The sequence below is a fragment of the Mercenaria mercenaria genome, chromosome 1, assembly GCF_021730395.1.
Source record: "Mercenaria mercenaria strain notata chromosome 1, MADL_Memer_1, whole genome shotgun sequence".
NCBI lineage: Eukaryota > Metazoa > Mollusca > Bivalvia > Venerida > Veneridae > Mercenaria > Mercenaria mercenaria.
Window position 1 is genome coordinate 64,769,737 of NC_069361.1, and position 101,692 is coordinate 64,871,428.

General features: G+C 35.3%; 1 protein-coding gene across 2 annotated transcripts; it reads left to right on the forward strand.

Annotated features, from left to right (window-relative positions):
* The first annotated feature begins 22,938 nt into the window (after positions 1-22,938).
* On the forward strand, positions 22,939-91,116 carry LOC123535672 (uncharacterized). 2 transcript variants are annotated; one of them, XM_045318421.2, is made up of 23 exons: positions 22,939-23,269; positions 32,754-32,874; positions 36,090-36,200; positions 41,680-43,078; positions 44,529-44,760; positions 47,722-48,441; positions 52,057-52,330; positions 55,586-55,683; positions 56,299-56,501; positions 57,475-57,602; positions 58,251-58,355; positions 60,689-60,725; positions 61,349-61,454; positions 64,572-64,682; positions 65,471-65,590; positions 66,108-66,284; positions 67,147-67,230; positions 67,666-67,749; positions 68,369-68,455; positions 71,994-72,042; positions 74,175-74,305; positions 74,893-75,064; positions 89,820-91,116. In XM_045318421.2, exons 1-22 carry the CDS (start codon positions 23,048-23,050, stop codon positions 75,037-75,039), a joined length of 4,746 nt encoding a protein of 1,581 aa, XP_045174356.2. In that variant the 5' UTR covers positions 22,939-23,047; the 3' UTR covers positions 75,040-75,064; positions 89,820-91,116. The 2 variants fall into 2 exon arrangements, with proteins under 2 accessions (XP_045174356.2, XP_053405587.1); XM_053549612.1 differs by having other exon boundaries at positions 52,060-52,330.
* Positions 91,117-101,692: the final 10,576 nt, after the last annotated feature.

Below are 101,692 nucleotides of genomic sequence, written 5' to 3' on the forward strand. Positions count from 1 at the left end.
AACGTTTTAAAAATTTAGTTTACGAAATTTCGGGATTTTAAGGATTGTCTTCTTTGAAAATTAAACTAAAGAATCAGGTCACCCTATTCCCGATTTCATGACTACACTCATTTTATCCATGGAAAGAACGATATTTCAGTAAAAATGTTTAAAAAGCAAGAAAGAGCGTATGTCAGAATAGAATGTAGAATTTACAGGAAAGCAAAACGCTGATGCAATTCAGGTAGTAAAGTATATCTAGAATTCCTGTCTAAATAATAACGTTCTCTTAAATGATGCATTTATTACAGGCGTTTGTAATAAACTACTGAAGAATCTGATTTGATTAATGCACAATTTCTTTTGATCTAAGGAGTCAAGGAAGCGGAGAAATTTGGATTATGACAATTGCTCGACGCACTATTTCTCTCAGCGTAGGATGACATGTTTCGTCAGCTGCGCATTTGACACGCCGGTCAATCATTGCGCTACTCTAAAGACGTACAGGTTCATACTGATTACTTTAACACACATGTATTAAAACATTTGTGTATGAAATAATATTCCACGCTGTTGGAAGGATTATGTGTCCAATTACAACAATTTATCAGATTTTCAGCTTCCTCGATATCTTTTGCAGATAGAGCATTTGCTCCAAGACTTTAATTGTTCGTTATTTCTTCGTCCTTGGTCTGTATCCCTAGAGAACGTCTGAGAAGATACGCTGCTAAATTAATGAAAGTTAATTTAATATTTAGTTATTTTAATGGACTCCGTATGATTTTCTAAACTTAAGTTATGATGTAATGAATTTAAACCACCGACGACTTAGGAATCGATTTTAAAAGTCAAACATTCAAAGAAGTAATTTCTTCAACTGTCTATGCAGTTTACAAACAATCAGAGAAAACTTGAGTTGAAGATACATTTCAAAACATAGCAACGAATGCATTCAGCTCTGTCAATGCCAAGCGCCCGAAGACAAATCAAGCGTAAACGATAATGATGAAAGCAATATGGGAAGCTCCCTTTCTTACACAAACACATTAACAGATTTTCGCTGGAATTTTCAACACTTAATAATTGCTTAGGCAATAGGAGAATCAATTATTTTGACAAATGAGAACCCCATAATTTCTTTGCTTTCACTTTTCATATTTGTGCACATATTTCAACCGTGAGAATTAAGCACCGATGTAGGTCACCAAAATGCTCTTTTGCATTACTTTTATTTCTTCGAGCAATGCTCCAATGATAAGGAAGACTGGGAGGAAAAGGAAACATTTCAATACAATTGAAACTTAACTATTTTAATTAAAGTTTCTTTGTTATTCTGGAGAGTTAAAATATGGTAATATTATTCTGAATAGTTTCTCGCATAAACACATCATTCATCAGTGTTAGCAATTGTTAAGACGAGTCACAGTGCCTAACTTTTTAAAAAAATGTTGTATTGTATTTCGATCCCTTACTTGGTGAACTTTGAAGAAAAAAAGATCTGCATAGTTTATGGCGGAGTAACACGTCAATAGTATTACAAATGTAACAGAAAATATGTTGCCGTTACAAAAAGACCAGCCAAAATGTTATGGAAAGCAGTAGCATGTTTTATTAATTCAAACAGGACGAGAGGTTATGTTTTTTATTCTTTATGATAGTCCCATCCACATAGAACTACATACACATAATAAAATCATCAAATGTACATGAATATAGAACGTACAGCTGCAATTAGAATTATTAAACTTACAAACACTAATATCATAGATAATACTATAAATACCACATTCCTGAACACATTTATTCACAGATATACTATACACATATTTTTTATTATTTGATTATATTAATTTTTAGGACCTTGAGATATCTTCATCAAACATTGCGCCCATACGTCCCACAAAAAATTAAACGAGAGCGAAGCAAACGCAATTCAATAATTGTCCATCAGGAATGAGGTGTCGAGAGTGATTAATATAAGTTGTAGAACTTCCTTCACAATCGACTTAAAATAAATTATGTATAATAATTGTCGGGGATATATATATCTAGATGTGTTAAAATAATTTAACAATTTACTATTCCGCGAAGATGGCCAAGAACATTTTTTGCAGAAAACATCAATGAGTTATGAATTACATACAAACGATTTCCTACGTATGCTTTTGCCAAAACATCAACAGATTCCTTCCATAAAACAGATATTTTCAAAAGGAACACACCTATCAAAAAGGAAGCTCCCTCGTCAATCAATTCGCAATAAAAATATTTGGCGCCAAGCTTATATCAAGAAGTGATTTTCTTCATACATTTTGCAGCATAAAACACGAGTTACAGCTAAAGACATAATCAGGAGACGAGAGTAAAAATAAATCTATCCTGACAGGACTAGGCATATTGCACGATAATTATATGAAGATATAGAGGTAAGATATTGCACGATAATTGTATGTCGGAATCCCGCTCCTCAAAGAAGGCAATTTCCTTTTGTAGACATAGCACCAGAAATTTTGAATTCTAAAATAAACTAAAGAAACTCTTTGCATGATTGTTGAAAACAAAGTAGAACTTTGATAATTTTTTTTAATGTTATTTAAAATTCCCTTCCTACGTATATTTGAAAATGGTGTATAATTATATAAATGCATATTCAGCAATTATTTTCAGCTTTGAAAACATGTCTATTTTTGTAAACATAACATAGTTTAGAACATTAAAATAGAAAAAGCAAATTATGTGGAATTTAGGATATCACTTATTAATATTTACAGATTATATTAGATTTTCCTATTTCGCAGAACTTCGTTAGATCTTTCATATACGACACCATTATAAAATGACTGAGAATAAATTATACGGCCAGCGAAGAGAATGCCGTTCAAATCACATTACATGTACGGAGGATGGCATTCAAATAAGCATTTATTTATTTACATTTTTGCTATCTAACATAATACTAAAAATAATTATTTTACAGTATAGAGTCACATAAATATTACATTACTATTTAGTGTTTTGCTGCCATTTTTGTTAAAGCTATGTGTGTGTATTTATTTAAGATAATGTATATGCTATTATATATCTGTCTTATAACTTTATATACGTTTCTATGGGGTTTCATTTTTTTGTCTCTTTGTGTAGGAGTTTCTCCATTTCATATAATTTTTATCGGTATATATGCTCAGAGTACAGAATGAGCAAACGTTACCAGTAACCTAAATGAACACAGTAGTATTTCTTTCTAATGCTGGGATGTTAAAAAGGTAAGTGTTCAGGTTGAAACATGTCAAATCAGCCAAATTTGGCTGTCTCCAAATATATTCATGTTCGTGAAGTACACAAATGCAACTTTTATATATTTTTATTTTTGCAAATGTATTTCAACCATTGAACACTGTGTCACCGTAATATTCAAATGTAAAATGTATTGTCAAATAATGGTGTAAGTTTTCCCGACTCATTTTTGCAAAATTATGCAAGTTGATATTTGCCAACTGTTATTGAATTTGTTCTGTAATATGCTCATGTCATTGTATATATTGTAAATACTCAGAGTGCTTAATATATTTATGGTATATTGATATATTTATAGCTTAAATTATTGCATGTATTGTACTTTGAATAATTACTTTATGTCAACCGTATATACGCATGTATAACATACCATGTACTCTTCCTGTGTGGAGGTAATAAAGAATTCTATCTATCTTTATAACATATTGCATTTCCAATGATGTTTATGTTCAAACTATCTCTGAGATATATTTGTTAAAATCATCAAATAATGCAAGTAATCAAGTAATGCACTGGGTGCAAGAAAAAAAAGTGGATATCCATGACAGAACAAGCTGCCTGAAGGAAGAAAATGTAGTTATATTTAACCGTCCCTAATACTTGTCATGTATTTTTGTTTTTTGAAAATATAGTTTAGGTTATATAGCATCATAAGAATCAAAAATGGAATTGCCACACAGCCTTGCTAAACACTCCAGTAGCAGATTCATTCTTTCATGTAACTTGATTTTGAATTTCATTTAGATGTATCCAACATAGTAAATACATGACTTGTGTAGTATGTTTCCTTACACAGTTAAAGTAACATATATTGTAAATTGTTTTGTAAGTTGTTCAATGAAGAATAAAACATTAACATTATATTTTTTCGTCTCGTTATTCTTTCCTGTAATGTTATTTATCTCTATTATAACACGTGTTATATAAAAAATTGTACTGGGTAATGTCAATCGTTTTATTTAATACCTTGTTTCATAACTACTGTCTATTCATGTAAAGTATTCGGATATGATGTGATGCAATAAAAAGAGATTTTTGTGATGGTTGCTGTTATTTCAAATTTATTACAATTTTGGATTACAGAAAAGCACAAACCAATGAGTTGTTTTGATAAAAAATAGTGTTGTATTTGGTAATACATCTGCATTCAAATATATTGATAAAAAATATATAATGGCAAAAGGAATTCATACAATTGCTACAGAATTTATTGTTCTTTTAGCTTGTTCTTAAATGGTTTAACATACGACATTGTAAATGAAAAAGTAGAAAATATATTTGTTTTTCATTTTCAATCCTACGAAAGAAAATTGTTCCTCTTGTACAATGTTCAGTTAAATGATACTAATATTGTATGGCCCTTAAAGATGTTTTCTCTTACTACACTCTCTTCTGCAAAGGCGTTGGATACATTGCGTATATGGTTCTTCATATGTTTTGTGGTTTACATTTCGTGCCTTGTGTTACCATTACGTGTATAAGATATTCACCTGGAAGGGATAACTTGTATTTTCTCTGCTTTGTTACATTTAAACATAGCTTGGGGTAGGGGATTCAGAGTGAGGTTTGGAGCGCCATTTAACCGGATCACACTCTCCAGTGGTGTTCCTGCCACTGACTGATCCAAGGTGGCGCCACACTGTGTTCTTTGATGTATTTATTTTGTCCTGTTACCGTGTCTATCATTTTTCCGTAAATATTAGACACTTACACATCGTTGTTCTTTTTGTTCTTTTTGAATAAACAAATTCTGTTGCGTTTCAAAAACAATAAACTGAAACTTGAATCGCTAATTATCATCAAGAAAAGGAGAAACAAAGCACTTGTTACTGTGACTTCCATAATAATCTTAAACGGAAATATTTTCCACTTTTTGTCCCTTTTGCGTAAGCGGGTAATACTGATAAAAACTACAGATATGAGCCAAGGAGGTAAAGAGACTAACTCGCAACGATTAATGTGCAAAATATTTTCAAGAAACATTACTGATCTAATAATACCCCTTTATAGATCTTAACATCTTTATATTGAAGTTTTGAATTTTCAAGACGCACCTTCGCCGTGGTTTGGTCCAGGTAACGGATTTGAAAGAAACCTGGGTTTGTAAAGATATTAGTTCCATGTTTTCATTTTCTAGGTGTTGTGCAATGTTTGTTTTTTTCAAAACAATACTATAAGGGTGACGTTTAAACTTTTTGTGTAATTTTGTTCGTTAAAATTATTTTTTTTTATGTTTAGAAAGGTTATAAATATATACATTTTTGGAAAGGTCTTTTAAATGAGCTTATATTGACCCTATTTATCATGTGGCTGCGACTTTGTTTGTTATTAACATGCGGTATATGAATTTCTTGCAAGACCCAATATTTGATGTTTGTTGTGTAAATTATTTGACAATGAGTTTGAATATTTGATTACATTTACTTCTGATTACCTCCCTTTATGGCTCTGTCTGTATAAGTTCATTTGCATCGTTGAAAGTAGTGCTTTTGTAGCCACGTAGCTATGCATATTGTCTTTTCTGGACAACTGCTTTTTCTGTTCTAACATAAAAATAAAAGCATTATTGCGAAATTTTAAAATGAAACTGATCATTGTCCTTATGACTAGAACATACATAGGGCACTTTGGGAAATAAAATCTCCAATCCGTCATCATTTTTAACAAGACTTACAGCTTGGGCGACCCCTGTACCCAATAGTTTTACTTGCATTTTGCGAAGTATTCAAGGAATCTTGTCACAAAATTTTGATATTTGTCTTCAAATTATTTTTATGCCCTTATGTATGCAGCGAAAAAGGATTATTTCCCGGTGACATTATAATAATGGTCATTTAATACAAAAAATTACTTTTTTCATAAATCTGTGAAGGGTTCCGTCAACAAGTGTGTAAAATGGAGTACAACATTGTGGATATAAGGGATGAACCCTTAAGTAACCCATGTTAAAAATATATTGGATCAGACATTTACTCCTTTCGGTAACCTATATCTTTGTAGTCATAAACACTATGATTATTTGTTTTTTTTTCTGTTTAGAGATTTGAAGAACCTTTCCTAGAATGTTTACATTTTTTCTATATCGTTATAATAAAGATACAAACATAAATCGTTAACAATACTAGGCACAACTATAATTTACACTTTGCTGAAAATTTTTTTCCGGGTATATCATTTTTTTCAAAGAAGAAAACGTACCCCGTATCAAGCTAGGAAATATATAATTATGTCAGTATTTTTTCTATTGACTGTAGAAGCAAAAATCTTATGATTCCTTTATATAATTACTGTTTGTCATGCATTTGACCTGCTTATTTCAATTTTGAAAGATTTTTCGGACATTAAAAAAGGCTGTTATTTTTGACTGCGAAAACTATTTTAAGTTAACTTCTTTTTTGTATGTGAATTTTGAAAACCACACGATTCTTACTTTGAAAGAAAGAATGAAATATAGTTCAACATGGATTTGATTTTAATTACGCATTAAAGGGGAATATGCAATATTTGGCAACATTTAAGAAATGATTTATAGCAAAAGAGTGTTTTAACATTATTTATGCACGGTGGGCGGTTACACGTCATGCGTAATAATTTCACGAGGGCGCAGCCCGAGTGAAATTATTTGTACGACGTATTACCGCCCGAGTGTATAAACAGTGTTAAAACACTCTTTTGCTATAAATTATTTCGATTCTAATATGTCCTTAATCTAAAACAGTAGATAAAATAATTAGCGCTCTTTCTTGGTCGCAACAAAAACAGTGACGTCACTGCATGTTAACGTGACGTCATTCTAGCGTAAGAGTGTTTTAACAGAGAAAAGCATATTAGAATTCTTATTAAAAAGAACTGTGTACGACGTATTACCGCCCGAGTGTATAAACAGTGTTAAAACACTCTTTTGCTATAAATTATTTCGATTCTAATATGTCCTTAATCTAAAACAGTAGATAAAATAAGTAGCGCTCTTTCTTGGTCGCAACAAAAACAGTGACGTCACCGCACGTTAACGTGACGTCATTCTAGCGTAAGAGTGTTTTAACAGAGAAAAGCATATTAGAATTCTTATTAAAAAGAACTGTGTGAAACATTAACACTGACGAAAGAAGTATGTAAATCTGACAAGAAACAAAGAAATTATAGCGATTTAAATACATTTATGTAATGAAACGACATCCATTTGGGAATAGTGAAACCACAGGAGTCTGAATTCTATCAATAAGACCATAGAAGTCCATCTTTACAAAAAATACCCCCTATATATATAAAATAAACACCAGGAATGAAACGTCAAAAACCCAGGGTCCCCTGAAAATACGCACAGAACACAGGGTGATCGCAATTTAGCGAGCGAAGTTAAGAAATAACACTAAAATACACCTACCACACTCGACAGCATTCAAATCTGATACACTTTACAAGAGTTATCAGACATTTTCTGAGGTTTTCTGAGATTTTCAGCTGTCGCCGAAGCCATTCGCTGACGTCACAACAATAACAACAATTACAGCGCCAGGTTAAAATTAGAAAGTAGCAATTCCCGTACTGTCTTACCTTCAGATTACATAACAGACATTTTCATATTGCTCTATTCATATAAAAAAGTCACTGTACACCAAGTATCAAATTTTACTACTGAAATTTAGATATTCCGCTGCATCGTAAAATGGATTATCCCAAGAGTAACCTCCCTTTACGGGTTTTCCCAATCAAATTTGTAAATTATCTTTTTATTGCAAAAGGAATCTAGGGGATATTATAGACTGATGTAAACATATAAATATTCTAATACTTATTTACTCGATGTACAAATTTTAATGGATAAAATAAGTATTTTATCTTTATCTCGGCGCTGTAATTGTTGTTGTTGTTGTGACGTCAGCGAATGGCTTCGGCGACAGCTGAAAATCTCAGAAAATGTCTGATTACTCTTGTAAAGTGTATCAGAATTGAATGCTGTCGAGTGTGGTAGGTGTATTTCAGTGTTATTTCTTAACTACGCTCGCTAAATTGCGATCACCCTGTGTTCCGTGCGTATTTTCAGGGAACCCTGGGTTTTTGACGTTTCATTCCTGGTCTTTATTTTATATATATATAGGGGGTATTTTTTGTAAAGATAGACTTCTATGGTCTTATTGATAGAATTTCAGACTCCTGTGGTGAAACCATCATTCTCCAAATATGGAAAATAATAACAATTAAAAGAATCATATAATGTGAACCTTAGTTTGTGTGTAAAAGTGTACATCTTGAATTTAAGCTTCCTCATTACTTGTATTTAACATAATGTTGCACATATTACCATTTTGGTAATGTCTATATAAGGAAAGAACGATGACGTCTCTGTGTCCAATATGGCTGCCGTTTTAATTAATTGATGATATTAAAATTGTCATATCTTTTTTGTTTGTAGTCTTTTTTCAGAATTTTTCACCAGTTTTTATTTTTCATTAAAACCTTTCTGAAGACATACATTATCAAATTAATGATTGCTTGCTTTAATATGATAGAAAAGATAAAAGGTAAGGGTAGATTTCCCGGAAGCACAGAGCAACCCAAACACAGCCATAGAGCCATGCATCGCGAAGTAGGAAGTAGGCCCACAACAAAAAGAAGCAGTAACGGAAAAATATTGGCGGCGGGTTGCTTCAAAAATCCAACAAGTACATTTTGATTATATTTAAAATACAGTTGGGGTTGGGGGTTGGGGTGCGAGGGTAAGAGGTAGATAAAAGGGTTGGGTGTGTTGTGGGGAAAGTTGAGCAAGGATGAATATACAACAGGGAAAGCCACGTTCCTAAAACGCAGTCTCCATACACCGTAAACTACAGCAAGCAGCGCACACGCACGCACGCACGAACAACTAACATACACAGATAAACAAACAGACAAGTAAGAAGAAACAACACACAGTGGGGCACCGCCACACACACACGCACACGCATACGTACAAACACGCACGCACTCACACACAAGCAGGAAAAAAACAGTCGGGCACCGCCTAAGGACGGCCGGCGGCCAAAATTACGGACACTCATAGTAAAAGGAGAGCGGGTGCAAATGCAAGGGAGAGCAAATGCAAGGGGAAGGGGTGGGAGGGGGCGATGAGGGTAGGGTGGTGACAGAGGAAAAAACGCCAACAACAAACAAGACAAAATAGGCAACATTAAATACAACACGGATAGAAAACAAATTGAAAATAGTGGTGCCGCCTTGGAACGGTCAGTAACCTATAAAGGAAACTAGGGGGTTAAACACATTTAGGGCATGCCAACCTCGCACTTCCTTTATTTTCAACAAGTTAGACAAGACAGTGTAAATAAAATCACTTCCCGCTGAGAAAGGCTCTAACATAAGTAACAAAATACCAGACTATATAAAGTAAAACATAAAAATAGGCTAGATCTAAGGTATAATTACACCAATGTACTCAACAACTTATCTCAAGTCAGAGCACTAAGAGCTTAAAGGGCAGTTTTGTATAACTGAATTCTTTAATTAATACTGGTAATGTTAAATATTGCGAAACGTATTTCAAGAAACAGCCTAAATATCTTATCGGTTGAACCTATTTTTGCCCTTATATCTTTTAAGAATGCCAATGTGGTGATGATATACAAAAAAAAGCCCTGAACAATCATTAGGCTATATTTTTTTTTCAAAATGGCAGGGAACCATAAATGATAAGAATCTATATTATGAGTTATACTTTCGTTGCATTTCAGATTGTTTTGTTGATCTGGATATGGCATTCTGCGAGAAGAATACGATTCTGACGAGGAAGTTATTGTTTATGAGATTCCCCAATACAAAGGTTTAGTTCTGCACTGAAGCGCTTCGTTACAAATGACTTCCAAATGTTATTGAGGCGAACAAAGTAAGAATCCTGAAATTACTGAAGATAAATCTCGCTCCAACTGTCAACTTGTCACATGGTTTTGGAAAACAACATTCATCTTGAATTATTTTGATGGACAGTAGAATATTCGAGTTTGCAGATATTGTTATAATTATCCTAATTCATCGGAGAAACAGAAACCAGGGAAAATGTTAAAGGTATTTCAGTTTTATCAAAATAGAAAAAGTGGAAACTCCACAGGTCGCTCAACACAACAAAAACGAAAATGTTGCAGGCTCGGTTTGATTGAGCCTGTTCATGGACGGTAGTGGAAATGCATGCTACCGTCCACGCCCTCTAGCCCCGGGTTGAGCAGAACTCAACATTTACACATGCTAAAAGTACAAAAAACAATTTAGAGACATCCGCAGATGTGTTCATACGGCGGTGCACATGGAACCTTCAATGCTACACTAGTGTGTAATTCCATGAAAAGCGGCGTATGGTCCCCAGTTAAAATAATGGGTTCGCCCTAAACGAGAAAACAATGAGCAGAACTAAACAAACTGGAATTTAGAAAGGGGATCTGAGGTTATGGAGCCTGCATATCACAGGAACTGCCAAAAGACAAAATTAAAAAGCAGACACCATATCCAAGGGGTGATTAAACAATACCCAAAGCTATGAAAGCGGGAGTATTGGAACCACCCAGGCCGAAATGTTCATGCTGAGAAACTAAACAGTACCAGTAATATGACAAAAATGTCGTGCTGAACGATCTGAGAAGATCGAAATATAACAGCCCTGATTGAATCTAAAAGTTGAACGTTATCGCACTATTAATTTTTTCACAATATAAATCGTTGTGTGGTTGAATTTTTACTGAGAATTTTATAGAAGGTTTAATATGAGAATCTTTTTCCTCTAACTTTATTGAGATTTTTTATCCGATGATGTGTTCTTTCAGTTTCTAGTATAACAAACAGGCACAACTTGCATGGAGGGAAGGAAGGGGTCGGTTTGCACAGCGGAACTGAGGGGTGGTTTGGATGGAGGCAACGAGAGAGCGGTTTGCATGGTGACTAGGTTATTGTTCTCACACCAAAGTGGGAACTTCTTTGGATTAAGTAATAACAAGCCATTGGGACAGGATGCGCTTTTGAGAATTGATATGTATAGTATTCTACCAAACATGTGGTTCCTAATTATATTTTTTATATAGTAAGTATTTCACAACTCTTTTTTTATATATGAATCGTGTTATGAAATAAATAAATCATTTTAAGTACGAGTAAAAAAACTCGAAAGCTTCTTGATAAGGCTATGTTTCTGCAATTTAGTAAGATTCCACTGACTAACAGACATGGGTTTTAAAGGTTTCTAACTCATTCTATTTGTGTCCTGAATATATTCAAAATTTATATTATCAGACTGTTAGAATATTTGGAATGATTTGGTAACTTTTATTACATTCTTTATACTACTTATAAACTGTTTCGCTTTTGAAATTATTTCATATACGTCTTTTACAATTTTCATTTGTGTCTGTTTACAGTACATAATCGTACCAACAACAGCATGTACTTATTCCATCGCGCTTACTTTGTTGGCCCCTTTAATTCAGTTAAGTCTTCCTTATGTGTCAGATTGTTCTATACCTCCGCCGACCATTTATTCATTACTTTATGAGTTACGTTTTTTTTTTTATATTTTTGTTGCATGCTTGACAGCTGATTCAGCCAGCATTTTCATTCTTGCTAAAGTAGATAAAAGAATTTCAACGATCTAAGATAATATCATTTCAATGTGCTGGTAGAATGTTTTTGCCATTTTTGTGTTTCATAAATCGTTCTTATTTCGAAAGCATTCAAAATGTTTTAACTACATATCAAATAAACATGTAAATCATAGCAAAAAAAAAACAACAATAAAAAACAAAAACAATCAACTAACATGAATCTAAAAAATGTTTGGAACATTGTTGCATCAGAAACTTTAACTTGGACCAGAACTGAAGCAAAACGTTTCCTTTTCCCTGTTGTTTTAGTATGTGGTAGGTAGAGGATATACAATGTTCAAAAAGACAATTTTGCAATTCTAATTCTTAAAGGTTGTGATTTTGTGCCTGCGTTAAATTCGTAATTGTCTGATTTTTGCCAAGTTAAATATCTTTAGATTGTATGACTTGTTTGTTCTATAACTGTGCCCTAATTTGACACCATTTTGATCAAAGCTTGGCTGTTTACATGACATTTCACAATACTTTACTTGTAAGATAAAATTATATATTTTGCCATTTCTATACATTCAACACCATAAAGAAACTTATATTATTGTCTCAATTTTGACTTCTTCATTTTTAAAGGGCACTTAAAAAAGTATTGGATTTATTTTATCTTTTTTTCCATTTCTAGTGTGTCAACATGATTTTTGCTTTAATTTAAAAATCTATTAGTGCTGTTGTTTTTCTAAGAAAAGAAAAGGATAAACGTCTTGCCAATAGTTAGCATTTTATTAGTTTTGTTTAAAAAATATAGAGTTGATATCGGACGCATAACATATATTCACCATTTTGAAAGTATATTGTAAAATATATTCCTAGGAATTTGAGGATTCCGACTATATAAAAATGTTGAAAACAAGTACACAGTGTGTAATCAGATGCAGTAAATAAACCCAATTCAATGGATATTCTAGTCCTTTACAAACCAGTAAACAATTTTAGATCAACAGTAATCAGTAAAATTATTTTAGAAAAACCCGAATACTACATATTGCATTGCGAAAAATTCTTAATTTTTCGAAAAAAGAAGGAATAATCCTCCTTCTTTTTCAGGTAACAAGCAATTTACAGGAGAAAACATAAAATTTATTAAACATAGTGATAATAGAAATACCACTAACATATTGCGATTAAGGGCAGACCTTCTATTGATTACGTCTTTCTAGACACAACACAATTCTCATTTTGAGAAAACCGAAGAATATGTTTTTGTTATTTTTTATGTCGATGCCACTTGTTTTATTTTAAAATAACACATCCGCAGTTTGTAATATGAAAGATTGTAGCAAATCATTTTTTTTTTTTTTTGATTTTGATAATTCTACTAATTTTCATTTATAGAAAAGGGTTTTTCGGCTTAAGCTCAAATGTCATTTAGGGCGAATTTCCATATTTTACTTTTCGTAGAAATCATATACCATCCTGATAAAGGTGAAAATGTTTTATATTTGAAGTAATAAATCAAATACTTGGAATATGTTAATAATTATTAGAAAAGGGAGGACAACTTTAATGCAAACAACTTTTATGTTGCATTGATTCCATACAATTAAAACAGTGCTATTTTGCTGAATTTATTACATTTGATTACGTTCTTTTGCAATCTCGTTTTTACTCATGTTGAATAATATTGCTATTTTTTTGTTTGAATAAGGGAAAGAATTATTTTATCTTATTTTCTAATACCACAAATAATATATTGCGCATTTTAAAAACTTTTGTGTTTGAAAAGGTTTTAACAATGACAAAATAACTACCGCATTGTGCTTTTTTACAGGTATAATATGAATATAAATACCAGTAATTGAAACAAAAGATATCACTAGTATGCAGTACCAGTAATTTATTTTGTTGTTCTTTCAATAGACTTTTTCTAGTTAATATATTTTTATTTAATCACCCTAGTTTAATTGTTTAAAAAAGGCTAAAATCATTCGCATGAAAACAACTTTTTTTCTATCATTCATATCACTCTTAGTTCACAAAATATCAAAAGAGTTTTAAAAGTCATCAAAAATAATTTTGATAAATTATTCAATATTCACAACTGCATATTTCAGACATTTTTGATGACAATTGTTTTGCTTTGTTTGGTACTTATAAAACTTCCAGTATAACAAATTAAGAATAAAAGCAAAATGTTCATTTTAAACTTTCCAAACTTGTTGATGGACTAAAATTGTACATAGAATTAAAGTAACTACAAATATCTTCAAAATTAAAAGATAACTTTCTGCTATCATCACTTTTGTGACCATCAAAACAAAAATTGTTTCTTTAAATATAAAAAAAAATGAAAAAATAAAACCCTGCTTAGGAATTGATGATTCAAATAGCCAAATAACACTTGATTTGTTTCTATGAACATGTTATTACTTCTGAATGTTTCTGACCTCATTACTTTAATATCACATAAGAATAGCTTTGCACAAACGAATGATCAGTGAGAGTTGTTCATTCAACAAATTTTAGCTCAAATAGTTTCTCATACATACTAATGTATGTTTATTGCTGTCATATTTACCTTTATATCCGAGAAAATCTGACTTTCTTCGTTAAATTTCTTTAAAATGAGCGAAACGGGCAATAAATGATAACACTTTGGCCAGTTTTTTGTTAGTTAGTTAGTTAGTTAGTTAGTTTTATTCTTGAAAATATCTTTGCGATGTTATGATATTTAAAAAAGAAAACAACATTAAAACAACAATATAAGAAATAAAGCCATTTTACAAAGTTAAAATACATTAAATCAAAGTTTTGGAAAATATAACAGAAAGTTATTTTTCAAGCAATAAAATTTGGTTAGATTTAAAGCTAGAGCTGATAAAAGTTCTTTAATGCACATTTTAGAAAATTCCACTTGATTTCAATAGTTATATTGTTGCACTTTTGTATAAAGTTCCGATATAACAAAGTAAAATAACATTTTTTTAAATATTTAAACAAAAAAGTGAAGCTAGCAAGGTAATATTAATAATTAATATATATACTTTTGTTTACAGTTAACTAAAGAATATAAAACATAATTCCCATAAATTAATGATGTCAGACTCTTCTTTATAAATTGCTTGAATAAAGTGTTATCGGTCAAATATCAGGTACACAACATAATTCATAATGCTGGACTGACATCAAAGATCATACATGCTTAGAGTAATGTCAAGCCACTTGGAGATGCAACCAGGGATGACACACTCACTGAGTTCGAAGAGGGCACCGCAGTTTGGAATACTATTAAATTTCAGGTTAAACAGTTCATAGTCCTATAAATGAAAGTAATGATTATGGCTGAAATAATAATTTTCCTACTTCTTTTTCAGATTACATGAGATGTTATTGTTACCTTAAAACTATATTGAGTTTTTTTCTCTAGGAATATATCTACATTGTAATTTTAGATTTTACTTAATATCAAACGAAAATGTGTAAGATTTGCATTTTAATTTAAAAGTAAAAAAGGAAAAGAGTGGAACCTCCACAGGCCGTCCAACACGACAAAAAATGAAACTGTTGCAGGTAAGTAAAATAATAGTATGCTTAGCAACTGAAATACACTTTTTAATTTTACCAGTAGCATCCTTCACTTCCACTATATCCATATAAATTTTTCATATTGCATTATTTTTACATTCACATCGCCTTATCATGTTTTGGCATCGTATCAACGTTTCTAAATGACTTAACAACTTGTTTTTAGAAATCTTTGAAAAATCAGACCTGATAAAAATATTTGTTGTGGATGTTTTTGTATTTTTTGAGTCCATGAACGATGAGTTAATTACTGTGACAGTTTTATGACTCTATAACGACATATACAAGGATGCAGAGTTCGTTCTGTCGGTTATCTTGCGGGAAATCTAATACACTGTCAGATCTGTGGCCGTGAGTAGCTTCCTTTTACATACCTGTTTTATATAAATCAAAAACTTGATAGCTACATGTAAGCGTCAGTTTAATTGTTTATAAGAATAGATATCTAAGAAGAGTTTAGTTAATCGGATATCTCGTTTGTGATCATTCAGTTCCTTTTGTGGCCTAATATAGTATGTACTTTTTGCGTTTTTGCAGTAAATTAGATCTAAAAGAATAATCTTTGGAAGAAAAGAACGCAGCCACGAAAATTTTGCAGACTTGCATTGATTGGATCTGGTCATATGAAAAATGCGAGATAACAGAATGTGCACAACTCATATCCATTGGCACCGGCTTAGCTGTGATTCAATTGATTAATTAAGAAAATATAACAACATTGAGTCCAAGTACCGATACTACATGGAAACAACTTACCGCCTTCATACGATATGTGATACTTAAGCCCTACATTGTAGTACTCCTCATGCAATTGCAATAAAAATATAGACATAAATCTATGTTGTTATTGTTCATAATTATTGATATATGCAGTCGAAACGAAACAGATTTTCTGGACCCGTTTTTAAATATGGTCTTTCATCTTAGGTTATCTCAATCTCGCAATTCCTAGTGCCACCATGAAGCAGGTATCACTATCTAGATACTGGACTCATAACGTAACCTAGATACAGAGAAATATGTATGTTGGTCCCGTGGCTACCGGGATATTCTATATAATGACACCCTGCTGGTTTATGGGCATCTACAGTAGACAGAGTCTTCGTGATTACGAGTGGTTCCAACACTAGGAAGAATCACTATGTACAATCTGACAACTTGCATATAAACATCGACGTCCAACAAAAAGTGCGCATTCCGACCCTTCACTTCGTACAATCTGTCAATTTGCATTACAGACTTCGACTTCCAACAAAGATTGCGCATCTCGACAATCCAAGTATAATTAGATAAGTTACATATAGATATCGACGCCCAACAAAAAATGCGTATCGCATCCCTCCATCACGTACATGTACTATCTGATAACGTTCATATAGGCATCGATTTCCAACAGATAGTGCGCATCGCGACCCTTTATCAACTTGCATAAAAACATCAGAATCCAACAGAAAGTGCGCATCTCGATCCTCCACGATGTACAAGCAGCCAATTTGCCTACAAGCACTTATGTCCAACAGAAAGTTCACATCGCGACCCTCCATTACGAACAGTCTGACAACTTGTATGTTCTGAGAATACCGAGCACATTTTTTTTTATACATTATCGTAAGGCATACGTGTGTTTTTGACAACACAGCAAATGACGTCAACCGGTGTTTGCCGCAAAAAAAATACAACACTTGACTTCCTCCTTTGTCTTGATTCTGTAAGAATAGCTCTTAGATGTGAAGACCTAATTTTGGCGGCCATGTTGGATTTCTGGGGAGAAATTTTGTCATTTAGACCTGTGTCAATTCTTTGGCACTTGATTTAAGTACTTGTAAATCATTATTTATGCTGATAAGATGTTGTTTCTCCTCTGGTTTAAATTATGTTTATGTAATTTGCTTTTGATGGCATAAATTTTGTTTCTTGCATTTGATGAAAAAGATTTGCATATTTCGGAAAATGTCATTGACCAATCTGAATGCAGAATTTTGGTGCTTCTCTTTAAAGTTCAATAAGGCTTTAAATTTTTTATGTTAGAAACAAATGAAACAGTTGTCCAAATGGATGATTTGCACAATTACATGGTCAGAAAAGCGCTACTTTTAATACTGCACATGAATGTATACAGTTAGAGACATAGAAGGAGGTAACCAAAAACAATAAATTCGAATAAACTTTCTACTGTATTCATCAATATTCAAACCTTTGACAAATTTAAGAGAAAGATGTAATCGAAAACAGGATTAAACTATATATTAAAAGTTTTTTTGTATTAATGACGGAAAATGTGGCAGCCATATTTCAAACAAATACATTATGAGCCTTTAAATATGGTCTTGTGTCTTCTAGTTTACACTTTGGACTTATCACTTCTGTTTTGGAGGCGAAATGATATGGAAATTTAGAGTCAGTTTTGAGATTTTTTGGACTTTATTTTTCATTTTTATTGGAGTAATTTATACATTGGAGTTTTATGTTCAATTCCATTTACTTAAGAATGTACTGAAATTTATGTGAATTTTATTTGGCACAGTTGTGGAATTTTCTGACAAATATTGACACATATTCATAAATGAAGGAAACTGCAGAATTTGTGTACTTTTGATTATCTTCAGTGACTGCAAAAGTTTTCATAGAAATATTAACTCTTTGTCGTTTTGAATGCGTGTTTTTGAGTGGACTTTAGATTTTTATAGATGTTCAAATTATGTATAAAATAAAAGAGTGGAAAACCACTGAACGCCCAAAACGACATAAAGGAAAATGTTTCAGGCTTGGTTTGATTGAGCCTGTTCATGGACGGTAGTGGAAATGCAAGCTACCGACCACGCCCTCTGGCCCAGGGTTGAGCAGAACTCAACATTTAAACATATGTTATAAATACTAGAATATAATTTAGACTAGAGATAGATGTATTCCTACGGCGGTGCACATGAAAAGCGGCGTATGGTCCCCAGATAAAATAATGGGTTTGCCCTAAACGAGAAAACAATGGACAGAACTAAACAAACCGGAATTTAGAGAGGTGATCTATGGTTATGGAGCCTGCATATCACAGAAACAGCCAAAACACAAAATTAAAAAGCAGGCAACATATCCAAGGGGTTATTAAACAATACCCAAAGCTTTTAAAGCGGGAGTGTTGGAACCACCCAAGCCGAAATGTACAAGCTGAAAAATTAACAGTACACTAAGATAATAGGTAAGGGTAGTTTTCTCGGAAGCACAAAGCACCAAAAACACAGCCCCAGAGCCACGCATTTACATAGTACGCCCACAACAAAAAGACGCTGTAATGGAGAAATATTTCAGACGGGTTGCTTCAAACATCCAACAAGTACATATTAATTTAAGCTAAATATTGATAAAGGGGGAGGAAATGGTAATGGGCGAAATGGGGTCGGGGTGGGGGGAGGAATCCGAAGGGGAAAGTTGAACAAGGACGAATATACAAGGGAATGCCATATTCTTTAAAAACAGTCGCAATACAACGTAAACCACAATAGCGCAGACGCTCATGTACCAAAGATAAACACACAACCACGATCAACTGAAATAACATAAAAAAAACGAACAAGCAATACATAAGAAAACAGTACGGCACCGTTATAGACTCACAAGCATACAAACGCACCCACACAAGTAGGAAAAAACAATCAAGTACCGTCTTCGGATTCGGCTGCCAAAACAAAGGGGAACCACGAAAACTTACTAAAAGTAAAGGGGGAGGGGATGCAAAAATAGCGTTAATGCAAGGGAAAGGAGATGGCAAAGGGGGAGTGGGGAGGAAGAAAAACGCTTACAACAAACAAGAAAACATACGCAACACACAATACAAGACAGACAAAACAACCTGTTGAAAATAGGGGCACCGCCTTGGAACGGTCAGTAACCTAAATAAAGGAAACTGGGGCTTTAAACGCGTTTAGGGCATGCCAACCTCGCACTTACCCTATTTTCAACAAGTTAAACAACACAATGTAAATAAAATCCCCGCTGAGAAAGGCTCTAACATTAGTGCAAAGGTAACAGATAAATAAAGCAAAACATAAAATTAAAATATTTAATGTTCAATTACACCAATGTACTCAACAACTTGTCTGAAGTCAGAGCAACAAGAGCCTAACTTTTAAGGGCACGACTAAGAAAACTGTAAGACAAAAATCAACTGTAGGATTTAGGAGAAAAGCATCATGGAGTCCTACACTTTATTAGTCATCGCACCATCAACATTAATGTCGTGCTGAACGATCTGAAGAGATCGAAATATAACAGCTCTGATGGAATAACTTAACTTACTTTGTACAAGGTGTCTTCATTTAATTTGACATATGCGTTGACTTTGTTTTTTTATAATCAAAGTGGCGTGACAATAATTAGACTTATTATTGCAGCACTTAGCATTATGATAACTTTGAAATAACCCAGAAAGTGGTTCTGTATGGAATCCTGACTTTTCCTTGAAATAAATATGCCAGTGTTGTCGGTAATCCTGAACATTTAACCCGTGTACTCGAGTGAATAAGACACTTGTGAGGAACTATAATAAAGGTCCTCGTTGAAACATTTTCTTGTATAATTATCGCGTTTGTTGGTAGCAAACGCATTACGAATCTATAGTGAAAGTGTAAGCGGTAGTGTTGTATACTAAGAAAAAGTAAAAATGGGTCATAACTACGCTAAAAATGCCTTATTTTTCCGTTCATCTTCATAATGATGGTTGATCACATGCCTCCGTCTGTGTAGTGTCCGACATATAAATTTTCCTATTGTAAATGCAGGGACATAACTCTGTTAAAAATGACCATATATTTCAGTTTTTATGGTTGAGAATTTAAGAAAGTATGAAAGAATATCTGATAAGAGTGAAAGAGGAATCCACATGGAATATTCATGTACGGATGCCCTATGTATGTATTGTGTAACACAAACTTCAAAGGGCCATAACTCCGTTAGAATATCCATGTCAATGTTTTCTTTCCTTATCTGCATCTTCATAACGTTGGTTGATCAAAGCAATTTGAAATAAATGCTTTAAAGGTGGTTAATCAGATTTTGGTCAACTAATGGATTTGTTCAAAGCTGATTTTATTATTTACACTTATTTGTGTTCACCGAATTCTAATACACGTCAGATTTTCACTGGAAATATTTTCAAAATTTGATTTTCCTGTCATGGTTGCCCAATCAAGATAGCGTTATTTTAGCATAAGTATAAATGAAATAAACATATTTTGCCTATGGAATAATATGAATGACAGCACTGTTATATCAACGTTGTCAAAGATTTGCTTTGAAAAGTGTATATTTTGCCAAAATTCATTAGAAATGCAAATTTATAAGATTATTATTTACTAACTCCATTTGTCTATCTTGGTTGCGCTACCAAGATAAATTGAAAATAGATGAATTTCAAAGCTACACGCTGTTTTAAAACTTGCATTTTGTTTCAGGTAGTTGAAATATCTCACTATTTATCAAATGCAAGCATAAAACTATAAATTATATTGAAATCAAGAGAAATACACACTGTTTTTAAATACTTTTATATGAAAGGGAGGTAATTACAAAATTTTATACAAAATAATAAAATATACATTTCCGATAGGGATCTAATTCTATGTAAAATGGGTCCTTTTCTCCTTAAATAAATCTCTTACAGAATATATGAAACCTGAAAAATGTCATAAAAATGTTACTCACCTTTAAATAGCAAATAAGAAGTTCGGCATGAGATTTCATGCTGTTTGCACCATTTAAAAACAGCAAAGGCTGGAATTATATGAATCAGAAAATCACAGTGTGATAAGCATTAGATTCACACAACTTTTGCCAGCTTGAAAAAAAAATATCTACCGAAAATTGAAAAAAAGTGAATACAAAATGATGTGAAGGGCGAACGGACAGATGGACAAACTGACGGACGTACCTAATCCTTCGAGAAAAATAATAATATGAAATAAGGCAATGCCTCAATCGGGAATCGTTACAATCCATCAGCTTGCCCAGAAATACGGGTTTGTATCAATTTAAAGGTAGATTTTGGAATAAAAACAATACTGCCCATATTTATACTGATGTGGAAGACGTTGCGGTTTGGACAAGTTATGTGGACGCTTATTACACACAAGGAAAAAGCGTATTCTTCCAAAAAATCCGAAGTCAGACAAGGTTAAAAGAGTAAAGACTACAATCCTATGGTTAAAAACAAAATAAATACATTAAATATAAGGTACAGATGCCAGCCACTCAGGCTGGAATTGTATATTGCTAGGGTGGGTATTCCACATGCGTATTGTTCTTGGAGAGAAAGGAGGCGGCTGTAAAATGTCTCCCCGTACTTGGACTCTGTGTTGTTATATTTTCTGGTCCTTTGGGATCATGAAGTCCATTCGACATGTGTGAAATAGAGTTCCGCTTAAGCCGGTTCTAGGAGGCGTGAGAGGTGTTGCACATGTCATTATCTCTCATGAACAGACTCAATAAAACCGAGTCTGCTATTATTATTCTTGGTTGCATTCTTTGCTTCCATAGGATCTATTTACAGACTTTATTGAATAGTATTGTGTGCGTGAATATGGAATTAGATAGTTTAGGTTCCTAGTAGGGGTGGGGTTGATGGTGACCTTCATGGGCTATGTTATAATTGATTTTGTAAAATACAGTCAGAAGAGGTAGGCCAAGTTGCGCGTTTTTCTAGGGTTTGTTAGTTTAGAGTATTTATCATTTTGGAAATCTCTTCTCGTATGTAGTCATAGTTGTTACAGACAAGGCTTGCTATATATTTACTGCCCTGTTAATCATTTCAACTTTGTTAGTTCGGGTGCCAAACAGTTGAACAATATTCTGATTGGACATAGGTGTTATAAACCCTTATTTTAATTTACTTATTATTTTGTCTTGGCATTTCTCCTGATGAAACGGAGAAGAGGTTTTGCTTTGGATGTAATATTGTTGATATGGGCTGACCTGTTAAAATATTAAAAAATTGTCAGTCTAATGAATAAGCCGCATCAGTGATTTTTTTAGTTCAGTGTCATGTAGAACGTGGGTGGGTGGTGGAGGGGGGGGGGGGGGTATTTTAGTGGTTCTTTTTCCTAGTTATCTTGCAAAACATCACACATATCAGGATTAAATTCCATGGACCAGTCCAAGAGCATGTAGATTATTTTGTAAGGTTTGAAAAGTCTGATGAAGATTTGATTATCTGATATACTATAGCATAGCAAACAGTTTGGTTTCGCTTTTTATGGCGTCAGGAATGTCATTTATTTGGGAAAGAAAGAGACAATGGCCAAGAACGAAACTTTGTGGATCCCCAGATTGGACAGGTAGAGTATCTGAATATCTTTTTACGAAAGTTGTACAGTTCAAGGATATTTGTGAATGTAAAATTTCATTCTAAATTAATATTCTGGCCCAAGTTTCTATTTAACTCCCATCGTTAATTCTAAATAAATAAATAAATAAATACCTTACTTTAAGCCAATACCGGATTGTTGGTTTTTATCACAACCCAAAATAAGCGTCTGGTAACAGAGAATACACGCCGCCATTGTTGTTGATTTTTTTTCCATTAAAAATAGTTTTTACACCGAATTACTGTTTTAAAATTGCCATAAACTTACAAAATGTTCCCAGGATGGCAACCTATGCAACAAGCTTTCATTCAGCCGCAATATCAAATGATACCCATGCAGCCGCAGCAAGGATGGATGCCCCCCGGAATGCCCATGCAACCTATGATGGGTGGGGTACCTCCAGGTCAGATGCCTGCACAGTTGCCACCGCCACCGGGAGAAGAAAATCCACCATTACCACCAGAGCCTCCACCTGATGATGGATCTGAAGATGTAATGTTTCATTTGTATTGACTATAATATGGATTACATACATTTTTCATTTGGAAGTGTCTAGGGGTTTTCTAGAGGTACGGACCTCCTTTTTCTAGAGATTTAGGGTTTTTGTATCTCTTAAATTTTGTAGAAAATGAAATAACACATAAAACTTAACCAGTCTTCACTTAAAACTTTGATCTCATTGGTTTACAGATACCAGCGTTCACTCGATTGTTTAACTTCTCTTTCAAAACCTAAATTTATAACCGAGGAGCTCCAAAATTTTATTTATGAATACACTGTTCTGTGCAGATTAGTTTGTTGTCAAATAAACTGTTGATAACAGCTAGATTAATGAATGAATCTATCCCATAAATGAATTCTATTCGACATTCAGCAAAAATACAGAGCTCCAGATAAGATGCGTATTTGCGTAAATACGTTTTGAAATTTACAAAAAACGCATTTAAAATCAAACCTACGCGTACTGATACGCATTGAAAAAACGGGATACGTATTTTACTCGATTTAAGTGCGTAATCCAATTTTATCATAAATCAAGCACATCCTTTTTGTAATCGAGTACAACAAACAAAATGGTGTCTCATAAAAAAGCAAACGCAAACGATATCGTAAAATAATGCCATTTTCTTCTTCAAGTATATTAGTGTGTGACAGGAGATGACTCGGACAATGCCTATCGCTAAGCATGTGATCTATGATATATAATGGGTAACTGTTGAAAAAGCCGAAGCACATACATGCTGGTGTTTCTGAAAAAAACATTGACAGTCAAAGTATCACTGGCTGTTGATATATCGCAGTGGTCAGTAACTGAAATTAAGATGTAATGTATGCAGTAAACTAAATCTTAAAACTATTGAATGAAGGCTCAAAAATATTCAGGAAAACAGCATTGGTCAACAAAGGCACTTCAGCGGAGCACATGAATATCAGAAAATTATAAATACAAACAGTTATTATTATTACCCTTTTAAATGATTTCGAATTCTGAAAAACCATTTAGAATTCTAAAATACCCTTTTGAAAAAACATCTAGGAGTAAAATACCATTTGAAAAAAAAACTAGGGGGTAAAATACCCTTTAACCTAAAATCTTATCTGGAGCTCTGAAAATAAATAAATAAATTAGGCATTTAATATGCACCTATTTATTTTATTTAACAAGGTGTAATGATAATCCACACGGAAATGATTGTTTAATAATCAATTAAGCGACATTAAGTAAAACGTCCCATCGTAACTGCTACCAATTGTGTGAAAAACATAAATAGGCTAAGGGTTAATTATCAATTAAATGTAGTTTTTTCTCAACATATTTAACATTATTTTGTTTACTCTTTATATTTTTTTTCTGCCAGTTTGAATCCTCGTGATTTATTTGGTGTTCCTCAGTTACTTACGTTCCGAAAGAAAATGTAATAAATCGGGTGAACATTGTTATCTGTAAACCATTTAAATCCAAGTTTAAGGTGAATGCTGATGAAGTGTTATATCATTTTCAACAAAATTTGAACTGTAAATAACCCTTACTTCTGTAGAAACGGAGGTCCGTACCCCTAGAAAACCCCTATCAGGCTTGTCTAAAGGTACGATTCCGTACCTCTAGAATCAGATTCTAGAGGTACGGATCCGTACCCCTAGACACTTCGGAAGTGTCTTTCGGCACGGCGGTGCCTGTTACTTTACTTATTCGCATGACGGTCATGCTGATTAGTATTATTATTAATTGAATAATTCATCAATTGCAAATAAATCAAAAGAATGCACAGAAAACATGTTCTTGTATACGGGTCAGGGTTATTTTACATAGAAAGTTTTGAATTTAACTTTTTTGTTGCATGTTTTCCATGTTTAGTAGTGTTTCCTGCAGGCCTTTTTAACATGGCGCAGCACCATGCCCCGTTTGAAGTGCCGCCAAGCTGCCCTTCAAACCACCCGTTTGCGCCACGTGCCCTTTTATTCTATGAAGCTTGTATACTTAACTTGACAAGTGCCTTTTCAAAACCAGTCTGGAAAGCCAATGTCCGCGGGCCATGTTCCGTGTATTGTACCGTCAATTAGCTGCTGTGATCAACAGGTCGATACGTGGGTGCATCAACCGTGAATGACCCTGATTAAGAACTGACAGGATTATGCAATCAATTACTGTTTTATGATAGTTTAATTGGGAACAATAGATGAAAATTTGTTTGTTTTTAGCACGTCGACATAGAACCAACATGTAGCCTTTTTACAGAAGATATGATTGAAACGGTCAATTAAACGATAATTATTATGTCTCCCCCAGGAGACATATTGTTTTTGCCCTGTACGTCCGTCCGTCCGTATGTCACACTTCATTTCCGAGCAATAACTTGAGAACCATTTGACCTAGAACCTTCAAACTTCATAGGGTTGTAGGGCTGCTGGAGTAGACGACCCCTATTGTTTTTTGGGTCACTCCGTCAAAGGTCAAAGTCACAGGGGCCTGAACATTGAAAACCATTTCCGATCAATAACTAGAGAACCACTTGACCCAGAATGTTGAAACTTCATAGGATGATTGGTCATGAAGAGTAGATGACCCCTATTGATTTTGGGGTCACTCCATCAAAGGTCAAAGTAACAGGGGCCTGAATATTGAAAACCATTTCCGATCAATAACTAGAGAACCACTTTACCCAGAATGTTGAAACTTCATAGGATGATTGATCATGAAGAGTAGATGACCCCTATTGATTTTGGGGTCATTCCATCAAAGGTCAAGGTCACAGGAGCCTGAACATGGAAAACAATTTCCGATCAATAACTTGAGAACCCCTTGACCCAGAATGTTGAAACTTCATAGGATGATTGTACATTCAAAGTAGATGACCCCTTTCGATTTTGGGGTCACTCCATTAAAGGTCAAGGTCACAGGGGCCTGAACATTGAAAACCATTTCCGGTCAGTAACTTGAGAACCCTTGACCCAGAATGTTGAAACTTATAGGATGATTGTCATGCAAGTAGATGACCCCTAACGATTTTGGGGTCACCCCTTAAAGGTCAAGGTCACAGGGGCCTGAACATTGAAAACCATTTCCGGTCAGTAACTTAGAACCACTTGACCAGAATGTTGAAACTTCATAGGATGATTGGTCATGCAGAGTAGATGACCCCTAACGATTTTAGGGTCACTCTGTTAAAGGTCAAGGACACAGGGGCCTGAACATGGAAAACCATTTCCAATCAATAACTTGAGAACCTCTCGACCCAGAATGTTGAAACTTCATAGGATGATTGTTCATGCAGAGTAAATGACCCCTATTGTTTTTGGGGTCACTCCGTTAAAGGTCAAGGTCACAGAGGCCTGAACATTGATAACCAGTTCTGATCAATAACTTGAGAACCACTTGACCCAGAATGTTGAAACTTCATAGGATGATTGAACATGCAGAGTAGATGACCCCTATTGATTTTGGGGTCAGTCTATTAAAGGTCAAGGTCACAGTGGCCTGTTCATGTAAAATCATTTTTTGGAAATAACTTGAGAACCACTTGACCTACAATGTTGAAACTTAATAGGATGATTGGACATGCAGAATAGATGACCCCTATATATTTTGAGGTCACTTGATCAAAGGTCAAGGTCACAGGAGCCTGAACAGTGACTTGAGAACCACTAGGCCAAGAGTGTTGAAATTTAGCGGGATGACTGGACTCACTTTCGCTCCTGACCCCTATTGACTTCTTGCCTATAGGACTTTGCATTGGGGGGGACATGCGCTTTTTTACAAAAGTATTCTGGTTTTAAAAGGTTGTAATCATTTAAAATGTAGATTGATTATCGCACATTTTCGATGCGCTAATTAGGCTTTTAAAAATAAAATATTGAAGGTTTGCCGATTGCCGACTAACCCATGAAAATTGACCAGACTCAAAATATTTTATATCGATTTTATCTACAAGATTTATTTTATTCCTTTACGGATATCATTTATAAAAATAATAAGATAAACGTTTAAGCTTTAGAATGATACCAAATTCATTAAAATCGACCAATGTCTTGATTTGTAATATTACGAAGCACATTCATGACGCGCCGATGCAGAAGTCGTGACCATCTTGAAAATTTGAAAACGTACATAGGTATGAAAATAACCGATAACTTAGTGATTAAGTTATAAAAACTGATCGAGATTTAAATGAATAAAATGCAAAGCCCTAGTTTTGTTTTCGTAAATAATTTGTCAAAATGATTTTATAAGGCCGAAATTTAAAATGAAAGTGCACAGCCTCATGCGTCAATCAAGCCGAAATTTTGAGTTATTACTCGCAATGAACCATTGGTAGTCACATTTATGTTTATATTACTGAATAATGTGTAATTAGACGGAAAAAAAACAGATTCATAGTCAGTCACTGTATGTATCGCAAAAACATCCGAGCAACGGGGGAGTGATAAAAATAGTGGCAGACGATCTAATCTAGCAAATTTCACAGCATATACTTTTTACGTCGCATTCTACTTTCATTTTCGCATGCCCAAAACACTAGCAAAATATAACTTTCCGACTCGACCTGTCGTCTAAATCTTACTGGCAAGGAAAAACAATGGGTTTAATCAGCAATATAGGTACAAAGTCATTGATTACATGTAGATTTGACGAACTGCCTATTCTCTTAACGTAAATCAGTGGTGAAATGATATGATTGACAAAATAAAGTTGCACACTGATAGTTGTTTAACAAAACTTGTTGCTTATTAATTATCACCTGAAATCTGTCTCTGAAAATGCAAGCTAACACTTCATGAGCGTAACAGAATAAGAATGTTTGAAAGTATGAATCATCAGTGTCATCTTTAAACAAAAGAAAGGAAAGCACTTTCACATGCCATGGTAGGCATTATAAAGAATACTACAAAATATCTATCCCATATCTGAGATATGAAAGATTCTCAAATTCAATGAGAAAATAGTATGTAAAATGACGCCGACAAGCGTTCTTGGACGAATGCCCTTTCAATGCCAAACCACGCGTTAAAAGTGCCCCTTTTCAAGGGAAGCACCATGCCCCTTTAAGAGTCTGCAGGAAACACTAGTTTAGCGATAATTTGAGCATTTATATAAGTGTATCCTAAGTAGCAGACTCATAACACGAATACTGGGCGCCTGATTCATCTGAGAATCACATACTGCATAACAGTGACGAGACAGGCATCCCGTGGTATGCATTATGAGCACTGTATAGCCTACTTAGAGTATTCTTAAATTTATGCTTTATTTATTTAGGAAATAAGTACATCTTCATAAGAAAATAAGTATTTGCAAGCTTTCTTAAGGTGTCCCAGTGTATGCAGTTTATCACTGTAATCGCAAAGAAAAATCGGGCATCCCGGGGTTCGTGTTATGAGTTTTCTACTTTTGAATATGATACAGCTATATACATACTCAGTCTATGATATGATAAAGCTGCAATAAAATCAATTAAGTTCAACGCTTTCTATAAGATAAATTTTCATCATAAAGGTGTCCCGGGGTGTTTACACCGACCGTTGTATACTATACATTAATAACATTTATAGTTAGTTATCATACCTTGATGCTGTGATTTCACTTTTCATATTTTGTTTTTAATTCAATAAATTATACATAAGTGATTTAACATAATGTGGGTAGATGCATGCTCAGATAATCTGTACTTTATCGAGATCTGATAAGCAGGGAAAACTTAGAAAACATTAACTAAATTTTACATATGTTACTATTATGTATACAGTATTTTAGTTGTATCAGTAACAAAAGTAATCAACATGACTTTCCAGACATGATTGTCATGCGAATAATGAAAATAATCAGCATGACGGTCATGCGGATAAGGAAAATTAGCGGCACAACCGATAGCCTCGACCTTCAGTTTCTAGCCTTTATTGACCTTTAAAATCTAGAAGTAAAATGATAAAAAGATTATGCAGAACATTGTTAGAATTAATTAATTAATTTAACTTGTAATATAAATGGTATGAAACATTGTCATTTGTTGCAGTTTTAATATCTAATTAATGTCTATTGATTTAATATCTTAAACAATAAACATTTAATATGATACATGTATAACAGTCTTTTAACTACGATGTACCTTACGCCAAAAATAGAAACGCTACCCATTGTGCTGATAAGGATACGTATCGGCACAACCGTCATGCTAATAAGAAAAATAATCAGCACGACCTGCTTGTGGAAATGGATTGGAACTCAGTGTTTTTCCCCCACTATTTTGGGAATGTGCCAGTGCCTTTACAATTAGGAAAATGCATTGTAAAACATCCAGATTGGGATTTTTTCAGGATTAATGGACTAACAATACTTTTTAAGTAAGTTTTATGGTAAAAGATGATAAAATTATCAATATTTATTCGTTGAAAAAAAAAATTCTAAAGCAAACATATATGTCTGATTGAACTTGCAATACAACAGACATGACTGTTTGTGTGATTCATTATCACTTAGATCATTGTCTGATTCTGTCATGCAGAGATCAGCCACTGATGCCATTTCTGTTAGTTTAAAAATATTTTTACTTTCGGTTTCACTTTGACAAGACGTAGCTGTTGTTGGTGTGGTAATTTGAGCGGTAGACTAATCTATAGTTTAGAGGTCTGTCTGACGAACAGAACATGGATTTTTGTTTCTTAGTATAATTTTTAGTATAATACTTCCTGTTGTAGACGGCGTGTTTACAATCAATAAACGCTTTCATGCCTTTCATTGGCGCAGTTTAAGAGGAAGTAATTACAATTTACTGTAATACCGTGATGTCAACATCGACATAATTAATGTATTTCAGTCCCCAATTTTTAGCTCACCTGTCACAAAGTGACAAGGTGAGCTTTTGTGATCGCGCAGCGTCCGTCCGTCCGTGCGTAAACTTTTGCTTGTGACCACTCTAGAGGTCACATTTTTCATGGGGTCTTTATGAAAATTGGTCAGAATGTTCACCTTGATGATATCTAGGTCAAGTTCGAAACTGGGTCACGTGCAGTCAAAAACTAGGTCAGTAGGTCTAAAAATAGAAAAACCTTGTGACCTCCCTAGAGGCCATATATTTCACAAGATCTTCATGAAAATTGGTCAGAATGTTCACCTTGATGATATCTAGGTCAGGTTCGAAACTGGGTCACGTGCGGTCAAAAACTAGGTCAGTAGGTCAAATAATAGAAAAACCTTGTGACCTCTGTAGAGGCCATATTTTTCATGGGATCTGCATGAAAATTGGTCAGAATGTTCATCTTGATAATATCTAGGTCAGGTTTGAAACTAGGTCACGTGCAGTCAAAAACTAGGTCAGTAGGTCAAATAATAGAAAAACCTTGTGACCACTCTAGAGGCCATATTTTTCATGGGATCTGGATGAAAATTGGTCTGAATGTTCATCTTGATGATATCTAGGTCAAATTCGAAACTGGGTCACGTGCGATCAAAAACTAGGCCAGTAGGTCAAATAATAGAAAAACCTTGTGACCTCCCTAGAGGCCATATTTTTCACAAGATCTTCATGAAATTGGTCAGAATGTTCACCTTGATTATATCTAGGTCAAGTTTGAAACTGGGTTACGTGCCATCAAAAACTAGGTCAGTAGGTCAAATAATAGAAAAACCTTGTGACCTCTCTAAAGGCCATATTTTTCATGGGATCTGTATGAAAATTGGTCTGAATGTTCATCTTGATGATATCTAGGTCAAGTTCGAAACTGGGTCACATGCGATCAAAAACTAGGTCAGTAGGTCAAATAATAGAAAAACCTTGTGACCTCTGTAAAGGCCATATTTTTCATGGGATCTGCATGAAATTGGTCAGAATGTTCATCTTGATGATATCTAGTTCAAATTTGAAACTGGGTCACGTCCGGTCCAAAACTAGGTCAGTAGGTCAAATAATAGAAAAACCTTGTGACCTCTCTAGAGGCCATATTTTTCATGGGATCTGCATGAAAACTGATCAGAATGTTCATCTTGATGATATCTAGGTCAAGTTCAAAACTGGGTCAACTGCGGTCAAAAACTAGGTCAGTAGGTCTAAAAATAGAAAATCCTTGTGACCTCCCTAGAGTCCAATTTTTCAATGGATCTTCATGAAAATTGGTCAGAATGTTCAACTTGATGATATCTAAGTCAGGTTTGAAACTGGGTCACGTGCAGTCTAAAACTAGGTCATTAGGTCAAATAATAGAAAAACCTTGTGACCTCTCTAGAGGTCATATTTTTCATGGGATCTGCATGAAAATTGGTCAGAATGTTCATCTTGATAATATCTAGGTCAAGTTCGAAACTGGGTCACGCGCGTTCAAAAACTAGGTCAGTAGGTCAAATAATAGAAAAACCTTGTGACCTCTCTAGAGGTCATATTTTTCATGGGATCTGCATGAAAATTGGTCAGAATGTTCATCTTGATAATATCTAGGTCAGATTTGAAACTGGATCACGTGCTTCAAAAACTAGGTCAGAAGGTCAAATAATAGAAAAACCTTGTGACCACTCTAGAGGCAATATTTTTCATGGGATCTGTATGAAAGTTTGTCTGAATGTTCATCTTGATGATATCTAGTTCAAGTTTGAAACCGGGTCAACTGCGATCAAAAACTAGGTCACTAGGTCTAAACATAGAAAAACCTTTTGACCTCTCTACAGGCCATATTTTTCAATGGATCTTCATAAAAATTGGTGAGAATGTTCACTTTGATAATATCTAGGTCAGGTTCAAAACTGGGTCATATGCGGTCAAGAATTAGGTCAGTAGGTCTAAAAATAGAAAAACCTTGTGACCTCTCTGAAGGCCATATTTTTCATGAGATCTTCATGAAAATTGGTGAGAATGTTCATCTTGATGATATCTAGGTCAAGTACAAAACTGGGTCATTATGTCAAATAATAGAAATACCTTGTGACCTCTCTAGAGGCCATATTTTTCAATGGATCTTCATGAAAATTGGTCAGAATAAACGACGTCATACTCAGTTCATGTGGGGACAGGTGAGCGATTCAGGACCATCATGGTCCTCTTGTTGTGTCATGTTGTGAAAATTTTCAGGCATTTTTTCTAACTTTCAGTTGGGAATTTTTAGAGGTAAAATTGAAAAAAACATACTATTTTCATTGGGATTGGGGCCGAACTTCAGCCCAAAGCAACCAGAAAAAACCCACTTCACGCTCTTATTCACTGGGATGAACTGAAATGCATTGCATAGTTTCCAAAATCTATTTTGCTTATTTCCCCCAAAAATTATGCTTCTTTTTTGACTTAGCAATTTTCATGCATCTAGAATTTTCATGCATCCAGTGCAGGTTTTTTCCGTACTAAGTTGGAAAGCTGATTTGGTAAAGAAAATAGTTCAGTAATTGTTGAAATGGGGATGTAAAAATGTAAAGTTAACTTAGGTGAAAAATTACATGATAATAAATAAATATATATTATTTAAAATATTCATTACTCACTCGAACTTTTGTTGTTTTTAGACTGAATTGAAGCCCAAAGATCCACTAGAAGAGAGAAAGTTACAGAACTTGAAGAATCAAGCTGCTCAATGGCAACAGAATTTACAGATGCAACAACAGTGGGGACCACCTGGTGCTCCAAGTATGATATATTTCATTAAAGTTGTGTGTATGACTGTCTCTATCCATGTAAAGCTGTCTTCACCAGCAGAACTTTTTGTTTCAAGTGTTGTAATGGTTGGGAAAATTCTGCCTTGTTTTGTAGCTTTTGAATGAACTCTGTAATAAATCCCATATCAAATTCATTGTTATAATATTCTGCGTGGGAATGTCTGCGTTTGTTTTTCATGTTGACGCAATATCTTTTTAGCTCACCTGTCACAAAGTGACAAGGTGAGCTTTTGTGATCGCGCGGTGTCCGTCGTCCGTCCGTCCGTCCGTGCGTCCGTCCGTAAACTTTTGCTTGTGACCACTCTAGAGGTCACATTTTTCATGGGATCTTTATGAAAGTTGGTCAGAATGTTCATCTTGATGATATCTAGGTCAAGTTCGAAACTAGGTCACGTGCCGTCAAAAACTAGGTCAGTAGGTCTAAAAATAGAAAAACCTTGTGACCTCTCTAGAGGCCATAATTTTCAATGGATCTTCATGAAAATTGGTCAGAATGTTCATCTTGATGATATCTAGGTCAGGTTCGAAACTGGGTCACGTTCGGTCAAAAACTAGGTCAGTAGGTCTAAAAATAGAAAAACCTTGTGACCTCTCTAGAGGCCATATATTTCACAAGATCTTCATGAAAGTTGGTCAGAACTTTCACCTTGATGATATCTAGGTCAAGTTCGAAACTGGGTCACTTGCCTTCAAAAACTAGGTCAGTAGGTCAAATAATAGAAAAACCTTGTGACCTCTCTAAAGGCCATATTTTTCATGGGATCTGTATGAAAGTTGGTCTGAATGTTCATCTTGATGATTTCTAGGTCAAGTTCGAAACTGGGTCACGTGCCATCAAAAACTAGGTCAGTAGGTCTAAAACTAGAAAAACCTTGTGACCTTTCTAGAGGCCATATATTTCACAAGATCTTCATGAAAATTGGTCAGAACGTTCACCTTGATGATATCTAGGTCAAGTTCGAAACTGGGTCACGTGCCATCAAAAACTAGGTCAGTAGGTCTAAAAATAGAAAAACCTTGTGACCTTTCTAGAGGCCATATATTTCACAAGATCTTCATGAAAATTGGTCAGAACGTTCACCTTGATGATATCTAGGTCAAGTTCGAAACTGGGTCACGTGCCATCAAAAACTAGGTCAGTAGGTCAAATAATAGAAAAACCTTGTGACCTCTCTAAAGGCCATAATTTTCATGGGATCTGTGTGAAAGTTGGTCTGAATGGTCATCCTGATGATATCTAGGTCAAGTTCGAAGCTGGGTCACGTGCGGTCAAAAACTAGGTCAGTAGGTCTAAAAATAGAAAAACCTTGTGACCTCTCTAGAGGCCATATATTTCATGAAATCTTCATGAAAATTTGTCATTATGTTCACCTTGATGATATCTAAGTCAAATTCGAAAGTGGGTCACGTGCCATCAAAAACTAGGTCAGCAGGTCAAATAATAGAGAAACCTTGTGACCTAACTAGAGGCCATATTTTCCATGGGATCTGTATGAAAGTTGGTCTGAATGTTCATCTTGATGATATCTAGGTCAAATTTGAAAGTGGGTCACGTGCCGTCAAAAACTAGGTCAGTAGGTCTAAAAATAGAAAAACCTTGTGACCTCTCTAAAGGCCATATTTTTCAATGGATCTTCATGAAAGTTGGTCTGAATGTTCATCTTGATGATATCTAGGTCAAATTCGAAACAGGGTCATGTGCGGTCAAAAACTAGGTCAGTAGGTCTAAAAATAGAAAAACCTTGTGACCTCTCTAGAGGCCATACTTGTGAATGGATATTCATAAAAATTGGTGAGAATGTTCACCTTGATGATATCTAAATCAAGTTCGAAAGTGGGTCACGTGCCTTCAAAAAGTAGGTCAGTAGGTCAAATAATGAAAAAACGTTGTGACCTCTCTAAAGGCTATATTTTTCATGGGATCTGTATGAAAGTTGGTCTGAATGTTTATCTTGATGATATCTAGGTCAAGTTTGAAACTGGGTCAACTGCGATCAAAAACTAGGTCAGTAGGTCTTGAAATAGAAAAACCTTGTGACCTCTCTAGAGGCCATACCCTTGAATGGATCTTCATGAAAATTGGTCAGAATGTTCACCTTGATGATATCTAGGTCATGTTTGAAACTGGGTCACGTGCCTTAAAAAACTAGGTCAGTAGGTCAAATAATAGAAAAACCTTGTGACCTCTCTAGAGACCATATTTTTCAATGGATCTTCATGAAAATTGGTCAGAATTTTTATCTTTATAATATCTAGGTCAAGTTCAAAACTGGGTCACATGAGCTCAAAAACTAGGTCACTATGTCAAATAATAGAAAAAACGACGTCATACTCAAAACTGGATCATGTGGGAAGAGGTGAGCGATTCAGGACCATCATGGTCCTCTTGTTGAAATATCGGATTTGGGGCCTTAATAAGCTTACGTCTTGTCACGGAACACATATATATAAAAAGGTGTTTTAACAGCATGTGAGTGCCAGATTTTCTGTTAATACATGCTTGCTCTCCTGTTAAAACACCCCAGAAATGTGACAAGAGCAGCAGTTTTATGCTAGAATTATCTTTAAAATCATAGTCGGTTTGAAACTTTGAAAATTAATCATTATTATGGTATAAACGTATAATGGCATTTTATTTATTAATTAACCAAAATGTGTTCAGTATTTTAGTTGTAAATATGTTCATAATTGTTCAGACCAGTGTTTCCAGATTTTAATTAATAGAGGCTTGCATTTTTGGAGGTGAGTGGAAGCCTTCAAGGGATGTGCTTCTGGATATTCATGCCAATTTTTTTCATACATTAAATTTGAAATAAAAAAGTAAACCATATTAACTCATTTAATAGACCACAGGCCTTTAATGTTTTACTGTATGTAAATTAGGCAGACAAGCTGTGTAATATGTTATTCACGCTGTAAATAATTTGTAAAATTGATACTTTAACTTTTACAATGCTAATAAAATATCGCTCATAATTGGAAGAATTCAGTCTTATTTTAACGATACTCATAAAATATCAGTCATACGTGTGAAATATGAACCTATATACAGGCATTGCTATTGGGATGCTAAAATTAAGTTAAGTTTTAATGTGCAGTATCTGGAGTCATCCCCATTTTAAGTATTCATGTTTGATTTACAACAGGTGTGGATATACTCCTACACATACGTTTCTTTTCTTTTAGTGATGGGATTTCAGACTCCATTAGATTTAATCAAGAAAGAGGAAGAAGACTTCAATGCACAGTATGAGCAGTGGAGAAAACAGTACGACGACTGGAGGGAACAAAATAAGTGTATGCTTCATTACATTAATTAGCAACCATAGACTGATTTTAATCTGTTTCTAGCTCACCTGTCACGAAGTGACAAGGTGAGCTTTTGTGATCGCGCAGCGTCCATCGTCCGTCCGTGCGTGCGTAAACTTTTCCTTGTGACATCTCTAGAGGTCACAGTTTTCATGGGATCTTTATGAAATTGGGTCAGAATGTTCATCTTGGTAAATTCTAGGTCAAGTTTGAAACTGGGTCACATGCCATCGAAAACTAGGTCAGTAGGTCTAAAAATAGAAAAACCTTGTGACCTCTCTAGAGGCCATAATCAATGGATCTTCATGAAAATTGGTCAGAATGTTCACCTTCATGATATCTAGGTCAAGTTCGAAACTGGGTCACATGCCTTCAAAAACTAGGTCAGTAGGTCTAAAAATAGAAAAACCTTGTGACCTCTCTAGAGGCCATATATTTCACAAGATCTTCATGAAAGTTGGTCAGAACGTTCACCTTGATGATATCTAGATCAAGTTTGAAACTGGGTCACGTGCCTTCAAAAACTAGGTCACTAGGTCAAATAATAGAAAAACCTTGTGACCTCTCTAAAGGCCATATTTTTCATGGGATCTGTATGAAAATTGGTCTGAATGTTCATCTTGATGATATCTAGGTCAAGTTCGAAACTGGGTCACGTGTGGTCAAAAACTAGGTCAGTAGGTCTAAAAATAGAAAAACCTTGTGACCTCTCTAGAGGCCATATATTTCATGAGATCTTCATGAAAATTGGTCAGAATGTTCATCTTGATGATATCTAGGTCAAGTTCGAAAGTGGGTCATGTGCCTTCAAAAACTAGGTCAGTAGGTCAAATAATAGAAAAACCTTGTGGCATCTTTAGAGGCCATAATTTTCATGGGATCTGTATGAAATTTGGTCTGAATGTTCATCTTGATGATATCTAGGTCAAGTTCAGAAGTGGGTCACGTGCCATCAAAAACTAGGTCAGTAGGTCAAATAATAGAAAAACCTTGTGACCTCTCTAGAGGCCATATTTTTCATGGATCTGTATGAAAATTGGTTCTGAATGTTCATCTTGATGATATCTAGGTCAAGTTTGAACAGGGTCATGTGCGTTCAAAAACTAGGTCAGTAGGTCTAAAAAAAAAAGCCTTGTGACCTTTCTAGAGGCCATACTTTGTAATGGATCTCCATAAAAATTGGTCAGAATGTTCGCCTTGATGATATCTAGGTCAGGTTTGAAACTGGGTCACGTGTCTTAAAAAACTAGGTCAGTAGGTCAAATAATAAAAAACCTTGTGACCTCTCTAGAGGCCACACTTTTCATGGGATCTGTATGAAAGTTGGTCTGAATGTTCATCTTGATGATATCTAGGTCAAGTTTGAAACTGGGTCACGTGTGGTCAAAAACTAGGTCAGTAGGTCTAAAAATAGAAAATCCTTGTGACCTCTCTAGAGGCCATATATTTCATGAGATCTTCATGAAAATTGGTCAGAATGTTCATCTTGATGATATCTAGGTCAAGTTCGAAAGTGGGTCATGTGCCTTCAAAAACTAGGTCAGTAGGTCAAATAATAGAAAAACCTTGTGGCATCTCTAGAGGCCATAATTTTCATGGGATCTGTATGAAATTTGGTCTGAATGTTCATCTTGATGATATCTAGGTCAAGTTCAGAAGTGGGTCACGTGCCATCAAAAACTAGGTCAGTAGGTCAAATAATAGAAAAACCTTGTGACCTCTCTAGAGGCCATATTTTTCATGGGATCTGTATGAAAATTGTTCTGAATGTTCATCTTGATGATATCTAGGTCAAGTTTGAAACAGGGTCATGTGCGGTCAAAAACTAGGTCAGTAGGTCTAAAAATATAAAAGCCTTGTGACCTTTCTAGAGGCCATACTTGTGAATGGATCTCCATAAAAATTGGTCAGAATGTTCGCCTTGATGATATCTAGGTCAAGTTTGAAACTGGGTCACGTGTCTTAAAAAACTAGGTCAGTAGGTCAAATAATAAAAAACCTTGTGACCTCTCTAGAGGCCATACTTTTCATGGGATCTGTATGAAAGTTGGTCTGAATGTTCATCTTGATGATATCTAGGTCAAGTTTGAAACTGGGTCAGCTGCGGTCAAAAACTAGGTCAGTAGGTCTAAAATTATTAAAATCTTTTGACCTCTCTAGAGGCCATATTTTTCAATGGATCTTCATGAAAATTGATCTGAATTTTCACCTTGATGATATCTAGGTAAAGTTCAAAACAGGATCACGTACCTTCGAAAACTAAGTCAATAGGTCAAATAATAGTAAAACCTTGTGACCTCTCTAGAGACCATATTTTTCAATGGATCTTCATGAAAATTGGTCAGAATTTTTTTCTTGATAATATCTAGGTCAAGTTCAAAACTGGGTCACATGAGCTCAAAAACTAGGTCAATATGTCAAATAATAGAAAAAAGACGTCATACTCAAAACTGGGTCATGTGGGAAGAGGTGAGCGATTCAGGACCATCATGGTCCTCTTGTTTTTTTTTTAAAATTTGAAATCCTGTTTATTAGAATGGTGATGTTGTTTGGTAGTCGGATGGGTAGCATCAAACTCACCATGTCTGCTCAATAACTAGTTATGGTTGAGATATTGAAATGAAACTTGGCCTAGGTAGCTTGTATCAAGACCAAGGTTGAGATTTTTTGCTTTTGGGCCAGTGGGGTCAAGGTCACTTACTCAATATAGAAAAAACAGTGTCCTCTCAATAACTTTAGATTGGAATGATATATTAAATTAAAATGATAATTGCCAGTTTGGCTTACAGGTAGCTAATAGAAAAGATGAGGTTGGGATTGCATATTGGGACAAGGTCAGCATTACTTATTAGCTCGACTATACGAAGAATAGTCTAGCTATTCTACTCACCCTGGCGTCGGCGTCGGCGTCACACCTTGGTTAAGTTTTTGCATGCAAGTACATACAGCCATCAATTAAAGGCATATAGCTTTGAAACTTATTTTTTCTTTTTCTAGGTCAATTACCAACCTCTCTGGGTCAAGTCCCATAACTCTGACATGTATTTTGAGCAAATTATGCCCCCTTTTGGACTTAGAAAATTTTGGTTAAAGTTTTACATGAAATTTACTATCTCCAAAACTAATGCAGATATTGATTTGAAACTTCACATGTGTCTTCGGGGTTATAAAACTAGTTGATAGCAGCAAGTCCCATAACTCTGACTTTCATTTTGGCCAAATTATGCCCCCTTTTGGACTTAGAAAATTCGGGTTAAAGTTTTGCGTGCAAGTACATACAGCTATTTCTAAAAGGCATATAGATTTGAAACTTATTTTTTCTTTTTCTAGATCAATTACCAACCTCACTGGGTCAAGACCCATAACTCTGACATGTATTTTGAGCAAATTGTGCCCCCTTTTAGACTTAGAAAATTTTGGTTAAAGTTTTACATGCAAGTTACTATCTCCAAAACTAATGCAGATATTGATTTGAAACTTCACATGTGTCTTCGGGGTTATAAATCTAGTTGATAGCAGCAAGTCCCATAACTCTGACCTTCATTTTGGCCAAATTATGCCCCCTTTTGGACTCAGAAAATTCTGGTTAAAGTTTTGCGTGCAAGTACATACAGCTATTTCTAAAAGGCATAATAGATTTGAAACTTATTTTTTCTTTTCCTAGATCAATTACCAACCTCACTGGGTCAAGTCCCATAACTCTGACATGTTTTTTTGAGCAAATTATGCCCCCTTTTAGACTTACAAAATTTTGGTTAAGTTTTACATGCAAGTTATTATCTCCAAAACTAATGCAGATATTGATTTGAAACTTCACATGTGTCTTCGGGGTAATAAAACTAGTTGATAGCAGCAAGTCCCATAAATCTGACCTTCATTTTGGCCAAATTATGTCCCCTTTTGGACTTAGCAAATTCTGGTTAAAGTTTTGCGTGCAAGTACATACAGCTATTACTAAAAGGCATATAGATTTGAAACTTATTTTTTCTTTTTCTAGTTCAATTACTAACCTTACTGGATCAAGTCCCATAACTCTGGCATGTATTTTGGGCAAATTATGCCCCCTTTTGGACTTTGAAAATTCTGGTTAAAGTTTTACATGCAAGTTTCTATCTCCAAAACTAATGCAGATATTGAATTGAAACTTCACATGTGCCTTCGGGGTTATAAAACTAGTTGATAGCAGCAAGTCCCATAACTGATATGCATTTTGGTCAAATTATTCCCCCTTTTGAACTTAAAACTCTTTTGATATTTAACCTTTTTGGGTTATATTTTCCTGCTTCTGGGACAATATTTCGAATAGTCGAGCTTGGCTGTCTTACGGACAGCTCTTGTTTTTGCTGTATACTTGAAATATTCCACCATGGTGCAGTGATCTAATGCATTGGTGTTTGTTGAAAGAGCTAAAATTTAATTTGTTTCTGACATAAATAGAAATTTAAACCTGTACAAAAGAAGTTCAAAACAATGTACATGATGTTTCTTATGTTGTTTTTCAAAGCCAGTTCTTGGGGAGATATATATTTAAAAAAAACAACAACAACAAAACAACATGCCCATCTACATTACAGTTCTGTAATGCTTAGTATAAAGACACAAAATGTCATCATTATGGCCAGTATGGCACTTTCAAGGGAACATAATAGATTCGAGTTTTAAAGATTTATCGGTAGTGTTAAATAGGGGTTTCATTTGTCTGTCGACACAAACACGAAAACCCAAAAATTTTATACTCCCCATATTCTTACATTTATATATGATATTACATTTTGGAAAACAGGATTTGTTTGTTTCTAAAAAGCTGGGGGCCTTGTTTGTCAACTAGGCGAGGTTGCTGACTTAGAATCACTTGACCCTTACCATGCATTGTGTTCGAAATTTCACTTACGCTATTTCTTTCTTGTGAGGACGCCATCCAGCTGGCTTATGGAAGGTCTGTGGTTCTACCTAGGGCCTTACCTTGTCTGAAATGATATCTGGATGGTTTCTAGGGCCATCTTTCACCATTAAAAGCTGGAAAGTCACCATATGACTTTATTATGATTATTGCCTCAGTGTGATGTTAAACCAAACAAAGCAAAACAATCAAAAATGAAAAAGGCTTATAACGAGTTGAAATGTATGATATACCTTTCAGAGTGAATCTGGAAGCACTAAATGTAAAGCTGTAAGACATTTTACTTTCATTAAGTTGTTGCCAGATTAAAATGAAATTCAGTGTAAGCTGCTCTAACTAATACAGGGTATTATGAGAATAGTTAAATAGAACAAACTATGGGGAATGGCATCAATATATTTATTTCTCTGTGTTACAGTCATTGCTTGAAATATTGAGTATTGATCAAACTTTAGAGAATATATATGTCATCACAGTCCACCATTGATTGTTAGTTCTATATAGATATTCTTACACATTTATATTATAAGAATTGTTTCATGATAGCAATTATTTGTTTTTGTACAGCTCATCCAAACAAGGATCAGTATAATCAGTATTTACAACAGTGGCAGACATACGAGAAGCAGATGGAAGAGAAGAAGGCAGATATACAGAGAAGAAAGGAAGAAGCAAAAAAACAGATGAAAGAACAAGAGAAAGCTGCAGCTAAAGGGCAACCGTTTCCGAATGCTCCACCTCCGGGAATGATGGGTATGGGGCCTGGACCTCGATTTGGTGGACCACCACCTCCTGGTCCACCACCATTTGGTGGTCCCCCACCCCATGGACCACCAGGAATGGGACCTAGACATCCAATGGGGCCGCCCCCTGGATCTATGCCACCCCCTGGATCTATGCCGCCCCCTGGATCTATGCCACCCCGTGGACCTATGCCACCTGGAGCTCCTAGGGGACCATTTACAGGTCCTGGAGTTCCAGGCCCAGTCAGTGGTGCACCCCCAACCTCTGGGCCTCCAGGAGGGCCACATATGTCTGGACCGAGGGGACCACTTGGTCCTGATCAACAAACACCGCCTGAAGATTCTGGCCCTCCTGGTCCGAGACCTCCCAGTGACAATATGGGCAGGGGAAGAGGTCAGTTTATGGGAGGAAGAGGCAGGGGAGGAGGAGGAATGAATGATTTTGGACCTGGAGCAAATAGTGGCAGGCCAGATCATCAAGAACAAAATGATAAAATGGAAATAGAAAATGATGTAACTGATGTATGTGAAGAGACAGTTCATAGATTATTCGAAGATTTAATGAATTCAGATAATCCGAGAGTGAATAAGATGATGCTGAAGCAGATTAATGATGATGGTAAAGACATGCTTATAAAGCTAGAACTTGCTGCAAAAGTATTTATAAAGAATTATGTCAGTATGAATCCAGCTCAGCTGAATAAAATGGTAAAAGTTATAAATAACATTGGTGACGAGTCAGTGATGTTGAAAAAAATGGGTGGTGTGTCACCAGCAATTTTAAATCGTATGAAAAACGAAATACTAGATGAAATGAGACGCTTTGGTATATCAGTTCCCGATGTCGGTCCAGTTGGGCGAGGAAGACCAATGCCAATGGGCATAAATGAACCTGATGTTGGTAGGGGTAGGGGTGGACCTCAGAGGGGTGGAATGCAGTTTTCTAGGGGTAGGGGTCGAGGTAATTTCCAAGGAAACAGATTTGGCGGAACTAATGATTTTGAGGATGAGGGAAGTGACCTAGACATGGGAGGTGGTCAGTTTGGTAATGATGGTTCAAATAAGCCTCCAGGACCAGACAAAAAAGGTCCTGTTTCATTGTTTGACTTAGAATTCAGTGAACCTCCTGCAATGAAAAAGTTGGGGAAAGTTAACGAGAAAAATAATCAAGGACAATTTAACAAAACGGAGGAAACAGAAGGATCTCCGGGCTTTGGTCAGGGGTAAGTTTGACAAACAAAAAATAATGTTTACTTTGTCATAGATAAGGTGAAGAAAACATATTATTGGTCTCTATTTAAAATGCTGAACTTGTTTTAAGCTCAACTATACAAAGTATATGGATAGCTTTCCTACTTTGACTCTGCGTCCAGGACTCCTTGTCAGTGTCTTATTCCATGCCCACACCTTGGTTAAAGTTTTGGAGCACTTTCTCTTTATATCCATAATTACTTGATGGATTTGCTTCAAACAAACTTACAACAGATCTTCATCATTATCACCCACATCATTTGGCACAAAGGCCTTAACACTCATGCCAATATTTCTTGAACTATACCCCCTTTTCACTTACAACTACAGCTTAAAGTTTTGGTGCACGTTCACTCTATCTATATCTGGATTTGATTCAAACTTATAAAAGTTTTTCCACATCAGCACCCACTTCATATGGCACAGGATCCTTAATGCTGGCACCAATTTTTCATGCATTCTGTCCCCTTTTTGTTTGGAATTTTAGGTTAATTTTGATGCATTTTCACTGTATCTCGGTTATTACTGAATGGATTTGATTCAAACTTTGTTGTTCCACCCACATCCTATGACACAAGGGCCATAACTCTGGCACCAATATGTAAACGAAACAATCATGCAATTAAGGCTATGTTTGTTTTGAACAATTACTCCTGCACACAGACTTAGGGCAAAACAGTTGTAACTTACATGAAATAAAAAAGGAGTAACAATCATTTTGCGTTCAGCCTGCGTGCAGCAGTGCTAATCTGATTATAGCCTGAGGTCACCTGTAAAACAAGGCAGGAAAACAGCCGATATTTATGACGAGTCACATGTGCTGTGTATTGTCAAAAATTTTAAGGGAAATATAGTAAGTTGCTGAAAAGGGCAAAAGGGCGCTATTAAAAAAGGCAGGGCGCTGAGAAAAGGGGGCAAGGCACTGCGTCCTGTTTAGGCCTAGCTGGAACACTGGTTACTATATCTCTTATATTACTAACTGGATTTGATTCAAACTTGAAATATTTAGGTCAGCATAAGACACAATGTACATTACTTTGGCAGAAATATTCCACAAATTGTGATCATTTTATGATTTTTTCATGCACCTTCATATATCTCTGTTACTCAGATTACTGAGATTTGACTCAAACTGTTGTCCAACATCACTATCCACATCTGAGGCATGTATTACTCCAGTGATAGCTTTAGTTTCCTCAGATTTGTCCTTTTTCACTATCTGGCATTGAAAAAGTCTAGCTAAATGTCTCCTTTGACTGCTTTTGTTATGAATGCAGCTTAAGATTGCTCCTTCTTAGTTACTTGTTTTACTGCATATTATTCTTTAGTCTTTACTCACAAAAACCTGTTATTTCTATTTGAAAATCTTAGTAACATAGTGTTTTTTATTCATCATAATAAGGAAATCTATTATTGTTGCAGTCAACAGCCCACCAGTGCAATGGGGAGAGGTGGCCGAGGAATGGGTCCGAGAGGACCTCGGCCATTACTGGGTCAACAAATGATGAGGCCTGGGATGCCTCCACCAGGATTCATGGGGAACATGGGACCAAGGGGTAACATGGGGCCTCATGGTATGATGGGCCCTATGGGAGGAATGAGACATCCGTCACAAATGGGAATGGGTCCGCCTAATCAACCAGAAGTGTTCCAGGTAGAAAATAGTTCTTGTTTATTCTTGTTTTAAAGATTTAAAAAAGTTGAGTTAGATTTAAAGGTGCAGTTGTGAAGCAATTAATATAATTGATAGGTAGGGGAAGGAGACCCAGTGCAGTCTTTTTGAAGGTTTTTGTTTTGTGATCGGATAAGATAAGAAAAAATATAAAACTATACATTTCCAGCTTGTCTGATTTTTGAAAAAAATCTATCGGGTATTGTCATCACTTGATCGTTGGCATCGGAGTTGGTTAAAATTTATGTTAAGGTCCACCTTTTCTCAAATACTGTAAGAGCTACAGCTTTGAAACTTTGCACACTTGTTTGCCAGCATTAGGGGAATATGTAGTCCAAGAACCAGAACTCTGATGTGCATTTTGTTAGAATAATGGCCATTTTTGTACTTAAAAAATTTGAGTTTCTTGGTTAAAATTTTTGTCCGCCTTTTCTCAAAACCTATAAGAGCTACAGCTTTGAAACTTTGCACACTTGTTTATCATCATTAGGGGACTATGTAGGCCAAGACCTATAACTCTGATATGCATTTTGTAAGAATTAAGGCCTATTTTGTACCTAGAAGATTTGAGTTTATTGGTTTATTGGTTAAATTTTTAGTTTAGGTCACCTTTTCTCAAAAACTGTAAGAGCTACAGCTTCGAAACTTTGCACACTTGTTCATCATCATTAGGGGACAATAGAGGTTAAGAACCATAACTCTAACCTTTATTTTGTCAGAATGATGGCCCTTTTTCTACTATAACTCTTTTCTTACATATTGTCCAGCACTTGCAGACGAGCGATGGCACCCATAGGTGGTGCTCTTGTTAACTCCCCTGAGCATAAAGTGCTATTGTGAGATTTTAGGATCATTGGATGTCTGTCGTCCATCTTTTGTCCACAATTTTAGGATCATTCTATGTATGGTGCATGTCCATCAGCCGTATTTTTAGCTCATCTGATTTTTTGAAAAAAAATGATGAGTTATTGTCATCACTTGAGCGGTTGTCGGCGTCGGCGTCGGCGTTGCCTGGTTAAGTTTTATGTTTAGGTCAGCTTTTCTCCTAAACTATCAAAGCTATTGCTTTGAAACTTGGAATACTTGTTCACCATCATAAGCTGACCCTGTATAGCAAGAAACATAACTCCATCTTGCTTTTTGCAAGATTTATGGCCCCTTTTGTACTTAGAAAATATCAGATTTCTTGGTTAAGTTTTATGTTTAGGTCAACTTTTCTCCTAAACTATCAAAGCTTTTGCTTTGAAACTTGGAATACTTGTTCACCATCATAAGCAGACCCTGTACATCAAGAAAACATAACTCCATCTTGCTTTTTGCAAGAATTATTGCCCCTTTTGGACTTAGAAAATCAGTTTTCTTGGTTAAGTTTTATGTTTAGGTCAGCTTTTATCCTAAACTATCAAAGCTATTCCTTTAAAACTTGCAACACTTGTTCACCATCATAAGCTGACCCTGTACAGCAAGAAACATAACTCCATCCTGCTTTTTGCAAGATTTATGGCCCCTTTTGGACTTAGAAAATATCAGATTTCTTGGTTAAGTTTTATGTTTAGGTCAACTTTTTCTCTTAAACTATCAAAGCTATTGCTTTAAAACTTGCAACTCTTGTTCACCATCATAAGCTGACCCTGTACAGCAAGCAACATAACTCCATCCTGCTTTTTGCAATAATTATTGCCCCTTTTGGACTTAGAAAAATCATTTTCTTGGTTGAATATTATGTTTAAGTCAACTTTTCTCATAAACTATCAAAGCTATTGCTTTAAAACTTGCAACAGTTTTTCACCATCATAAGTGGACACTGTACATCAAGAAACATAACATTATCCTGCTTTTTGCAAGAGTGATGGCCCTTTAGATGGACTTAGAAAATCATGGGTAGGACAATATTTCTATTATACAAAAAAAATCAGATGAGCGTCAGCACCCGCAGGGCGGTGCTCTTGTCTTAAAGAACATCTCCTTAACCACTTAGCCCATTTCAATCAAATTTCACAGGAATGTTTCTTGGGCATTGGAATTCAAATTAGTTTCAAACAGTTCCTTGGTTGACCCTCTGCAATATTCCTTGAAACTGCCTCCTACATTTCCTCCCCCTCTCCAAGACTCCCTGTCACAAACACAAACTCACACAATTTTTCTACCCCCCTTCAAGGAAGAGTACATTGTATATTCATTCAGTCAGTTGGTAGACCATTGGTTTCCAGTCAATAAATAGAGAATGCTTGGTGACTTGGTCTCACAATGGTCAGTCTTCATAGGATGATTGCCTCTAGTCAGAAGATGGCCATTATTTTTTTATGGGGGGATGGGGTGCAGTGTGTCAGTAGGTCAAAGGTCACATTAATCTTGTTACTGAAAATGGTTTCTGCACTGTAATAAAATCAAAGTTTGGTTTTCAGTTTTCCAACTTGATTTGGTTTATTGCCTGTGATCAGGAGATGACCCATTTTGTTTTCAGTGTTAGTATCTCAAAGCTAAAGAATTCTTTGTCCTACAGGTGTCAAACTTCATAGGATATTTGCCTATGGTCAATAGATAACCCCTTCTTTTTGTTGAGATCAGTAGATCAGAGATCAAGGTCACATTGATCTTGCCTGTGGTCACTAGATATATCCTATAGTTCTGGACACCAGTAGATTAACGGTCAAGGTCACAGTGACCTTGAGACTGAAAATGTTTTTCACTTAGCTAAACCCATACAGTCTTCAAACTAAATAGTATGATTGCATTTTGTCAGTAGATGGCCCATAATGTTTTTTGGGTCCGTGGATCTTACATGTAGGTCAGTGTCACAGTGAATAAAGCATAAAATGTGTAAATATAAAGTAGCATATATGTACAAAGCATAATATCGTATGTATAAGATAGTATATGTGTACAAAGCATAATTAAATGTGTACTGGTAATACATATAGTATTTGTTTTTATGTTTACAAGGGTGAAGTTTTCGATTCTCCTCCAGAAGAAGAGAAACCAGTTGTTACATCAACACCACAGTCATCATTATCATCATCAGTCACATCATCATCATCTACAACAGATACAGCGACAACGTCATCAACAACTACGACCTCATCTGCCACATCAGCACAAGTCAAACAGGAACCCAAAGTTGAAATAGATAAAAAGCAAGAAAATAAACCCAAAGATAGTGGAACTAAAGAGATAAAGTCTTTACTTGACATAAAAACAACAGAGTTCAGAAAAGAATTTAAACCAGAAATTAAGGAAGAAGTTAAACAAGACAATTTCCAAAGTCAGCCAACAAGTCAAGATAGTAAATTTCACGCCAGGAGGCCTGAACCTCCACCTCGAAAACCAGACTTTCAAGGGCAAGGGGGACAATTTGAACAACAAAATGAACAGAATACACAAAACGTACCTGGTGGGCCCCGGTTTCCTAACTTCCAGAATCAGAAACTGCAAGACAAACAGCAAGAAAGGGATAGGAACCAAAGGGGCCAGTGGGGAAGAGAACAAAATCATAGCCAGGAAAGAGAAGAAGAATTTAATAGAGGATTCGATAGAGGGCGTGGTAGAGGACGTGGCAGGGGTTTTGACCAAAATAGGGGATTCAATAGAGATCAAAATGATGGCAATAGATTTGGTCGAGATAGAAGTATTGAAAGAGGCAGAAATGATCCCTGGGGACAGCAAGTATGTATAATATCAGTTATATAGTTGTTCCATTGTGTAAATACTTTAGATGTTTGTTTTTAGGTTTAACACCGTTTTTCAACAGTATTTCAGTCGTGTACGGTGGGCAGTTAACCTAACCAGTATTCTTGGATTCTGTACCAGTACAAACCTGTTCTCCGCAAGTAACTGCCATCTTCCCCACATGAATTATCAGAGGTGGAGGACGAATGATTTCAGCAGGGTTCTCACTAGCAATTTCAAGTTGCAGTCCTGGGACTCCCAAAGCTGAAAAAGTTGCAGTCCCAACTAGACTGACCGACAGACTTTAACGTTTTGTCAAAACACAGGCCTCTGTTGTACTGTCAAATTATTAAGTGTAGACCAACAGACATTTTGTAATCACAATTCTTCACCCAGATATTGTTAAGGTGAGATAAAAAGGTAAAAAATGCAATCAAAAATGAATGTAGGACAAAATCACCCCTGGACAGACTCCCCCACCCTGCTGTTTCTGATCTACCAGGACATAATCCCTCTACTTTTATTTTAATACTTATTAAGAGCAATGCATTAAAACATTTGGTCTAAAATACAACAAGAATATACAGTATGTCTATGAGCAACATAATGCTTCTTCAGTAACATCAGCAATTTTGCAGAAAAAATAATCACGTTAAGACCACATCAACAGCATCTTAAAATTACTCGGACATTCATAATTAAGCCTAATTATCACTTTTTCTAAAAATTTCTTTAATTCTGCCTGGTAATTATTACGTAAGAAAACAATTAGAGTTACTTCAAACACTTCGTAATCCGTTGTTTACAATCTAAGGTTGTCACCTATGCATATGCAATCACCCCGACAATCACATGTAATTGAGTTCATCATACATATGCCACCTGTCTTGCGGTGTAGTGGAAACGGGCAATGCTGATTGGCTATACGCGGCTATCGGTGACAAGCGAGTAACTCCGCCCACATATTTTGCTCTTGAGTCAAACCTTTTGTATTCGTAGGTTTATGTAATCAATTAATTTTCATGGTTTTAATGCTTGCGTCCCACTTCAGAAACGTGCGTCCCTGGACTCCCAAGCTGTGATAAACACGCGTATACCGGGACCAATTATGCGTACAGGGACGCCAATTTTGGCGTTTCCGAGAACCCTGTTTCAGACAATGTCTTTTATCAAATCGTCACAGAGAACATACGCCCCGCTCGGGGATCGAACTCGTGACCCGCGATCCATAGACACGCTCTCCCAACTGAGCTAAGAGGGCGGGCTATACTTTAGATGAAATATATATACAGTGTGAATGTGTGATCAAACAGCTATATTCCCCAGATGAAACTCACTTCTTTACTAGGGTTGAGGATAGCCAACCATGCATGTAATTGATTTGTGATTCTTGGTCAATAATTTATATACTGAACCAGGATTTGCCACAGTTTTGGAATTGATAAACAGAGACTTGTAACATCTGAGGAGGACATTTGTTAGTACATGTATGATTTTACAACCCCAAACATGGTTGCTGTGTTGTTACAAAGTCTCTGAATAAACATAACATATACTCATCATTATGAATGTATATCCTGTTTGATCAGGAATGAAATTAGAAGCCCACCCGCTTAGCTTAATAGGGAGAGCACAGATCTCTTTATGGAGGGGTTGTAAATTATATCGTCTGGCGAGGCGTATGTTCTCCATGAAGATAAAAGACATTTTGTATGAAATCATTTGTCTTCCATCTCTGATTCATGCGGGGAAGTTGGCAGTTACTTGTGGAGAATAGGTTAGTACAGGTACAGAATCCAGGAGCACTGGTTGGGTTAAATGCCCGGTGTTACATAACTGAAGTACTATTGAAAAACGGCATTAAAACAAAAAAATAAATGAATAAATTAGAACATACCGGTACGGTTCAGAGGCAACCACCAACAAGAATGGCTTCTCAAATGTAACTTAAATCAAACATGTTATTTATTCTTTGGCTATTTATTAGCTCATCTGATTTTTTGAAAAAAAAATGATGAGTTATTGTCATCACTTGATCGGCGTCGGCGTTGCCTGGTTAAGTTTTATGTTTAGGTCAGTTTTTCTCCTAAACTATCAAAGCTATTGCTTTGAAACTTGGAGCACTTGTTCACCATCAATAGCTGACCCTATGCAGCAAGAAACATAACTCCATCCTGCTTTTTGCAAGAAATATGGCCCCTTTTCGACTTAGAAAATATCAGATTTCTTGGTTAAGTTTTATGTTTAGGTCAACTTTTCTCCTAAACTGTCAAAGGTATTGCTTTGAAACTTGCAACACTTGTTAACCATCATAAGCTGACCCTGTACATCAAGAAACATAACTCCATCCTGCATTTTGCAAGAATTATTGCCCCTTTTGGACTTAGAAAATCAGTTTTCTTGGTTAAGTTTTATGTTTAAGTCAGCTTTTCTAATAAACTATCAAAGCTATTGCTTTAAAACTTGCAACACTTGTTCACCATCATAAGCTGACCCTGTACAGCAAGAAACATAACTCTGTCCTCCTTTTTGCAAGATTTATGGCCCCTTTTGGACTTAGAAAATGTCAGATTTCTTGGTTAAGTTTTATGTTTAGGTCAACTTTTTCTCTTAAACTATCAAAGCTATTGCTTTGAAACTTGCAACACTTGTTCACCATCATAAGCTGACTCAGTACATCAAGTAACATAACACCATCCTGCTTTTTTCAAGAATTATTGCCCCTTTTGGACTTAGAAAATCAGTTTTCTTGGTAGAGTAATATGTTTAAGTCAGCTTTTCTCATAAACTACCAAAGCTATTGCTTTAGAACTTGCAACACCTGTTCACCATCATAAGCTGACCATGTACAGCAAGAAACGTAACTCTGTCCTGCTTTTTGCAAGACTTATGGCCCCTTTTAGACTTAGAAAATACCAGATTTATTGGTTAAGTTTTATGTTTAGGTCAGCTTTTCTCCCTAAACTATTCAAGCTATTGCTTTGAAACTTCCGACAGTTGTTCACCATCATAAGCTGACTATGTACATCAAGAAACATAACTCCATCCTGTTTTTTGCAAGAATTATGGCCCTTTTTGGACTTAGAAAATCATGTGTAGGACAATTTTTCTATTATACAAAAAAAAATCAGATGAGCGTCAGCACCCGCAAGGCGGTGCTCTTGATTTTACTTGCACATTAAGTCAAATTTACCCACAAGTGTCCAAGGAAATCCAAAAGTCAAGCCAGTATTTTCTTGTTCAGAAACTAGTTAAGATGTGGAAAAATACCAACTTTTATTTGCTGTTACAGGACTTCTTGAATTTTTTATTTCAGCAATTGTAAATAAGGAAACGGGTTAAAGCAACTAAAATAAAGAGTAGGACACTGAACGAATGCAACACTACTATAAGGAATACGGCTGATATGCAAGCAAATTTCTATCCAACAAATATGCCGGGGGTGAAAATTCATACCTGATTTTCGGCCAAAGGATTACGAATATCTGAATATTGTATATTTTTATGAAAGAAAGATAGACTTTAAAGCAGAGTGTTTGTTGAGATTTGCAATTGTGTAATGTTCTGTTTGCGTATTATGACATGTATATCTCCTTTTAATTTTTTTTGAAGCAGCAGTTTAATGAACAAGATCAGTATGGTGATCAGGAGCAGTTTGAAGAACAAGGCCAGTTCGGAGGTCAAGAAAAGTTCAAGGGTCATGGGCAGTTTGGAGGTCAAGAGCAGTTTGAAGATCAAGGTCAGTTCGAAGATCAAGGTCAATTTGAAGGACAAGGGGAGTATGAGCAATTGGAAAATGCTGAATATGAAGAGAACCCTGAAGGTCCATTTTATCAGGAGGATCCAAACTTTCAACCAGAAGCTGAGGTACCATTTCAAGATCAAGGTGAGCATAGAAGCTTCAAAGTCTGAATGGGATATTGAAAAATTTTAATCGGTGTAACTATTGTAGAAATCGTATTTCTCAACTTTCATTGACGTGCTTAGTTTTAAAAAGATTTTTGTTTACTTTAACGAAATGGATTGGTAGTTTTCATGCACATGCCAGGTTAGAATAACACCTTCAAATAGGCTTTTTCAAACAAGTTTGAAATTGGGTCATCAGGGGTCATAAACTAGGTCACTGTGTCGCCTCATCAGATCATACTTACACAGTTCATATTTTCACAGGGACCATATTTATGTCTCCCCCAGGAGACATATTGTTTTTGCCCTGTCCGTCCGTCCGTACGTCACACTTCATTTCCGAGCAATAACTAGAGAACCATTTGACCTAGAACCTTCAAACTTTATAGGGTTGTAGGGCTGCTGGAGTAGACGACCCCTATTGTTTTTGCGGTCACTCTGTCAAAGGTCAAGGTCACAGGGGCCTGAACATTGAAAACCATTTCCGATCAATAACTAGAGAACCACTTGACCCAGAATGTTGAAACTTCATAGGATGATTGGTCATGAAGAGTAGATGACCCCTATTGATCTTGGGGGTCACTCCCTCAAAGGTCAAGGTCACAGGGGCCTGAACATTGAAAACCATTTCCGATCAATAACTAGAGAACCACTTGACCCAGAATGTTGAAACTTCATAGGATGATTGGTCATGAAGAGTAGATGACCCCTATTGATTTTGGGGTCACTCCGTCAAAGGTCAAGGTCACAGGGGCCTGAACATTGAAAACCATTTCCGATCAATAACTAGAGAACCACTTGACCCAGAATGTTGAAACTTCATAGGATGATTGGTCATGAAGAGTAGATGACCCCTATTGATTTTGGGTTCACTCCGTCAAAGGTCAAGGTCACAGGGGCCTGAACATTGAAAACCATTTCCGATCAATAACTAGAGAACCACTTGACCCAGAATGTTGAAACTTCATAGGATGATTGGTCATGAAGAGTAGATGACCCTATTGATTTTGGGGTCACTCCGTCAAAGGTCAAGGTCACAGGGGCCTGAACATTGAAAACCATTTCCGATCAATAACTAGAGAACCACTTGACCCAGAATGTTGAAACTTCATAGGATGATTGGTCATGAAGAGTAGATGATCCCTATTGATTTTGGGTTCACTCCGTCAAAGGTCAAGGTCACAGGGGCCTGAACATTGAAAACCATTTCCTATCAATAACTAGAGAACCACTTGACCCAGAATGTTGAAACTTAATAGGATGATTGGTCATGCAGAGTAGATGACCCCAAATGATTTTGGGGTCACTCCATCAAAGGTCAAGGTCACAGGGGCCTGAACATTGAAAACCATTTCCGATCAATAACTAGAGAACCACTTGACCCAGAATGTTGAAACTTCATAGGATGATTGGTCATGAAGAGTAGATATCCCCTATTGATCTTGGGGTCACTCCATCAAAGGTCAAGGTCACAGGGGCCTGAACATTGAAAACCATTTCCGATCAATAACTAGAGAACCACTTGACCCAGAATGTTGAAACTTCATAGGATGATTGGTCATGAAGAGTAGATGACCCCTATTGATTTTGGGGTCACTCTGTCAAAGGTCAAGGTCACAGGGGCCTGAACATTGAAAACCATTTCCTATCAATAACTAGAGAACCACTTGACCCAGAATATTGAAACTTCATAGGATGATTGTTCATGAAGAGTAGATGATCCCTATTGATTTTCGGGTCACTCTGTCAAAGGTCAAGGTCACTGGGGCCTGAACATTGAAAACCATTTCTGATCAATAACTAGAGAACCACTTGACCCAGAATGTTGAAACTTCATAGGATGATTGTTCATGAAGAGTAGATGACCCCAAATGATTTTGGGGTCACTCCATCAAAGGTCAAGGTCACAGGGGCCTGAACATTGAAAACCATTTCCGATCAATAACTAGAGAACCACTTGACCCAGAATGTTGAAACTTCATAGGATGATTGGTCATGAAGAGTAGATGACCCCTATTGATCTTGGGGTCACTCCATCAAAGGTCAAGGTCACAGGGGCCTGAACATTGAAAACCATTTCCGATCAATAACTAGAGAACCACTTGACCGTGAATGTTGAAAACTTCATAGGATGATTGGTCATGAAGAGTAGATGACCCCTATTGATTTTGGGTTCACTCCGTCAAAGGTCAAGGTCACAGGGGCCTGAACATTGAAAACCATTTCCTATCAATAACTAGAGAACCACTTGACCCAGAATATTGAAACTTCATAGGATGATTGTTCATGAAGAGTAGATGATCCCTATTGATTTTGGGTTCACTCTGTCAAAGGTCAAGGTCACAGGGGCCTGAACATTGAAAACCATTTCCGATCAATAACTTGAAAACCACTTGACCCAGAATGTTGAAACTTCATAGGATGGTTGGTCATGCAGAGTAGATGACCTCTAACGATTTTGGGGTCACTCTATTAAAAATCAAGGCCACAGGGGCCTGAACATGGAAAACCATTTCCAATCGATAACTTGAGAACCTCTCAACCCAGAATGTTGAAACTTTATAGGATGATTGTTCATGCAGAGTAAATGACCCCTAATGTTTTTGGGGTCACTCCGTTAAAGGTCAAGGTCACAGGGGCCTGAACATTGAAAACCAGTTCCGATCAATAACTTGAAAACCACTTGACCCAGAATGTTGAAACTTCATAGGATGATTGAACATGCAGAGTAGATGACCCATATTGATTTTGGAGTCAGTCAATTAAAGGTCAAGGTCACAGTGGCCTGTTCATATAAAATCATTTTTTAGAAATAACTTGAGAACCACTTGACCTACAATATTGAAACTTAATAGGATGATTGGACATTCAGAGTAGATGACCCCTATTTATTTTGAGGTCACTTGATCAAAGGTCATGGTCACAGGAGCCTGAACAGTGACTTGAGAACCACTAGGCCAGAGTGTTGAAATTTAGCGGGATGATTGGACATGCCAAGTAGATGATCCTTATTGCAGCCAACCATCAGTGTCGCTTTGACTTTCGCTCCTGACCCCTATTGACTTCTTGCCTATAGGACTTTGCATTGGGGGAGACATGCGCTTTTTTACAAAAGCATTTTCTAGTTTCTACTTGATCTTCATAAAACTTTCTGAAATCTTGGCCAGTTCCATAACTGAATAAAATAGTGTAAATAAACCATGGATAAATTTTCATTTTTGTTTATATAATGCAGGAGAGGAGCAAGGCTTTGGGCATGATCAGTTTAATGCTGGAGACCGGTTTAGAGAGGAAAGAATACCCCCACCTCTAGATGACAGATTCAGGGACGAGGTAAATTATTATTTCTCAGATATATTTCTTACTTACTGGTCTGTTTATTGTGTACAACTGATCAAATTAGAATTTTCTGGCTTTGAGCATAGAAAAAGTCTACTAGTGCATTTTATGCATTTAGAGGGTCTTTTCTTTATGTACAGGTGCAGTGATCATTAATGCATTATAAACAGATAAAGGACTGTCTGTCAAATCATTTAAAGAGTTAAGAATCATATTTCAGTAATTGATTAACAGTAAAGCACATTGCAGGAATGTCAAAAAGATTTAATTAAATGCCAGTTTCAACTGCGTCGAACTAAACTGAATATGTCCTCAACACACGGTCATAAATTATTATCAGGGGGACATTTGAGGCCACACATTTGAATCCTTAACAGAACATGTAACTGATTCTATCATAAAGTTTCCTAATGAGAGCTGTTCAGGTGAGTTGCATAGGTTGATTGACCTCTTAAGTTTTGTTAGAGTACCGTATTTTCCCCAAATATTGGGACACCCTCAAAATTTGCAAAAATAATTATTTTTCTCGTACCTAACATTTGGGACAGAAAAATTCTTTAATGGGCATATGTGTCACATTAAATGTACACCACTGTTTTCTATTTCCAGGACAGAGGTAGAGGTAGAGGTCTGTATGGTCGAGATGATCCAGCACTTAGAAGGGATGACCCCTATTCCAGGTATCCCTATAGAGATCCTTACATGGATCGACATGACCCCTATTGGGATAGAAGAGACCCATATGCTAGACCTGATCCATACAGAGATCCATATGACCCATATGCTAGAAGACCTTACGATGACCCATACAGGTGTGTATTTAAATTTATTTCATACTTGTTTATATAAACTATATTAAGTTACAGTGTTACCTGAAAAGTCAATATTTTTCCATTTCATATCTGGTTCCTGACACCATTTGCTTGAATGGCGATATTTTCAATTTTACTTAGGCTAAAGAACAAATTTATTTTATTTATAGAATAATTTTAAGTGAAGATGCGTATGTAATAAAAAAGATCATTAGATTTGTATCGAGAAATATGCACTCGTTCCTACAGGAATGATATTGTACACAATGTTTCTGATGCAGAACTCGAGAATATTTCTCAATTCAAATCTATTAAGCTACATAAATGTGTAGGTAACACAATACTAATTCATTATCTTCTCTTTATATAAACAGATCTTCATTATTTTCGTAACTTTAGAGCATTTCTCAAGACTGTTGACCCAAAATTAAAAAAATATTGTAATGTAACATATAAGAAAAATAATCGACTTTGTAAAACAGCACTATTTGAAAATATTCCAATGAAAATGGCTGTCCAACAGTTATGTGTTTGTAGATTTTTACTCGATGAATAAAACAAAAAATGGAAATGCACAATGACAGTGGTCTAGATCTTTTCGCAGTACTGCCAGCAGTTAAACTAAACCAAATATGTAACTGTCATACATTCTCGCATACAAGAGGTTTACTATGGTTCCCTAGCTAAACCTCTGGCAAATATCGCCAGTAATTTTGGTTTGGTTACATTACAGGTTAAAAGTTTCAGCCATGTTTCGAAAATTTTTAACAGTACATTTTAGAAAACATGCACATTTAATGGATGAGTCCGAATGTGCAAAAAGAGATACAAAATGATAAAAAGTTTTAATAGTGAAGTGTATACAGTTTATAGTCAATTTGACTTAGAAAAAAATTTACCTAGTATATGTTGAGAAGATTAGCAAAATTTTGTATGGAAAATTTCACTTACCTATTTCTTATCTGTTGTTCAGGCGTGGTTATGATGAACGCTTCGATCCGTACAGCAGAGGTCCACCTCCCCCTGACCCTGCCGAGAGAGGTCTGTTTAAACCAGCAGAGACTATAGACTATGGTCACAAACCTACAAATCAAGACAGAGGTAGGTATTATATGCTGTTTAATAGTCCAGAAGGAATTCTTGTTTCCACATGCCTTGACACAAGGCTACAAATACTGGAGTATTATATTGCAGTTACAATGTTACCAGACAGCACAGCCAGCCAATGGAAAATTGACATGGGGTGATCATGCATTTAAGAACATTTTCACAGGGTTTGCACAGACCTTGAGATACTGCTAGTCCTTGAAAACTCCTTGATAATGACCGGTACCCCAAAACAAGGAAAAAATACTTGAATTTTGAAAAATACAGCTTGACGTTTACTCAAATGTTGTAATGTTGTTCTTTGTGCCAAGATTCTGTTATTAACCTTTGGATTATATATACATTTTATAGTAAATGATAAGTAATGTCTCTTTGAAATAGTTGATAAATGTTGTTCAGACTAAGATTTCAAGACATCATTTTATTGAAAAAATGGAAGTAGTACTTGAAAAGTCTTTGAAAACAACTTGAATTTTGTCTCAGATGTTCTGTATGAACCTTGATTTCAACATTACCAGCAATAGAAATACCAAGTCAACTTACAAATTACATAAAATGAATAAAGTAATGATATTATCATAAGAGTTTTAAGTTATTTAAAATTGTAATAGAGCACTACAGTTTATGTGTATACATTTGTAGAGGAAGATCAAGGCTACCAGGCTCCAGCTGTGATAGACTATGCACATGGTCAGTCGTCAGACAGTAATTTCCCTCCCAGAGGAGTACCACCTACTTCATCATCAGGTATACAACAAAAGATAAGACATGAAAACATACTGGAGAATATTTTACTTTTACAAAAAAAGCAATGTACTGTGAAAATCATTTAATATTGTTGACGTAGAATTAATTGGATCCTGGTTACTGTTTGAAGAAGTCATTTGTTGAATATACTTACCTTGGCTGTAGTTTTAGAAGTTATGTAAATAAAACAAAGACAAATTGCAGAGTCATTGTTAAAATAAAGAACTGGATTACATCTGTTTAAAATTGACAGATGCAAAAAGTTTAATCTCTAAAACATTTTTAGCTCACCTGTCACAAAGTGACAAAGTGAGCTATTGTGACCGCTTGATGTCCGTCGTCCATCGTCAGTCGTCCGTCGTCCGTCAACAATTTCTAAAAAAATCTTCTTCTTGAAAACCACTGGGCAGAATTACACCAAACTTCACAGGAATGATCCTTGGGTGGCCCCCTTTAAAAATTGTTCAAAGAATTGAATTCCATGCAGAACACTTGTTCAAATTATGACCCCCGGGGTCAAAATTGACCCTGCCCCAGGGGTCACTTGATTTTACATAGGAAAAACAAGAAGCCCTAGAGCTTAGATATTTGACATGTAGCATTGCCAAGTGGACCTCTACTAAAATTGTTGAAATCATGACCCCGGGGTCAAAATTGACCCCCGCCCCAGGGGTCACTTGATTTAAGATAGGAAAATCTTCAAAAAAATTTCAAAAATAAACCAGAAGGCCTAGAGCTTAGATATTTGACATGTAGTATTGCCTAGTGGACCTCTACAAAATTTATTCAATCATGACCCCCATGGTCAAAATTGACCCCGCCCCATGGGGTCACTTGATTTTACATAGGAAAATCTTCAAAATTTTTCTAAAAATAAACCAGAAGGCCTACAGCTTAGATATTTGACATGTAGCATTGCCTAGTGGACCTCTACAAAATCTGTTGAAATTGTGACCCCCGGGATCAAAATTGACCCCACCCCAGGGGTCACTTGATTTTACATAGGAAAAACTTCAAAAAATTTCTAAAGATAAACCAGAAGGCCTATCGCTTAGATATTTGACATGTAGCATTGCCTAGTGGACCTCTAGAAAAAAATTTCAAATCATGACCCCTGGGATCAAAATTTACCCCACCCCAGGGGTCACTTGATTTTACATAGGAAAATCTTCAAAAATTTTCTAAAAATAAACCAGAAGGCCTAGATCTTAGATATTTGACATGTAGCATTGATTAATAGACTTCTACAAAATTTATTCAAATCATGACCCCCAGGATCAAATTGACCCTGCCCCATGGGGTTACTTGATTGTAGATAGAAAAATCTTCAAAATTTTCTAAAAATAAACCAGAAGGCCTAGATCTTAGATATTTGACATGTAGCATTGCCTAATAGACTTCTACAAAATTTATTCAAATCATGACCCCAGGGTCAAATTGACCCAGCCCCAGGGGTCACTTGATTGTACATAGGGAAATCTTCATAAATTTGCTAAGAATAAACCAGAAGGCCTAGATCTTAGATATTTGATATGTAACATTGCCTAGTAGACTTCTACAAACTTTGTTCAAATCATGACCCCCGGGTTAAAATTGGCTCCGCCCCAGGGGTTACTTGATTGTACATGGAAAAATCTTCAAAATTTTCTAAAAATAAACCAGAAGGCCTAGATCTTAGATATTTGACATGTAGCATTGCCTAATAGACTTCTACAAAATTTATTCAAATCATGACCCCAGGGTCAAATTGACCCAGCCCCAGGGGTCACTTGATTGTACATAGGGAAATCTTCATAAATTTGCTAAAAATAAACCAGAAGGCCTAGATCTTAGATATTTGATATGTAACATTGCCTAGTAGACTTCTACAAACTTTGTTCAAATCATGACCCCCGGGTTAAAATTGGCCCCGCCCCAGGGGTTACTTGATTGTACATCGGAAAATCTTCCAAAAAATTTCTAAAAATCATCAGTTTGACATTTGAAACATGTAGCTCATATTACTCAGGTGAGCGATCCAGGGTCATCTTGACCCTCTTGTTAATCAAAGAACTGCTTTGGCAGAGTGGTGTAGTACACTGCATTTGAATTTATTTTCTTTCCAGTCTGCTGTGAAATTCTTTCATTTCTAAAAACTGTATAAACTGGTATGTAGACAGTTGACGGCTCTGCCCATGTTTGTCTATCTTTGAATTCTTTTTTAGGCAGAAATCTTGGTCTTTGAATCCAAAACAAAATATTTTTTATTCAAAATCAATAGTTTTTTTACAAGAATACATGTGATAAGAGTTGAAAACCTAAACAGTGTTAAAATATTGTCTCTTTGTTTTCAGATAATTATAGCCAAAGAGCCCCGCCTCCTATGGACAGGTATTTGATAAAGAATTAAATTGATTAATATAAAAAGAAAAAGTTCATTTCCTCCTACATTTGTATTGCTGTAAAAGAAACCGATTTGATAAAGATTGAAAAATGTAGCATGCAGGAAGCCATGTAAAGAGTTTATTTGACATTAAATTTAGGAATTTAATTTAAATGCATCCTTGATAATGAAAATTAACAACTCACCTCTGAATATTTACATAGTTATCATACCCAAGTCTTGCATATTTCAGGACATTGAATGAATATTTAAATATTATATGTGAGTCTTCTATGTTTCAGTCAATTTCCATTGAACATTTACATATTTATTATATCCAAGTCTTGCATATATCAGGACATTTCCAGTGAATATTTACATATTTATCAGACCCACATCTTGCATATATCTGGATATTTCCAGTGAATATTTAAATGTTTATCATACCCAAGTCTTGCATATATCAGGACATTTCCAGCGAATATTTACATATTTATCAGATCCAAGTCTTTTAATATCTGGACATTTCCAGTGAATATTTACATATTTATCATTTCCAAGTCTTGCATATTTCAGGAAATTTTCAGTAAATATATAAATGTTTATCATACACAAAACTTGCATATTCCAGGAAATTTCCATCTCCGTTCATCAGTAGAAATCCTCCAGGTCCCCCTCCTGGACCCCCACCAGGGCCTCCACCACCTAGACCAGAACCAAAAATTGAGGTTGTTAAGGTAAATAGCATAAAAAAATATGAGAAATTAAATTCCTGATTATTATAGAATCATTTTTAGCTCACCTGAGCACGAAGTGCTCCGAGGTGAGCTTTAGTGATCGCCCTGTGTCCGTCGTCGTCCGTCGTCCGTCCGTCGTCAACAATTTGACTGTTAACACTCTAGAGGTCACATTTTTGGCCCAGTCTTAATGAAACTTGGTCAGAATGTTACCCTCAATAAAATCTTGGACGAGTTCGATATTGGGTCATCTGGGATAAAAAACTAGGTCATCAGGTCAAATCAAAGGAAAAGCTTGTTAACACTCTAGAGGTCACATTTTTGGCCCAATCTTAATGAAACTTGGTCAGAATGTTACCCTCAATAAAGTCTTGGACGAGTTCGATATTGGGTCATCTGGGTCAAAAACTAGGTCACCAGGTCAAATCAAAGGAAAAGCTTGTTAACACTCTAGAGGTCACAATTTTGGCACAATCTTAATGAAACTTGACCAGAATGTTAATCTTGATGATCTTAAGGTCCAGTTTGAATCTGGGTGATGTAGGATCAAAAACTAGGTCACCAGGTCAGATCAAAGGAAAAGCTAGTTTACACTGTAGAGGCCACATTTATGACCATATCATAATGAAACTTGGTCAGAATGTTAATCTTGATGATCTTAAGGTCAAATATAAATCTGGGTCAGGTGGGGTCAAAAACTAGGTCACTAGGTCAGATCAAAGGAAAAGCTTGTTAACACTGTAGAGGCCATATTTATGACTGTATCTTCATGAAACTTAGTCAGAATGTTAAACTTGATGATCTTTAGGGCAAGTTTGAATCTGGGTCATGTCGGGTCAAAAAAATAGGTCACCAGGTCAAATCAAAGGAAAAGCTAGTTAACACTTTAGAGGCCACATTTATGACCATATCTTAATGAAACTTTGTCAGAATGTTAATCTTGATGATCTTTAGGTCAAGTTTAAATCTGGGTCAATTATGGTCAAAAACTAGGTCACTAGGTCATCAAAGGAAAACCTTGTTAACACTCTAGAGGCCACATTTATGACTGTATCTTCATGAAACTTAGTCAGAATGTTAAACTTGATGATCTTTAGGGCAAGTTTGAATCTGGGTCATGTCGGGTCAAAAACTAGGTCACCAGGTCAAATCAAAGGAAAAGCTAGTTAACACTTTAGAGGCCACATTTATGACCATGTCTTAATGAAACTTTGTCAGAATGTTAATCTTGATGATCTTTAGGTCAAGTTTAAATCTGGGTCAATTGGGGTCAAAAACTAGGTCACTAGGTCATCAAAGGAAAACCTTGTTAACACTCTAGAGGCCACATTTATGACTGTATATTCATGAAACTTAGTCAGAATGTTAAACTTGATGATCTTTAGGTCAAGTTCGAATTTGGGTCATATCGGGTCAAAAACTAGGTCACGGGGTCAAATCAAAGGAATGGCTAGTTAACACTTTAGAGGCCACATTTATGACCATATCTTAATGAAACTTGGTCAGAATGTTAATCTTAATGATCTTTAGGTCTGTAGGTCAGGTGAGCGATACAGGGCCTTCATGGCCCTCTTGTTTTTTCTCAGTGGTTTAAATTATTCAGGATGTTTTTTGCTTAAAATGGCATGTGTTTATAGATTTCATGATTGCAGACAAAATATACATATGCCAGTTTAGGATATGACTTGAAAATTTCTGTAGAAATTAGAATACACTTTCCTTTATCATATGGATTTGCTGAATTTTTGTACCCCCCGACAACAAAGTTGTAAGGGGGGGTATACTGGTTTCAGGTTGTCTGTCTGTCCGTCCGTCTGTCTGTCCATAGACACAATCTTGTGCGCACCATCTCTCCTCATCCCCTTGACAGAATTTAATGAAACTTCACACAAGTGATCAGTAACAACAGTAGTTGTGCATGGGACATGTTAGGTTCTTTCAGAAAAAAAATTTGCAGAGTTACGGGACTTTGTTTTTTGTTACTATACTATATACATAGACACAATCTTGTGCGCACCATCTCTCCTCATCCCCTTGACGCAATATAATGAAACTTCACACAAGTGATCAGTAACAACAGTAGTTGTGCATGGGGCATGTTAGGTTCTTTCAGATAAAAAAATTGCAGAGTTATGGGACTTTGTTTTTTGTTACTATACTATATACGTAGACACAATCTTGTGCGCACCATCTCTCCTCATCCCCTTGACACAGTTTAATGAAACTTTACACAAGTGATCAGTAACAACAGTAGTTGTGCATGGGGCATGTTAGGTTCTTTCAGAAAAAAAAAATTGCAGAGTTATGGGACTTTGTTTTTTGTTACTATACTATATACATAGACACAATCTTGTGCGCACCATCTCTCCTCATCCCCTTGACACAATATAATGAAACTTCACACAAGTGATCAGTAACAACAGTACTTGTGCATGGGACATGTTAGGTTGTTTCAACGACAAAAATTGCAGAGTTATGGGACTTTGTTTCTTGTTCACATACTATGTACATACAGTCTGCATATGCAATCTTGTGCGCGCCTAATCTTCCGAACCCTTGCACACAGTTTAATGAAACTTCACACAAGTGATCAGTATCAACCCTAGTTGTGCATGGTGCATGTTACATTCTTTTAGATAAATATTCTGCATAGTTATGAGAGTTTGTTTTTTGTTACTATACTGTATACATACAGTCTATATTCATACAGTCCACATAATTATGCAATCTTGTGTGCGTCAAATTGCAATGTACTGTGTCAGTGCATGTGGGGGGTACATTCATCATCTTTAGTGATAGCTCTAGTTTACCACTGATAAAGATATGGTATTGGGTTCCGTTGGATAATTTATCAAATATTTTTGCAACTTAACATGTTTCAAGATTGTTTTTATCACTGTTTTATTTAAGAATATAACTTCTATTCTGTTACTTTAAATAGGTAAAAGCAAGAAAAGTATTATATTTCATGAATCTATGTAGTAAAAAAAGCACACACACAAATAAATAGGGCTTAAAAATCAGTAAATAGCTACTTTGTAGCTGAGAGTGTTAGCTGCTTGCAACAAGTTGTCTGTAGAAGAATTTTCTATGAAGTCAGATTTTTTTTTTTTGCAGGTTGAAGACATATTGTGTCTACCTGGCCGATCAAGCAGGCCACAGCAAATTGTTGTTATTGTAAGGGGTTTGCCAGGCTCCGGTAAAACTTACGTCAGTAAACTTATAAAGGTAAGCATTGTTTTCCTGTCCTAATCAAGGGGAAACAAATCTTTCACAGTCATATGTGTTGTTTTTTTCTGAGTTACCTTACATATCCAGCTAGCTTACTGAATGTCTGGTTCTACCCAGGAGCCTTTGGGTGCCAGAAACAATTCCCCTTATTCACCTTTAAAAGCTTGAAAGTCGCCATATGACCTAAATTGTATTGATGTGACTTGAAACCAAACAAAACAAAAAACAAAAAACTCATTTGTTAGCTCTTTATTGGAGAAACGTAACAGTGTTCTTTATACACAATGTAGTATTATAATTTGCAGCACTGTTGGGATAATACTGCCTGATTAAAATGCCCTAATTTCTGTAAAGCAACTTGTGACATTGAATCTTGGCACAAATTTATAACAAGTGAAGAGAAAGTGAACTTAAAAGACGATTTAAAATCTACTGTCAGTGCATTGAGAGTCTTTTTACCAGTCAGAACTTGTTACTTCTTGTTTTAAATCGTGAAGTTTTAGGTAGGAGATCTACAATTTAAATAAAAATTAGTTTGATGCAAATTTATTTACATATAGCATAGGGTAGAACAGTTTGTAATAAAATGAGGGTGTTGAAACATTTTTTTTGTCAAAGATACAGAACAAAGACCAAGCATAGATTTTGCAGTCTTGAACTTGTCTCACATACCTAAATGTTAATACTAAATATTTTGATGCATATAATTGGGACAAAGAGGTATCAAATGGTGGCAGTGCTCCCAAAATGTAAATATTAAATGTATATTTGATTTTTATGTCTAGGACAAAGAGGTATCAAATGGTGGCAGTGCTCCCAGAATGTTGTGCCTGGATGATTACTTCATGATAGAAGTTGACAGAATTGAGAAGGATCCTGAGACAGGAAAACGTGTGAAGAAGAAGGTACTAAGGCATAAATGCTTTTCTGGCATTCAAAGCAGAGTAGAGAAACATCATTAAAATTTATGCTCATCTGACTTTAAAGAGCATGTCCTTACGTGCATCATAATAGCAACACTTCAAAGTCTTCGAACTGTCAAAAATCATAAATCTTGTTACCATGAAATTATTTGGCCAAAACAGCTATTTCTGGGAATATAAATACATTGATTTACATTGATTTCGCTTTTTTGAGACAAAATGAATTGGAATTTTGTTTTTTCAATGGGATTTAATTTATGTATCATCACAAATATGAAATTCATGAAAATTAGTCACCCAATGAATATAAAGGATTTCACAGTATATTAGCTGATATTATACGAGTGTGATAAAAAGAACTGAAGTACTAGTATCACTCCTTCTATTTCACATTTAAATTTTACAGTGTAAAAAACACAGCAGAAATCTTGAATTCATTATTTAAATATTTGAAATGTTAGTTATACCTGATGAAGTTTTCTTACATTTTGCACAATAGGTTCTGGAGTATGAATATGAAGCGGAGATGGAAAGTGCATATAGACAGAATATGCTGAAGAGCTTTAAGAAGACAATAGATGATGGGTTCTTTCCGTTTATTATTGTGGATGCTGTCTTTGATCGAATCAAACACTTTGAAGAGTTCTGGAGCTATGCAAAATCCAAGGGCTTCCAGGTATAACTTCGAAAATGTTGTTTAGCATTATGAGTTGCATCTATTTGTTTCATTGAATATGCAGATGTCAACTGTGGGTCATAAAAATTCACATGAGACAGTAATGGCAGTCTAAGAAGCAGTCAGACTGGTGTTTGCTGGTTCCCAGTCTTAGGTTGTGCAAAAAGCAGAGCAAGAAACAGTATTTTGTGTTGATGGATTTCATTGGCAGAATTGTTACCCACTGGAGGACAAGTCAAAGTCCTCAACAGCAGTCACAAAAACCATAGTTGGACAGTCAAAGTAGGCCTGGTTTATCCTTACAAACTGGTCGTCTAAATATGTATTGGGTCATCTTGCCATTTTGAGAATAGAAATGCAAAATATAGAAGATGCTTCATTTCCAGATGTTTCTCTATGTAAAGCACCCAGAAACCTGCAGACCTAGATCTTAAAATTATTTCACTGAAGCAACAATAGAATTAGTAGGAGGATAAGGGGACCAGAGTCTCCTTTTCTGGTTTCTCTGATACTTGTAACCTCAGCTCTAGACAACAGCTTTGTTCTTAGCAGTACTTAGCTGAGGAACTTGAATATATACTGGATTGATTGTTGTGTACAAATAGATTGGTATTTGTATTCTTAGCTCCGGTTGTACCATGTGAAATTTAGCTAGTTTTTAGCTTGATTGTGATGAAAGTTTGGAACTTATTTGAATCACTTTTGAGTCTTGTGTCCTGGAAAAATCAATACTGTAAGATTGCAGATTGTATTCAACATGTAAGATTTGTTTGCTGAAAAAGCTTGTGAAACAGACAGGTTCAAGATAAAATTAAAAAAGGAATGTATATTAAAATCAATGCTTTTTTAACCTCACTTACAGGTATATGTTGTTGAGCTACAGTGTGATGCGGCCGTCTGCTCAAAGAGAAATACTCATAAACGTACACAAAGAGAGATTGAAAAGGTAGCTTTTTTGTTAACACATACATGTAGCTTACAGAGATAAATACTGTTTTGTGTTTTAAAGGGGTGAGGTAAAAAGTTTTGCAGATTTTTGTCATTCATAATTTGCGTGTTTGCAGATGCTTTGAATCCTGTTTCTTGCAAGAATTTTCTTCAGATAAAGCCGGCTTAAGGAAGGTTGATTGTTCTACCTAGGTGCCTGCCTGTGATGAAATAATGTCTGGAGGGGCTCCTATAGTCTTCCTTCATGAAAAGCTAAAAAGTCGCAATATGACCTACGATTGTGTCGGTGTAACATTAAACTAAACAAAAACTTACAACTCTTCAGATAACATGTTCTGATTGTAATGAATAAATGCAAAAAATTTATTTTACATAGAAAAACGTTCACTTGAAGAATAGTTTGTTTATCACCAGTTTCTTTAACCATATTTAGCTACAGAACAAATGGGAAGATACTCCAGGACACTACATAAAGTTGGATATCAGATCTTTGCTGCAGGAAGATTCTATTACAGAGGTAGGTAAATCAAATTTGGCACCAAATCTCTGCTGCAAGAAGATTGTATTAATGAGGTAGGTACATCAGGTAGCGTTCTACTTGATAATTTGAATGAAGACTCTTACTGTTTGAGCAGTCCCACTTAGCTCAAATGGGAGAGCGCAGATCTATGGATCGAGGGGTTGTGAATCTGTGCGAGATGTATGTTCCCCATGTTGATTTGATAAAAGCCAATTTCTCAGAAGTTATATTGTCATCCGCCTCTGATTCATGTGAAGAAGTTGGAAGTTACTTGTGGAGAACAGGTTAGTTCTTGTACAATATCCAGGAACACTTGTTAAGTTAATGCCAGTCAATAGGTAACTGAAATGCTGCCAAAAAATGGTGCTCAACCCAAAACTATAGTGTTAGAAGTCATTGGTTGTCCGCCCAAGATTCATGTTGATAAGTCAGTAATGTGCAGAGTGCAAAGCAACTGGTACAGAATCCAGGATTAATGTTTGGGTTATCTTGTTGCTTTTGCATAACTGAAATACTGTTGAAAAATGTCAGTAAGCAAAGTCAAACACTGGAATAAAACATTCAAGAAAAAGGAGACTGCTTCTTCTTGGTTTATATATGCAGGACTATTTTGTAGGTTGAAATGGAGGATATGGAGAGTGGATCAGGAGCTGCTGCACCCAAGAAGCCCAGTACAGAGGAGGAGGAGGAGGTAGAGGCTGTGGTAAGTACCTAAATATTGGGACAAGGCTTTAGTATATTGATTTGCTCTGTTATTTTGATTTCTGTAGAATTCAGTGGGAAATTGAACCTTTTAGGTTTTTCTGTTCGGGTAAGTATCAAAAAACAGTTTGCATATCTTATTTGTTTAGACAGACCCTTTTTTTTTTCCAGGATAAAAAAACTGAATTTTTCAGTTGATATACTTAGAATATTTGACAAATTTGATATGGGGGAGGGTTCACTGATTATATTCAGTGTAAGTTATCTAAAAAAAAATTGTAGTGCATTGTAAGCACAACTGTTAGAAAAATAGTGAGGGCTATTCTTTTCAGTTGTGCGATGTTTTTACACACTGGTTAAATTTTTGGGTGGAAAGTCATATCTTGGTAACCATTGCATGTATTGCATTGAAACTATACAAGGCTTCCCAGTCATAAAATCTACTTACATAACCAAGTTTAGATAACATTTGGTTGAATTTATTGTAAATTATGACCCTTTTTCGACTTTGCTGAAATTCAGTAAAAGTTTGTGTTCAGCTATCAAGTTGTATATTAGGAACAACTAAAAGTGTTTACCCGCCCGCTTAGCTCAGTAGGTAGAGCATTGGTCTATGGATCGCGGGGTCATGAGTTTGATCCTCGGGCGGGGCATATGTTCTCCGTGGCTATTTGATAAACAACATTTTGTCTGAAATCATTAGTCCTCCACCTCTGATTCATGTGGGGAAGTTGGCAGTTACTTGCGGAGAACAGGTTTGTACTGGTACTATATCCAGGAACACTGGTTAGGTTAACTGCCCGACGTTACATGACTGAAATACTGTTGAAAAATGGCATTAAACCCAAAACAAACAAACAAACAACTAAAAGTGTTAGTTGGAAATTTTACACAAGGCATTCTTTAACCAAGTTAGCAAACTTTTTGTTGAAATAAATTCAAATAAGACCCATATTTAGTTAGAAAATTTAGTTGAAGTTTTGCATGCAACTTGTGATTATTTCCATAATAAAATTTTGATTTGTAATGAATTGTAATAAAATAACTCAGTTAAATAAGTCTTGCCCTTACTTTGAAATTATCAAGTAGTTTAGCATGCCGTCCCATGGACAGTCTTTGTTCCTTAAATATACAGGTTTCTAGAATATGTAAAATATGTCAGTCAAATGTTACTTCAATAATTTGCCTTTATTAATTTACCTTGAGATAATTGCAGAATTTAGAGAAGGTAAAGTGTTACTATTTTATAGGTACTTTGGAATGTTATGGAACATTTTAACAAAGTTGGCTGTACTTTCTCAAGTTTAAAAATAGATATTTATGCATTGTGTTTGTTGTGCCCTATTGCTAGTTTGCCCCAGGACATTTTATCATGGCCTTTAAGCAGTTTGTCCCGTATGTCCCTGTTTCCTGATTTCTCAGCTTATTTACCGTATAACCCGAGATAACGACACCTGTTTAATGCAGACACCTGTATACAAAGACACATGTTTTTTTTCCATTCCCATTATAAGAATCTCTACAACAAACACAGTTTAGTCTTACAATTGGTGTTTGTTCTAGCGAAGTTGTCTTGTATAACTGTTTCCCTGTTATGCAGTTACAAAGCATATAAGGTAACAGAATGATATATAAGCTAGTAAAGTGAATAAAGTTTTCTATTACCATTGTCCCAAATATAGTCCCCTGTAGGAGGAAAATGTTTTGATAAACATATTGTGTACATATTCCTTGATGTAACTTCGTAAGAGTGGGGTGGGTAGCTATTTCAAAATGGCAACATGATATGACAATGAAACACTTGCATATCTTTGTTTAAACAAAAAAATGGTGGAGGGTGGGCTAAATCAAAATGTCAAAAAAGGGGGTGGGAAAATATTATGGACCATTTGTTTGCTTTTCTTGTTTTGCTAATAAAAGTTTGAATTAAGAACTGTTTTGCAATGTTGAAAAGGGGGTGGAAAATATGAAACTTTTATTATACTTAAAAACAATAGAGCCAGGATATTACAAGTTGTTGGAAGTGGGTGGGAAAATATTATGAAACTGTTTCTGCTCATTTTGTTTTACAAAAAATTTTTGAGAGTTGCTGTCAGAGTATCAAAACATGGGGGTGGGAAAATATGAAATATATTTTTACTTTACTTTAGAAATAGGCTGAAAATGGAAATAGTGCTGCAAACATTCAACAATGGACTTCTTGTAATTTGTTACAAACTACAGTGACAAAACTTTAAAACAAAGTGTCTTGTCACTGAAAAGTGTGGGTGGGATGTGTAAGAAGTGAATATCATATGCCTTTGGCTGGGAGGGGATAAACTTAAAAGTGTTTAAATTGTATTATCATTCAGTAATATACTTTAGATTGAGATGAAGAGTGGGTGGGAAATAGCTACATTTATGATTTAGAATTAGAATATCATTATAGTACATATTACCTTCTCATTTCACCTTGATAATTGCCCTGAACTTAACAAAGGTATTGAACATATTACACCAAATATTGTGTTATAAATATCCACTTGATAACATCATTCTACATTGAGTGTATCCAAAGGTATGAATATTTAATTTACTACATACATTATTCCACTGAAGTGCAAAAACTTAATGGTGCTTTTCGCTGTGTGACTGTTCTTTTATGTTCTTACATCCAATTGATGCAGCGATTACTTAATGATAGTTACAGTTAGTCTATAGCTATTTATAGACAATTCCTATTTGCCTACCTTCAGTGGTGGGACAATAATGTTTCTTCAAATATAGTTGTATTTCAAACTGCTATACTTTGATATTTGTTGATTGTAACAGATATTTTGTCTGTGTGTCAGTCCATCTTGAATGTTTAGTGTATGTGTTGATATATATATATTATATGTTATAGTCAGTAGGTAAAGGCCCTTGGGTGATATTCAGAGTTTTAGCACTTTGTTAAAAGACCAAAGAAGACATTTTACTCATTCAACCAGACATAAGATTTATTTTTTGTACCTATGAAATTTTTAATTTTATAGTAGAGTGGGTGGGTCAGTAAAAGTGAGCCTATGCCATCACAGAGACACAACTTGCTGTCTCCCAGAAATCATACCATGTTGCAAATGGCATAGCAACACCTACTTTGTTATAGCTGTAAACTGCCATTGTAAATTACCTTGGCTACTATTTTGTTGGGGAGGGTGGGAATCTAATAAGTTTGTATAACAAGTTTAATTACTTGAAAGTAGATTGGAAATGCTCTACACCTGTTCTAAAAGTCCAGCTTAGTAGGATTTGTTATTGGACTATGCCATCATTGGTTGTAGAATTTTATTAGGGAGAGTGTTTAAGGATTTAGTTTGGATATAGGTATTTGACTTTTAACTTGAAACAATTTCAGCCCAACTGCCCAGTTAAAACTGTAAGTATCGAGAATGCTTTCTTCTGGAACATTACTTTTTACAGACTGTTTTTAAATGTATGTAATGAAGTTGTTTTTTTATTTGCCATTTATTTTCATCATGTTAAATTGCATTTGGTAATGTATTTGTTTATTTTTGCAGCCATTCAAGAAAAGTAAATGGGAGTTAGATTTATCAGAAGGAAATTTAGGTAAGTTTTTCAATTGAGAGCTTAAGGTACTTCACAAACAGTGTTTCGCATGAATATATATTTATATATGTCTTGCTTTAGGTAGCAACATTGTTATATGTTTTATTTCGCTGCACAGTATTCCATTTTAACTGCTGCAGTAAGCAAACTGCGGCAGTATGGCAACCATATGGCATACAGCTGCATAGTTTGCATATAGAATACTGCTGTATAACATAACTTTAAGATATGGACAGTAAAAATAACTGTGTTGAGATGACCAGTAGTAGTGTTGTATGTCTTGGATGTTTACATGTACACATATAGACCAGGTTTGTGCTTAGTGACAAGTGCTTGGCTTTCTTACTGAAACTGTAGAACTAATGAAAGATTGATCAATTCCCAGTTTTCCTATGTTCTATGCTGATATCATTTCGTTAGTCTTTGCAAAATGTCTGTCCCAGAGCTTGTTATTTTTGTTTTTTTTTTCTTCTGTCTGGTACATACATTGTGATGCTTTACCAGTTTTTCTGTGTGTGCTTTTAGTAGAGGGGTATTTATAGGGCTTCTTTTCTATAATAATATTTCCACAGATAATCTGCAATATCTATTTCTTTAACACTACAGAATACTGTTAGGAACATGTTTGTCTTGCTCTGTTTGTTACTTGTGTTTCATTACTGTATGACACTCTGCAGCAATGTTCCCTGCATAATACTGAGTTTTAACCCTTACCATGCTAAATTTCTATAATGAACTTGTCCATTTTTCAGTTTGGACAGTATCATTAACTGTTAATAGGGGTGCATACCAAAAACATACTGACTGAATGGCGAACAGTGCAGGTCATGATCAGACTGCACGGATGTGCAGGCTGATCATGATCTACACTGGTCGCAAAGGCAGAATCAGTCGTGTCCAGCATGGTTAGGGTTAATGTAATTTCAAAATCAAATATCTGTTACAGTAGTATCTTGTATTGGCAACCTTGACTGCCTCAAAAATATTTGTTTAAATTATTAGATTTTAGAAAAAGGAACTTTGTCTGTTGGGATGGACTTGAGAGCTTTAAATCATCTGTGATTTCATTAGTATAGTTACGTTTACTGAAATCATATGGTGTGCTTGTATTTAAAAGTATCTATAGAGGCTCAGTATAGGTCTTTGGTGCAATCGTGTACTTACAATTCACTTTTGGGTAAAGGGTTTAAAACACAATATTGCCACCATGCAAATTTTGATTAGAGTGCTTCTGTTTTCCCTCTGATCATTGACGAAGGAAAAGCTGTCAACATAATGCCTCCGTTTATATTTTTTACAGTTTTCTTGATATGAATAAGTATCTGCCTATGTGGTCAAAAGTACCATTTAGCATCTGCCAAATTTCTCTGTAGAACAGTTTCCTCAGTAAAGGAATTCAAGTGGTTCAAGCACGATAAAGTGAGAAACAGGATCATTTCAGTCACAACACTATATTTACAGACAGCTTGCAGCATGAAAAAAAGTAGGATGACTTGGTGTATATGAAGTCAGTTCTTTATCTACATATCTGCGTGTTCAATTGAATAGTATTCTGCTGATAAAGTCCAGAAAGTTTTTTTTAGATTGCTCAATATAAAACTTATCTAAGGTATTTATAACGTTAATACCTTGTGTGGGCACTGCACTGAATTGAATGGCATTGTTTGGGTTTACAACTCTTAGACCAGTATGTGCTTCTTTGGACAATTGTCATGTAATGGTGAGGAAACCAGCAATTATTAATCTCTGTATATTGCTATGGCTTCACTAAGAAACTTACTTACTTATAGTTATGAGTAAAAATCAGCTTAAAAATGACTGTGAAGTCGCCATATGACTTATCATGTGTTGGTGCGACGTTAAATCCAACAAAAAAAAAAAAATAAATAAAAAATAAAAAAAAAAAAATGACTGTGAAACTGTTGAAAAATGACTTCTGACCATTTTTTCTTCTTTATGTAAAAGCATGCAAAAAGTTGTTTCTTCACATGAAATGAACTATAAAAAATTACTGAAAAGCCAACGAAGTCTTGTTCAGCACAAAGGTACTTAAAATTATATATTCCTGCCTTCAAGTCAGAGGTACTAAAATTATTTGTTCCAGTCTCTAAAGTTTCCATTTTTGTTTCTAGACAAACTGGATGGTTTGAAACATGACAAGAAAAAGCACCCGCACATGTCTTCAAAAGCCTCGATGGAAGATCTCTTGCAGGTGGCTGATGAATACTTTGCTAGACAGATGAGGGAGCCTGGAAAGAAAAGGGTAAGTTTTGAACAGGTCAATCTAGAGGTTGCAACTTGGGCAAAGTTTATAAAACAATTTGAATATGAACTGAGTTATCCTTCCTGTTTGACACATTCTGTATGTTTACTGTGAAGAACAATTAGTATTGCCAAGATAACTCTTATTTGGTTGCTGTAAATAATTAAAGTACTGTTTACATGTATTTATTTTTATGCATGCACTAATGTGTTAAATTATTTAAGAAATAATATTTAGAAAAATCGTGCTTTAACGTTATTGATAAACGAAAAGAGGTTATGCGTTTGTGGAATAATTTAATGAGGGCATAGCCTGTGAGAATATTCTGGCGATGTATAATTGATTTTGGGTGTATTAATTAAAGTAAAACACGCTTTTGCTATACATCATTTTGATTCTAACGTGCCCTTTATCTAGAACCGAAGATTAGATATAGTCACTGTAGTCGCAAACAAAAACATAAACGTCATCACCCCATAAACGTAACATCATTTTAGCGCAAGCGTGTTTTAACAGAAACAAGCATATTAGAATTTAAAGTGTTAAGTTACTGGGCATTAAGTTAGATATTGTTACTGATATATCAGGTGAGATGGGCTGATTTAGAGGAGCAGAAGGAGTCGGCATATCGTCGAGATGTTGGCTTTGTTGTTGGTCAGACCCAGCAGGACTGGCAACGAATGACAGATCCACACTATGCTGAGAGGCAGCTGAACAGAACAAAATATTTCTGAATGTTTGCAAGTCGACGTTTGTAAGGTATGTAAAAAGTTTTTATTTAAAAAAGGTATGATTTTACTTTAGCTTTATTTTATATGAGTTATGTATATGGATAAAGCACTCTGACTGGTAAGTGAAGTATTTGTTTAATATTTTGAGTAATTAAATATTCAGAAATAGATTTTGTAGAAAGGTATTCAGTACTTTCTTGAAATGAGACTTGACCTTGTAAGGGTCAGGACAAGGCGTAGGACTTTCTGAAAGCCAGACTTAATAATACCTCTTAAGTAAGTGAAAGGAACCTATGTATAATTTGTCTCTTTTGAAGTATATGAACTAATGGGAGACTTATTCTACTTGTAAAAGAGAACTTTAGCGTCTTCTTTTCATTTTTTTTGGCTACAAAATGTATGTTGAACTTGAATTTCAACTTGGCCTGTTTTACAAACTTTTTCGACCATATTCTCCTCGCTTTTGTTAACTTTTTCTTTGACGTTGGTTTCAACAACCAGTGTTAAACAGGTAAATGAGGGACAAGTTATTACAGTAAGAGACTATAATAACTGTTCTTTGTTTTATTTTGTTCTATATGAGTATGTCAAGTGTCATGCATGCTATTATAATATCTTTTCTTTTATGAAAAGAGATAATTATAGTTTAATGCTAAATTGCATAATGTGTTGAAAAATGAGCAGAACTTGTATGTATCAGGCCTAAGTCCTGAATTACAGCAGATTGTGGATTGAGGACTTGTTCTAGTGTAGAGTGTTAATTTGCCATACTTGCACTATGCTGTAACTTACCTTTGGGATGTCGTTTTAGCACTACATTACGTTACACTTTTACATAAAGTAGATGTAGGAATTGTTCTATATGTTTAATAAGCCAACCTAGAAAAGATTGTCTATCCTTGTAAGAAGTGCTATATGTAGCTATATCACCTGCTGTGAAAAAGTATATCAAATATGATATTTTGCTCTTGGCATACCAGATATGTTACATAACATGCCCTAAAATGAATACATTTTGAGTTAGATTTATTCAGATGTATATTCAGGGTGGCCAAACCATGCGACTTTTGGATATCATACACAAGAAAAAAAATGTCCCGATGCAAGTAGCTTTTTTGCCTACGATTTCCTTATTACTTGAGGGATTTTCATGAAATTAAGAGCGTCAAAGACAGAGAAATTAGTGCTTTTTTTCCGCACAAAACTTGCTGTCAGTTCACAATACTTTTCTCTTACACTTTATCCAACTGCAAAAGTGTGTACGTTATCTACACATTTAGTCCAGGAAAAGCAGTCAGGCGGAGTGTAAGAGAAAAGTCCTGAGAACTGATTGCAGATGCTTAGTGTGGAGGAAAGCACCCATTTTGCTGTCTTCATCGCACTTTATTTTAATGGAAATAAGCCAAGTAATAAGGAAAATTTTGGCAAAATGTTACCTGAATCGAGACATTTCCTCCGTGTAAGGTATTCGAAAGCCAGCTGGGTTGGCCACTCTGATATTATAGTGCTTAGAATTGAATAATGTGATGAATGCAGATGTAAAGATTGTTTAAATTATAAAACTGTCCCAAATTTCTGTGTAGAAAATTTTTTTTTTTATTAATACTGTGAAGTCATTAATATTGGTGGGGATTTTAGAGGATTTCATTGGTCAATCTGTAAAATTGGATCCCAACAAACAAGTAAAAGTCCCATTTGTTTTATGTTAATTTGAAATCCATGAATACTTACAGCCCTACAAGATAGCATTTGTTTGGCCAACAATGAAACATTATGTCCACAAAATTAAATGATTTCAGAGTATTCCACTTTGTAAAAGTGTTATGTCTAAGAGACATTGTGTAGGTGTGAACCATCTATAATTACGATGTAGAAAGGTTAGTTGCTATGTTGACATATATCATCATTTTAGGACATAAAATTCTCTTCATTATCTTGATTATACTGACAGTAGTTTTACATATTTTGGTTGAATATGTTCGCTGTTACTTGAACATTGTAATGTCTTAATTTTTGAAGAAATTTGGCATTGAAAAGAAAAATGAAATTGTATAAGGACACCATGTTGGGGTGGGGTGTTAAAACACTAACATTTGTTGGAGAAATCAACCGGTGTGTTTATAATCTTAAGATCACATGACTGTGTTTAGTTTTGATTTCATCGAGGCAGATTTAAATACTTACACATGATCACAAAGTAGTCAAGCTGAATAAGTGTAGTCTCCCTTGTGAAAATTTTCAAACAGTGTTGAGTTAATCATTGCCTTCAGTCCCTTATTTCATGTTGTTTGCAACCAAAATTGGGGCCCATTCTTCACACAAAGGAATACATACATTTATTCCTTGTCAAATAAAGAAAAAATCACTGAAAAGTGGTGGGGTTCAGTTTGATTCATCCAAAGACCCACTTTGTTTAAACAAATTCTGATAAAAATGACCTGTCATTCACTGTGTTTTATTTCAACTATCCTATGACTACTGTCCTGCATTTGTTCATCTGAATGGTTTGCACTGTATCTTACATGAGAACAGCTATTAAGATCGAAATTCGATATACATGACTAGTTAAGTGTTCAGTTTATGTAAAAAAGCAATGCGTGGAACTTTTATTTTTCATTTGACTTACCAGTGCTGGAACAAGATTTTTTCAAATTATCTAGTGTGAAGTTGAGTAAAAAGTGGAGGAAAATAATGCTACTCTTGTGCAACTTTTTGTAGTCTTTATGAAAGTCGTCTCCCTTTAACAACTAATTTCCACTTTCCATTACTCAAAGCAAGAATTATTTCCTTTTAATTTTTGACAGTTATCTTATTGTTTTCTGTGACTGTTGGTGGTCATGTGACTTTTCAAACGCCAGCAGTGTCCATCCTTAAATAGAAGTGAGGGCTGTAGTTACCTCTAGTATACAAACCACGCCTCCAGTCAGGTTTCATGACCACCACTTGCCAAAGTCTGCTGCTTGAGCAAGACAATGAGGTGCTGTCAGAAATTACAAGTTAATAATTTTCCTTCTGAGTGATGAAAATACATACCTTTTGTGTAACTGTTTTGAACAAACAGAATTTATGTTTCAGTGTGCATGATGATTATAAGAAAAAAAAACATTATGTTAGTACCATTTTATTTTGCCAAATTGTTTCTGTACATTTTACAACTGAATTATACTAATGGAAGAGATTAATATTGTATAAAAAATGATAGATTTATATGTAGTTTTAGGAGTTACTTTTGATAAATAGGACTGCCTTGCATTGTTTTGCTTCCAGTATAAAGTAATACCAAATTTGAAAAGAGTTGGTATGAAGATAATTAACAATATGATGGTTTATAGTAGTTTATCATGTGATATAAACAGTTATTATTGAAAAATAGGTGCCTGGTATAAAGCAGTACACAATTTAAAAACAATTAATATGAATATGTAATTGTTAAAGTTGTAATACTTGCTGTTTTACAGCTGAAATGATTAGTTTAGCAGATAATGTAAATGATTCTGTACAGAAACTTCAAAAAAGCCATCTTCTACACATCATGGCCTGTCAGTGTGTGGGTATCAGGTTGCAACAATTTTCAGGGAGTTTTCCCTGTTTTAAAAGCTTTTCTGTCTTCAAGGCTATGTTTTAGGCAGATTGAAATCTGTAAGGAGTCTGTATCAAATTAGAATCTTTATCATTAGTTAGATAGCCTTTGAAGTGAAGCAGATTTGCTTCTTATATACTGCAATATTTATGTGAGTGACGACAGAAAGAATAAGCTTGGTACCATTGATGTGTTCTGTCTTTTAGATAAATACGTTTTCTTTACTTTCCTGTTTATATACTGTACCACATTATGTAATGATTGATAGCAACAAGATGTATAGTGTTTCATTACATTAAAAGTTGTGAACTTATTTCATATACATGATATAATGAAATCTGTAGAGTTGTCTTTTGGAAGCCTAGCGTGCTACCAAGCTTAATAATAGAAGACTTCCTTTGATTGAGTCGTTGAGGCATTCATAACTGTATGGTTCCAGTCTTCATATACTGTGAAATCATTAATATTCATGGGGGCCTAATTTTCGTGGATTTCGTGGTTGAGTCAGTCCACGAAATTTATTCCCAACGAACATATAAAATTTCCATTCATTTCATGTTCAAAAGTTGAAATCCATGAATTCATATCCGCACGAAATTGCTGTTTTGACCAAAACAACGAAATTTCATGCCCACGAAATTTAATGATTTTACAGTATAAGGTGTAATACATCTGTTAATATCATTTTTCCTGCTTCAAGTATTCAGCCCTTCAATCTTCAACTGTTGAAAATGTTATTATTACTCTACTTTGTAAGTATTTGAAGTATTTAAATTTACATTTGATTTTCATTGCTACATAGTTCAGCTTTCAACAGGAAAAACAAATCCAGTGTGAGCAAATATTCTTTTTACTACAGTTTCACAGTTAAGATCATATAACTTGTAGAATACAGTTACACTGTTCTGTTACTGTGAGATTATAGATGGTTACTGTAAAATTATTATTATTCATGGGAGACAATTCCTTGATGTTGTGGTTGAACCATTTCAGAAGAATGAAATCCCAATGGATCAGTGCATTCCCATTCACTTATGTTCCAAAGTTGAAATCCACAATTAATATCCCCATAAAATACATGTTTTAACAAAAAAAAATCAAAAACAAATTTTCTTGCCCACAAAGTTTAAATTATTTCACAATATTTCTTTCTTCCTTCTAAAAGTAGTTTAATGAATCAAATTTTATGTTAGTCAAAACAGTATTTCCTTCATCTTTGACACTTTTGTTAAATAGACAGAGGTGCCAAGCTAGTTTGCAGAGTGATTTGGCGGGAGGAATTTTAAATGCCTAAAATTGATTTGGTGGGAGGACTTTTAAATACCTAAGATTGATTTGGTGGGAGGAATTTTAAATGCCTGAAAGAGATGTGGTGCTTGGATTGTTAAATGTCTTAGAGTGAATGACTGGAGGAAAGTTAAATACCTTAAAGTTATTTGGCAAGAGGAATGTTAAATACAATAAGTGATTTGGTGGGAGGAATGCTAAATATAATATAGTGATTTGGTGGGAGGAATATTAAATGCCTTCTAGATTTGATGGGAGGAATTTTTACCTTAATGTGATTTCAAATTTAGGTGGGAGGAATGTTAAATGTATTGAAATGATTTTGCAGCAGAATGTTAAATATCTAAATTAAATGCATAACTTATGAGAAGGATGGCGAAGAAACACAGTTACTCTGTTCTGGAATTGTATATAATATATTAGAAAATGTAACCATGGTAGACTAACTTTGCAATATATCAGTGTAGATGTTTACAAGTACTTGTCATGTCATAGGTTATCTATGATGTAACATTTATCTCCCCGCCAGTTCTGCCCACCCAGGATACAGAGAAAACTGCTTCTCCTCATTGCAAGCCTTATTTACATCATTTGATACATATTGCCTGTTATTTGTAGGCATATTGTGTGCTATTTATGTGATTTTTGCACAAGATAGCTTATTAGGTAGACATGAAATATAGTTTTTGTGGTGTAGACACCCTGATTAGAGTTAATTTTGTTTATTACATCAGACTTGGAGATAGTGGTAAAACTTTTACCATAAATCAGGTTAGAAATGTATATTTTTTCAAGTTGAAAAAAATTCTGGTATGAATGGGAAAAGCTGTGGTATTTCATTCCGTATCTTCCACAAGTGTTTTATTTCCAAGATAGAAACCCAATAAAGCTTTATTTGACAGGTGGGGAGGAATAGATATTAATATCTCTCCATAATTTGTATGGAATGTGGTAAATTATGCTATATTTACGAAGTTTGATTGATGCTTAGATATTTGTCCATCACAATGAAGTGTATTATTATGTTCCTCTGTTCGTATATTTCCCATATTTTGGAGAGGTTCTTTTTGCTTTCCTTGGAAACAAAGCACAGATCAACCTATTCTTTGATCAAGGTGCTAGGCGTATTTGAAAAAAAAGAAGGCATACAGCAGTGAGAGCACCTTGAGGAACCAGTGGGTCAGAATATCCAGAAGAAATGACCATGTTCAAAACAATATGGCAGTGTAAAAGGATACGTGTATAAAAATTACATAGACAAAGTAAGATGAAAAGATGCATCTATAGTCAAGGAAACTTATAACTACTTACCCACTTCAGTTGTTACCTGGCTCAAACTCCTACATAAGTGGCCCAAACTTTACATTTTTAGCTTTGCTGTTGGAGGAATAGGTAGAGTCATTGACAGTATGCATTTGTTGACAGAGCCATCCACATCAGCAGCCCATCGGTTAAGTTTTTATATGTGAGCTGTTTTCTTAGTAACCACTTTTTGGATTTAATTTTTTGGAATGGCTTGAAACTATTTCAGTTTGATCAACTTACTTATACTGTACAAGTTCCATAACCCTTACTATCCTTTAAAACAAATTCTAACACGATCCGATTCATTTTCCTATTAAACAAAGAAGGTTGAAAACAGTGAATTATTATACAATAATTCAGTGTTCTGATGTCACAATTATTACGTCATAGCGTCAAACGGCATAGCGGCGCACTGGAAAAGAAACCGATTAAAAACGGACAAATATTTAATGAATGCCATCAAGGATGTACTTTAAAGTCCTTGGTAATGTGTTAGAATCGAAATAATATATCTCATTTAGTGATTTGCTCTTGAATAAAGTCATTGTTTGTCGTTCAGATGCGTTTTATTATATCACTCGGGCTGCGCCCTCGTGATATAATTCCTTTGCATCTGAACTCCAAACAATGATTTATTCAGCGACAAATCACTGAATGAGATATATTATTTCTTAAGTAATGCACCTTTTTGACTTTTTTGGGGGGCATTTTTAGCTCATCTGATTTTTTGAAAAAAAATGATGAGTTATTGTCATCACTTGAGCGGTTGTCGGCGTCGGCGTTGCCTGGTTAAGTTTTATGTTTAGGTCAGCTTTTCTCCTAAACTATCATAGCTATTGCTTTGAAACTTGGAATACTTGTTCACCATCATAAGCTGACCCTGTATAGCAAGAAACATAACTCCATCTTGCTTTTTGCAAGATTTATGGCCCCTTTTGGACTTAGAAAATATCAGATTTCTTGGTTAAGTTTTATGTTTAGGTCAACTTTTCTCCTAAACTATCAAAGCTATTGCTTTGAAACTTGGAATACTTGTTCACCATCATAAGCAGACCTTGTACATCAAGAAACATAACTCCATCTTGCTTTTTGCAAGATTTATTGCCCCTTTTGGACTTAGAAAATCAGTTTTCTTGGTTAAGTTTTATGTTTAGGTCAGCTTTTATCCTAAACTATCAAAGCTATTGCTTTAAAACTTGCAACACTTGTTCACCATCATAAGTTGACCCTGTACAGCAAGAAACGTAACTCCATCCTGCTTTTTGCAAGATTTATGGCCCTTTTTGGACTTAGAAAATATCAGATTTCTTGGTTAAGTTTTATGTTTAGGTCAACTTTTTCTCTTAAACTATCAAAGCTATTGCTTTGAAACTTGCAACTCTTGTTGACCATCATAAGCTGACCCTGTACAGCAAGCAACATAACTCCATCCTGCTTTTTGCAATAATTATTGCCCCTTTTGGACTTAGAAAATCATTTTCTTGGTTGAGTATTATGTTTAAGTCAACTTTTCTCATAAACTATCAAAGCTATTGCTTTAAAACTTGCAACAGTTTTTCACCATCATAAGTGGACACTGAACATCAAGAAACATAACTCTATCCTGCTTTTTGCAAGAATGATGGCCCTTTTTAGACTTAGAAAATCATGGGTAGGACAATATTTCTATTACACAAAAAAATCAGATGAGCGTCAGCACCCGCAAGGCGGTGCTCTTGTTTGACTTAGCAAGCATTGGTTAATTGTTGTATATAAGCTGGTATTCAGTAACCAACAATGGGAACACACTCTTGTTCACCCTGATGTTCCAACATGCAGTAGGTTGGTTCCATTTTTTTTTTGAAAGGACAGATATTTCATGTGCAAGGGTTAAAATTGTCTCTTTTTTGACATTGCTGCACAACCTTCCATATTGTGTAGGATGAATGTTGTAATATTGCATAATTTCATGTTTTATTAGTAGGATGAATGTTGTAATATTGCATAATTTCATGTTTTATTAGTAGGATGAATGTTGGTAAACTGCAAAAATAAGTTGAAATTCTGATTATTGAACTGATCTTCAGAATTATTTTCAAAAAATGTCTCCGATAGCGGATATGGCAGTAGAATTATGTCTATGTTCTATTTTTATATTATGTTCAATAATCGGGCACATAATTATGCGTTTAGTTGTTTATATTTCTGTTTGATTATCGCATACAAATAATTATTTTCATGTTACATTTGCTCAATGATAAAAACAAAATGTATTTGATTAACGCACAGACTTTGTTTTTAACTATTTATATGTCCAATGATCGATGACATATTTGATACATTACTGAATATATGCGTTCAATAATCAAAGACATATTTGGTACAAACTTCTAAATGCCTGTCCAATAATCAAAGACTTATTTAATGCATTCTACTTGATGTGTTCGAAAATCGAAGACATATTTAATACATACTGCTAAATGTGTTCGATAATAGAAAACATATTTAGTACAAACTACTAAATATGTGTTCAATAATCGAAGACTTATTTAGTACGTACCGTTATTAGTGTGTTTGGCAGTCAAAGACATATTTGAAAGACACTAATGAAATATGCGTCCGATAATTTATGTTCGATAATGATTTGTTGAATCACAACACGTGTTATGCCTACGTAAACAGTTAAAATGGCTGACTACGGTAAATCCTGATGGGAAGCATTTCAGTCTGTAAAGAACACATGTAGCAGTAAGTATTAAATATGTCTTCGATTATCGAACACATAAAGTAGCATGCATTGAATAAGTCTTAGACTATCGGACACACATTTAGAAGTTGGTACCAAATTATGTCTTTGATTATTGAACGCATATATACAGTAATGTATCAAATATGTCATCGATCATTGAACATATAAATATAGTTAAAAACAAAGTCTGTGCGATAATCGAATACATTTTGTTTTTATCATTGAACAAACGTAACATGAAATTTATTATTTGTATGCGATAATCGAACAGAAATATAAACAACTAAACGCATGTGTCCGATTATTGAACATAATATAAAAATCGAACATAGACACAAAGCTACGGCCATAAGTGGATGCACTGCGCTTTTGTTTTAGGTAGGAGTAATGCACATGCATTTCATGTTGTAAGTAAGCTGGTATAGAAAGATCCATTACTAAGTGCAAACAAATAGTCATAATTATGTTTTCTGCTGCTTTCATAAAGTTTTATATTAATTTACATATAAAGATTCAGGAAATATATCTTTACATGTTGCATACTATTTATGGGAGAAATGGAAAATCATCGACTTGATGAAACCGTTGTTTGATTTGGACTGTGACACAAAAACTGAATTTCTTGGTGGAAGAATTGGATATTAGATAAATAATCGGGGTAAAATATAAGCGTAGCATGTTGCTGTAAATGTTTTTGGAAAATGTTCTGATTGCTAGAGTGAAAATGCACTTTTGCTATCAGGAAATGAATGTATTTTTCCTAGCCTCCTCTCCACTGATTTCCCTTGAGACTCCGATTTTAAATAGACGAGTGTTCCTGTCTCTTACAGCTCTTGTTTTTAATTTTTCAAGAGATTATAACTCATTATTACGAGGCTTGTCCCAGAAAATCGCGAACTTGTTTTATTATTTCAAAAGTAAGCGATGCATCAAATAATAATTTTAACTGATGTTATTTCAATGTATACACGACAGGACTGGACTATGGAGTTTAAAATTAAATATCTGTCATATTATTTGTGTATTTTTATAATTATTGACGGCAGTCGGTGCTAGTTGGCGCATGCTCAGTTTTCCTCCTACAAAAAGAAGCGGATACCTTCTGAATTCATGTAACTTAGCCAATATACATCTCACAGGATTAAAATTTATATTGTCGTGAACGGCAACGTGTGGCGCATAAGTACGTTGTGTTTCAAGTCTTTGTCATCAATTACGTTAAAATAGTGATGTAATTTTGAAACGACTGCATGCACTCTCAGAATTGGCGACGTCAGATAAGTTCGCAGCGCAAAAAGTATTGATAAAATATTGTGTAGATCGCGGTATGACTCCTTCACAAGCAAAACGCGAAATGGAAAATTCTTGAAGTCAGGCATATGTTAGCAGGACACTTGTCTTTACGTGGCACAACCGTTTTAAGGAAGGTTGGGCTATTGGTTCAAAGAGAGGGCGACATTATACTTTAATACTTTCTGCACTGCATACTTATCTGACGTTGCCATTTCTGAAATTGTATGCGACCGTTACTTTCAAAATTATGTCACTATTTTAACTTAAATGACATCAAAGACTTGAAAACTGAGCGTGCGCTGACTCGCACTGACTGCTGTCAATTATTATAAATATACACAAATAATATAACATATATTAAATTTTAAACTCCATAGTCCTGTCGTGTATACATTGAAATAACGTCAGTTAAAATAATTATTTGATGTGGCGCTTATGTTTGAAATAATAAAAAAAATTCGTGATTTTCTGGGGCAACCGTCGTATATTTATATAACAACAATGAATACTTACTTCTGTCTTTCTGGTTAATACAGGTTACCAGAATGATGCAGGTAACAAGCGAGCTTATAAAAACAATACGTAAAAAATTAGATTATGGGATTACATAAGATTTTTTTATACAGAGGAAACTCTTTTTCCCTGCAATTAAAATAAACAAACTAAAATGTAATTTGCCATTGAGGAGATAATCCAATTACAAATCTGGTTATTTTCTTTGAAAGCATTTTAAGATTGTAAGATGTATACAATTTACCTACATATTCAAGGTGTTGATAATCACTTCAGATTCACGAACAAATTGCTAGCCTAATCTGTTTGAAACAGTAGCTGATTTATTTGCTCCCAGAAAGTTTGTTTAATCTGGTATAGGAGAAACAGACAAATAATGTGGAAATCTTATAGCAATCATCAGGCAATTTATAGCCTGGTCTATACAAGAAAATGATAAATCATGCCTTATAACCTGTTAAATGTTCGCCTGCAAACAATGTGGAATAGTTGATAGGAGCACAGAAATATACTTTCCAAAAATAATAATTTCTGTGATAGCTTTGAGCTCATACATTTTTGTCCTGAAATGCTCTAAATTCAAGTCCAAATTTTTATATAAAAGTTTATTAGAATGTCATCAAAGAATGACATTTCTTGTTAAAAGGCTTATAATGCCTTTGTTTATAATGTGTCTTTCTTATAAATATAAGATATATTTATATCTTGTTATATCATATTCTAGTTATTGTTTCCACAAATATTTAATACTGAACGTTTTATTGAATCCATTACCTCCCTTTATGGCTCTAATTGTGGCAGCTCAAAGTTTTCGAAGTATTGCTTTTCTTACAATGTAATTATGCAAAACATCTCTTTGAACAGCTGTTTTATCCATTTTTATCAAGACTTACGGAAAAAAATTCTATGAGATACTGTCGTCACTTGGTCATTGGCATTGGTTAAATTTCTTGTTTAGGTCCACCTTTTCTCAAAAACTGTAAGAGCTACAGCTTTGAAACTTTGCACACTTGTTAATCATCATAGGTGACTATGTAGGTCAAGAACAATAACACTGATAAGCATTTTGTCAGAATTATGGCCCTTTTTGTACCTAGGAAATTTGATTTTCTTGGTTAAATTTTTTGTTTAGGTTTATTTTTAAGTTTTTCTCAAAAACTATAAGAGCTACAGCTTTGAAACTTTGCACACTTGTTAATCATCATTAGATGAGTATGTAATACAAGAACTGTAACTCTAACCTGCATTTTGTCAGATTTATGGCCCTTTTGGTACTTAATTTTTGTTTAGGTCCACTTCACTCGAATACTATAAGAGCACTACCATATATTTTTTTGTTTAAGTTCACTTTTCGTGAATACTTACTATAGCTTTGACACCTCATACATTTTTGTCATTTAGTTTAGATTAGTTAGAAGGCCAAGAACCATAACTTTTTTTTGAACTTATTGTCCAGCATTTGCAGACAAGCATTGGCACCCTGAGGTTGTGCATTTGTTTGTCTTGTCATACTAAACAAGACCTGGAAATCCCAAATCTATGTTGTGTGGTCATCCTCCAATATCAAGAGCGGGGAAGTCCCAAATCTGTATTGAGGCTTAATAACATTGAGATGAATTAAGAAGTATTACCTAAATTTGTGGGTCTTAAAACCAAACAAAAAATTAAGACAGTTTCAAAAGTTAACAAGGAAAAGGAGTACAACTGTGTATAGACCTCCTACACAACCTACTTGGAAACTTTCTTAACTTTGTGACTGTGAGCTGCCCCAAGTATAAACTTTTATTTCCAGGAATACAGCATTTTTCTGGCATCCGATCTGCAGTTTGGGAGACAATTTAACTACCGTTTCATTCCAAAGTTGATGCAACATAGTTTTCACTGATATTTAAGATAATGAACATGATTGTTTCTATGCAGGTGTTCAATTAATTAACGTTTGTTTCTCATAGACAATGATTATGTCAGAGACTGTTTATCTTTTGTGTAAACCAGGCATTCAGGAGATCATTCATAAACAATTAGCTTCATAAAGCTCTATTGTTTCATGTTTAATTGATTTTATCTTTATTGCATTAAATACATTAGTTAGTTGAGATGCGTGGGTGACACCCTTGTTAAGGGTGATTAGTTATCCAGACAATTAGACAGTTATATGTAGTTTTATATAGACCACCCTGAATCAAATGAATTCCAGTAACTCTAGACATTATGTACACAATATCGTTAAGCATGTTAGTGATTATGATATTTAGAAGGCAACATCTGCTTAAGGTGATTACAGAATTGAAGGGACAGGAAAGCAGCATCTACTGTAGTGATTGCAAACTTGAAGGGATTGGGGAGGCAGCATTTACTGTAGAGTGATTGCGAAATTTAAGGGATGGGGATGGGGAGGCAACATCTACTGTAGCTTGATTGGGAAATTAAGGGAAGGAGATGGGGAAGCAACATTTACTGTAGCCTGATTGGGAAATTAAGGGAAGGAGATGGGGAGGCAACATTTACTGTAGAGTGATTGCGAAATTTAAGGGATGGGGAGGCAACATCTACTGTAGCTTGATTGGGAAATTAAGGGAAGGAGTTGGGGAAGCAACATCTACTGTAGCCTGATTGGGAAATTAAGGGAAGGAGATGGGGAGGCAACATTTACTGTAGAGTGATTGCGAAATTTAAGGGATGGGGATGGGGAGGCAACATCTACTGTAGCCTGATTGGGAAATTAAGGGAAGGAGTTGGGGAGGCAACATTTACTGTAAAGTGATTGCGAAATTTAAATGATGTGGATGGGGAGGCAACATCTACTGTAGTGATTGTGAAATTTAAGGGATGGGGAGGCAACATCTACTGTAGCTTGATTGGGAAATTAAGGGAAGGAGATGGGGAGGCAACATTTACTGTAGAGTGATTGAGAAATTAAGGGAAGGAGATGGGGAGGCAACATTTACTGTAGAGTGATTGAGAAATTAAGGGAAGGAGATGGGGAGGCAACATTTACTGTAGAGTGATTGAGAAATTTAAATGATGTGGATGGGGAGGCAACATTTACTGTAGCATGAATGGGAAATTAAGGGAAGGAGATGGGGAAGCAACATTTACTGAATTGAAGGGGATTGGGACTCAACATCTGTTGTAGTGCAATTGTGAAAATTAAAGGGGAGTTCAAGGCAATATCTGCTGTAGTGTGATTGTGAAATTGAAAGGGATTGGGATGCATTATCTACTGTAGTTCAATTGTGAAGTTGAAGGGGATGGGGAGGCAACATCTGTTGTAGTCCGATTGTGAAAATTAAAGGGGAGTTTGAGGCAGTATCTGCTGTAGTGTGACTGTGAAATTGAAAGGGATTGGGAGGCACTATCTACTGTAGTTCAATTGTGAAGTTGAAGGGGATGGGGAGGCAACATCTACTGTATAGTGATTGTGAAATTGAAAGGGATGGGGAGGCAACATCTGCTGTAGCGTGATTGCCAAATTGAATGGAATAGGGAGGCAACATGTATTGTAGGGTGATTGCCAAATTGAAGAGGATGGGGAGACGAAAGCTACTGTATCAAAATTGCAAAATTTAAGGGAAGGGAATGAGGAGGCAACATCTACTGTAGGATGAATGTGAAATTTAATGGAAGGGATGGGGAAGACATCTATCATATCATTAGGAATGTTGTGATTTTGATATTTAAAGCAGATGTTGGGAGGGGGAAGAACTGTTATTGATGACGAAGTGTTGAGTTTAGTCACATGTTATATAATTTTTACAATAAAGCACCATAAAATATGACCTACATATATTTATTCTGAGCCAATGTCCTTTATGTTGAATGGCTACTAGTATTTTTTTTTACAGGTTGAATGAAGTTTTCAAGAGATTGGTTTATACATTTTAGCATTTATTATTGTAGTGCTTTTGTAAAATGAATTTTGTAGGCATCTGAGTTACTGTCTTCAGGCCGTCCGATCTACATGTCAAAGGTAATATTATTGTTCAGGTTCTGGTAATGCGATGCAACTTTAGTCAGTTCTGTTTACAGTTACTGTCCAGATTGTCCTTTATTTATTATTGCTTTGTGTATTTTCAGATTACTTACTGTGTGAAAGATGAAATTGTGTGTAACATGTGGAGCAGAATTACCAAAGACAGTGCAGGGTCTGCTGTTTTCGGGCTTAAAGGACAATACTTATGTTATGGATGGGACGGGATGAGAGAATATCAAGAAGTCTTCGGGCTCTCTTATGCCTACTTAAAGGAATTTTATATGTGTAATAATTCCATTTTTGACATAAAGTGGTCTCTCTGATATTTCAATAGTTATAAACATTGCCATTTATTTTATATATTTTGAAAATCAAGTTTACTATAACTTGTATCTAGCCATTTTCCAACTGATTTCAAGAGAGGTAGTATTTCATATTACTTTCAGATCTGAGTGAGAATGATATGTTTCACCGAATGTGTTTTATAGATTTTATGTAAATGCATATGTGACAGTATTTTCCATCAAAGAATGTGTATAAATAAATTGCTGTTATATATAAATATTACTTTGTAATGGGTATTTAGAAATCTAAAATAAGGGTTATAAGATCAAACTGTAGTATTTCAAGATTGTATACTTTCAGTGGTGGCATATCATGATTTTTTTTTTTTTGCGTCACTAGATTTCTTCAAATGAGCAGATGATTTATATATCGCCATCTTTTGCCATTTTTATCTGCCTAAGAGGAGGCACTGGAATACTTTAATAGTTTATTTACTTTTTCATAGATTTTATGACTGTTGAATATTTTTAAAGAGAAAGAGTAAACTGGTCAAAATACACTTACCAAATTTTTTCACATGACCGCTTGATTGTCATTAAGATTGAATATTTGTAAATATATGCTATGAATTCTGTGTTTACATGAAATTTCAACATTAACTCTTCTTGCACAAGTGACAAGGGTCATACTTCCAGTATCAAAAAAGAAACCACCATATTAGATCGGATTGGATGAATAATGATCAATGAATCGCAAAATATTTACATACAGTTTGAAAGAATGAAATATTTACCATAAATAGATGTTGCATTTTTACTAAACAATTAATTTCTGAAACGAAAGGACTTTTAAACTTTTGGATGTAAAACTAGAGGTTCTTTCATACATCAAAAATACTAATAAAAATGGAATCACAATTTCAGAATGGATAAATAAGAATAAATTTGGAATATTAGCATAACTAGTTCCTGTATTTTATTGATTTCAGACCATTTGTTTAAAGATCATGAAAAAAAAATGAGTGAACATAAAGGGAAAACTTTTGAATAATCGTTTTAATCATGTATGCGAAATTGTAGATGTTGTGCTGTAGTTGAATAAAAGTGTAGTGTTGTTTTTGTTGGTAATTACATTTCTTATTATACACTCAACAAGACGGAAGTTTAGTGAGTGTATAGGAGTGCGCTTACTGTTGGTAAAAAGCAGAATGTTCGCTGAGGAAGCCCATCAGTCGAGATTTTTACAGCGAAATGAATATTCAAGTGTTCAAATGAGCGTTTTTCTTTGGGTACGAACCTTGAGGAGTAGAAAATACTCTCTTATTTTACCAACCTTGTCCATTCTGCTGTTATAAGTGCATTTGTTACTTTTTTACAATAGCATGAATAATAGGCAGTTTAATGGTCGTTGTATTGCAGGGAATTTGTAAGTTGTGTTCACACGTACTTGGTCTTTTAACACATAAATAACGTTAATACAGGTAAGTTTTAATTGAACGTTCAGTATATAAGGTCTTTTAAAGTTTATCGAGATTTGTTATAAAATCTTTAAGAAGATCCTACGGATGTCTAGAATGCAACCATGAGGATGAATTGTTAAGTTTTACATGAACGGGTTTTAGGCAGCTGTTGCAATATTAATAAGAATTTAGTTTCATTTATACCCCAGTCACACATACGGCGCGGAAAGCTACGTCTAGCCACGAATAAAAACGTAGTAATCCGTATCGACCCGTATTGAAACGTACCTGAGACGTACCTTAATGTAGTAAGCCGTATCAATTCGTACCAATTCCTACCGGTCAGGTACGGATCGATACGGGTTACTACGTTTCTATCCGTAGCTCGACGTAGCTATTTGCGCCGTATGTGTGACTGTGGTATTACAGCCAATACCACATCGGGAACCTAACGTTCAATTATTCTATAAAGGAAAATTATACCTAGGTGGGAATCTGAATAATTATGTTATAAATGGAATACCTTTTTAAGTACTAATTATTTTTAGCTCGACTATTCATAGAATAGTAGAGCTATTGGACTCGCCCATGCGTCCGCGTCCGCGTCCGCGTCCCGATTTGGTTAAGTTTTTGTATGTAAGCTGGTATCTCAGCAACCACTTGTGGGAATGGATTGAAACTTCACACACTTATTCACTGTGATAAACTGACTTACATTGCACAGGTTCCATAACTCTGTTTTGCTTTTTTACAAAATTATGCCCCTTTTTGACTTAGAAATTTTTGGTTAAGGTTTTGTATGTAAGCTGGTATCTCAGTAACCACTTGTGGGAATGGATTGAAACTTCACACACTTATTTACTGTGATAAACTGACTTACATTGCACAGGTTCCATAACTCTATTTTGCTTTTTTACAAAATTATGCCCCTTTTTCGACTTAGAATTTTTTGGTTAAGGTTTTGTATGTAAGCTGGTATCTCAGTACTCACTAATGGGAATGGATTGAAACTTCACACACTAGTTCACTGTCATGATCTGACATGCACAAAGCAGGTCCCATAACTTTATTTTGCTTTTTTACAAAATTATGCCCCTTTTTCAACATAGAAATTTTTGGTTAAGTTGTTGTATGTAAGCTGGTATCTCAGTATCCACTAATGGGAAAGGATTGAAACTTCACACACTAGTTCACTGTCATGATATAACATGCAGTGCAAATGATCATTAACTCAACTTTGCATTTTACAAAATTATGCCCCTTTTTCAACTTAGGAGTTTTTGGGTTAAATTCTTATATGTAAGCTGGTATCTCAGTACCCACTAATGGGAATGGATTGAAACTTCATACACTTGTCCACTGTCATGAGCTGGTAAGCACTTTGCAGGTTCCATAACCCTATTTTACTTTTTTACTAAATTATGCCCCTTTTTCGACTTTCTTATTCATTCAAGCGACAAGGCTGTTAAATAGTCGAGCGTTGCTGTCCTCCGACAGCTCTTGTTTAAGTAAACAAGAGTTCGTGATTGTCTTTAATAAAATCATAAGGGATTTTATATGGTCAAATAAAACAAATCCAAATAGATCATATAGTGTTTGCATACACATTCGTTATTTCTAAGCTATCATAGCAATTGATGAAAATATCGACGCCAAAAGACGCACTTTGATCAGTGTTTGGTGAACTATCTTTATGTAATTCCTTTATTTATTTGCATTCCAGACCTATTAAAAATCCTCCTTGTAAAAGTACTAGAAAGTGACAGACATTTGCAAAAAAGAATATACAAACAAAAACTGTCACTTTTAGTGACAAATGCCCCAGAAGCGTGCCTAAGAATGCTACAAAAGATGTCAGAATAGTTAAGATATGAATCATTTTGTGACCAGACAAAAAAAAAATTGGAGCTAGGGGTCTGGGTATAGCGAATGACACATCAACTCATTATAGGGAACATTTGTACCAAGTAATTTTAAAATCTCTTGATGAATGGCAGAGTTGTTGACCGGACAAGAAACAGACCCCGTTAACCTTTAACTTTTAAGTTTGACCTTGACCTTGGAGTTAGGGGTCTGGGTCTTGTGCATGATACGTCATCTTAATATAGGGAAGACTTATGCCAAGTAATTTTAAAATCCCGTCATCGATGTCAGAGTTATGGACCAGACAAGAAACAGACCATGTTAACCTTTAACCTCCAAATGTGACCTTAACCTTGGGTCTGGATCATGCGCTTGACACGTCGTCTCATTGGGAACATTTATGCCAAGTAATTTCAAAATCTCTTGATGAATGAAAGAGTTACGAACCGGACACGAAACAGACCCTGTTAATATTTGACTTCTAAGTGTGACCTTGACCTTGGAGCTGGGGGTCTGGGTCTTGCACTAGTTATTTCAAAATCCCTTCGTTGTTGGCTGAGTTATGGACCGGGCACCAAACAGACCCTGTTAACTTTTAACCTCTGAGTGTGACCTTGACCTTAGAACTAGGGGTCTGGATTTTGCGCATGACACGTCTTCTCATTATGGGTAATTTTATGCCAAGTAATTGCAAAATCGCTTGTTGAATGACAGAGTTACGAACCTGTTAACCTTTGACCTCTAAGTGTGACCTTGACCATAGAGGTAGGGGTTTTGGTCATGTGCATGACACGTCTTTCATTGTGGTGAACATTTATGTTAAGTTACTTTTTCCCTTTATGGTTTGCCCGGACAAGAATTTACACGCATGCACGGACAGTGCGATTTTTATATGCCCACCTTCGGGGGGAGGGGTGGGGGGGGGGATAAAATATGCGTGCACTATGCTGCATTTGAAGCGCATTTAACCAGAATTTGCAGTCTTTATCTCAAAAGAGAAGAAAATCGGTTAGTTTGTTTTTGTCTCCAAGAGTATTAGAAATTCAGAATAATTCTTCGTGACAAAGTATGAGAAATTCGGCAAATTTTCTGTAAAAATACATGTCTAAAACACTGCGCAATGCAACCCAAGATACTTTTCTACATACAGGAAAACGTCGAAGACAAAAAATAATTTATATCAGCAGAAATATGCGAAGACCATGCACTTGTCAGAAAACACGTTATATTTCTTATGTTTATTACCATGAGCGTACAAAAACAGATTTCCCAAACCTCAACTATGGTATCTTTATCAAACTGAAATAAAAATTTAATAAAAGTAATTAATATACAATGTATAAGATGCCGTGGAAACATAAAACGCACACATAAAGTTACAGAAGAGAAATCAGTTTGGTTAGTAAAGTCCGTTCATGAGATGTAATGCAAAGTAGTTTTTTAATTACTGAAAGAAGGGCCTTTGTAGTGATTTTAACTTTGGGACCAACTATGTTCTTCAGCAAATATGGCAGAAGTAATTGATGTGATGTGTGCTGTTTATGAATTGCGAATGTGAGTTCTTCGATAGATTTTAATTACGATTTGTTGTCTTAAGACTATAAATGTTATATATTAAATCGAAGTATTTTGTCAGTGCCATTTGCAGATCTTCACAGTCTTTGGGGTTTTCCTATAGCAACACTGGTACCTCCATGCCATTTATTACTTAACAGTTATTTGACTGAAGACATAAGATTTAAATATGTTCAGGCAGTCCCTGAAGTATACCCCTAAACGTAGTTTTTCAGTAAAGTGGCATTGTTATTCAGTAATCTGCAGAGACGGTTTATTTGCAGTAACAGAACCCTCAGATAAGGAGTATATATTCATATATTCAACATCCATCCGTGTAGCAAGATGAAAGAGCTCCACGTAAAGATTTCAAATTTTATGAAACTATCGGTAGATATATTTTCACGTGCGAATTACGCGGTTGGATATCGGTCGTGTTTGTTTGATGAAAAATCGTGATTTCTCGATGTAATAAACACGTTTCGTTTCGTTAGTAGATAGTCATTGTTTACAGAAGACACTATTTACTTTTAAAAAGCCCAATTCTATACAAGAATTTCTGTTCTAGAAAGCTTGCAGTCTTGTGAAATAATATAGTAATTGTCAGTAAGAGCCTACCTCCACTTGAATTCCCGTATTGAATGAATGGTGTGTTGGGATAATTATTGTACACCAAGTGTCAAAATTCCATGAACTGTAGAGGAAAACACTCCTAGTTCAGAAGTATTTTTATCTTCGTGTAATTTGCATTCTCGACTAAGGGTATAAGTCAGTAGACCCACTTGTCTTGCTACCAGGAAACCACGGTGTACCTTTAATTTGTGATATTACCTCATACATTTGTATTTGGTGTTGCCGAGGCTTCAGGTTATATGTCTAAGCACGGTCCGCATTTGATTCGCAGTCGTGAGCCCGTACTTTTTACATACAAAAGTTACGGTAAAAATTGACGGAAGTTCTATCATTCCCGTAATTATGTTTCACACCATGAACTGTGGTATTGTCCAGTTGACGATTAACGCACAGAACCAGGAAAGGTAGAACTCCCAATCTGCTGTTGCCGTCTTACTTTGACCTCCCAACTTCAAAGGAGAAAACCTTGTCCTGTGACAATCGTATTACGCGTTCGACAACTTTCAAGCATCTAGTCGACGACATTTAGTGTGTTCGCGTTGATACGCATTCGTTTTTAGGACGAACTTCGCCTCGTGACGTTGATTATCTTTCATTGAATTAGACGGAAGATTCTATGTTACTATGTATACTGGTATATTCTATTTTATTTTGTACTGTGTTATCGACTCCCCCGATGCTGTAATACTGCCATCCGAGTCTCAGTTGACCTTGTAAGCTGATGTGCTCACCGTGGAAAGAATTCAGAGGAATTGGCTAAGCTACAATTAGTATGCCTTTAAAAGATGCAAATGTTGCCTGTGCGATAATCAATCCGCAGTCGCAGCATGTCTCACGTTACACTTGGCCAACCAATAGGATTAAATTGGTCAAAAGATGATGTTCAAACTAGTCCAAAGGGAGCCTCAATCTTCTTTTTAGTCAAAATAGACCCTTTTCCGCAGACCATTTTTGGATGATCAGTAATTATACAATCAACATGACACTTTTACTCCTAAGTTTACGAGTTATGTTCGTTGTTCAAAAACGTCAAAAGAGAATCGTCGCTAAAAATAAAACTAACCTCAATCGCTTCTATATACCGGTAATGTAAGTCTTGTAAAGATTCTTAATCAAGAATTTTAATAATTAAAATATAACAGAGGAGAAAAAATGTAAGTAAAGAGAAGGTGAGATTTAAAAAAAAAATTGTATGTTTTGAACACAGAAACTAATATTTTGATTTAAAGGTACCTAAGATATTCGAATATCAGGTACGAATCGTTACATATGTGGACTTAATTACCATAGCACCAAACCAGACACATTCGGTTTTTTGCGGATATTATATGATGTGCGCAAATGTTTTGTAATAAAAAGACATTTCTCTTAATTAGAAGGGAGCTAAAAATTGTTGCTATTGCTTTTTAATTTGTTGTTAGAGCAACAGAAGCAACAGTAAATGTAATTGCATGATTTCAAGTCTGTATTAGACTTGCCTGTTGTCACGAATAGATCCAAAGTAATATTGCACTATACCTGGAAATAACCACTCTGGTTGTAATTATTTAAGCCTATTGAGCGATCATTCATTATGAAATATTTGCCAGTCTGCGCTGTAGTAGGGAGTCTGTGGCGAAGTGATTAGCTGGTTGGAGTACAATGCCACCGGTCCGGGTTCGGTTCCCGATCGCGGCTGATATCTCGACTATTGTTCAGTGCTGGGTAATTTACTGGTACTAGTGCCAGCAGTATCGGCCTTGACTGGACGCTGGGAAGGTTAATATTACACATGCCGTGTGCTCGGCTGGAAGTAAGTTGTTCCATCCATTCCAGGGGACTTCCGTCGATTACCCACTTTAAAAAAAGAACTACTTTACACGCCATTTAAACCCGACAGTTCTAAAGTGAACGCCGAAATAAGTACCGCATTGGAGCATAGGGAACGTTCAATAACACTAACGTAGTAAGGAGACGTACAGTGTACACCATTTAGAGATATATTCCCTTTTATTGCCAGTGGATCATACGGAATGTTCCTAAATACTGGCGTAAGGAGGCATACACATCATTGCCAGTTGAAATACATGAATGTTAATCAGTATTAACGTAAGGAGGCAAGTACACACTGCCTACACCATATAAAGATTTGATTCTATTAACTGCCAGTAAGAACGACAGGAACATATTTATAAAACAAAATCCATAGGAGTGCATACGAGTAATATTTGACGCCTGGGCAAGTGGGCATTTGGAATTAACGGCACCAGATGGACATTCACCAAGTCGTATGTCATATTTATGGATGATATTACCTAAAGTGAGCATTGCAATCTTTGGACCATACTGAGCGTTTTGATAACTGACACCAGCGTACGCCAGTTTGAGAGGCATTTCCGAAAACGGCCAGTGAAAAGCGTTGAAGCACATCGAGCCTTCAGTTTGCATTGAGACAAACCTTCATTTCTGTTGAGACACAAATAACAAAGGACTGGGTGGTACATGGTAAACTTGTCTGACTACGAAACCAAGTTGAATAACTAACATTCAGAATTATAGAATTATGAGTCATGCGTATGGGTGCTTTATATTTGTCATGCTAAAACACGGAACCATCTTGAAGAGTCTTTTGTATCTTGCACTATCTTCCAACTAAAAAAATGCCCGGAGCCCACAGAACATTCAGTAATAATGACATAATCATGATGATCATCGGACCCCAAGAGCTATTTATTGCCCAAAATGGACATTTGGAAACATTGAAGTTTGGCATTCATTGATAAATATGCGAGAAGCAGCAACACTTGTCAGTTGAAGCAGTTGTGAGAGATACTAGTATTCTCCATAATTGTCAGTTGGAAACGCGGAAGCCCCTTGGACTTTATATAAAAAGAATAATGAGACAACGTCCATGCATGGCAAAAAGTACATTCATGCAACTTTTTAATCAACTGTTTCGGTGTAAATTTATGAAATTCGATATAATAAAGTAATTTCTTTTATGATAAATAAAGCAATGACTCATGCGCACATTGAGCTCGTGGTGTACATTTACAAAAATGAACTGTTATTACATGTTGAAGTTAGTATGAACTCGCCAACCATCATTTTCTTCAAAATAGCCCGACATTTATGAAATTTAGGTTTGTTAATTAAACTCACCATGGTCTTATTCTAGTAAAAAATATACGTATTTTAAAGGTCCAATACTAAGGAAAGTGAACATTTTAATTTCTTTTAAAAAGCACAGAAACTATTTCATTTTATTGGAAAATGACAGTTGGTATGTAGAAATTTAAAATATATAGCAGTATATGTACAATTATTTTTCTATGAAGTATGAAGAAAGTTAAAAAGACCTGGGGGGGGGGGGGGGGGGGGTCATTCTGTCGGTTCATTGAAATTTCAACATAATACACATACATTTCTTTGAGATCCAAAGACCTTCTGTAAATTTTGACCTGCCAATCTTCATTATTTAGTGTCTTGCAGAAGTCTAAGCACTGGCTATGAAAAAAATTGCCAATTCACTTTCTTTTAGTAATGGACCTTTAAGTATCTGAAATTTAAACGCTAAAGTGCAACAAGATCAAATACCATCAGTTTATGATACGTCGAAATCGCTGAAGTTTATCAGGCAAGCTGCAGTCAAAGTTTCACGTGAGGCAAAACCACGCCAACGTCGTTTTTGATATTACGTCCCCTGCCAAAGCATTTTGCAAAACGGAAAAAGCAAACAAACCTATAATAAGAAATTTTGGTTCATTTATTTATCACGAGTTTTGGGATATTCGTTGCAAAGGACCAAATATTTGCATATCCGAAAAAAAGTTACCCGCATTTTAATCTTCATACGATCTTGTCGAGCGTTAGCCGTGCTTCATATATATATATATATATATATATATATATATATATATATATAAGCATTGAAAAATTAGCATGTTGCTCTTATTTAGTACGCATATTTGATAATACGCACATCAGGTAAGCTTTACAGGAAACATTGTTTTCGAAAATACGGAAGATACGTTTTTAATTCTTGTCTTCCGATGATGTAAGGAAGCAGACTTGGTTATGACGTCATTTGAGGGTCCCGACAATAGCTGGTAGGCTATCGGAGCCATTGGAGCTCATCAGCAGCAGTAATCGCGACAGGTGGCATTATGAGAGATATGTCCCGAAATAAGCAGAAACTGGATTCCCAATGATTGTTCATTAAGAATTCTATACGGAAGCAGCCAAAACTGTTAGAGGGAGCCATTGTGAAAGATATTCCCCGAAATGAGGTATTGGAGTCCATTGACCAGTCATTAATACTTCTGTAAGGAAGCATTCAAAAGTGTTCGTTGGGACCATTATTTGAGATATTACCGGAAATTGGCAGGTATTTTAGTCCATTGGTGGTTCATTAATATTTCTGTAATGAAGCAGTCGAAAGTGTAACTGTAAGTGGGTGCCTTATGAGAGGTATTTCTCGGTTGTACAGGTATGAGTCCATCGATAGTTCATAAGAATTCCTGTAAGGACACCGCCAGAAGTGTTAGTTGGAGTACATTGCAGATATTGGAGTACACTGAACATGAGTGCTCCAAAAGTCATTCTTAAGGCATAAGAAATGCTCCTTTCTGATGGGTGAAGGAACTATTACTGTGGCTCTAAATATTATTATTGAAATTTTTTTGCTATTTGTCAGTCAATGCATGTGAAAAATTGAGAAATTCAAAATGTGGTACCACCTTGACTACTTTCATACTAACAACAATTAAAAGAAAAAACACAGTAGAAATTATTGTGTGACTTCTGTGAGCTCAGCAAAAAGATTTCAAGCATAACTATTGTTATGAAATTAATTGTTCTGTTACACAGTACAATGTACTATCAAAATACTTGTAAAACCAATGTATGTGAAAAAATTGGGAAATAAAACTCAATGACAAAATTTGACAGGTGGTAAATGACTCCAGACCTAATTAAAAGTTCTTTCTGAGTCAATTTTCTTTAAAGGGCTCTTCTATACTCTAGTTTACAACTCGTAATTTAAAACAGTTAAAGAACTGACTGTTAACTTACTGTCGTTCTCTCTAAGAATTCCTCTTGTTTCATAAGAGCCATTCACAATTTTGTAATTAATTAAAACAGATTCCTTATTTTTAGCTCACCTGAGCAATGCTCAGGTGAGTTTTTCTGATCGCTCGATGTCCGGCGTCTGTCGTCCGTCGTCTGTCGTCTGTCGTCTGTCGTCTGTCAACATTTAGCTTGTGTATGCGATAGAGGCTGTATTTTTCAATTAATCTTCATGAATATTGGTCAGAATGATAACCTTGATGAAATCTAGGCCGAGTTCGAAAATGGGTCATCTCGGGTCAAAAACTAGGTCACTAGGTCAAATCAAAGAAAAACCTTGTGTATGCGATAGAGGCTGTATTTTTCATTTAATCTTCATGAATATTGGTCAGAATGATAACCTTGATGAAATCTAGGCCGAGTTCGAAAATGGGTCATCTCGGGTCAAAAACTAGGTCACTAGGTCAAATCAAAGAAAAACCTTGTGTATGCGATAGAGGCGGTATTTTTCAATTAATCTTCATGAATATTGGTCAGAATGATAACCTTGATGAAATCTAAGCGGAGTTCGAAAATGGGTCATCTCGGGTCAAAAACTAGGTCACTAGGTCAAATCAAAGAAAAACCTTGTGTATGCGATAGAGGCTGTATTTTTCAATTCTTCTTCATTAATATTGGTCAGAATGATAACCTTTATGAAATCTAGGCCGAATTCGAAAATGGGTCATCTTGGGTCAAAAACTAGGTCACTAGGTCAAATCAAAGAAAAACTTTGTGTATGCGATAGAGGCTGTATTTTTCAATTGATCTTCATGAATTTTGGTCAGAATGATTGCCTTGATAAAATTTAGGCCGAGTTCGAAAATGGATCATCTCGGGTCAAAAACTAGGTCACTAGGTCAAATCAAAGAAAAACCTTGTGTATGCGATAGAGGCGGTATTTTTCAATTGATCTTCATGAATTTTGGTCAGAATGATTACCTTGATGAAATTTAGACCAAGTTCGAAAATGGGTCATCTGGGGTCAAAAACTAGGTCACTAGGTCAAATCAAAGAAAAACCTTGTGTATGCAATAGAGGCTGTATTTTTCAACTGATCTTCATGAAATTTAGCCAGAATGATTACCTTGATGAAAT

What these genes read in the sequence shown, in the direction of transcription:
- LOC123535672 (XM_045318421.2), top strand. Translation starts at nt 23,048, where the DNA reads ATGTTCCCAGGATGGCAACCTATGCAACAAGCTTTCATTCAGCCGCAA. An exon ending in GGTACCATTTCAAGATCAAG is followed by an intron (nt 52,331 to 55,585) that starts GTGAGCATAGAA and finishes TATATAATGCAG; the next exon opens with GAGAGGAGCAAGGCTTTGGG. An exon ending in TTTATCAGAAGGAAATTTAG is followed by an intron (nt 72,043 to 74,174) that starts GTAAGTTTTTCA and finishes TTTTGTTTCTAG; the next exon opens with ACAAACTGGATGGTTTGAAA.